Source organism: Marmota flaviventris, chromosome 4 (genome assembly GCF_047511675.1).
Source record: "Marmota flaviventris isolate mMarFla1 chromosome 4, mMarFla1.hap1, whole genome shotgun sequence".
Lineage (NCBI taxonomy): Eukaryota > Metazoa > Chordata > Mammalia > Rodentia > Sciuridae > Marmota > Marmota flaviventris.
This window is the reverse complement of record NC_092501.1, coordinates 117124107-117268285: the sequence shown is the minus strand read 5'-3', so window position 1 is coordinate 117268285 and position 144179 is coordinate 117124107. Positions and strand designations below refer to the sequence as shown.

Here is a 144179-nt window from a genome sequence, read left to right as displayed (position 1 = left end):
TGATTTAAATGGTTTAATTTAAATTAGGTAAACAGCTGTTAAAGATTGTTTTTAAAGGAGGTTAACAGATCTGTTTGTTTACTAATTTAAATTAGGTAAACAGCTGTTAAGGATTGTTTTTAAAGTAGGTTAACAGATCTGTTTGTTTACTTTCACCTTTCCTTTTCATTATATTTAATAATTCTTTTCAGGATAATGTCTCTTTAGCATCATTGCCAGAATTCCTATCTCCATCCCAGTGCCGGTGAAGAACTCAACAAGTAATGCTCAATCAAAGAGTCAACTTACTTTGGGAGGAAACGGATTTTGGGAGGAAATGGACATATTGATAGATTCCTCTGCTTTGAACTGCTTGCAGAACTTGCCTGGACTATGTAACTATCATTTGGTGCAGCGAATTGTGGTAATGCTGGCATATCTTTGCTGATGGTGTCACCAGTGATGCAATTTTTCCCAAGGAGCCGTCAATTGGCTTGGTGTCCTGGCATTTCTGTATCCTCCTCCCTTCTGCTAGTGATGGTCTAAAATTTGGGGGCCAATGGCTTATGCTGGACCGGTAGTCAGTGACGGGTATGATCCAATTGCAGTGGTATCAACCTAAGACAGGAGGCTGACGCCTAAAGGTCAGTTTTCCGATGATGGGTAAGAACCATATGTTGAATTGGACAACCTACCAGGCACTGTCCATAAGCCACATTAACCTCACTCCCCCACTGGCACCAAGGCCAAATTTGGGGGCCAACAGAGGTGAGGCAAAAAAACCTCACCCCCCCACTGGTGCATAGACCTATCCACAAGTATGGCTGTATGCTGGACCGGTAGTCAGTGACGGATATGATTCAATTGCAGTGGTATCAACCTAAGACAGGAGGCTGACGCCTAAAGGTCAGTTTTCCGATGACGGGTAAGAACCATATGTTGAATTGGACAACCTACCAGGCACGGTCCTTAAGCCACATTGCTTGTTGTTTAATTAATCAGAAGGGGGGAGATGCTGGGAGCCATTAGCCAAGTAGGTACGACAATTTCCTTGCCAGCGTACCCCATGTTGCTGACATGTTGCAGCGACATTGAATGTAGGTGACCTTGCTCAAGGACCAAGGCAGATTAGGGTGTTCCCGGTTTTAAGATAATAGTGTTTAGGGCGTTCCCAGTTTAGGTTCCAGGTTTAAGGTTTAAGATTATTCCTCCTGGGAATAGGGCGTATCCTGCTGCCTGAGTTCCCCTTGAGTTCTCACGGGATTCAGACAGTATATTTTGGAGATAGAAGCCCAGTGGAGGTGGATTTGGGCAGAGAACGTGGATTTGGGCAGAGAACGTGGATTTCCCCAGAACGTGATTGTAGACGGCTGGTGTGAGTTCGGGAATAAAGAGTTGCTGTTTGAATCTACAAGCTGTGTGGTGGCTCGTGATTGTGCCCAGCCAGACTGTGGCAGTATACCTCAGAGTTTTTGAGAATAAAATGATTAGTGATTCATAAACCACATAGCAAGTGCTGAATAATTGTAATCCATTATGTTTATCGAGATTTGCCAGTAAAAAATAGTATGCAGTATTCTAAAGGGCAGCATTAATATTTGTAGAATAACTTTCTAGTGAGTTGTCATCAAAGTAGAATTTAATATTTTGCTTGTTGGTGACCCAATTCTAGTAATTAACATTAAGTGGAGTTTATAAAAAGATCAGTGGTAGATTTATATGACACAGCCATAAGGAAGATTTGAAACTCCTAGTGCTTTGTAGTGCTTAAATGCAATAGCTCATTAAAGCATATTAACACGTCCACATGTTTCTAAAGAGAACATCGTGATCTGGGTGTCTATTACTCTATCAATGTTTACAACTCAATTTAGTGCATCTCTCTAGGCTATCATTTTATCTTTAAATCTCCCATACTGGGTACAATGTTGTCAGATAGACACTCAATAACTGCATTTAGGGTAAACAAAACCAAAAAAAAAAAAAACCCACTTCTGCAAAACAATGGTGTACTAATCAGAAACTCGAGTTATTAACCACAAAACTGTACTTAAGTCATTAAAATTTGTGTTTTTAATGTTACTTGGTCTAATTTCTCAAATTGCTTTTATTTTTGCTTCCTTGTCTTTTCTTTAATTGTTCCTTTGTATTTCATGAGGAATACTGTAGTGAGAACAAAAATGAGAAAGGATGTCTGACCAATGTAAGCTTTATGTTTTACCAAAGGTAATTTTCTTAATTATTTGAAAATTTTTGTTAAGATTCAGTGGAAATACTTTTAATAACAAGAATTAGGATGTGAATAAAATTTGAATTTCAGTATTATAAAGATATACAATCATCAGTAAAGTCTCTTAAAATAGCTTCAAGAATATTAGTGTCCATGTGAAAATGAGAGAATGTTTTAAATGTTAATGAATATTAGTTATTAAAGAACAGAGTATGATTGGACCAAAAGGCATAAATTGTAATACTATCTGCCTTTGTCTGTTTTTAATTGATTAACTTCTTTAACAACAACCTTTTATTAAATTTAACTCTAGTAAAAAAGATGCATGTATACTCTATTGTATTAAATGCCTAGGACTTATGAGAGGATCTATTTTAAGACTGATACAAAATACATATCAGTAAAATTAAAATTTTTGTTGAGAAAACATTCAATTATATAATAAGTTTATTATTTTGCATTTATTTGAATCATAAACAGATCTAACTCATAGTAAATAAATTCTACTCTAGATAGTTGAGGACTGGAGAATTGGGCATTGGATTCATTTCTAGAATGGTAATTGAATTTGTGTTTGCAATTTTTGATTAATGGATCTGAATTGGTCTACTAGTGCTTTCATAACATAATACCACAGACTTGGTGACTTAAACAACATAAAATAATTTCTCACAGTTCTGGAGGCTGGAACCCAAGATCAAGGTACTGGCAGAGTTGATTTATGTTGTGACCTCTATCCTTTTCTTGAAGATAGCCACCTTCTTTGTGTGCTCTTACATCAACTTTTCTGTGTGAGCATAAGTATCTTGTGTCCCTTCCTCTTCCAAAAAGGACACCAGACATATGGAATCAAGGCCCAATTTTTGTGACCTTATCTAACCTTAGTTACCATTTTAAAGGGCCTGGGCCTAAATACCATCACCGTTGGTTTTTTTTCTTCAACATGTAAGTCTTAGGGAATACATAAGAAGACCTAATATCACATTTCACTTTCAGAACAATTCAGGAATATGGACATGTAGATAAGATACTGATCATTCAGAAGATTCATAGGGAAAATCAACTGCAGAACAGATGTGAATTAAAATATTAAGGTATTTTTATTTAAATTAGACACCTGTGAACTATAATATTGACCATAATTGAATATAAGAAAAATAGGAAAGATAAATATTTGGCTAGGATTTTCTTAGAATTTGCTCTCATATTTCATATATATTTTGTCAATATTTAAATAGTAGACTGAATAGAACCTTACAGTTGAAACAATTTGTTTTAAGGGAAAATTCATAACACAATAATAATGTTATCAAAGCTTGTTAAGGGTAGGGCTTACACTTTTAAAAATATCTGTCTTCATTAGATCCCTACTTTGGTATAATGTTTGACATTTAACAAACATTTTATACATATTGAATGAATTATTTATTAACACAGTACTGAGAAAATAAATCAAATTTGTTTTCATAAATATATTCAATTATATAATGATACCTCTTATTATTAATTTATCACTTAACTTAATAAAAGTTTATTTTGTGCTCCAAAGGCCAAGGTATACCAATAAATAGAATTATTAGTTATACCCAGTCTCTGTTTTCTAGGAGTTCTTAGTACAGAGGGAGATACATTATTAATAAATGACAAAGTGCTATGATAAGTCATCAAGGATGTCTCCAAGTAAAAATAAAAGCATAGAAGAATGAGCAACTAACTAAACCTAAAAGTTTCTGAGGAATTTTACAGAAGCCAGTGACAAATGAATAAATTTCAAAATATAAACAGATAAGAAATTGCAAAAAGTGTTCTCACTATCATATATTATACTGATTATACTGCTAGTATTTGCAGTTTGTGAAACAACTATCAGAGTGATATGCCAAAATATAGTGTGTTTAAAAAATGTTTTATGAAAAGGTATTTTTTAGTGACATGGAAAAGAGATGGTTGTAGATTAATAGTGTGGAGTTAGGCTACAAAAGACTGAATTTTAGCCTTTACTACAACATCAACAAAATTGTTATGTTAAAGGCAGGATAGTAAATACCATAGGCCTTCTGAGACATATGATCTCTGTCACAACTTGCTCAACTGACCCATTTCAGTGTGAAGCAATATGTAGTGCAAACAATATGTAAATAAGTAGATGTGGCTGTATTCCCATAAAACTTTATAAATATAAACAGGAAATGAGCTAGTTTCTTAAATCCTGTTCTAGCCTGTGGATTCAGAAAGAAACATCAACTTTTATTGAGTATTACAGGAAAAACAGTTTGAAAATATTAACTTAATTTTTTAATTTCCCCTTCAAATAACATTTCTTTGCAAGCTTCCATCACCAAGGCCAAGCCATAAAATATATTATCTCAAAGAAGAAGAGGTCATTATCTTGTGTAATAAGAAACCTAATAAGCCAAATTTCATTATTCCTTTTATCAAATCAAGACTGGAACTGAAAAACCTGATAACAAATGTTTAGATAAGGGAGAACCTGACCAGACAAGAAAGAAATAGAAATATTAGCCTTTTCAGTCCTAGAGAATTGTATTAAGAATAAGTGACAGAAGAACAGAAGAACAAGGTGCTCAGAATGTGTCCACTGCACTTCTTCAGGATTCAGTATTATATAAAAAGGGCATGCTAAGGACAGAGGTTACTGCATGCCAATTCTATTAGAGATCGCTTTCTAGGCACATGCACACAAACACACAGACACACACACACAAATCTAGAGGATAGACCCAAAATAGTAATAGTGCTGTATACATCATAGTCCAGATTGCATTTCACTAGTTGCTTCTGTTCCCAGAACCAGTACATAGTCTGCAGAATCTCCTGATGCTCCAGAGAGGAGACAAGAAGATAGTGACAAATCAGGTAACAGCTTGCATGATGCCTGCTATTTCAAAGGAAAGTCAAGGCTGCAGCACATCATGGTGATTACAGTTATAAACAATATGTTGAATACTTTAAAATTGATAAGGCACTAGATCTTAAGTATCCCTACCACACACACAAATAAAAACTAACAATAAGTATGAAATGTAACACTTATATTAAATAGTTTGATTTAGCTATTTCCCAATGTACAAATATACTAAAACATCATTCCATTTATCATAAATATATTAATTATTAACTTGCTAATTCTAAAGAAATAAAATGTCAAGGGTGTGTGACAAGACAAAAAGTCCAGGATTCTGATGGAGGTCATGGCAGAAGTCCTGAGAATCTGGGTCAACTTACATAGTACTCAGTCAGCAGCACTGTAGCTGGATGCTCTGTGAGGTACCAGAGAAGAGGGACTTAGAGTCAACCCAGCAGAAGCCACTAATAAGGATAAATGGCACCTGCCCCCATATCCCCATAAGTGCAGGTGGTAGAATATGAATAACTAAATTTAAAAGGTTGATCATTTTTCTCCTTGAATAAGTAAATAAATCTATGCATAAAATTACTATTTAAATTACTACAATGAGCCAGGAGCAGTGTCCTATGCCTGTAATCACAGTATAGAGGAAGGCTGAGGCAGGAGGATCAAGAATTCAAAGCCAGCCTCAGCAACTTAGTGAGATCCTGTCTCAAAAAATTAACAGGACTGAGATGTGGCTCAGTGGTTAAGAAACCCTGAGTTCAATCCCTGGTACCAAAAATAAATACAACCATCCATACAAAAATCTAAATTTTCAAAATCAAATTTAAAATTAGTTTGTTTTTGTTTTGGGGGTATGGGAGATTGAATCAGGGGCACTTTCCCACTAAGCCACATCCCCAGCCCTTTTAATTTTTTTTTTGACAGGATCTTGCTAATTTGCTTAAGACCTCACTAAGTTTCTGAGGCTGGCTTTGAACTTGCAAACTTCCTGCCTCAGCCTCCTCAGTCCCTGGGATTGAAGGCAAGTGCCACCACTCCCAGAAGATTGTAAAAAAATAATTATTTATTAAATAAAGAAACTTATAATATTGAATTAGCTATATACCAAATACAAAAGCTCAAATTTGTTTACACTTCTGAGTAGTTTTAGTATAGTGTAATTGATATGCAATTCTTCTTCAAAAAGTGTCTAAAAAAGTGACTTTTAGGAAGTCAAATGAAGTAAAAACAAAAATCAAGAAAAAGAAAGCATAGAGAAAAGTTTCTATGATGGAAAGGATAGTCAGAATATTGGTAAATTATGATGAAAAGCAACTGAAAAAATATTTTACTTAATGCGATATTCTTTCTTTACAAGGAAACTAAATTATTATGCCATTTTCTTTATTACTTTTTTTATTCTTTTCTTGACTCACATGATCTAAAATCTGAATTGAAGTCAAGTGCCAGATGAAAGTTTAAGCTATATTCCAGAATCTATTTAACTGATAAAATATTAAGACATATTGATGGATTTGATTGTGGAATAGGTAGTAGAGGGAAAATGAGCTGAAAGATATCAAAAATGGCAACCCCCAGCAGAGGGAAATGATAATGCTCCAAAACTGTCTGACCCGGAGAAGGAGCAAGAAGAAAGGCAATCATTAAACCTCTCCCAGTAAATCATTTCCCAGTAATGAAGGGCGGGGGGGGGGGGTGGTTATCGAAATGCTGGGTCCTCGATTTTCACCCTTTCCCATTGTAGATGAGTCCAGGAAGGAGAAAGCAAACAGTGAAGCTCTGGGTAACAATGGATTCCAGAGGAAGAAAATAAGCAAGGAGAGCCTAACCTTGAGCTTTCATCCTTTCCCAATAACAATGAGTTTCAAATTTTTACAACTCTGCACAGACTGACATGTTTTGCCTGAGCCTCTGATGATTAACCACTCATATTGTAACCTATAAAACACAGAGCACTTCTGTAACCAGGGGCCATTTTCCATTCTGAAAATGAGCCCCTCCAACGCTTGTGATTGACTTTACTGCTGAATAAAGAAAAGCTTAATGATCCATTTGAAGTCTGCTCCCATTTTTGGTTACTTGTGCTTACAGGAGCAGGGGAGGTTGTTTGTAAATAAGTAAATGAAGATACCATTAAGAAAAGCAGTAAGTACAGAAATAGCAAAATTTAAAAGTTGAATAAGAAGTGACCATTTTCGATTGAGCTATGTCAACTTAAAGTTGTCTAGGAACTACCCAGACTGCCAAGGAGCTCAGAATAAAGGAAGAATAGAGATATGACAATCATCCCTAGATCAGTAATCATCAGAATGGATGAATACAAAGATGAAACCACTCAGGAACAACATCTAGAGCAAGACATCAACCAGTGAATGAACAGAAAGCACAAGAGAAAAATCTTAATCCTAAAAAGAGCAAAAGAGCAGTTATATTTATTGACAGAAAAACCTGAAAGAGCAGAATCGTGAAATGCAGAAAAAGAAGAATTTCATATAGTACCTGGGTCAATGTCAATGCCAAATATTTATAATAGGTCAAGTTAAATGAAAACTTAAAACAGGTTTTTGCATAGATTACTTCAGTAGTGATGGAATTTGGGAGTAGATGTCAATGTCAGTGGCCAAGAAGTGAATTAGTTTGAGAAACTGGGAATGCTTGGGGTTTTGTAGTTGTTATTATTACTTTTACAGAGTCTGGACATGAAGAAAAATCAAACAAAAAAACCATAGAATAGGAAGAAGGTCAATGCAAGAGGATTCAGATATACATGTTTAATTTTAGTGCACCAAACATTCCACTAATATTTAAGTGGAAATGCTTAAAAAAAAAGCAACAGACAAAAGTCAAGTAAATATTGGACAGAATTCAGAATGGCCTTGGAATTGTGTTGTTTAGAAGTCATTAAGTTATCATTGTCATTCAATTCTATTGCTGTATTACATTCAGTCCACAGTACTACAGTAGGCTAAAAGAAGGAAATTGGAAATCACCTATTAGGAAACCAAACATGAGACAGATATTCTTTGGAATTTTTCTTCAGTTTATCTCATTTCCTTGTGAATGGAATAGTTTAGCAAGATGTTTACCAGCAAACACAAAAGAACTCATGTTTCTTTTTTAAGGATATGTAAGAGTAAGATGTATGTCAAAGACATCACAGTTTTATTGGAAAGCAAAATTTTAGCTCAAAATTTCTTAGAATTAATAACCAGTTTATTTTTTACTTTTACAAAACTGCATGGGGAATATTCACCACCTGCAGAGGCAGATCTCTTACTATAGTAACCATAGTAAATGAAGATTTAATTTAGAAGCCTTGAAAAGGAAATTAAAATTTAATGGCATGCACTAATAGCTACAATGGTGTCCTTTATTTTTCTTTATGATATGGAATATCTGCATGGTATAGTTTTTAAAGCCAGAGTTAGCCAGAGAAGATGTGCATCCAAATTATGTTTCCTCACCAACACTAATTTTATCTGCAGCCACATCAACAGTTAGAATTAATAGTTTGCTTGGTTCTGTCCTCTTTAGACCATAACTGAGAGAGTAGGGTTTTGTTTTGTGGTTTTTTTTAATCTATAATTGAATGGGTTATAATTTGAAGGAATAGGCAAAGTATTAGAAACATAATTGGTACTAATAATAATACCACTTACTATTACCATTTTTTATATTAATTTTTCTAATGCATGTTTTACTATAGTCTGTATCTCTCATGCTTTAAATTTAGGCAGAGTTTGTTTCCTACAAAAATGTGTGTGTGTGTGTGTGTAAATTTCCATTTGCTACTTTAAATTGATTATGCAATGGTCCATATACTGTGAATATACTGTGTTTTTAAGATCAACCAATATGAAAATATATAGATTTACTCTTGTGAAAACCATGATCTCTGGTTTGTTGCTAGAAGGTCAAGATAACTTAATGTTACAAAAATGAGAATAATGTGGGCTGGGGATGTGGCTCAAGCGGTAATGTGCTCTCCTGGCATGCGCAGGGCGCTGGGTTTGATACTCGGCACCACATAAAAATAAAATAAAGATGTTGTGTCCACCGAAAACTGAAAAATAAATATTAAAAAATTCTCTCTCTCTCTTTCTCTCTCTCTCTTTCTCTCTTTCTCTCCTCTCTCTCTTTAAAAAAATGAGAATAATGTTACTTTGAAAATGAATGATATTGCAGAAATTTCACATCTTTAGCAAATACTTCAAATACTTTCCAAACAATACAACTTTTATTTCCTCAGATTAAAAAATTAAGTGGAAAAGCAAATTCAAACAAACTCTTCACATAGAGTTGCTATGCCTAATAAGGAATTTATTACAATATTTGTGAAGTTCTTTGACTAAAAGCTTAAACTTTCTTCTTGAGGTGATAGTTTAAGATAACTTTTAACTTGATTGTTTTAGACATAAGAACAATGAGATGCCTATACAATATTATTTCTGTGTTATATTGAAACACAAAATAACATACACACACACACACAAACACACACACCATGTTAGAGTTGTATTCATTAAATTTCATTTCTGGCTCTGTTAAAGTAATATTGCAATTTACAATCTGTGTTCAGAACACAACAGGGGAATTATAATTCTCAAAAGAAATGGTTTTATAGCTAGTACTACAGATTTTATCCTCTAGTTAGTGGTTCTCCATAAGCTAGAGGATATCCTACCTTCTCTAAAGAAAACAAGAGCAAAAGCTCTATGAAAAACTGCATTGGAAAATCAAGTTAATTTCATTTATTTGCAAATGGAATAGATCCTTTTGGTTGTTTGTTTATTGCTGAAATATTAAGAAGCTCTGTTGCTACCCCTATTGTAAAATGGATGTATCAAATCAAAGCAAATCTTCTCTGCTGATTCTGCATTGTTGTATTGTGGAATGGCTAGTATAAACACCATGTAAACCTAGCAATATTTTAGAATACATAGTATTAATCAACCACCAGGGAGCTCACCCTATATTAGACCCCCTGAGGATTCTGAAAGTATTTTCCATAGAGCTATTCTAATGCCTCTGGCAGTCAAGGGTTTTGGTATGTTAAACTCAACTGCAATTTTCATTGAGTGAGGGGAGAGATGCTTTGGAATACATAATGTGGCAAGATGTAGCTGTTAGGTGTGGACTCTGTTGTTTATGCCTACATTTATTTTACTTGACAGAATCCTACTTATGTCTTAGGATTTTAAGTCATGAAATCTAAAAGGCGTAGGTTTCTGACAGTTAAGTGGAGCACATATTTACAAATAGAAATGAAAAGAAAAGACAACCAAAAGATGTCATAATTTTCAAGTTATCATGTGGTAATTGGTCTTGAACTTGATGTAATGCAATTATTGTGGTTTTTTTTTTCTTTCTATCACCTAATCCTTTCGGGATTTCTGGAGACAACACCTACCATTTTACTAACATTAGCCATTTTGATTCCTACAAACAATCCCTCAACTAGCAATCAATCCATCTTTTTCAAAATACACTGATAAATAGCTATCAAGTGGAGTAGAATGAGAACTGCCTAAATGTCAATATCTGCACTGAATTTGTAGAATTAAGGTAATTGGGATAATTTACCTAAGATAACTTACAAAATAAATAAAACCAAATGTTCCCTACCAACTTTTCCTTATGCTTGATTTTCATTTCTTCATTTTAACCTAATTTAGGATATAGAGATAGAATGAAGAAAAAGAATGAGAGGTAAAGGGAAAACAAAAAGAAGTTGTTTCTCATTTATACAGATGGCAATTACAAGCAAATGAAAATGTACCACAGTGAAATTGCCTACCAATTTAGTTCTTTTCAGTCTCTGCTCTTTAAAAATGCTTTATCATCAAGATGTTGAAAAATAAAGGAATGTTATGGCCATAGAATATGTAACTGAGAATATACATGATAAATATTTATTATGTGACATTGTGTATGAATATATACAAAAGTAGAAGTAAAACTCATGAAACTTTATATGAACATTTAGAAAATATAAAATGTCTTTAAATTTAACACACCTGATTTAAATAAAATAATGGCAGAAATTTGTGTTCTTATTGTAGAATATGCAGTGATTTTGTTATCTTTATATTGTCTATCCATACTGCATTCAACTCTGTAGCGATGGCTAAGTAACTAATATTTTATAGATTAATTCTAAAATTATAAAGCACATAAATAAAATTTGTGGCATTATGTTTATAAGTATTTTAATAGATCCAGATGGTGAGATTGGTCTTGAAGCAGTGATTAAACTGTCTTCATACTACATAGTGCATCTCAATTATTCTTTTAACTATTTTCAATGTACTTTATCATAAATTCTTTTCTGAATTTAGAATTTTAGACTATCTTTTCAATACTCTGCTTCTTTTCATTTTAAATTGAGTGCTTGTGCAGTATGGATTATACAGAGGGGACTGAAGGGCTGAGCATGGGGGTAGAAATGATAGTAGAATGAATTGGGCATTATTACCCTATGTGCATATGTGATTATACAACCTGTGTAACTCTACATCATGTATAACCAGAAGAATGAAAAGCTATACTCCATTTATGTATAATGTGTCAAAACGTATTTTACTGTTATGTATAACTAACTAGAACAAATTTTTTTAAAAAGTTGAATGCTGAGTATTTCCATAAATGTGCTGTTTGTATCCCTTAACATAAATTGTACTACAACATTTATTGTTGAGTGCCATTCAGTTATTCTTAAGCATAATTCTAAATTTAAGTTTTCTTCTTACTAAAGGGGTAATTTAAGAGACTCATTTCTTCTTTTCTTTTTCTTTCAATTTATTTATTTATTTTTTATTTTTGTATGTCAGCAGAATGCATTACAATTCTTATTACACATATAGAGCACAATATTTCATCTCTCTGGTTGTATGCAAAGTATATTCACACCAATTTGTGTCTTCGTACATGTATTTGAATAATAATGATCATCAAATCCCACCATCATTTTTAACCCCATGCCCCCTCCCTTCCCCTCCAACCTCTCTGCCCTAACTAGAGTTTTTCTATTCCTCCCATGCTCCCTCTTCCTATCCCAGTATGAATCAGCCTTCTTATATCAAAGAAAATATTTGGCATTTGGTTATTTGGGATTGGCTAACTTCACTTAGCATTATCTTCTCTAACTCTATCCATTTACCTGCAAATGCCATGATTTTATTCTTAAGAGACTCATTTCTACAAATGTAGATGCATTCTTCTCCACCTAGCAAGACAAGTATAAACATAGTTGCTTTTCACTAATCACTAGGGTATATAAAGAACTCAAAAAGCTAAACACCAAAAAAACAAACAACCCAATCAGTAAATGGGCCAAGGACCTGAAGAGACACTTCTCAGAGGATGATGCACAATCAACAACAAATACATGAAAAAATATTCATCATCACTAGCAATTAGAGAAATGCAAATCAAAACCACTCTAAGATTTCATTTCACTCCAGGCAGAATGGCAGCTGTTATGCATACAAACAACAATAAGTGTTGGCGAGGATGTAGGAAAAAAGGTGCACTCATACACTGCTGGTAGGACTGCAAATTGGTGCAGCCAATATGGAAAGCAGTATGGAGATTTCTTGGAAAATTGGGAATAGAAACACCATTTGACCCAGTTATCCCTCTCCTTGGTCTATACTCAAAGGATTTAAAAACAGCATACTACAAGGACACAGCAGCACAATTCACAATAGCTAAATTGTGGCATATATACACAATGGAATATTACTCAGCAACAAAAGAGAATAAAATCATGGCATTTGCGGGTAAATGGATGGAATTAGAGAAGATAATGCTAAGTGAAGTTAGCCAGTCCCCCAAAAATGCCAAATATTTTCTTTGATATAAGGAGGCTGATCCATAGTGGGATAGAGAGCAGGAACAGGGAGGAATAGACAAACTCTACTTAGGGCAGAGAGATTGGAGGGGAAGGGAGGGGACATGGGATAATTAATAATGGTTGGATGTGATGATCATTACTATCCAAAGTACATATATAAAAACATTAATTGGTGTGAATATGCTATGTATACAATCAGTGGTATGAAAAATTGTGCTCTATTTATGTAATAAGAATTGTAATGTGTTCTGCTGTCATATATAAATTTTTAAAAATTACATAAAAATAAATAAATTATGTCCTTAAAAACAAGGAAAAAAAAGAAAAGCTACTAACAATTAATATTAGCAAGATCTCTCATTCAGTTAAAAAATAGTTGCTTTTGCATTTATTTTACTGACAAATGTCAAAGTATTTGTATTAGTTGGGATTCTCTAGAGGAACAGAATCAAGAGGAAGTATGATTATAAAAAAAGGGATTTATTAGATTTGCTTTCATGACCAGAAGCTGGACAATTCATAATGGTTTTCTGCAGGCTGGAGAGATAGAGGAACCAGTAGCTGCACAGTCTAAGAGGCTGAATTTTCAGAACAAGAGGGATTAGTGATGTTATCCCAGTCTGAGACCAAAGGCTTCTTGAAACTCCCTGGAGAATCACTGGCAAAGTCCATTTTGGAAGAGTGAAGGAGCAAGAGTCTGATGTACTCAAGTGGTCACAGCAGCAATTATAAACCTGTTCAAAAAGAATCAAGCTTGCATATGCTGCTGCTTCCTTGTTCTTCTAACTTTTTTTCCATCCAAGCCACCATTCTTTGGATGGTGCTGCCCATACTTAGGAGGGTCTCCAATTCAGTTCATTATCCCACATGCCAATATTTTCCAGAACACCCTCATTGACACACCCATTAAGAAGCCTGTTAATCTTCAGCATCTCTTAACTGATTAAGTTGACAATTCAAATGAACTATTTGTTATGGATTAGATGTGGTGTCCCCAAAAGCTCATCTGTAAAACAATGCAAGGAGATTTGGAGGATAAATGATTGGGTTATAGACTTACCCTAATTAGTAAAATAATTACCCATGGGATTAATTGAGTGGCAACTGGAGGCAAGTCGGGTGTTACTGGAGGAAGAGGTTCATTGGGAGCACAGCTATGGGGTATATATTTCGTATCTGAAGAGTGGAGTCCCTCTCTCTGTTTTCTGATCATCATGTGAGCTGATTTTGTCTGCCACACACTTCTGCCATAATGTCCTCCTCACCTCTAGACCCAAAGAATGGAGGCTGCTGTCTATGAACTAAGACTTCTGAAACCATGAGCCCCTAAGTGAATCTTTACTCCTCTACAGTTGTTGACGTCATGTCTTTCAGTCACAGCATTGAGAAAACTGTTTGTTTTGTTTTGTTTTGTTTTTGCTTGGTTTGGGGAGAAATCATGAATAAACAAAGTGCAGATCCCTTAGTGTTAACAGCTCTCAGCAATTAGTGTTAGTAGTCCTGAAACCTAAGTGCCAGGGGATCTCCACTATTGGTCTTAATAGTTCTCCCCATTTCTTTATAGCAGTTGGAGCTAATAGCTTCTGCTACATCTGGAGCTAGCAGCTGTCCCTGCAGCTTTTCTTGAGGCTAGTGGTAGGTTTTTAACCATTCTCCAGCTTCCAGCTGTTCTTAGTGGTCGGAGTTCTTACTGTTGTAAGCTTTGGCTGCTACAACTCTCAGATGTCATGAGCGTTACCAGTTACAAGTATAACCAGCTTAGCCTGCTCTACTTGATACCATGAGTAGAAAAATCATTAAAATATGCTTTATTAGGATTTATGCTGCAGTAGAGGATGAGTAGTACATGAGATGGAGACTTACCAGACAAACTCAATAAGGGTGAAAAGAATGCTGTTTATATAAACAAAACAGGCAATCTTACATGTGTGCACAGTCTCCTACCTGTCAAATACAAATTGTCCACATAGTCATGTCAACCACCACAGGTATTGGGCCATTTTCTCTTGGTTGTCAGTAGTGGGAGAAGGGGTTATTCAAGGATTGAAGGGGGGATATCTAAAAGTGGTTGCAGAGGGGTGGAGTCATCTGAGGCTCTGTTTGGCAAGGCTATCTAGAATAGGCAAAGGATATCTGAAGCTTCCATAGCTGAAGCAAACTCTATTTGAGCCCTCATGGGGAGTCTCATGTAGTGATGACAATAATAGAGGCTCCTAGAAGTACCATAGGGCATTTCAGGCTGCTGGAGGAATGAAGAACATTTTTTAAAAATTAAAAGTTAAAAAGTAAATAAATAAAAGTACCTCCTAGGGAGGGTTGAGCCTTTCTCTTCTGTCTCAAAACCTTGATATATATTTTTTAATCTTCCTTATATATCCTTCAAAAACATACAAGATACTATCTGTGTTTGTCATTAATCATATCAGCACTTTGTATACATTTTTACATGTCCACAGAGATTTTATTTTGTGCCTTCAGCTGTTGATAATGTAAAATCTAATCAATCATTCTTATTTTTGTAGTATTGAAGATGACCTGACTTTGCTGCAGAGTATGTTTTATGGTTTGGATATGAGGTGTTCCCTCAAAAGTTCTTGTGTTTGATGCAAGGAGGAATGCTCAGAGGTCAAATTATTATATTATGAGGGCTGTAACCTAACATTGGAGTAATCAAATTGATGGATGAATAAATAATTTTAAAGAACTATACTATACTGGGTAGTAACTGTAGGCAGGTAGGGCATGGCTGGAGGAGGTGGGTCACTGAAGTGTGACCTTGCAGATTATATCTTGTTCCTTTTGTGCTGTCTCTGCTTCCTGACATCCATGTCCTGTGTAGCCTCCCATAGTGGTGACTTCCACCATGATGTTCTACCTGACCTTTTGACCAGAGCAATGGAGTTAGCTGACCATAGACTATACCTCTGAGAATATGAACCAAGTAAACTTTTCCTCCTCTAAGTTTTTCTTGTCACGTGTTTTGGTCACAGCAATGAAAATCTAACTAGCAATTTTTGTTACTAAGGCACTGTAGCACAGTTTAGGATCTGGTATTGTAATGCCTCCTGCTTCACTCATCTTGCTCAAAATTGCTTTGGCTATTCTGGATCTCTTATTTTTCCAAATGAATTCGTGATTGCTTTTTCTATTTCTATGAGAAATGTCATTGGGATTTTGATTGTAATTTCATCAAATATGTATAACTCTTTAGGTAATATGGTCATTTTGACAGTATTAATTCTTTCTATCCCAGAGCAAGGGAGATCTTTTCATCTCCTAAGGTCCTGTTCAATTTCTTTCTTTAGTGATCTGTAGTTCTGTACTTTTCATTATAGGGGTTTTTCACCTCTTTTGTTAGGTTGATTCCCATGTATTTTATTTTATTTTTTGTCTCTTGTAAATGGGGTAGATTTCCTAATTTCTCTTTCAGAAGTTTTAACACTAATATATAGAAATGCATTTGATTTACGGATGTTGATTTTATATCCTGCTACTGTGATGAATTCATTTATTAGTTCTATAAGTCTTCTGGTGGAATTTTTTGAATCCTCTAGGTATAAAATCATGTTGTCAGCAAATTGTGATAGTTTAAGTTCTTCTTTTCCCATTCATATCCCTTTAATTTCTTTCATTTGTCTAAGTGCTCTGGCTAGAGTTTTCAGCACTATGTTGAATAGAAGTGGTGAAAGCAGGCATCCCTGCCTTGTTCCAGATTTTAGGGAGAACGCTTTCAATTTTTCTCCTTTTAGAATAATGTTGGCATTGGGCTTAGCATAGATAGCTTTTAAAATGTTGAGGTATGTTCCTATTATCCTTAGTTTTTCAAGTGTTTTAAACATAAAGGGAGCTGTATTTTGTCAAATGCTTTTTCTGTACCCATTTACATAATCATGTGATTTCTTATCTTTAAGTCTATTGATTTCTGTATGTTGAACCAACCTTGCCTTCCTAGGATAAACCCCAATTGATCATGGTGAACTACCTTTTTAATATATTGTTGTATTCAATTTGCCAGAATATACTAGAGCAATAGTAACAAAAACCACATGATATTGGCACCAAAACAGACATGAAGACCATTGATACACAATAGAGGACACAGAGACAAACCCACAAAAATACAGTTACCTCATACTAGACAAAGATGCCAAAAAAATACATAGGAGAAAAGATCATTTCTTCAACAAATGATGCTGGGAAACTAGAAATCCATATGTACAAGATGAAATGAAAACTCTTATCTCTCACTCTGCACAAAGCTCAACTCAAAGTGGATCAAGGACCTAGGAATTAGGCTAGAGACTCTGCACCTAATAGAAAAAAAATGGCCCAAATCTATATCATGTAAGCTTAGGAACTGACTTCCTTAACAAGACTTCTAAAGCACAAGAAGTAAAATCATGAATCAGTAAATAGGATGGATTCAAGCTATAAAGCTTCTTCTCATCAAAAGAAACAATTAATGAAGTAAAGAGAGACCCTACAAAATGGGAGCGTATTTTACCACATGCACTTCAGATAGAGTACTAGTTTCTAGGACATAAAAAAAACTCAAAAAACTTAACACCAAAAACCAAATAAAGCAATCAATAAATGGGCTAAAGAAATGAGCAGACACTTCACAGAAGAAGATATACAATCAATCCACAAATTTAGGAAAAGTGTTCAACATTTCTAGCAATTAGAGAAATGCAAATTAAAACTTTAACATTTCATCTCACTCCAGTCAAAATGTCAATTATCGAAAAATCAAGCAACAATAAATGTTGGCAAAGATGTGGGGGAAAAGGTACACTGATTCATTTCTGGTGGGATTGCAAAGTGGTACAACCACTTTGGAAAGCAGTATGGAGATACTTTAGAAAATTTGGAACGGAGCCACGATTTGACCCAGCTCTCCCACATCAGTGTTTATAGCAGCTCAATTCACAATAGCTAAACTGTGAAAGCACTCTAGACGCCCTTCAATAGATGAATGAACAAAGAAATTGTGGTATATATACACAATGGAATACTATTCAGCCTGATTGAAATTATGACATTTACAGGTAAGTGGACAGAATTGGAGAATATCATGCTAAGCGAAGTAAGCCAATTCCAAATGATTTCTCTGATAGGTGGATGCTGATCCATAATGGGTGGAGGCCAAGGGAAGATGGAGGTAAATTTGGGTTGAGCAGAGGGGAGAGAAGGGATAAAGGGGTAAGGAGGAGGAGGGTGTGGGGGAGAAGATAGTGTAATTATATGTTCATTATTACTCCTATGTATGGGTATGATTGCACAAATGGTGTAACTCTACATCATGTACAACCAGAGAAACGAAAGTTGTGCTCCATTTGTGTAAAAAATAATTAAATTAAAAGAAAGAAAAAAAAAGCTAACTAGCACAGTATTTAAATATTTTTTCAACCTTCTTAGCTACTTTCTTTCAGTAGAGTCTTTCAATATTAAGACACACCTTTTTTTTTTTCATTCAGGAAATTTTTCTTGTATTGTAGTTTTAAAAGAACTAATGATGCAGCTGATCATTCCCCATGTTGTCTTTTTACTTGTGTTTTTAAGCTTTTCAAAGGTTTTACTCTAAACTGGAATGATAAGAGGATCAAACTCATGGATTTGTGGTAAGAATTGGATGTTAATACCAACTTTGCAGAACAATACTGAGCCTTATATATCCACTAAAGAACTATTCATTTATGTTATCAAGGAGTTGGGTTTTAGCTCTCATAATATATTATTTGATTTATTCATGCATGTTTTTCCTGTTTCAAAATGAAGTGGTTTTACTTGTTCTTTTTGCTGCTTAACTTGTTATAGCAAAATCTGTTTTCCTGTGTATATTTTTGCTACCAAACCTCTGTGCGGAGATTCAATAGGACATGCTGTTTTTTTGCTGGTAGTTTTCATAAATAATATACTAAATTGTTTGAGATCAATGTAGCATCTTTATTCATGTATATGATATTACTTATATGCCTAGGAAACTAGGCATATAAAAAGACCAACAAAAAAAAAAAGACCAACTTCTTTAATATGGAAGTTGACATAAGTTTATTTTCAGTTCTGTGAGTCTGTTTCCCCAAGTGGTCTCCTTCCTAGTAAGGATGATACTAGGAACAAGTTTCTTACAAGGACATGAGCAGGTGGTTTCACTGAGGAATGCCTGAGCATATAAATATAGAATCATCACCAAAGTAAAGACTTTTCTTATTGACTACATTACCTTAGCAAACTTCAGTTCTAGGCAAAATGGTCATCTTTTCCTTTTTATAAATTTTTTAATTTATTTTTTAAGTTTTCCCCTTAGAAGCTATGAGTCCTTTCTTTTGGATCCTGATGTACACATTTGGAACTACTCGTGGAAAATTTATCATTAATTTTAAAAATGAGCTTTAGGTTTAAATCCAGCTACCAAATTTACTGTCTGTGCTTTGAATGTATGGCAAGGGAGGGGGAGTAGAGAAACTCAGGCTGGCTCAAATGATTTAATTAATGTTCTGTAATAAATTACCTAGGGAATAGACCAAGAAGGGGAATAGCTGGGTCAAATGGTGGCTCCATTCCCAGCTTTCCAAGAAATCTCCATACTGCTTTCCAAATTGGCTGCACCAATTTGCAGTCCCACCAGCAATGTACAAGTGTACCCTTTTCCCCACATCCTCACCAGCACTTCTTGTTGTTTGACTTCATAATGGCTGCCAATCTTACTGGAGTGAGATGGTATCTTAGGGTGGTTTTGATTTGCATTTCTCTGACTGCTAGAGATGGTGAGCATTTTTTCATGTACTTGTTGATTGATTGTATGTCCTCCTCTGAGAAGTGTCTGTTCAGGTCCTTGGCCCATTTGTTGATTGGGAGCATGCTACAGGGACACTGCTACATCGATGTTCATAGCAGCACAATTCACAATAGCAAGACTGTGGAACCAACCTAGATGCCCTTCAATAGACGAATGGTTAAAAAAAATATGTGGCATTTATACACAATGGAGTATTACTCTGCATTAAAAAAATGACAAAATCATAGAATTTGCAGGGAAATGGATGGCATTAGAGCAGATTATGCTAAGTGAAGCTAGCCAATCCCTAAAAAACAAATGCCAAATGTCTTCTTTGATATAAGGAGAGTAACTAAGAACAGAGTAGGGAGGAAGAGCATGAGAAGAAGATTAACATTAAACAGGGATGAGAGGTGGGAGGGAAAGGGAGAGAGAAGGGAAATTGCATGGAAATGGAAGGAGACCCTCAGGGTTATACAAAAGTACATACAAGAGGAAGTGAGGGGAAAGGGAAAAATAATACAAGGGGGAGAAATGAATGACAGTAGAGGGGGTAGAGAGAGAAGAGGGGAGGGGAGGGGAGGGGAGGGGAGGGGAGGGGAGGGGGGATAGTAAAGGATAGGAAAGGCAGAAGAACACAACAGACAATAGTATGGCAATATGTAAATCAATGGATGTGTAACTGATGTGATTCTGCAATCTGTATATGGGGTAAAAAATGGGAGTTCATAACCCACTTGAATCAAAGTGTGAAATATGATATATCAAGAACTATGTAATGTTTTGAACAACCAACAATAAAAAAATTAAAAAAAAAAAAGAAAATGGACTGAATAAGGAAAGTCAAAAAAAATTTGGAAAATTTATTGAATATATACATAATTGTAATTATATATACATATATATATATATATGCACATGTATGCATGTGAGGATAGATTTGTTTGTTCATGTGTGATATACATAATAGGTAAAAGTAATGTAAATTAGTGTTGGCATATGGTAAAGAGATGGAAAATAATATATTTACATAAAATGAGTACATGTGTTTGTTCAATAAAATACATTGCATTATCTTCCCTCTTGAAATTTCCCAACTCTCTAGCTATTTGAAAGATTCATAAAATAGTTTTGACTAAAAAAATAAAAAATAAAAAAAAATAAATTACCTAGGTAGTTTCTTCTCATCTTGTGTTTGGATTTTATTGACCCTGAACTCAGAGATTCTGAGGTCACTTGGGAAGGAAACTTTATCTCAGTTTTTGGTTGTTTTCTGTTTCATCCTCTAAGTTCAAATCCAGTTTATTTTGCATATTAAAGGACATTCTGATCATATCTTTTAGTTTGTTTTTTTAAACATGATCTGATTCCATCCTTTTTTCTCTTTCTTTCTTTTTATATAAGTATTCTTCATTATCTAAGTTTCAGTCCCAGATATGAAAAAGTCACTTAGTAATTTAGCAGAGGATCTTCCTGACTCAGCCTTTGGGAGCTGCTGAGATTACAGGCATAGGACACTGGGCCATTCTTAGAGCTTACTTTTGAAGACAGGGACTGGGTGAGAGGAGGGAATGGATACATTTTATGCCTTTTGAATTTTTTATCATGTACAAATGTTACTATCAGTTCAAAAATATTTTTAAATCTTAGAGGTTAGAAAGGTGTATATTGATTCCGGTTGCTGAGATTTGGCACTTTTGTTTATTGTACATTCTGCCTCTTTTGTTTATTGTACATTCCAATTTTTTAAAATAAACTAAGTAAAAGTCCACAAGAAGAAAAAGAAAAAGTCTCTTAGAGTAAATCTGCTTAAAGCAAAGATTATTATTTTTATAAAAACAAAGGGCACAATAAAGTTTGTTTGGAAGATTATCTTTAAAAAAATAAAAATTTAAAATATCTCATCAAGATCCTTGTGAGGACTGGGTGCTGTGGAGCAAACCCAGTGGCCCCGTATGCTGAGACAGGAGAATCTAAATTCAAAGCTAGCCTCAGCAAAAGTGAGGTGGCTAAGCAACTCAGTGAGACCATGTCTGTAAATAAAATACAAAATGGGGATGGGGATGAGGCTCAGTGTTTGAGTGCTCCTGAGTTAAATTTCCAATACCTCCCCTCCAAAAATAAAAAGTTCCTTGGGAGACTTCTTTTCATCTGTGGTTTACTGTTTTATATTGACATGTTTTATACTAGCTTTACTTTTAATTCCAGCAGCTACACATCTTACAGATCTTTAATATCACTTGCTTTCATGCTTTCATGAAATACAGCATATTTCTTCAGAATTTCAGTTTCTATTGTTGAAAATATACATCATTTCTTTTGTAAATCTAGGACACAACATTGCTCTCTCTTTCTGTCAAAATCTTTTTCAGCTCTTTGACCTGATTGAAGTACATATTGCCCCTATTTATAGGTATTCTCTGCTTATATATTTGCAAAATTCCAGCAAGAATTTTAGTTAAGTTACCTCACTTTTAAAACCTGATTATACATACGTGGTTCTATTTTATCCATAATTTAGAGGTTTTTTTCATTGTATGAGCCCATATTCATGCAGTAACAGAAAATCTTGCATGATGTGAACACCCATAACATTTCCCTGATAAGTCTAATATTTGTTAAAAAAAAAAAAAGCAAAAAACAAAAACCATAAAACTAACCTATAACTCCCCTGTTAGTCCTAAAAGAAAACTTTTCCTGTTGATATAAATTGAGTAAATAATACAAACTAAATATTTTGCTTATGTTAATGATCAAATGATTATTACCAAAGACTTACTAAAATCTAAAATATTTTTAAGTGTGAATCTTTATTAATCTATTTAATATTATTTCTAAGTAATTACAACCTGTGTAAATCTACAAGAACATGAAATAAAAATGGCAAGTTGCTTCATTTTCTAGAAAATTCCAATTTGATTATGTTCATTCTTTCAGTAAGAAAAAAAATGAAATAATAGATTTATTCATTAACCAGGATAAGAGAATGATTGATTGATTGCTTAATATTTAAATTGTTCTTCCATGTGCATTGAATTAACTCTTCTGTTGATAGGGTAACTGTCATGCATAATGCCTAGACAGTTTAAATAACGAATTATTTCATTAAGAGAACTGCAGTACCATCATTGTTATTTGTTATTCATACAAATTATGTTAATGATTGTCATGTCATATTTTAAAAAGTTTAAATGAAGCCTCTTAAAATTAAGCAATAGTTTTAGGACAGTAATGTAATATACTAGAATATATCATTTATAAAATAAAGATTATATGATATGTGATTTTAGAACATGATTTTTAATTCAAGGGTCCACCATTTACATATTAGGTATTTGCAATGTATTTATATCTATTTGACACCATTCACTTATGAAGTTTTATAGATGATAAAGATGACATTTTATTTCTTTCTTAATTTGTGAGACACATTATTAAACATTTCTTCATCAGTCCATTGTTGACCTATTGTATCAGGAATGCCGTTACCAGGTAGCTGGACTAACTGAAGTCAGTTGAGAGGCCATACCTGCTCTTCCATTTATTGTATACTAAGGTAACAATGTGGAGAGCAGCGGTGACAGAGAATGGAAGAACAGTGTCTGATTTTGGGGTCTCTGATGACCTGATGGCTACAGCAAACCTGGTGTCTGGGAATGTTCCTATGCAAGGGTGCAAGATGCATGGCTGCTATAGTAATGCTCTCCATGAGAAGGCTGTGCTGAAGAGTCTTATCAGCCTAGACCTTGATCTCAGGCACATAGTTCCTGGGAATAGAGGAACTCTCCTGCTAGACAGCCATAATGTTTCACCAGCTCCACTACTTCCAAAGCTGCCCCCTTAACAGTAACTTTAAACAATGGACTTTCTTGAGAGCTACACAAAGCTCCTAACAGCACACACTGCAATAGTTGATTACAACTTTGGAAAAGCTACATAAACGTTTCCAGCCTTGTAACTTTCTGCGTATAAAGAATAATGCTTGCATAGTCTTTAATCTGATAATAAGACATATATGAATAAATATTGCGAGCTTAACTCTTTATATCTGCTTCTCTATCAGAGAGTAGCCCTCCATCTGATCCCAGCTATTTTATCTTCAAAATCTGTGTCTGTGAGTCTTTATTTTTCTAATCTTCCATCACCCCTCCAGAACCTGTAGATTGGCCATGCTGGTCATGGCAACTGAATAGCCATATTCCTGAAATCTCAAATGTTCAACTAAATATTCTGACAGTAGGTATGTAAAAGTGCTAAAGATACCCAAAGTATTCACTCTATTTTATTCAAGAGGATACTATTTTCAAAATATTTTTCTAGACACTATGGGGTACCCAGAGATACAACAACCATCTTTTTCTTCTATGTCTTAAATTTGGGGATGATAAAATGTGAAACAACAAAATAGTAATGCAAAGCAAAATAAAAATGTGTGTTATAAGAAATTATAAATAAATTGTCCTGGATTTCTAAGAGAAGATAAATCACATTCAATAATATAAGGAATCAGTGTAGGATTTACAGAAGAAAAGATTTTTTTTGAGTGGACTTTAAAGATATCTTAAAGATCAGCTTCAAGGGATGTTAATATAAATGGAATAATGTGATTTCAACAGGTAGAGATGGAGTACTAGATGCATAGTACTTAAAAGGGAAAACGTAAGGCATGCTTAAGGAATACTAGTGTTTAGTTCAGAATGAAAAAGCCACTTAAAGTGCAGTATGTTTTATCTGATCAGTACTTTACCTTACCCTCTGATTCTTTATCACTGTTATCTCTAGAGAAGGAAAATTTCATTCCACTGTTAATCCTAGAGAAACAAAAGCTGGGCAATAAGGAATAGGCATATATATATAGGCATATATATATAGGCATATATATATATATATATATATATATATATATATATATATATATATATATTTCCCTAAATGCTGTAACAACAATACTCTTGATTTTCTTCGTATAAAGAAAAGCCTTTTTACAATACCAATACAAAATACAAGGTCTATATCCATGAAGTAATTAAGAGAAAAAGCACTATTCCAGTAAAATTTCCAAGCATCTATATACCTATTCTACTTACAAATTTTCAAAAAAGTAAAAACAATAAAATATATATGTTGGGAAGTAGCAACTATTTGACAATTACTTTCCAGAAACTTCCATTAATATCTACTTCAGAGAGTGAATAAGTCATGATTGAAAGGTAGCATCTTTGTCCCTATTACTCCATCACCTTTACCTATGAAAGAACTTTAACAGAGGAGTCTTAAACCCCACAGTTATTTTTGTCCTTGATAAAATACTGGTGAAAGTGATAGTAGGACTCCTTATGAATTGTCAAGGTGTTCAAATTGGGAAGGTTTATTACTTCTACAGAACAAAAAAAAGAAAAAAATATGCAAAACCAAAGAGGTTTTAAACAGCCCTGGCTTGTCCCTTGTATGATTGTTCTAGGAAGGACACAGTGGGTAAAAGGAAGAACTTTACTCACTATAGGTAACAATTGCATTGACTCATTGCTCACTCCCTGAGACTTCTGAATTTTCACATTGGTCTTGACTTGAATAGTTTGCTCTAAATTATCTAAGATAATCTAAATATCTTAGATTTTTCATTGGAATCAAATTTAATTTCATTGAATGTAAGCTAATATATACATATTTCTTGTGATGATAATATGTATATTGCATTAGGAATAATAATGTTCTTGAGGATTTTATAATTATTTATAAAATTATCAAACATATTTCAAAAATAGTATAATAAGAATAAAAGTCTTTCTGTTTTCAAATCCTGATTTTACCATTAGCTAGAAAATGACCATATTATTTTGAACTTAAATTACATCATCTATATAAAATGTCGTATTCCCCTTCCATAAATTGGGTAAGATAAATCATTATTTATACCATTATTAGTATTATTATATGCATTGAGAGATAGCAATTCAAAACATTGAAAAGTGAAATAACTCTAAAATACCACACAGCTAGCAAGAAGCAGATTGAAATTTTGATTTAGGCAGTGTCTTCAGAGTCCCTGCTTATTCCACTATCAAGAGGAGAAACAAGCAACTGAAACCAGAAGAAACATCATCCCAGTAAAATACTTAGAACTAAATATTTAAATCAGAATATTGAGCATTCCTAAACTCACTATTGAAGTTATAGAATTTATATCAGCAAACTGTATTTATGGATCATTTAATAAACAATATTTAGTCTTTTATTGTCATAGTGAGGTAATAGAAGAAAAACAATAGTATTAGTAGCTTGGTTTTGCCTCAAAATAAATAAATAAATACTTGTTAGAAATTATTGAATCAAACATCATAAAAATAATCAGTCAAATATTCTGAAGGTTATGTTTCTACCTTTCTGCCTGAGTGATAACCTACTTAGACTGTAAGCTACTGGAAAAAGTCACATGGACCAACTCCAGCCACTAGGTTCTACTTATACCCTTTATAGGAAACTAACCTGGGACTAAGCAGTGGTATTTTCCCCTAGATGAGCCAACATTTTCTAAGCAAAATCTTTCAGTGTGTGTCACTGTAAAAAAGTGACAAAAAGTTGTTCTCCTAAATTATAGCTTATTGTGCATATTTTTAGATTATTAATGTTCAGAACATTCTTATTTCACTAATTATTTCTGAAAATAGAACTGTTCAATATATAATATAATCCTGTACTTTCTCAAGAGTCACAAAACACTAAAGAATTATATCAAGTAAACTGACTTTGCTCAGTAGTTTTTCAAGTAGTCATTTTGGAAAGGACAAAACTGGGACTGAGAGTAAAAGAATATTTTATATAGCATATTTTTTATTCATTACTATTCCAGTTCCTGATCCTACTATTCTTAGATATCATGACATTATTTTCTGTCCACAATATTTATTGTACTGAATATAATGTATTATGACTTAATTCAAATCCATTAAACCACACAATTAATTGCATATTTAAATGTTGCTTTCTTGATTTTTTTGACAATGATTCTCAGAAATTTACACATTAAAAGTAAATGAAATGTCCTTGAGGGAAGCTCAATAACTGGGCCTTAGTAAATATTATAAAAACAATAATTTCTTCATCAGTATGGAGAACCAGTTTCAAAAAGCTTGAAGAATATGAATTAAATGTTCTCCGGGAGAAATGGAAAAGGTTAAAATTCATCATTTTAACTGATAGGCTTTCTCCAGGAAAATAAGCAATGCAAAGAATACCAAATACAGTTTTAATTTTAAAGTCTTCCAAATACACAAGGGAAAATATAGTTTAATTATTTTATTGAAAATAAGCTTTTATGAATTTATTGATTTTGCATTTAATTATCTTTAATGAGATACATTTCTGAGTTTAAAAAACATTGAATGAAACAACTTAGCACCATTCTTAATTTAAACACAGGGCAACTGTGAATAGTAATTTTTAACTCCTTAATTTTTAATATGGTAAATCTCATGCTTAGATTAGATCTGAACTCTGTTTCATGGGTCCAAGGAAATAGGATTAATTTTGATCTCAAGAATATATAATCAATTTTTTTAAAACCAAAATTATTTATATTTTTAATTTTCTTAATTTTCAAGAGAACAAAGCAAGAAAAAATGCAAGGCCATTAGTATTCTCCTGGTTTGAGTAAGAAAACAGTAAAAGATATAATCATAAAGTTTGACACCAAGATGAGGAATTTTTCTTTGTTTCCAACCTTGGTCTGATTAATGCCATGCCAAGCATTATTGCTATCATAGAGAACTTTGCAATCATTCCCTTTCCTTAGAAGAAGAATGAGATAAGTCCTCAGCCCAAAATAAATGTCAAACTCCAGATTATCTACAGACAATAGGCGTCACAAATTATATAGAGAGCGTAGACATTTTTTGTTGAGCGTTTGCATTTTTTAATGTACAGGCAAAGTGGTCTTTGAGGAACTTGTAAACCATTTTCCTAGCACAGAGTAGAAACATAATTCCTGGAAATATTTAAAGAAGGGGATAAGGGAACATAAACTTAATGAACATTGATGAAACCTTTGATTTTGTTTCTAAAAAAGGACTTTGTATGCATGGTTTGAGATGGAGCTTTTGAGACTTGAAAGAAAAGACTAAATGGCAGATGGACAAGAGAACTCAAAGGCAGAGGATTCCTTTCATATTTGGGGTCTATGTTAAACCAAATGATGTTGTGGAATTCTTTTGTAAAAGATGAAGGACTGGAGGCTTGATTTCTCCAAAGACATTTAGAATTACGTCAATGAGAGAAAGACAGAGACTGAGTGGCATCCTTCATTCCAACACCAAAGGGGATAAAAAGCCAAAGGGGAGTCCACAATTTAGAGGAAGAAAACTTTACGTAAGGCTCACAGTTTCAGAAATCTCAGTCCACAGATTTCTGATTCAATTTCTCTGGGCCCAGTTGAGGCAGTACATCATGGGGGGAAAGCCAGGAAAAAGAAAACTGCTCAGCTCATGGTGGAGTCAGGAAGCACAGAGGGAGAGGCAGAGGTGGAAGGGACCACAGGGAAGATGCACGCTCATAGAGCATGACTCTAGTGATCCACCTCTTCCAACTATGTCCCACCTGCTTACAGTTACCATCCAGTCATTCAAACTAGGATGGACTAATTAGTTTACAGCTCTCATGATCTGGTTATTTCACCTCTGAATATCCTTGCATAAACAAGATTTTGGGGGGACATATCATATATAATTATGATATATTACATCATATGACAACATTTAAGAGAAGTGGAATTTGCTTATTATAATACTAAATCGAGAAATTAATTGTCTTCTAATCTTATTTTTTAATATTAACATTGCTTTCTAAATATGACCTAGATTTAAATATCATCAAATCTGTAGTTGACTGCACCATCTTGGAAAGTTTGTTAACCTCTTTTAATTTTCTTATCTGTAAGCTGTATAATTATGTTTCAGGGGTTTTTGCGAGGATTAAATGACATGATTTGTACAAATTGTCTGGTAAATGTCAATTATAAATACATGACAATTACTGCCCTAATATTATAAGATTCTGTCTAATCTCTTAATTTTATACTGCTTTCTGCAGCTTGCTAAATAGAAGGTCTGTTTAGTGATATTTTTGGCATATTAATGTGGCACAGCCCATTTTCTTAGTTATTATCTTGGAAAATTAGATGTGCAGCTTTTCTTTACTACCATTCCAACTTGTTTAATACCAAGGCTATAGAAGAGAGGAACAAGGTCAACAAGAGTCCTCAAACTCTCAAGCTGTTTGCCAACATAATGAGCAACTAATTTCCTATCCTGGAAGTTTTCATACAATGTCTTCATTGGACGTGAGAATACCCCAGAATATTAGCTTAAAATTTTTGACAGTAAGAGTATAAATACATATATATATAGAGAGAGGCAACATAGTTTACCTCCTTTTATAAATTTGTATTTATAATTTTTATTTCAGCGAGATTGAAGTGGCCTCAGTTAATGATAAGTTAAGTGATTTTTGCTGTTATATTATTTTAAGATAGTTCAGTACAATTATATCTAGCACATTGTAGTTAACTAGATTTTATGCATGGTATAATAAAGGCAAAATTAATCACAACATGTCCCATTCTTGGTACTATATATTCTTTGTTCATACAACCATGTATTTTTAAAGTTCCATTTTATTACTACCATGTCTACGTATTTAACTCAGATGGTTAGTGGATGCTGCTAATGAAGCCAAGGGCATGGGTGACATCCTTTTCCAGACCAATTAGTTATACTCTGTCCACAGACCATAGCCCTAACCTAAGGCAAATTGTACTAAAATTGAGTGCCCTCTATTTCAAGGCAGCCAGGATTGAAAAATATGTGATTTGTCTGTCACAAATGGAAAAAAATCTCAGTGACCACATCTGTACAGGTCAAATTACTGTAGTCTTACGTAAAAACAGTGCATTATTATTAATTTAAAATTACAGTTATCTGTATAAGTCCTTACCTTTTATTTTGCATTCCTTTGAGTTAAAGTAGTTCATTGATATTCAAATCTTTTTAGTTTGAATCTTTTTAAATGTTTTCAATCCTTTAAATTTGAATAACCCTCGCATATGTAATTCAAATCACAAAGTGTGAATGGTAGTTTTACTATGGATATTGTACCTAGATTTGGAACTCTTGCAGTTTCCACTTTCATTCTCCACGATTCCACAAATGAAAATAATATTTGAACTTATAGGTCAGTTTCTGTTGTAGCATTAAGTTTGATGGATGATCTCTAGCTACAGCAGTGGTGTTGAGTTAGGTTTATGATTCCCATAGGGGTGTTGAGCCTTTAGGACTGCACGTATACCTCTCACCATTAGTTAGCCCCTAAAAGTGTGACTGAACATTTCAAAACAGCTTATAAATCATTACAATTAACAACTTTCAAACTGCCCATCCAAAGCAATCGGCTTGACACACCATCTGTTATTTTTTCTTTAAAATCCTCTACTCTGTTTATCTAAGGCAGCCATTTAAACATTTTAAATGATCTTCCTTTTTAAGGTGTGTGATGGGCTGATGAAGAAGGTTTTGTCTTAATTATCAACAATTTCTGTGATGCAATATAATTTTTTCAGTGCTCAGGGCCCTTTACAAATCAAAAGGAATCCAACTAAAACAGTAATTAATGTCAAATGACTTGTCACAAAAGGCCCCATTTAATTAAAAAGTTCTAATCTTTGATTAAACCTCATCACACATTCTCCTGATTGCAAACTGTTGTCTGAAAAAAGGAGTGTGATTGGGTGTATATTCTATTGTCTCTCTAAAATGACACGTGCAAATTATATAAATGAATATGGCTTACTTAAAAGTTGAAAATCATTATTAAATTATATATTCATTAGTTCTTTTTAAAATTATAATTGGAAACTTATTTTTATTAACTAGCATATAAGCTATAAAGGAAAAGATGCAGAAAATTACTATGACTTCAAAATATGTTAATAAGGATATTTCATACCAACAATATTTCTTAGAGTTGAATTTAAAGAATAATTTTACCCTTATAAAATCAATAGAAAATCTGTGAGAAACATGCAATATTGGATGAACTAAATATGGTATATTTTATGCTTATAATTAAAAATATTTCAAAAGGTAAGTGATTTGTAAAATTCACTTACTTTTTTTTAAATCTCATATTTTAATATATATTGTCTCTATTGCAAGTTGAAGTTGCCTGTTGGTAATCCTGTTTGCTTCTGTATGTTGTTTTCCATCAAAGTTATTTCATTTTATGATCATAGTGTTAGATTTAATTATAGTAGTGCTAAATTTGGACATCAGTAAGTGTGTATCTTATTTAGGTCTTTTAAAAAGGTCTAATATTAACTTGACATAAAAACAGAAGCTTGCTGGTATATTCCTGGAGTTCCTTACTGTTATATTTTCTCCATTTTGAAGGCAAAGATCTAGACCATGTGGATCCCAAGAACATAGTACTCACTGAAGATTTAATACTATTGGCAAGTTGATCTTCTATACAGTGAGTGCTTGTTATAGAATCTATGTTTACATTATTTTTATTCATTGCTAACCAATTTTATACTTGTCTTAAGTATCACTCTAGCCCAACCTCTGTTATTCTAATCATTTCTATTGTACCCAAAGGAAAGAAAAGAAATTTAAGAAAAGCTAGAGAAAGATTAAAAGCATTCACTGAGTGCCTATTAGTGCCCTATGGGTGGTATTTAATGTATATTATTTCATTTAACCTATCAATCAAATCACTTACCATATATGCCTTAAATAGCAATGTAGTATATTTATCGCATGTAATGTCTATAATAGTAGAATACATAAATATATTTCATTATATTGATTATATTTTATTATATTGATTATATTTCATTATATTGATTGAATTGTAACTGATCCTTTTTAACAGAAAATGCTTTTGCTTTTATCAATTGATATAAATTATTTTAAATTCTAGAATCAAGATAATGATTAAAGAAATAATATTCTTCCAGAGTCTATTAAAATAAAATTAATACTATATTAATTAACATAATGCATCCTCAATGGTAGCATCAAGTCATTTATATATATGACTTATATGGATGAAGAAGTGTGCTAAAATTCATGGAACTGACACTTCAGTAAAAAATAGAATTAACTTCATAATTGAAACAATAAAACAAGTTAAAAGACATATCATAAAATGATTCCAAAATTAATACTGTCAAATATTTAACATATGATATCAAAATTGATAGCCATTTACCTAAAGTGAAAATACAAGTATAAATTCTTATTGAAGTTTGATGATTCTCTTCCTTCAAAATTTTACAGACTGCTATAATCTTTTTATACACAGTAATTTAATTAATACTCTAATTCTGGAGACAATTTCTATGATAAGTGTGTAAAAGAAAATCTCCAACAGACTAGTTAAACCGCAATGAAGACTTCATTCAAGACTATTATGACAGGACAGAAAGACTGAAATCAACTATACTGAAACGAATGATTGAAGCAAGTTTAAATGCTAGAGTGAGCCAGTGTAAAGGTGTATGCTACACACACATACACACAAAAAAAAATACATAAACACAGAGATATATATTTCTGTATCTATGCTGATATCTACATCTATATATTTAAAGCCACGAGTACAATCCACTACTTCCAGCTCCACTACAAAACCACAGACTTCACCATATCTTTGCCACTTCCGTATTTCTTCTTCTCTTCATGGAGTGTGAAATATGGCTCCCACAAGTTCAACCTGGTTCATGCAGCTAATCTCCCAACACTATTAAGCGGCTAGACCTGCACACAGGACCCTTCACTGACTTGAGTATGCCTCATTAGGGGTTTGAGTTTGTTTAATGGATTTTTGAAAGTTGAAGGGAGATGAAGAATAGAGAGAGAGGAAAGCTAGTAAATACTCATATATGTATATATATATGTATATGTATATGTATATATATGTATATGTATATATATATATATATGTATATGTATATGTATATGTATGTATATGTATATGTATATGTATATGTATATGTATATGTATATATATATGAAAAAAGGAGGTTTAAAAAGTTAGTGTTACTTTTCTGAGAGCAATTTAAAAAGTCTTGATTTTTATAAATTTTTACTTAGAAATCATTTCAAACTTACAGAAAAAGTGTCAACAATAAGAATAATTTCACCTGTAGGAATACCTGTAAACTCTTCACTCTATTTCTTTTTGGCAATATTTTGCTACAGTTACTTTCTCATTCTTTGTCTTTTCTATATGACATGTATGTTTAAATATAAGAATCTATAGAAATATATGCAAATATATTTGCAGTTGTGTATGTATACATGCATGTCTTTTCTGAATGATTTGAATATAAGTTTTATATGTTATGGTTATTTATTCATAAATATATCAATGTTTGTCTCCTCAAAATATAGATATTGCCTTAAGTAACACCAATATAGTTATTGGTATTAAAATGTAACATTGAAAGTTATTTTAATTAAGTGTATGTATTCTAATATTGTTAATTGATCCAATAATGTCCTTTGTACAATTTTTCTAAATTCAGTAAAGAATACCTACTGAGAATCAGACATTACAATTGATTTTCATATCTCTTTAGTCTCCTCTCATCTAAAATATTTCCATGTTATTTCCTTATCTTTATGATATCAACATTTTTTTTAAAAATATATCTCTTCCAACTTACTGTTAAATATCTGTTATTAAATATGCATTTTTGACATAGCTAGTTTCTTTCAAAATAATTTTATGTGAATTTCCACAAATGTATAAAATGTGTGAATATTTATATCAATATTTTAAAAATAAAGCATCATAGTATATATATTAATATATAGTTATTATGAAATAAATAATTATATATATATATATATATATATATATATATATATGTATGATAATGCAGCTTCACTATGAAATTCTAAATATCCACTCAAAAGCCCAAAGTTCTGGTATAGAAAAAAGTGTATGATATCTCATTGCTGGGAGAAAAATAAATTATATAAAAATTTAATTGGCATCATCTAATTGGTTTATTTGGTAGAATATTTCTTCTTTTATACAAACTATCACTGAACAACATTCTAAAAATTTTACTGTAATATTTTGTATCAAAGACTTAAATTTAAAATAATATTAAAATTATATTTAAAACTAATCTAAATAAACTTCTTTTAATTCTAAAAAATTTTAAAACTTTACTATTCAACTGTTTTCTGACAATGAATATTTATAGCAATTCTACTGACATCTAAAAGTATCATAACCATAAAATTTTTATTGAGTGTAAGACTCTAACAGCAAATTATCTGTATAAATTCTGGAAGCAATATCTATTAGTGTTTTAGGATATGTAGGATTACTAGTAATTAATTTTAACAGATAATTTTTAATAAGGTCAGTATATAGTCAAACAAATTACATGCTGAAATTAACTATCAAAATAATGTGTAGAAGTTACCTATGAATCAACTTGGAGGCATTCAACAGAGGAAGTCACATACAGGAATGTCCTTTCGATAATGAAAAAGCATGTCAATTTTTCCCTGCCAAAATCATGCAATGGGCAGCAAAATATTGCTGCTAATTGGTATGTATTTTCTTTTAGAAGTGAAAATTCTAACCTTTTACTTGACAGATATTTGGGTAAAATGCCATGCAACATTTGAGAGGTATCTGTGCTCTTTACAGTTGTTTATGCTGCCACACATTTAGGACAAACAAATGAAAAAAGTAAACAAATGTAAAAATAGCACCTGATTAGCTGTTCAGATTAAAAAAAATGAAAAGAAAGTAAATTTCAAATAAGTAAAATATTAAATGGATTAATGGGATAAAATATCAACCCAGAAAGCACACTTCTAAATATTTACAATGTTTAATATCAAATGATGGTATTTGGGGTGGTTAAGAGAACAATAACTATAAGGAAATATAATAACTATATTTCATTAAAACATTTAAAATTCACAAGGGTTCACTATATTCATTGTTATCATAATTTAAGTACACATGACTGACACGATAATCATAGTGACAACTGTATTTTAAAATTAGAAAAATTCATTCCAAATATCAGCTGCTCCCTAGAAATGTGGAAGGGAGCACTATTAGAGATTGCATTAGTATTTTTGAGGTACAAAAATTTAATCTCTGCAAAATTAGCTGACTTGCTTTCTGAACTACATTAAAGCCAAAGTTTTCTGATATCACTTTCAACATCACTTATGAAATAATACCATCCTGAACAGCACATATACACTCTACCTCAGGATGGTTAGAAAAATTTAGGCACAGTTAGGACTGCCACTGGTCCCATGAACTTTGTTGCTTTTTGTGTGGGAGTTGAGGGTTGAATTGAACCAAGGGGCACTTAAGGAGCCAGCCTCAGCAATGGTGAAGTGCTAAGCAATTCAGTGAGACCCTGTCTCTAAATAAAAATACAAAATAGGGGTCTGGGGTTGTGGCTCAATGATAAGAGTCCTTACTTACCATGCGTGAGGCACTGAGTTCAATTCTCAGTGCCACATATAGATAAATAAAATAAAGGTCCATTGACAACTGAAAAATATTTTTTAAAATGCAAAATAGGGTTGGGTATGTGGCTCATTGGTCGAGTTCCCCTGAGTTCAATTCCTGGTACCCACCCCCTTCCCCCAAATATCATCATTCTACTGTTAAGTCATAAATTCTTATTATATAATCTTTATAAATTCTTGATGTTTATCTCCCAACTAGTTTTTCCGTAAACAAATATTTATATGCAAACTTTTTAAAAGTCCCTTTATCATATACTCTGTCTTTATTGTTTTAATATAAATTTTAATTTTTTAATTTTATTAATTTTATATTAATATCAATAGAATACTGTTATATAACTGATCTTTAATTTATCCAGTTCTTTTGTGATTAGACAAAATGCCTTCCCTAAAATATCCAAATCTTAATTTCTGTAATCTGCTAATGGTCTTTACCTTGAAAAGGGGACTTTTCAACTATAACTAAGGTTACAGACTCTAATGTAGCAAGATAGTCCTGAGTTATTTGAGTGGACCAAATCTAATAACATGAGCCATTAAAACCACAGAAGTTTCCCCTGCTGGAGGTCAAAGAGATGTATTAGAAGTCAGACTGATTTCCATCTTGAGGAAGAACAGGCTTTGCTGGCTTGAAGATGGAGGGGCAAGATGACAGGAATGCAGTCCTCTGGGAAATTCTCCTGGCTGACAGCCAGCAAGGAAATGGGAACCTCACTCCTACCATCACACAGAATGGAATTTAGACACAACTTGGGATTTTGCAAGAAGGACCTTCCTGACTGACTGTTCACTATTATAATTCCCGGCCCTAAAATTCACAACTCATTTGCTAAGTCAAAAAATAAGCTAATTATATTTCTCTTTGGATAATTTGTCCTTTAATGTCACTTGTGGTTGTTTAGATTTTCTTTTCCATGAGAGATAAGCAACTGTTCTAGGTGATTCATAAGAGCTCAAAGTTTAATATTAAATATTTATTATTGTTAGGATAAGAAATTTAGAAGAGGAACTTATTTTACAGAAGATAAAACTCATCAAAGTGAGGTTAATACAAATAACTATTCAGAAAATTTTATTAAAAGAGACACATAACCAGGAAATATGTAAAACTGTGGAAATTATCCATTATTGTGGTACATGACTGGAGAAAACCACAAATGCAGAAGGACTTAAATGTGCAAGTTAAACCCACTTGAATCAAAGTGTGAAATATGATATATCAAGAAATTTGTAATGTTTTGAACAACCAACAATAAAAAAAATAAAGTCTTTAAAAGGGATATATCACCACTGGTTGTGGGGGGGGGGAGGCAGGTATAAAATGAGTTTGACAATCAGTGTTGAGGGTAAAAATATGTATCATATATTTTTAAAATGTTTGAATTGAGTCCAAATGCTAAATAACTGCTAGGACACTATAAAACTTAGGTTTATTCTATGCAATAACTGTAATGCTTTGCCTACAAGTCAAGCAGTAAACATTGAGATTTTTTGCTGTCTTGCTCTTCTCCTCATCAGCCTTGATGCCCATAAATGTCACTTGTGATGAAAGTGGTAGAAGATCCCTCTTGTGTTCATCAATTAGTTGGTACTCCAACAAATATAGCAGACTCCTGTTTATCTGGATCCCTGTCCACATGTTGGAAACCACCTGTTATGGTTCAGATATGAAGCCTCCAAAAAACACATGTGAGAAAATGCAGGAATGTTCAGAGGCAGATATGACTAGATTATGAGAGGTGTAACCCAATCAGTGGATTAATCCACTTGATGGATTAATAATTTGAAAGAACTATTATACTGAGTGACAACTATAGGCAAGTACGTTGTGGCTGGAGGAAGTAGGTCACTGGGGGTGTGCTTTAGGGGTTTATATTTTGTCCCCTGACAAGTGGAACAGAGGAACACTCTCCCAACCCCTCTTTTTCTTTCTCTCCTTCATGGTGGTCATGAACTGAGCAGCTTCCCTCTGGCCAGGACATTCTGTGTCTCTCAATCAGAACTATGAAATCAATCAACCACGAACTAAACTCTTGAAACTGAGAGCTCCAAATAAATTTTCCTCCCCTCAATTGTTCTTGTCAGGCATTTGGTCACAAAGAAACTAATGTCGACTAACATTCCACTTAAAGCAGCACTAGAAATCAAACCCAGGGCTAGCTCAGAGGTAGAGGCTAGTATGTGTGAGGTACTGGGTTTGATTCTCAGTAGCACATAAAAATAAATTTTAAAAATAAAGGTTCATCGACAACTAAAAAAAAAGTACTTAATATTTTATTTTTTTCATCCTCCTTGAAATTCAAAGATCAAAGGAATATGGCTGTGTTGGTTTTTGCATTTTGCTTGACAGTCAATAGGCTAATCTAATTTACAAACCTGAGCCTTTTTCATCTCTCCAATAAACATTTTTCCTCATATTTTTGTGGTTACAGATTTCTTTCTCATTCTACTTTTTTTTCTAGTTTTAGAATTTCCATCATTTGTTTTTACATCCTGTAATGAATATCCTCCACTTATCATTATATTTATTTTTTGCTGAATTTATTTTTCCCTTCATCCACATGATTGCTCTGGGTACAGAAAAATATCTGACCCTTTTCATGTATTTGTCTGTTTTCTTCAATATTCTTTCTATTATTGATTGCCTGCACTGTAGTTTTTCATTTTACAGTCATGATGTTCTAAATATTATATTATTTTTCCTTCATGGCCACCTATTCCAACTTGCATGGATTCACTATCTCCAAGAATCATTTTGAGAACACAAACTATAATTTTTACAAAGATTTTCTCCTGTTTCTGTATTAATTCTTCTACACAAGAGAATATCTACTTTGATTCCTTGGTATGGTCCTGAAACTCTGTTCTACAGTGCTCCATTTGCAGAATGACACATTTATACTGTTCCTCTTCGCAGAGGAAAATCAGATCATTGAGAGTAAAGAGAACTTCGTTCAGAGACTGCAGATTTTAGGCAAACCCAAACAAAGTAAAGATCTAATCATCTGGTCATTTTTCCATACCTTCAAACAAAATAAATATGTAACTTCCATGCCATAGACTACTCTTTGCACTTCTTTTATATACAAGTTTTCATTCTAAACCTTAACTTACTTGGGGTGAAATACTCTTCTACTCAAGTGCATAAAATTCTTCTAACTTCGACTCCATGGATTACAAGAAATTCCATAGATTGATTCTTCATGTATGACCCCTAAAACTAGGCAACATTTTAGGTGTATGTTTTTAATATAAAAACATACTGGAAATATATTTGGAATTCAAATGCATTCAGCAGATTCCTTGAAGCGTCTGTGACTCAAGAATGTAGTAAATCAGGAGGTACTTGGTAGTGAAATTCATCAAATATGTGTATGCATGAAACCCACTATTTTGTATAATTAATATGCACAAATAAAAAGAATCTGGTTACTACTTTCAGAATAATGCTAATTTATATTTGTTGATGGTTGAGTTGTAAAATGAACTGTTAAAACCTCACCAATTTTTATGCCTTTCACTGAATGCTATTGCCTGTTCACATCAGCAGTACTCTTTACCTCTAACTAGAAAGAATTACACAGCTCATCTTCCACCAATCTGACTGAGGAAGATCTCTGTATCTCAATGGACATGTTGCTGCTAAACCTGAATATAAAATTGAAAAGCCTGCACATTGGACAATCTTCTACTTCTCTGCTAGTTGTGTATCATAATGATTATGTTTATTAAGTTTCCCACTGTAAAAACAGTTTCTGGTCATAAGCACGGGATTTTTTTTCCTTTGAAATCTAAATTTTTCAATTATTAAAATATGCTTATATAGTTGGCACAGTGGCACACACCTATAATCCAAGCAGCCCTGGAGGCTGAGGCAGGAGGATCGCAACTTCAAAGCCAGTCTCAGAAAAAGCAAGGCACTAGATAACTCAGGAAACACTGTCTCTAAATAAAATACAAAATAGGGCTGGAGATAGACTGGTTCAGTGGTTGAGTGCTCCAGGGTTCAATCCCTAGTACCAAAAAAAAAAAAAAAAAAAAAAAAAGCTCATATAGTGCAATGCATTACAAAATGTACCTCATCTTTCTTAAAATGCTTTTTCATAATTTTTTCAAACATAGGCACTTTAATGTTTGTACACAATGGGATGCTAGTCAAGTATATATAATTCCTACACATGTTCATAAAAATATTTGTATAAACTAAAATTATAGAACAACATCAAATTTAATGAGAAGGAGTTTTCAGGAGTCAGCAGATTCCTAAACAGATCCACGTCACAAAAGGGTTTAATTACAACTGTTCCTTATTGATATGCTTTCAGAATATTGTTAATTTATATTGTATAAGTGGCAAAGAAGTGCAATAAAATTAAAAGCCTTTCTTTTTTATGTCTTTTTTGATTTATGTGCAGTGAACCCATCCTTTAGAAAGAAGAAAACAGAGCACCTAGACTCATCTAATTATTACAGCCAATATGTTTTAAATTTAAACTACGTTGTTCTCAGAACAGTTGGCCAATATTTAAATAAGTACTCAAGCATCTAAACTGATGGTTTAATACTATATTTGTGATTGTCACATATCAAAATCATACTATAAAAACCACTTTTGATGAAAATAAAGATGTCTCATTTTACTACCAAAGAAAGCTTAAGTCCTTCAGCGTTCAATTAAAGTAAATCCTGCCTTGGACAATGTAATTAACCAACTTATGTTCATGTATGAATATGTGACAATGAATCTCACTACTATATATTATAATGTGTGATTATAATGTACTAACAAAACTTAATTCAAAATAAAATACATATTATAAGTAATTATATTTTATTTCAATATTATTTCAATATTCTGCATATTCTTCTCTCTTCTTTGGAAACAGTGGACACTGACTCAGAAATCTTTGAAAAGTCTTCACATATCTGAATTCAGAAGCTCCAAAAATTGATTCATCCATGGTGATTTTAATGATGTTTCTTTCCAAGTGGTTTCTTTTATTTAACAAAATTTCAAAAACATCAAGTAAACATAAAAAATTATTTTATTTAATGTGTACTTGTTTATGCATAGTTAGTGGGAAAGAGAGGAAAAATAGGTGTTCTACCTAACACAAAAGTATGCTATTTCAAAGATTATAGACAATAGCTGTTTAACAGTGCTTGGTTTTCAACTGAAGTGCTCAGGGAATTTTTTAAAATATAAGAGGAAATAATATGCTTAGTTCACTGAAAAGAGAAATTTACATAAAGAGAACATAATTATCCAAGTAAGACCTTGTCACTGAAACTTGGGAGGGTTAATGATTATGATGATAATTAAAATGCAGAGGATTCATAGAGTACTTATTTGTTTTCTGAAGAGCTCAGCATACTTCTCGCATATTCTTCTCATTGATCTCTGTGTGATAGTTATATAACAGGCTGTTTAAATGCCTTAGAATGATGGAAAGAAATGCTTGTCTTGTTATAACCATAAGTGATCATAAGCTTTTGGTTTTTGCTTCACCTGAAAGGCAGGACCTCCTGTGACACAGCTTTTTGAAACATCATTTCAGGCCATCATTATAAAACTGACTCTGAGGAAAGAGTGCCACCTACTGAATCAAATTTCCCGGGTGCCCTCTAAGGGATGGGCTCTCAGCTTCAGCATTGTCCTAACTTGCCTAACTACAAAAAATAATGGTATTACTGCACTGTGCATAAAATCATGACATATTTTTGTTCCTAACATCAACCACATTAACTATATAGCCGTAACATCTATAAATTAACTATTTCATTCGTAAGCTTTTCATTTGTTTTAAAATGTACATGCAAAGATTAAGCGAACCTAATTTTTCTGAGTAGAATTTCCCAAATACCTGAATGTCTGTATTGTCAAAGTGACCACAAGGGGGCGCGAGCACGCAACTTCTTATGGGGCAGGAGGCTTGAGGTTAATTAATTGAACTCTTCATTTCTAGCTGACAGATAGGGAGAGAATATAACTATACCGTTTGAAACGTCTCAAGAGATACACTTTACACAATCTAATCTAATTTGTATCCTTCTGACTTACTAACTTAGAAATGCATAGAAATAAATTCAGTTCACTTATTGTGTGAATTGCAAATTAATTCCTTAAAGATATAACTTGCATGTTTTCGTTGGGTTAATATTGTAATTTTGATTTTTCACTGGTAATATTTACATGCTAAAAAAGAAGGCACATTCTTTTGAATCATACGATCATATTGTAAAACATCATAAAATATACATGAGAGAAAATGCAAATATAGTATTTCCTGACTTGAATGTTTTCTAATGGCAAAATTTCATGATTTTAATAAAAATAGAAAATGCTTAATATTTGATTTTATATACTCTATTTAGAGAGAGACTTTACACTTAAATGTTTGTTATGTAGAAGAAATTGAGTTCTCAAAAATTTTTTGAAATTAGAAAATATTTCTCCTGAACTTTAAAAATTATAGTTCATTTGAATTGCTTATTATAACTTATGCTTATTAAGGGAAAAATGATAGGTTTTAGCAATTGTCATGTTAGTGTGAATTTCTCATTTGTTAAAAAATGAAGCTTTCATTAAAAGTCAGCAAATTATCAATGACTGTGTTTTTTGAACTGGGTCACAAATATCTCTTAAAGAAAACAGCAAGTGGAAGAATTAGCTATGAATGTAATACTAGTACTTTGGGGTATTTAAATGTGACATGGAGACTTTGATACTTCTCATATGTATTATTTAGCTATTAAATTTATTTTTGAAGGTTCTTTGTTCATAAATAAAAAATGTGTGAAACCAGTTAGTGAAATGATGGTAAACATATTATAAGAAAGGGAATAGAGAGGGAGCATTTTCTTTTATATAAATAGTGGCTGTGTTGAAAACATCCACATCAGAAATGTCTCCTAAGAGCCGTATTTTATTGAATTCAAGATAACAGCAAGCAGGATAGATTACAGAAGAATGTTATAACATGGGCACAACACTACAATCCTCTAGATTCCTGAACTCTATACCACAGGTCTAGTCTTCCACGGTACAGAAATCAATCTATGGTATCAAAATCAAGAATATTTCTGATGATATATGTGTATCATCTTTTTCTTTTTCATTTGAGTTTAATATTTTAAGCATAGTTTAAAACACCATCTCAAATTACTATGTGTAGACATAAAATCTATCTGTGGAAAAAGATAGAATATAGAAGATGATTAAAAATTAATCATGATTATCATATCTGTTTAAAGACAAGCAAGTAATTGGAAAATTGGAAGTGAGATATCAGTTGATTTAATTTCCTTTAAAAATAAAATAAGTGTGGAACATAAAGATAAAAATTAATTACTGTGGGTACATAACAGTCTTCAACAACAAAATCCAATGCTACAACATAAGTAAAATATATTTGCTATATATCTCTTTTGCTCTCCTTTGGCAGATGCCCTGTGGTATTCACTGTTAGTGTGGTGGTTCTTTTTCCATACACTAGGGGGAGGTGTGACATAATTACTCTGGAGGGGTTTTCAGCAAATTTTTGTCTTTAAGGATACATTTTCAAATCACTGGCTCTCTTTTTAGACATTGTATTTCTAGTATCCTCCAGCTGCACAAAATCACATCCAATTAAGGCTAATCAATAAACCATAATAAGTGGAACAAACTATGTAATCATTTATGAATATGAAAAAATGAACTCCATTATGTATTACTATAATACACTCATTAAAAACAGTTTTTTTAAAAAAAATAATACCCTTTCTTGGAATTATTTTTTTCTTTAATTTTTGCATGATGGTAAATTTTAAGTAAGGATATTTTATGACTTTCCCTGAATTAGTATGTAATGCAAAACACTTTACATTTGTCATATAAAAAAGTAGTTATTAATAAGTGAATGTGTAATCATTAGTTTTTATTTGTTAGCTGCTGCTTTTGAAGACTCAAAGACTCAACTTCCAAAGTACATGAGTTAAACAGAGGTACTAATCCCAAAGAGATACAAAGCTATAGTTTCACTTGTCAGTGTGCTTAAGCACCCACTCAAAGAACCGAAAATTTCTAGGAGCCTCTATGACTCTATTCATCAACAGTAAATATCTGAAAAACTGTCTATTTTGAAAAGGCAAAGACATTTTAGGATTTGAAGGTCTATCTTTGACTTTTTAAACTGTTAGAGTTTCCTATAGGAGTGGTAAATTTGGATACAAATCAGACTGCACATTCTGACTATAAGTTATCTCATTGAAGCCTCAGGGAAATAAATAGCTCCTTCACCTGAATCTTTAAGCAATTATCCCAACAAAAATCTTCAGAACTTTATTGTAATTGGTCTGGATTTGATTTTCTTTGAATCCTGAATGATTCATGTTACAGATCTGTATGTTAGTCATTCACAATTTATAAATGGCAACTTAACTTCAGTATTTATGAATTGCAATCAATACTCTAGCAATCAAAACACTCACCTTTTCTATTTCAATACTTCAATTTTCTTTTTTGCCTAAACTCTTTCCCAGAATGGATCAGGAGCAATCCAGTCTTCACTTGTGGTTGTTTTTGATAATCTTTTAGGAGAAAAGAACCTTTGAGATTCTAAAATTGGGGAAGAATTTGGAGTGTGTGTGTGTGTGTGTGTGTGTGTATGTGTGTGTGTGTGTGTGTGTGTGTGAGAGAGAGAGAGAGAGAGAGAGAGAGAGAGAGAGAGAGAGAGAGAGAGAGGTGACTTATAAAACAGAAGTCTAAAAAGATTTACTGGATCTACCTTCATGTTTTTACAATTTAGCTTCTATGCATAGGACTTTGGCATGGCAAATGTTGTTATCAATGGCTATTTGGAATTAAAAAGATAAAATTCAATTGCCTTGTGGAACTTTAAAAACAAGGATGGAGATGAACAAAACGCTAAAACTATTGTGTGTTGTGGGGGCATTTAATTGCCTTGAACCTTGAGATGGAAGGAGGATAACTCCAAGTATTATTTAGCCAGGTTTTAGTTTTAATAAGCTAGAATGCTTGTTTAGACAGAGACTTTCTCCTCAGAAGAGAGATTGTTTTCCTCTAAGGACACACGGCCTCTTTCAACTGGCGTCTGCTTTTCTTCTGAAACACTTTCATAATCAAGGGACTCTACTTGCATGGGAGCCTGGGGACAGCTGATTTTTCTCTAAGGATGAAAAAAGTTACATATTGATTGCTGTTGCTCTGGGCGTGTTTGCTCCAGGGCGGGCAGAAGCTGGCTCGCGAGAACCCTCGAATTCACACATACACTCACTGAAATTCGTGTCGAGCCCGTCAGAAACACATTCACACACACACACACACACACACACACACACACACACACACACCCCTCCGCACCTCATTCTGATGGGTCCACCTGGAGTCAGGAAATCTGCATCTCCCTGGCCTGGGTGTGTGTGAGATGAAAGCTTGTGTGTATATGTATGTACAGAAATCCATTAGAAGCTACCTTGTTCTGGAAAGCATGCTGTGATTCTCATTCCAGTGTATGCAGAACAACAACAACAAAAAAAATCAAATTGATGTCAAACTTTTTTTTTTTTTTTTAATTCTCTTTTCCGGAGGAAAACAGTGGAGGAGCTTCTCCCGGTAGTTAAAGACCCGGGAGACCGGGCAGCAAGGCCCTGGGCGCCGCCGCTAAAGCGTATAGCTGACTCGGCTGGCAGCATTGGTTTCCCATCTAACTGATCTAATCAATGACTCTAAAGCACTGGGGCTCCTGGCCCCGCCCCCGCCAGCCTCTTCTCCGCCTCCTATTGGGCGTGGGCCGAGGAGGCAGGGCCTTGCTCCTCACGCGGATTGGCTGGCAGGGAATCAGTATCAATGTTTAAGCGGCGGCGTGAGGTGAATAGAGTCAGTCAGCAAGAGACGCTAGGGAGAGAACAGGGACTGCGAGCCCGGCGGATGCGGCAGCGGCGGAGGGCGGCTGGGGAGACGCTACTCCAACTGTTGAATTGAATTTTCACCTTTCATTTCCTCCGTTGCTTTGCTTGCGGGGATGGATTTATTTGGTTTGAAATCCGCACGTCTTTCTCGGGCTTTGGGGTGATCCTGATGGGCAAGAGATTGAAAGAGACCACCCGTGACAGAAAAGGAAGAATTTAAAAATAAAAATAAAAGCCCTCCACAACAGACTGCACAATTAGCTATGCACACCGATGCTGGACTTTGAATAGAGAATATTGAGAGGAAAATCTTGAACTATGATACGGGGCTGAGAATAATCTCTGGAAACGTGATTTCCCCCCCCCCCCCAAGACTCTGAAAGATTTGGGGGTGTCTCACGCCTAATCGAGATAAAGCGTTTTTTAAAAAACAAAACAAAATAAAATAAAATAAATACACCTAGCAGAGCAGACGACTTGTTTTCCAGAACCTCGGACTCCGGCAGAAAGAGGTAGAGTAAAAGTGCTCCTGGATTCAGCATCACCTTCCTCCCCCACTCCCTTTCTCTCGTTTTTTTTTTTTTTTTTCCCTCCGAAACATGAATCTGGTTTTTCTTTCTATAGAGTGAGTCAGAGAAAGCGGTAGGAAGAAGCCGCAACTAATGTCTGTGAAGGGAGGACCATGAGGCGAGAGTGAATACGATTCGTTCCGCTGCTTCTGACTCATCCGGCAGATCAGAACACCTGCATTTCTAGATGTGTCATTACCGTATATCGAGGTGTCTCGAGAACCCGAAATAATGTGTAGACAAACCTTTGCCTAACCTCCCCTTGGAGGTAGCTTCCCGGGGTGGGCTCCTCTGGCAGGTCCGCCGCGGTCCTCAGCTTCTCACCCTCTGCCCTCCCGAGTCACCCAGAGAGACTATGTGATAGCGAGACTGCAGAATGCATCACGCCAAACCTTGATGTGTTTCTTTCATCTAGCCCTTTCCTCCTACTATTAATTTTTTATTTTTTATTTTTAGGAAAAGAGAAAAGACCCGCACCTTAATCTCTTCAAATATTCACCACTTTTATTCTTCGCCAAGGTTTTCTTTTCTAGATGAAGAGGACTGGGAGACTGGGCCATTGGAAGGAGGTGCTGAATAGAAAGAAAAGAGAGGCACTTGACAGCCCAGCCCTGTGAATGCAGAGACTGTTTCCCTTCTAGCGAGAGACAGGGAGAGTGTGTGTTGGAGGACTGGGAGGGTGGCTCCCCCTTCCTTTTTATTCTGCCTCCTCCCTCCCCCTTCAAATCTGCACGTCCAACCATGAGTTGCCTGTTGATTTCCTTTTGCCTGGGAAGAAAAGCAAACTGGAATTAAACTGCATGGAGAGAAGTCCTTGCTCACAGGAAGAGAATGGGATGGTAGTGGCGGCTACTGGCTTCGCGTAGATACCAGAGTGTGTTCCACGAACAGAGGCGGAGATATATCTATATATTTTCCCCTCCCAATAGACTCACACCGCAAATGCTGATCAAGCTGTGGCTTTCTTGATTTCGGGGGAGAGCCTTTTCCGAGGAAGAGAGGGAGGAGCCTGGTAGGGGGAGGAAACTACAAATCGGGACACTAGTTCTATGTGCTGCATTTCCTCCCCTCCCTTTGGCTGCTCGGAAAGGAGAGAGAAAAAAATACGCTTGGCTGGGAGATGCAGTCCGCCGCCGCCGTTGCCTCAGCCAGCAATGCAAGATTAGATCTCTAAATGCAGCAAAACACTGCCTGAAAACAGACCAGCCTGCGCAGCAAGCAGACATTTCACAGTGCGCCGAGGAAGCTTCAAAAAATATATCTGTGACTCTCTGTTCGTGCTCCTCATTCCCATCAATTTCATCACGGGAGACGAGTAACAAGTAAGGATTTCACTTTCCGATCTGCCTGGAGACACACCTCCCCGAACCCTCCCCCACCCGATGTGAAGAGTATTCTGTAGGCTACCGGCTGGAGTGGATTTGCAGCGCCCTAGCGGGAGCCAGGAAAACCTACCGATTCTTTAGCTCATTATCATCCCTCCCAGACTCCATTTCCTTCTTATCGCCGGCCTCATCGCTCAAGTTTGAGCCTCCTGAAGTCCAGGCGGGAGAAACAAAGCCCCGGGCTCTCCCTCAGCCGCAGGGAGCCGCCGCCTTGCTCCAAGCCGCTGCAGCTCCGCTGCGCCGCTGCTTCTCCCCCAGTGCGGATGCTGTAGATCAACAGGTTCGGGGAACTTGAGCGGAATAAGGAGAGACTGCCTGCTGCCGCAGCCCGGGTGCGGAAGGAAGGAAGGACCTACAGACTTGTGGCTCGCGTCGCGCGCGCGCCCTCCTCCCGGGCCCCAGGCTGGCGCGCACCCACAGGCTTGCCCCTCCAGTCCGGCTGCTTCTGCCCCCACCCCACCGGTCTGGGATGTACCTTTCCATCTGTTGCTGCTTCCTTCTATGGGCCCCTGCCCTGACTCTCAAAAACCTCAACTACTCAGTGCCTGAGGAACAAGGGGCCGGCACCGTGATCGGCAACATCGGCAAAGATGCTAGACTGCAGCCAGGGCTTCCGCCCGCTGAACGCGGTGGCAGCGGCGGGCGAGGGAAGTCGGGCAGTTACCGGGTGCTGGAGAACTCGGCACCGCACCTGCTAGACGTGGACGCCGATAGTGGGCTGCTTTACACCAAACAGCGAATCGACCGTGAGTCCTTGTGTCGCCACAATGCCAAGTGTCAGCTGTCCCTCGAGGTGTTCGCCAACGACAAGGAAATCTGTATGATTAAGGTAGAGATCCAGGACATCAACGACAACGCTCCTTCTTTCCCCTCAGATCAGATCGAAATGGACATCTCCGAAAACGCGGCCCCGGGAACCCGCTTTCCCCTTACCAGCGCACATGACCCGGACGCGGGCGAGAACGGGCTCCGCACCTATCTGCTCACGCGCGATGACCACGGTCTCTTTGCACTGGACGTCAAGTCCCGCGGCGACGGCACCAAGTTCCCAGAGCTAGTCATACAGAAGGCGTTGGACCGTGAACAACAGAACCACCATACACTTGTTCTGACTGCCCTGGATGGCGGCGAGCCGCCAAGGTCTGCTACCGTGCAGATCAATGTGAAGGTGATAGACTCTAACGACAACAGCCCGGTCTTCGAGGCGCCCTCCTACTTGGTAGAACTGCCCGAGAACGCCCCGCTGGGCACCGTAGTCATTGATCTGAACGCCACGGACGCTGATGAGGGTCCCAATGGTGAAGTGCTCTACTCCTTCAGCAGCTACGTGCCCGACCGCGTGCGGGAGCTCTTCTCCATAGACCCGAAGACCGGCCTTATTCGTGTTAAGGGCAACCTGGATTATGAAGAGAATGGGATGCTGGAGATAGACGTACAGGCCAGAGACTTGGGACCTAACCCAATCCCGGCCCACTGCAAGGTCACGGTCAAGCTCATCGACCGCAATGACAACGCGCCGTCCATTGGTTTCGTCTCGGTGCGCCAGGGGGCGCTGAGCGAGGCCGCCCCGCCCGGCACAGTCATCGCCTTGGTGCGGGTCACTGACCGAGACTCTGGCAAAAACGGGCAGCTGCAATGTCGAGTCCTAGGTGGAGGAGGGACAGGCGGTGGTGGCGGCCTAGGCGGTCCCGGGGGTTCTGTACCCTTCAAGCTTGAGGAGAACTATGATAACTTCTACACGGTGGTGACTGACCGCCCGCTAGACCGAGAGACACAGGACGAGTACAATGTGACAATCGTGGCGAGGGACGGAGGCTCACCTCCACTCAACTCCACCAAGTCGTTCGCGGTCAAGATTCTGGATGAGAATGACAACCCTCCTCGTTTCACCAAAGGGCTCTACGTGCTTCAAGTGCATGAGAACAACATTCCAGGAGAGTACCTGGGTTCCGTGCTCGCCCAGGATCCCGACCTGGGCCAAAACGGCACAGTGTCCTATTCCATTCTGCCCTCGCACATCGGCGACGTGTCCATCTACACCTATGTGTCTGTGAACCCCACCAACGGGGCCATATATGCCCTGCGCTCCTTTAATTACGAGCAGACCAAGGCTTTTGAGTTCAAGGTGCTTGCTAAGGACTCTGGAGCACCCTCCCACTTGGAGAGTAATGCCACGGTGAGAGTGACAGTGTTAGACGTGAATGACAACGCGCCAGTGATCGTGCTTCCCACGCTGCAGAACGACACCGCTGAGCTTCAGGTCCCGCGCAACGCTGGCCTGGGCTACCTGGTAAGCACGGTGCGCGCCTTAGACAGCGACTTTGGCGAGAGCGGGCGCCTCACGTACGAGATTGTGGATGGCAATGATGACCACCTGTTTGAGATTGATCCATCCAGCGGCGAGATTCGCACGCTGCACCCTTTCTGGGAGGACGTGACACCCGTGGTGGAACTGGTGGTGAAGGTGACAGACCATGGCAAGCCCACCTTGTCCGCTGTGGCCAAGCTCATTATCCGGTCGGTGAGCGGCTCCCTGCCAGAAGGGGTACCCCGGGTGAATGGCGAACAACACCACTGGGACATGTCTCTGCCGCTTATTGTGACTCTGAGCACTATCTCCATCATCCTCCTAGCGGCCATGATCACCATAGCTGTCAAGTGCAAGCGCGAGAACAAGGAGATCCGCACTTACAACTGCCGCATCGCCGAATACAGCCACCCTCAGCTGGGCGGGGGCAAGGGCAAGAAGAAGAAGATCAACAAAAATGATATCATGCTGGTGCAGAGCGAGGTGGAAGAGAGGAACGCCATGAACGTCATGAACGTGGTGAGCAGTCCCTCCCTGGCCACTTCCCCCATGTACTTCGACTACCAAACCCGCCTGCCCCTCAGCTCGCCCCGGTCAGAGGTGATGTATCTCAAACCAGCCTCCAACAACCTAACTGTCCCTCAGGGGCACGCAGGCTGCCACACCAGCTTCACAGGACAAGGGACTAACGCGAGCGAGACCCCTGCCACTCGGATGTCCATAATTCAGGTAGGAGATTTTTAGCATAACTGGGACTGAATTCACTTTATTGCTGGTGTTGGAGCTGTCCTGAAACCTTTAGAACGGGACAAGCCATGCTGCCAGCAGCAGTGAGGGGAATTTTAAAACTGAAAATGGTTTAAACTTTAACACTGTGTGTACATCAGATTTTACACATAAACCCTCACATATAATAGTCTGAAATCTGTAAGATGTAAATGTCTTAATTCTGTTGCTTTTTTAAAGTTTATTTTTGTAGATTTCAAAATGTTAGCAGTGTACAGTAGTCCTAGTTCATTGTACTTTGTTTGTTAGTCTACATTACTTTTTGAAATAGGAATTCCAGAGTAGAAAAAAGGTAATTCTCTTTAAAAGACTTTAATTCATTTTAAAATTTTTGATGCTAAAATGAAAGGTAATTATATCTAAATATTAGCTTCTAAAATTACAGAATAGGAACTAGTCAGAATTCTAGAGCTTGATTCAATTTGACTAAGTCACCACTCCCCAAAAAGTTAAAAAGTGCTTTAAAGGACACAGATCTCATTTATTCTTCAGATGAAACTGCAGCATAATGCATTAGTGTAACTTATGCTTTTGAATTGTGAGTTTAACACTTGAAGTTATTCCAAAAGTTTGAATCAATCCAGTCTGGGGGTAGTGACCTGTAAATATCTAGGAAAAACTTAAAATTTGTTGTATCCTGTGTTTTTTTCTGATGTTTTTTGAAGTCACTGAGGAATGAATAGAGTCACAGGATCATTATGCAAGAGAGTCACAGAATCATTTTGTGCTAATGAAAATGGAAGGCAAAGTTGCACTGGATTTTAGGTTGCATTTAGTTTACATAGTGTGATTTTCAGCATTTCTAAGTGATGTTTATTATATATTATTTAGTATGATTCAAATCTACTAATATACGACAAAAACTAAATGACTGACAAAGCATAGATACAAATTCTTTAAAAAGGTGGCTGTATTATGACCACTCTGTCTAGTTTTCTTTTATTCACATTGAGTTGTGTCTCAGAAAATCTTAATTTTTGTTCATTATGAATGTGTGTTATTACAAATTACTCTGGATGAGCAGTGCTTGAAGTTTAAAATTGAGCTTAACTAAAAGTGACACTTTGGGAGGAAAATTAGTGCAAGGTAAATGAAAAATAATTTGTTCATATTACTATGCTTTGAAAAGCAAATAATTTTTAATGACACTTGACTCAGTAATGTTTTCATTTTAAAATTGAATAGCAAAATTTAATAATCCTATTCTTTCACATAATAAGTGTTCCACATGCTAATTCTCAGCAAAACATATTTTCCTATAATAGCACAATATCTTGGTAAAACAAACCCTTATTCTTGATATTGTTTAATACTAATGTATCAATTATAGTATTAAATACTACGTTTATAGTGTTAACTCTATATCAGTAATCATGATTTTGGGAATTCTATATAAACCTAAAAGGAATTTCCCATTTTAAAAATGTGGTTTCTGTGCAAGTCTTTCTGTGACTGTAAAATTGGTATGTGTGATAATATTTCTAATGGGGAAGATAATGCTGAAATGTATATATGTGTATAGGTATTTTTTGCAGCACTGCGGGTCAAATTCAGGGCACATTGGAGGCAAGCAATCAACCACTGAACTATACTCCAGTTCTAAAATATATATTAGAATCTATTGCAGTTATTTTATAAATACATGTCTATTGTAACATTTCTTATAGTTATACCATTAACAATGCAAAGATGTCACAAAGGGTTAATGCTTAATCCTTCACTTCAATTGCTGTAAGTTGAATTTCCATTTAGTTTCTAACAACAAAAAAGTAATTGGTGCAAGTTGAATTCTCAGCAAGTCTGATTTCTTGGTGAGACTAGTGGGAACAATGTTTGATTAAAATATCCAGAAGTTTTTAAGAGACAGTGATGTCTGTGCTGTATTTACAACATGCTGTCCTTGAAGCTGGTCACTGCTTAAGAGTGATAATGATGATGATTCTTCTCATTAACATTAAAAAGTCAAAATTACAAACACACACACAAATATACAATTTAAGCAAAAAACAAAAGGCAAACTGTATTGATAGTCTCCTTTAGAATCTTAACCCATGCCAAAGACACAAAGTTTGATTTTTTCAAAGTAACTTAAATTCCCATATTGCTTATGTCCTGAAAATATTCTCAGCATCAACTGTTAAAATAGCTTTTTGTTGTATTGAATTTTTGCAGTCTTCTAAGGGATTCTCTGTAAATTCCTAATATATTTATTTATTTTTAAACGTATCAGTTTTATCTCAATACTTATTATGGAGAACATAGTAAATTAACTAGTGTCTTTTTAAATTGTGAAACTGGTATCCTGCAAACACATTGTGCTAAAGTGGCATGCTTGAGTGAAAGCACATTGGTATAACATAATCTTGTTTCAAATGCATTTATTAAGGTGTGTACATAATATAGCCCAGGAAGGAAACATAGCATTAATTTCATGTGTATTTCTGAAGGTAGACTTTGAATCCACAAAGTTCACTTGTACTCACAGCTACTAGGTGTGGTTCATCTTTTTGTTCCAGAGTTTTTCAGGCTGCTTAGAAGTTTCAGAATATAATTCTACCAAATGAATTGGAAAGAATTTTATAAGTGTGTTTCAATACCCTGGTACAACGTGATGATAGAAAATTTAAGAACTTTGTGACTTATAAGGTTCATGTTACAGCTAAGGCTCATGTTACAGCAAAAGTTAAGATTTATTTAAGCACCAAAGCATTTGTGTGTGTTTCATAGCATCTAAGATGTAAATTTTAATGTCTGCAGGGTTTTTTTATGAACAAGAGTGCTTTTACTGAATGTGGATCTAGAATAATCATGTAACCTGTATAGAAACAAGAGTTTGTGAGACAGAATGTTACTTTAGGTTTTTATCAAGTTCCTTGAATAAATTAAAGCAACCTATATAGTGTTTAAACAATAGATTTTAATAGAATAAAATTACCCACAGTAGTGTCAATTATACCAAACATAGTTAATAATTAAATAATTTGTTCATTTTAAAACTGCAAGACTGATTTTGAAGCATAAGAGCAAAGATTTTATGATGGGAAAGGCAGATAGATAGTTACACAAATTTATAAAATCTTTTCCATAGGAGCAATTTCCATGTGCATTACTTCATGTGATAATATGCAACCTAAAGTCAAGTGGGGATTATTAATAATAAGTATAACTACTAATTTTGGCTTATCAAGAATTTCTCATTATGTCTTAGGGTGACTTATCAACAGGTGTTTTCGATTAAGGCTTCCTAAGAGGTGAGGAAGCTGGGGACTTCTCACTGATAGGATTTCCAATTTTGTTTGAAGATCTCTTTCCATTTTTTTAAGTACTACTACATGTCATTTTAACATGATTTCATAAAAGGAAATGTATTAAACCATCAAAATAAGATTTACTAAAATAAAATTTTTAAAGAAATATATTTTTTCGTGTTTCGAAGATCAATTTTAATGATTCATAACGTTTAATGATTTTAATGATTCATAAACATCCTTTATGATAGGATTATAGAATTCTTTTGATATATATGTATGACCTTTTCAATAAAAAAGAATTAAGCACATGGTAAATACATAGATTCCATCCAAATATATAAAAATGAGATTGATCTGTAGAGAACTAGATATCATAGTATAAACAATAAACTCAGTATTTCAAAATGAAAGGTGAAAGTAAAAGTCTTTCTTTAATAGCAACATTATCCACTACCCATGTTATTCCCACTTCTCCAATACAGGAGGTTCTGAAGTATAGAGACTCATTACAATGATTCCCAAACTCCTGACCTCCTTCACACTTCATACTATAGGATATTAATGATATTAGTAACAAATATACACTGTGAACAATTTCATTTGTCATTTATAATTTTGCAGGTATTATGCTGCAACTTTTATTCTAAGGAGGCACCTTTGATTAGTTATATGTTTTAATTTCTATAAACTATATATAATATCTATTAATAGGGGTTGTGGTGGTTTGAGTGTATCATTCCTGGACTGTTTTTCCTTTTGAAATGTTTTGAAAACATATGAGGAGTAATTTCTAGTTCAGAGGAACAAATCACAGTCATTAAACATTTTTCTTTTATTACGCATTAAAAATAGTACAAATAAAGTAGTAAACTTAATTTAAAATGTAATCAGCCATTAAGTGTTTAAAATTTCTTTGGAGAAGAGTTTTAAATTATTTTAAAATTTCAAAATGAGTACCATTATTCATTATATTCATTAATACTTTTATTCATAGTTACATGTGTGTCTGAGAAAATTTCAGCTCCGATATAAATCTATGGATATTTCTCTATTTCTCAGTAAAGAAAAACAAAAGAATCTTATTTTTTTAATAATAGTTGATAACACTTCATCAGGCAATAATTTCTTTATTCGTTAGCTTTTAGTTTTCAATGAAATTTCCAAAATTCTAGCTAGGTGATATTTTGTCATATTAATGCAGATAATAATTCACCAGGCTTTTAAAAGTGTAGGAGTAAGATAAGTTTTAATTTTACTTGAGTTGTATGAGTGAGTCCTATAATTTCAATATATACTATCACATATGAGTCTGTACCAAAGACTTGGGATTTTATTCTTGGCATCCCCATGTTATTTAAAGCTCTATGTGATCACAGAAAAGTATGCTTTAAAATCTGTAACTATATGAACATACATTTTATCTATTAAAAAAGTTACATTTCCTTAAAGAGATAGCAACTATTGACTATATTTTTCAAGGCATGCATAAAAACACACAAAATATACTTTCTAGAGAATTTTTCCCATAAAATTGATACAATAATATACATTACTTGCTTCTTTATAATACAATTCTTATATATGAGGTTAAAGCATTTATTCTTAAAATAATGCCAAATATTATCTCCATTAAAATCATGAATTTTAGGTATTTTAAGGAAAAAGAAACCCTTCACACTCTTTAGATAAGCATTTAATACTTTATAAAATATAATATTTGTATTTTATGTTTTAACACTATTGTTAAATGTCAGATTTCAATCTTTTCTGTTAGTGTTGCTTATGTAATATAATGCAACAGAAATAAATCTGTAAGGATAGCAGGTACAAATAAAGAAAAATATTTTGTTTTCTGAAATTAATAAAGATTATATATATATATATATATATATATATATATATATATATACACACACATTTATTGTGGTAAAAAAAATTTGGCTCTGCATACATTTAGGAAAGCATGAAAAATATTTTGGCAAAATTTAATATGTGTTTATATGTATATGTGTCTTTATATGTTCCGTATGATATATGTGAATACTCAAAATATTGGCTTATTATTATATTTCTTATAGTTCAAAGAAATTCTCCTTTTTAAGGAGAAATTCAAACGTATGTTTTCTTGAAAACATGTTAGAACTTGGTGATTTAACCATTTTAAAGTTTCCAAAATTTGAAATTCCATAAAACACAGTCATCCTAGAGATGAGGAGATAAGGAACGACTACCCTTCAGCAATTGGATTTTATATAGGTTTAAAAAAGGTAAAAAAAACCTATTGTCATGCAATTTTCACATTGTTTGGAGCATGGCTGGAAGTGTTGTGAAAATGTATGTTGTGAGCCTGATGATGAAAGAACTACAGAAGGAAGAAGTCACTATAATTGGGCTCATGCCAGTTAGGAAGTAAAACTTAACTCCCTGATGCTGAGAAGTCTTGCAATACACTCAATAGTGGGTAAATTCTTACAAATGCACCTGCTAATTATGATATTAGTCACTGCTCTAGAATGTATTCCCCTCAGTGATATTTCTGTTTAATAAATCCCACAGGGTATTATCTTGAAGTCATCTTTTAGTAAAATCATTAGGGAAGAGATTTTTTTTTTCTGCATTAAATTCCTTCAACCAATGATGGTAGAGTTGTTACAGAACAGTATAAAGTTCAGTTTGCCTATCATTTTGAAGATAGTGTGACTTTTGCCACCCACCTACAAAACACTTTCAAAGTTCATCAGACCTACACTAATCTATTGTCAAACTACTTTAGTAAAGGAGACTTTGACAAGAATTTCCTTCAATGGCATACAGTATTTTACAGTTAGTCATAGCTTTCACCACTAGCTTTGACAGTGATGTATTGCTATCCTTTGGTCTCTTGAAATAAATCATCTATGATAAAGAAGTCCTTAATGGCATCAACATCCTTGCTGTGACTAAGCAGAAGCAGACTCCTGCTTCCTTGCTACTGCAGAAATTTAAGTTCAATATTTTTACGGTAAAACACAAAAAAATCTAATAAAATATAGATGCGAAATTGTGGCTATGTGGGTGGCATCTTTTACTTGTGTGCATCAAGTTCTTCAAGTGAGGTTAAAAAATTGGTTTCAGACAGTGTTTCAGACAATCTATTGATATATATGTGACACACTTTTGTTTGCTCTGGTCCTAGTGACATTCTGATTACTGGTATTTGTAGGCCTTGCCCTGGATCTATTCCAGGCATTTTTATTATACTGAAATGGTTCTTATGGTTCAATGAGTATCTACCATAACTGTGCTGATTGTGATTGGTGAATTTGCATATATTTATTCAAAAAATAACACAGTTAAACAGCATAATTATGGGAAAATGAATCATAACAATAAAAGACTATTTAAGTTAACAAGCTTTGTGATCAAAGGATAAATACAGGTTGTATAAATGAAACTTTATATGTAACTAATCTACATAGACAGACTTTGGTCTGATTAGAGGAGTAGAATATATTAAAATAATTTACTGATATTATAAATGCATTTTATCTCCGTCATTTTGAACTATTGAAAGCTTGTATTATCTTTATTTTTTTTATATTTCTATTTAAAAAACAGTCTCATGAACCATATTTTTCTTTTAAGAAAAGTGGGCACAGTGAAGATAAATATAATTTTATAAGCCTCTGATTGGTTCTGAAATATATCTTGCCTAAAAATTATATAATACTTTTCAAACTTGTAACATTTCTGAATTTTAATTAGTGGAACACATTAAAGTGACAATTTAAAAGACAGTTTCTTGTTTACTGTCTTTATCAGCTAAAAGCAGCCTTTGTAGAGTTTGAAAACTAAAGCATTAAAAGTCAATTTTAAGTTTCAAAGCTGTGCATTCACAATTATTTTGTAGATATTTACTATTTTTAAGAAACATTGGTTATATGTTTGTCAATTATATTAATACATGATATAGATGATAACCTTATATTCTGAAAAGTTGTAATATTGTTTCAAACATGCTTTCAGATAACAGATTTAACTTACAACATAACTAAATAAGCTTCCATTGACTATGGTGCTATATATATATTTTTTCAGCTTTCTTTATTATGGAGAACATAGTAAATTAACTAGTATCTTTAAATTTTGAAATTGGTATCCTGCAAACACATTGTGCTAAAGTGGCATGCTTGAGTGAAAGTATGTATATATCACATAATCTTGTTTCAAATGCATTTATTAGTATGTGTTTATAATATAGTCTAGGAATGACACACAGCATTAATTTCATGTGTATTTCTGAAATAACTTTTTAAGAATATAATTTAAGCATAAGTCATAAGTTTATACACATCTTCATAGTATCTCTAAATGAATCTTTAATAATTATATGTATACATAATTTCCAGGTCTTCCAATTCAATAAAACACAAATTGAAATATATACATGTAAAAATTTGGTTATACCCTATTCCAATAGTTTCCTTTTAAGAATGTAAAAGCAACAGGCTTTTTTTTTTTTTTTTTTGAGACAAAAATAGTTTCAGTAGTTAAAATATCTTTCTAAATGTTATAGTTCAACTTTTGGCAATCCATATCTTAGAAAAATTCTTAAATTTATATTTGTAGTATGGACATTTCCATCAGTTTAAGAAGCCTAACATTATACTTTTCACCCTTAAGATAGAACATTCTTTTTCTCATCACAGAGAGAAAAGACTCACCATAAATACGTTTGCAAAAAGCAATTTATTTTATTTCTTGCATAGCATACTTTATCAGATTATACTGAAATTATTCTATGACTCAATATTTGATGTATATTTGGTATTCTTTCACAACAGCAGAGCAAATTGTATATGCAGAACTGAACTTATAAAAGCAATTCACCTATGGTTTATCATGAGAAGAATTACTAAGCACAATTGAAAAGTAGCAGTATATGCTTTTTATCGATGTTTCATATGTTTGCAAAATAATATGCTTTAAATCTTCATAAAATTTACTACAAAAATATTTTCCTTTCAGTATTTTTGGATCAAAGGTGAGTTTGCTTTGAAAAGAAAATATTTTCTAGCTCAAATCTAATCATTTCTTAATGATACATCATTATATAAATATTAGTCATAAAAACTTCACAATTTTAAAAATACTTTATTTTGACCCTCAGTATATCTTCTAAATTTTGGTGAATTCTGTTGCTGTATTTTCTGAGAACACAAATTTCTTGTTTTCTATTTTGCTTCTGCAGTTTTTTCATCTATTTTATAAAATTATATCTCAGATCAATTTTTTGTATTAAAATGTGATTACGAGAAGTTATAAGTCATGCAAAAATGATAAATGAATTGTCCATTTTTATTATTGTTTTCATTATGGTAGAATTAAGAATTTCATAGAAACTTACCTTCACATGCCTTTAAGGCAAGATATTTGATCATTTGTTTTATTTTCATTACTATTTTTTTCTTTGTATGGTGTCATGTTACATTAATGATTATTTTTTGTTTTTGTTTCAAGTCAGTACCTTATTTCATATTATAATCTTAACTGAGTAAATCAGAAATTCCCCGGTTAAAAAAAAGTAATTTTGAAGGTATACATTGACTTTTACTGGTCAAGGTATCCATGGAATGCCTTAATATAGAAATCAGTGAAAACATCTTGGTATTACTTCATAAACCTAAGTGTGGAGTAAGTTACAAGATTATTGATATATTGACATTATCTACATGTGTGTATGAAATATCATATATATTTATATGTATAAAACAGCAAACATTTTAATATCAACTCATAGAAAAAGAAAATATCTCTAACCTTGCACTTTTACTGTTGGCAGAAGCATGGGTAGTAATTATTCTAGGTCCTGACCTTCTTAGGAAAGCTACTATTTATCCCTTGAAGTTAATAAGGATGGAAATAAGAGAACTATCCTATTAAAAAAAATATCCCACTCACCAGGATTTTTAAGGGTTACTGTCAAAAGTGTATTCTACACTCTGGCCCTGTTATAAGATGTGCCAATACCAACAAATGAAGCAATGTGCCTAAGTGAAGAGAAACTAAAAAAGATGAGGATTACTTTTAAATGGACGTTTTTCTTCTGATTTTGAGCAATAGACTTTTCACAATTTTTTATAATCAAGACAATTACATAGTAATTTGGGTTAGAATGCATGCCCAGTTCCCCATCTCAAAACCCAATTTGTTACCACCTGTGGCTATTTCTATTAAAAAAAAAAGAAACATAATTACTATGAGTCTCAGCAGTCTTAGAGTAAATTTTTGCAATTACAATACCTCCCTTAGGCAGATGTGTGAAAATGGTAGATTAATTCCTGCCAGGATCTTTCTGTTCCTTGTGCATTTGTAGGTTCCGTGTCTCCTGCTTATTAGAGTGGCTCTGTTTGCTCTGGTTAAAGGTTATGTCAGTGTTTCTGTAGTAAATCTCAAGAAATAAAAATCCACAGATCAGACACTGAGTTTTGCCCTGGGTGAAAAGTTGACATGTAACATCTCAGGAAAGGAGTATATACTATTTCCCATTACTCTCCTCTGTAGTCCAGTTAAACTGGAAGTAAATTGGAGTAAGACCAATTAGCAGTGTTCAGAACGCATGACTTAAAACTATTAGGTTAAAAAAAAAAAAAAGTATGGCAAAATAATCTGTAAAGTAAAAAGCCATGGAAGTAACTTTATTCTATGTTGATCCCAATGCTACTTGAGGTCTTAGGATTTAAGAGGGACAATAAAGATACTAAAACTGGATGGATAACAGGAGGTGTGACACCTTGTTACTTTCCATTCCCTCCATTTTGTTGCAGTGGTGGCAGTGCATAATTCCATTTCTAGTATGAAGTTCGCATTGGTCCACATGCAAAATAGTACATGATATTAAGTAAGAATATTGTTGAACCTCTGGATTGGTGTTTTAATTCTCTATTTGTAAGATTGAGTTATTTTATCTCAAAGACGTCTAGATAGCAGAATACTTGAAGACAGGATTCATATTTGGCAATGGAGTTGAGATCACCTAATGGTTTCTGGTATATAATAGGCACATTAGAAAATATAAACTCTTGGCAAGGAAATCAAAACTTCTACAGTTAGGTAATTTCCAATGATCACCAATGCTATCTAGCTGAAGTATGGACTAAGGATAAAGTCTAAGGTAGGTAGGTAGAGATAGATAGATAGATAGATAGATAGATAGATAGATAGATAGATAGATAGATAGGGCCAGTTGGTAAATCGTTTATTTTAAAATGATATGTTCTGATAATTTTAATTTATACTCATCACCTTTTAAATAAGTACAAAAAAATTTATATGATTTTATTGGTTACAAATTAATTTAATGGAGAAAAACAAGTGAATAAGATTTTCAATTATGAACATCAAGCTTTCACAGAATCACTTTATATTATAAATGCAACCACATATAATATATAATATATACACACATGAACCTGCATACTTGTATTTTTTTATATCAAGAGATGATTGCATTGACTATAGAATATATTTTCCCATTTTTTAGTATAGTTCATGAAACACTAAAATTATGCAATTAAGATGCTATATTGATTTACTTAAGCTTCAAATCCCATCCAGCTTTAGTAAATTAGTAATCTATTTTGATAATTTTGTCTGTATTAAATAATTTTTCAGATATTTATGTTTGTGACAATACTGCATAAAGTATGAATACTTCTGTCATTTTTTAAATGAAGTTAGATTTTACCTAGATCAAAAACAGTTATTTTGAAATTACAACTATTTTTTATTGGTTGTTATATAATATTATGATTTTATTACTTTGATACCTACCACCTGCCATTTGATAATAAGAACATAACATTGACAATTACCAAATATATATAATAGTAATAAGCCAACTTACATGATTTTCCCCCAAATTTCAAAATCTACTTTATGTAAGTGGTAATGAGATTTGCATACACTTATTGAGGAAAAATAAACTAAGTATTCAAATAAACATCATGTTTCATCATGTTTCTTTCAATAATGTTATTTAAAATACTTCCCCAGTCTGTGGAGTTGTCTAATCCCTAATCACTTACTTGATTGATAAATAGTGAAATCATTTTTTAAAAATTCATTGAAACTGTTTGCCACTTTTAAGTTATATTTTGATGTGGTCATTATTTATCTGGAATTTTTAATTTAAAATTGAAATTAATTTAAAATTTACATTTTAATTGCAAAATCCATATAAGTAATACAGGGGTTTACTAGAATAATGCTCTCAAGCAAAATGAGTTTTCAATCCATATTAAAAATTCATTTAAAGCTAAACATGTGGTTCAGTGATAAAGCATTTGCAGAACATGCACAAGAGCCTAGGCTCAATTCTCAGCACCATAAAAAAAAAAAAAAAAAGAAAGAAAAAAGGAAAAAAAGAAAGGAAGAAAGCAAGGATGGATCCTCACTTGCCAGAGTAGCTAAGAAACAGGAGGGGGAAAAGAAAAAAAGAAAAAGGAGCTTTGAAATGTAACTTTACCATGTTTAGGAATTATTTTAAAAGCTGTATACAAGATATGTATATAAAAGATTTAACTAATAGTGTTAATTATTATGTAAAATTACTGTACAAATGATGGATTCTTAGTGTAAAAATTATATACACATATATATACAAGTTTATCTGTAAATTCTCTCTGAAACATTTGGAATTTTTTTTAAAGGTACACCAGCAATCAGTGTTACTTATCCACCTGGGGAGGCCATCAGATATGTGTTGGCTTTGTCTCCTTGCAAGAGGCCTTTTGCAGAGCAAATGTGCTCTCATAGCATAGGACAGAAACTGGACCTGTCATACTCAGTCTGAATTTTACTCATTCCTCTCATTGTGGGAATTTTTCTTAAACTAATGTACATATACATGCCTTCTTTCAAAAAATACAGCTTAGATATTTACTGGAAATGCAACTTCCAAAGAATGTTGGTAAAAAATATGAACATTTTGCAAAATTATCAGTTTTCAGGTATTTGTTAGTTTTATATCAACTATGAAATCTGAAAACACATTTTGTCTGCTTAAAAACTTTAAAAAGTTCTTCAAACATTTGAAAAGGGTTATCTAAAACATATAATGTTGAGAGATGCAAAAGGAAAGGAATTATTATTTCTATCGTGTACTGATGTGTTCTAATTCTATTCTTGTCTTTTTCACATTGTCTCATATATGATATCTCAGTGGAAGATGTGGCTTTTATGGGGACATTTAATATATTGTGTATCTATATATATGTTAAATATTTCTAAATTTAGTATATATGTTTATGAAACAAGGTGGTGCTCACTGTAAGATTTATGTTTAACTTTACACACATATGCACCTGGAATTCATATAATTGAATTTCCATAGTATAGACATATCAGTATGGGTTGGATTAAATAATATTATGTTTGTCATTTTTAAAAATGTAGTTGATAGACAAAGAGTTGTATAGTAGTTAAAATTTAAAAATTAATCCAGGCTTGAGGATATATTTTGCGTTAATATATTTATTTTCTTTTTCATGAAAGAAAACTAAAACTAAACTATAAAATAAACTTCCCAACATAAGCGCCCTCTTTTTCTTCTTCAGGCAGGAGTGTGTACTAGTAAGGTATAGTGAAGATAAAATCTTCTATCTGCCACTCCTAAAAAAATAGAATGTTAATTTTTTTCTTTTATTTCTTGGTAAATCTTTTTCTTCCTGCATTTATGACAATGCAGGTCTGATGAGTTTATCATACAATGAATAAAACTTTATATCCAACTTAGTAAATAAATTCCTTAAAATTATTTTTAGTTGAAATTTCCCATTGAGACTCTGCAAACTTGAACTTGATATTTGTGTTAATTACTCATTATTTCACTAAAGAAATCTAATCTCCAAGGAAGCACCTGTTATTGAATATTGTGATTGTTTGGGTTTTTGAGGTGGAAGCACAGTATTGGTAATGGAAGTGCTCTAGGAGTGAAGAAACGAAAGGGGCTCTGGTTGAATATCCCCAGGTAATATGATATAAGTAATTGGAAAGTGGATATATCATTTCACTGGGTTAATTGTAATAAACCTATTATCTTGTTAAAGCATTAAGGTAGAATCAACATGTTGGGAAACAGATAAAAGGTGCATGAAAGCATTTAAAATTCAATCATTAGGTTTCATTGCACCCATCTGCTCCCAGGAAATATAATTAGAAATCTGACTTGATGACCTTTAGCTGCCATTTTGGGGCCATAGTTTTCAAATCTGTGTTTTCGAGTTGAACATTTTAAGTTAATTTGATAAGAACCATACCGGATGCATTTCTAACCTAATTACTTTTTTCACAGACAACTTGAAAAACTAAAATCATGCTTAATGGGCTGGTGTAGATTTGACAAAGAGTCAAAATACTTATTTAAGCTTGAATCTGGTTAAAAGCAACTACTATTCAACTTGATTAAAGTTTCTATTAACTAGAGCAACTGCTCAAATTTTACTGTTATTTTATGCACAGACTCCTACCTCTCATTAATTATTCTATGGGTTCATGTTACACAAAAATTATACTTATAATATCTAATTATGCTAAAATTACATACCATAGCAAAAGAAAAACATCAATGCGATTATTTAGCATTTCAAGTGATTATCCTAAATTTCAAATTTTGGGTACCCCCACGGTTTTTTGCCAAGATAAGTATGATATTACAGAACCTCTCTAGAATACTTCTTATGTATTCACTTAGAAGGTTGAGATATGATAAATTATGTGCCTAGCATAAGAAGTACATTATGCAAATCGATTAAGATTTCTTGTCAGCATTTATGTACTGCTTTGCTCACTGAAGTTCATGTAACTTGGAAAAGAGTCATGATTAGACAGGTGTTTCTTTGGCCCATGAGATCAAATTTCTGAAATATTTACATAGTGGCAAGCCAGATGTACACAGTTTAACCTTATAATCCCATTTCACAGCTTTTCCAAATACTTAGAAACTTATTAAGTGTGAAGCTGATTATTTTGGCAGCATATCTCCATTAAAAGGATTCAGATACTCCTTATTTACAAGCCACTGCTGCTAATGTAATCTAGTATATTAAATCAACAGGGAAACTGAAAGAGGAGAATTCATCCAAGGGCTAATTGACAGGGAAGCTTTTTCTAAAGCTTTATAATTTGGTTTTTATTGACTCCATAATATCAGAAAACACATAGCACAATGAATGATGGATACTATGCTACTACTATTTGGGTGTTAAGTGGTTATTGCTCAGATTCCTTGTACTTCTAAAATAATCTTGATACAAGCCACATAAGACCATGTATCTGCTCTGTGCATATATTCCTTTTAGCATTATCTCAAGTGCAAAACTTACAATCATTTGACACATGGAATTATTTTAAATGCATTCATCTGGATTTTTTAATGAATAGAGGCAATACAGAATAATGTAATAATGTGTCATGGTTTTCATTATGCTTATTTATTGGTTCTGCAATAACGGAAAGAGAGCTTATTGTTATGCCTTCATCTTGAGCTATTTATGCACTATGGTACTGGATACACCATTTTATATTGGTGATGTTCTGTCCTCTCACCGAAAAGGGTATCGGCATTCTTAAATCAAATTAGACCAGGAAAAGAGTTCCATAATTTGTCTTTTTAATAATAAGTGTATAACTTTTATAAACTACTTTACTCAACTTGAGTAAACTTGTGTACTTTCAGAGAAAGAAAAACTATTTTTCAAGCTATATATGACAACTCATTTTCGTATTTTGAAAATAAAAAGAATTAGAAAGCAGGCTATGAAAGAAAATGGCAACTCTTTCACTTTTTCATTTCTTTCAGGGAAAAATTCCATACTTCATGTTTTAGATTTAAATAACAATGTGTCCAAATCATCAATAATAAAGTGACATATGTAGGGGAAATATGGAATTAAGGAACCTATAAAGAAAATATCTCCATGTACAACTGAGATGTAAATATTCGAGATTTTTGGACCCAGGATTTTTGTACTGTTTCAGATATTCTAGAAATGAAGCTATGCCACTGAGACTCAGACACTGTTAGTCTGATATATTTGGATTCAACTACTTTATCATTGAACTGGGAGTATGTAGTCAGCCTCCAGGGATAAATTGCCTACATTTGACTGCAGAGCCAGATACTCCTTTCCTCCTTGATTGTTTTAACAAGTTTTTTTTTTTTTTTTTTTTTTCTAGTTTCCCCTTGTAAACACAGATTTTACTCTTGAGGGTGTGGGGAAACTATCACAAAACACTGATAAAAAATCTGTGTTTTTGTAAATTGTTTTCCAGTTTTGTGTCTTGAGTTTTTTTTTTGTTTGTTTTATTTTGTGTTTTTTTGTTTTTTTTGCAAATTTTGTATGTATTTCTTCCATAATTTTAATAAGAACTTTTACTTACTGGAAAAGTTGTACTTAAAAATCTATACCTAAAACAATGTCTGGGGTATAGTAAGAATTTATTACATCTTTGTGGACTGAAAATTCAGAAAGTTGAATTTATCAAGTTTAATTCCCTATAATTGACTACTCAAATATAGATACTGCTAACCCTTTGTTTTGTTAATCTACAATTCCTTCTCCCCAAATACAAAGTCCAGAGGACTTATGTCTGACTACTGATATTTTTTATTTACTGTATTTAATATAAATATTAATTTTTCACTGTGAGGGTATTAATATATTCATTATTGAGGTGTTTTATCAGTTCTTGCAGAGATAATTATTAATGCTGAACAGGTACTCAAAATATCACTCTATAATAGGAAAGAGGGCTTACATGTCTAATTGCAAAGGATTTAGAAAAAAGAACATGAACAAGTATATACTTCTACTTCATATATGTGCATAGGTGCACATGATATTAGATTTTTCACAAGAAGTTGCATTTTCTAAACACAATATAGTAAGCTACATTTTACTAAAATATATAAAGAGTCATATATGTATTTCTATGTCAATAATGTAATTTCACATTATCTTAAAATGGTGGAATTCTGGACCAATCAAAGAATATGATTCATTTAAGTTACTTAGACTATGTAGATAGTTTACATGAAATTCCATTCCCAAGATTCCTGGTTGAAAAAGAGACAAGCTCTTCAGTCCAGGGCAAGTTGTTTCACCATTTTTTTTTTCTGTTTTCTTATCACATATGATAACACTTGGTACTCATCTGGTTGTTGTAGGAATTAAAAGTGAAATATGATTTTCATATAAGGCATATGGTTGTTTCTTTTTGTTTTGTTTTGTTTTTTGATGGTAATGTGGATTGTGCATGCAAGGCAAGCACTCTATCAACTGAGCTATATCTCCAACCCCAGGAATATGTTTAATACTAAGTATTGACTAAATAATAATACATATCACTATTATGATTGTTAGGAACAAATATCATAAACTATTTTGAAGCACTTAAACTTTAGAATACTGATAGGTAGATATCTTCTTTGTAAATGATATTTTAGTTGGCCTAAATTAGTAGTTGTTGGGGCTGTAGTTGTGGCTCAGTGGTAGATCACTTGCTGGCATGTGTGAGACCCTGAGTTCCATGCTCACCACATGTAAATAAATAAATAAAATGAAAGATCCATTTACAACTAAAAAATATGTAAAAAAAAATTAGTAGTTGTTAAAGAACAGAATTTTATTTTAGAACAATGATTAGATAGTAATTTTACCAGAATACTAATTAATGTTATTGAAAATTACTACTTGCACTCTCTAAACCAGGTTTTGTCTCTTTTGATTTTAAATAGACAATTTAAAAAGATAACCAATTTTTGGTGGAGTATCTTACAAAAATTGGTATCTAGATATCTTAAGCTTCTTAAACTAAGTCAGGTGTAACACATGACTGTAATCCCAGGTTCTTAGGAGGTTGAGGCAGGATAATCACAAGTTCTAGGCCAACCGGGGCAGCATAGCAAAACCCCTCTGGGGGGGGGTGGAATTCTTTATCAAGATTAATTAAAAACTGTGCTTTTTAAGCAGAGACATCTTGTAGGAAGACAAGCTAACACTAGGTATCAAATGAAGAGATATATATCCAAAAAATTGTTGTAAGACAATGAATTTTAGCAATATAGATACATAAGATTGGATCTGTATTCAGTCATACATCTTTTCTCATAGGAAATTAAAGTATAGAAGGTTTTACCCACATGTACACAGACAGCTAGGAGCTAATATGATCTGATTCAAGAGTTGAGGGTTCTTGCTCCCACACCACTTGAAATCTCATGATTAGCATGCATTTATCATAATAAAGGAGTATATAGAGCAAAAGAACATCATATACCATAATAATTGCTTCTCTGAAGTACTGAAACTTTGTACCTACACTGTTACATTTGGAGGAGAATTCTTTAAAGATTCCACATGTTGAAAGTCAAAAACTTGCCAACCAGGTTGTCACACACCTCTAATCCTAGCAACTCAGGAGCCTGAGGTAGGATGATTATAAGTTCTGGGCAGCCTCAGCAAGTGTGACCCTCAGCAACAACTTTCTGAGAACTTGTTTGGAGGGGGAAAAAAAAAGACTGGGGATAAGGCTCCGTGGTAAAGCACAACTGGGTTCAATTCCCAGTACTAACAAAACCATAACAACAAAACTCTGCCAGAACCTACTGTGTAACACAGTACTGCAGGGTTTCAGACTGGGGACCTAGCCATCATTTTAAGAGATTCTCTAGATTGATCCTTTATAGTAGAAATATTTTTACATGTTGTAGACTGCAGAAGCCACGGAGGATGCTCAGATTTAATCTTAATACTGACTTTGCTTCTTTAATTCTAATTGAAATTGACCAATAGATTTCATTGTTTTTCTTTGTGTTTAATTCAAAGCATAATAGTTATAGGAACACAGCCATTCCAGGGGGTGTGACCTGGCAATCGAAACTCTGTAGGGGTCATTTATTAAGCATGATTGGAATGAGCATGATAAATCCAGGAGGATCACTAGTTCAAACCAGCCTCAGCAAAAGCTAGGTGCTAAGCAATTCGGCAATGCCCTGTCTCTAAATAAAATACAAAATAGGGCTGGGGCTGTGGCTCAGTGGTTGAGTATCCCTGAGTTCAATCCCCGTACCAACAACAACAACAACAAAAAGTTTATTTATATTACTTATCTTGGGACCTCCAGATGGCTTTTCATGAAAATCCACAGATCTTAGTTACCCCTTCCATTAAAATAATAATGTTAATTACAATGCCTGCTAGGTGAGGTTGAAAGGAAAGAATACAATGTGTTTTAATACCAAATAGATGTGGGAGTAGCAGTGTGAGATTTTGGAAGTAAACAAGGACTTAAGATGTTTCTGGGAAAAAATGGGTCTTTACTCTTATCCTAAATACTTAGAGGAATTTGTAATATACTTCAGGAAACTTCATGCATCTAAGTGCATTTTTTTTTAGGGGTTCCTGTGGTGGTACGGTTTCTAAGTTTTAAATAGTTTGGAATTCAATATAAACATGCTCCAAATCACTAAACACTGAGATCCACTTAAAAAAATATGAACAGTGTTTCAATCAGATGCTTTTGAAACTGTAGACTCAGAAGGGAGTCCAGATCCTACAAAGAAAGAAAATGACTAGTTTTTTTTTTTCCTAAGCTATGACCTAATTAAGCATACTGCATTTCCAAAATTTTTTTATAATCTTTTATCTTCAGGAGGCAAGAGAGTAAAACATTTAATTATATGGTTAAGAACAGAGTTTTAGTCTTTCTAAACCAAGAGTCAACAACTCTTTTTGATAAGGACCAGATGGCAAGTATTTGAGGGTTTGTGGGCTGTCATAGTGTGTGTTCCAAATACTTATTAGATCCTTGAAGGCAGCCATAGAGGACATGTGAATGAGTGGGCATGGCTGAATTCTGATAGAATTTCATTTTCAAAAACAGATAATGGACCACCAGCCAAATACTCTGTAAGGCATTTGACCATTGACAATATTTCTTAATTTTTTTAAATTTTCTTTATTATGGAAAAATTTGTACTTTGTCAGTTGTAAATTTTTTTTAACAAAATCAAAATGATAGTCTATAATTTTAAAAATAGATATGAAGAATGTTAGCCTATTGTTTCGTGAAATGAATGTCATGAAGTAACATTACTTCTTTCACTATAGAAGGCTTCTTGGAATTAAAGCCTTAAAGCAAAGTAAAAGCTGTAGATCCATGAATTAGATATTATGTGACACTCCGATAAAGATTAGAGATATTTTATTTCATTTTGTGCTAATGTTTAATTAAAAATATTAACCTTAGTGGAGACACTTTGCTTTTTTTTAATTTCAGGTATGAATGCCTACCTAAAAAAAGACCATTTCCAATGAATCATACATTTTAAATATGATACTTACTCTTTATATTTCAGAGAGGAAATGATAAATATTCTAGTAACCTAATACTAATTTGATTAATAATTAACATTTTCCTCAGAATTGGAAATATCTTTTCCTTTGTAATTTCTGAGGGTATGTACCATTATTACTCATTTTTTATGCCCTAAATTTAAATTTCCATAATTGTTTTCTCATCTTGTTTTTTTGTTTGGAAACTAGAAATTCAAAGCCATTAATTAGGTAAACCTAGAAATTTTTTTTTAAGTAAGTATGTTACCTTTGAAGCCTATATAAAAAGGCTTCAAAATGTCCCAAAGCATTTATTAGTTATTGAAACACATTTTAGTTGATTAGCTGTTTGATTGGTTTGTTGATTTATAAAGAACTAAAAATTCTCTATTCCAATCAAGAGTTAGAAGGAAAAATAATAATTGGCTGTATCTTTAGATTGATGACTTAATATTTTGAGGCACAAGACTGGTGAATTATGTTTACCAAAATCATTGTATTTCTGAAGTTGTCAATTTCTTTGTGAAAAAATAAACTAATGAAATATATAACAGAAATATGCTCTCTTACACATTTGGTTTACTTAATTTTTTTTTATTTTGCTTTGGAACTTTACATAATGATTGACTAAAGATAATATCTTAAATTTCTTTTGCATTTATAAGGTAAGTGTTTAAAAGTGCCTATTTTGATAACTTATATGAGTATAATGATGGTAAGTAATCATATGGTTAATCATACTGCATGCATTAGAATATTTGAAAATAAATCGCCATTATTATCTTTTATGTTATTATTCAAAGAAAACATATAGTTACTAGAATTATATATGCTGTTCAACATATTAAGATAATTTAATATGAATATATAGAAAGACAAAAGTACAAATCCTTTAGAGACTTTATTAGGGATGATAATAGTACCAATTTTGCTTAGTATGTAACAGTAATTTTAAAAAGTACTTTTAAGTCGAGTTACATTAAATTTCTCATTAGCTCATTTTCAAAAATGCAGGGATGGCTCACAATTTTTCTTCATTTTCTTAGGCAGTACCACAACTGACTGGTGCTGAAAGTCTCTGGCAATTGTCATTATTTTATAATGAACTGAGATTATGACAGGTAACTCTATGAAGATCACTTAGCTGTAGTTTTTCTGTTTCAAACAGAATGTGAACAATAACCACTGTGTCACCCTTTGGCAGTTGAAAGAGTGAATAATAAACATTAGTAATATTGTTTTGCAATCCTAATGAAAGTCAGTACTCCAAAACTCCCAGGGCTGAATGTTTACAATGGTAGCATCAGAAGCACATTTTGATTCAGTCTAGTATAGTTTCAAATCCTATCGATAATTGATTGCTAAATGAATCAGTCTAAAAATTGGTCTGAGTAAATAACTCAAAATCTGTAAAATTTTCCTTTTACTTATTAGCAAGTTCCTTAAAACTAATACAATAACATTTTAAGGAAATGTTTCTACCAGAAGACTCATCATTCATAGTGATGATAAGTAAAATAATGCCACTAATTTATCTCCTTCCCTTCTCTCTATGTTGAGACCACTAGAGGAAGCAATTTCAGAATTGTAATGAATTTTTATAGGCCACATATAATTTTTGAGTTTCCAGTCTTGGAGTCCCAATTGTAGAGAATCCAGTTTTAGATATTCCTTCCAGTGGGAAAATCCTTCAGTATTCTTAATAGAGATGGAAAGAGCATGGGAGGAAGAAAGCAGAGCACAGTCTCCAGAGACGATAAGTCTGGCTAAGAAATGGCAAAAAAAGCAGAAAAGAATTCTGATCTTCTTCTGTATTGCAACTGGAATAAAAAGGGAAGACAGGGTGTTGTATGGGGCTGACATGGATAGGCAGACTGCACTGATGGGGGAACTGAGGATGTTAGAAAGAACAGTATTTTAGTGTGCTTTGATTTCTTTCCTAAAGGCATATGACACTTTACAGATGCCAAAAGAAAGCACGTCTGGCATTCAGTGGCAAATTGGGGGCTCCTAGAATTCGAGATTCAATACACAATAGGGATGAATAGTATTCGGCATTGTGTTCTGTCGACAAATGGCACTTAAATTTTGATTATCTCAATTTTATTTGCTCTTGCCAAAGATGATTCCTCAGTATTTGTAAATTACATAATTACATTTCAGCACACAGTTTTTAAAGTTATCAATGACATGTACAAGAGTTAACAACAGTTAATAGAAATTTTAAGATCACCTTAACAATCTAAGTCATATTCATTGAGCAGTAAGTAATTTTTTGTTTGCAGGATGTTCCCATTTTTTAATTTAAAAGAATACCATTTTTTTGCTCAATGTGGTGAGACCATTCCATGTTTTTATTATGACTTTAGTAACACAACACAAATGTCAACTACACTATACTTGTATAAAATGTATTATTTTGAAAACCACTGATAAATACAGTTATTGCCATACTTCATGCACTTTAAAAATTCCAAAGCCATAGGTGCTGTCAGATAACTTTATAAGTAGTGGCTTAAAATGTTCTTGCCTACTTCAGCGATGTAGAAAGAACCACACCATATATTCTGTTGAAGGCAAAGCTATCAGAAGCAATGTCTGTATGAAAAGGCTTAAAATGAGTTATTTGCCTCTTAACACTCCCTTGAGTTTAGTCTGCTGCAAAAGGAATGCTTGTTATCAGTGTGAAAAGCAGTGCTTTTGAATTAAGGGAAAAGTTCAACTTGTGTTGTTTTCAACCAATGGCATCGATGTATGTAATCAACCTTATGTCTCCAGTTCAAAGGGATTCTTCAAAATTACACTCCCCATTCCTTAATCCTGAACATTCAAGTTTGATTTAATCCTGTATCTAGAGTCATTTACTTTTAGACAAATCTGTTTTATTACACATCAACCTGAAATTAGTTTGTGAGGTAAGCTGATTTCTTAATGATGACTTCAAGAGTCAAAAAGACTTACTTTCATTTTTTCCTTAAAAAGTTTTCCTCTAGATCAATATATCTACAATTAAAACCACGTTCATTTTTATATTGCAACCTGTGAGAGATCCACTTTTTATTGAATAGACATCATTCACTCCCTAGTTTATCACAAATTTTTAAAAACAATGTTGACACAAAAATATAAAATCTTATACAGATAAACATAAATGCCATCTTATATATAATTATTAAGGTAAATGTTTCTAGAACCTGGTTGTATCTTTTTTTCTTCAGAGTCTAATCTAACAGTATATTTTTAAACTTACAGCAGTTTTCATTTTCATAAATTCCCATTGAATCTTTTTAATATCTTTATTTCTCTTCTTCAGGGTTGAAATTTAGATGAGGCAAGGGAAGTATTTAAGGAGGCATTTACTCTCTGTGTCTTGCTTTTACATTCCTAAGCATATTTTTAACATTTCAAATGTTTTTAAGTTCTTTATTAAATTCTATCATCTCTCTCTTAGCACATTTTTTTTTCTTCCCAAGTATGGGTTAAATTTTCCTGGTCCATATCATCTCTAATGGGATTCAGATATTAAAAAATTTATATTGTTGAATACTGTATTTTTGTATAACCTATGTTCTGAGCTAAACATTTGTCTGTGAAGTGACTTTACCTGCTGAGCTGAAGAGTGATCTCAGTCCTTCAGGCCTCCTCCCTGGTAGAGAAGCAGAGAAAGGCACATGACATCTGGAATACGAATTTCTAGTCCATTCCCTCCTATGTCCCTGTGACAGTCATTCTGGAAATGCCAGAACACTTTGTGTGTCAGAATTGTTTCCTTCATTGAAAGTTTTTTCGCAGGACTCTGTAAAGAATTAAGTAAAATAATCCTGAATAATTAAGAATCAAGGTGTTTTATTTTATTTTATTTTTTTAGTTGTCAATGGACTTTTTTTTTTTAATTCTTGATCCAGTGCCTCACACATGCCAGGCAAACTCTCTGCCACTGAGCCACAACCCCAGCCTTCAAGGTTATTTTTTATATATTTAATTTTCATGGTGTGATTACACTAATCATACTTTGAATTCTAGCAACATTGACTTAAATATGTGTATGGGAGTGAAAAACTAACCACACAATGCAGCTTCCAAACGCTCATATTCTTCTTCTCTCTTCCTTTTGCAGGGACATGCTTGAAGACTAGATAATTTTTCTTAGACTTCATTAAAAATGAGATTCAAAATGATGAAGTCTTTATTTTATGCTTTTTATCCCACAGGTATTTCATTTTGTAGAAATCCAAGAATCATTTTTAAATTTCACACAGTTTCATCTGGTTATTATTATTTCATGATCATTATTGTGCTGCACATAGGATTTAAAAAATTAAAAAATTCTAATGGAAATTGCATTATTTAACTGAGAAATTTTTATACATTATCTCATATAAAACATACAACCCCACATGTTAGATAATATTATCCCAATTTTACCAGCAATTATGTAAATTATTTTGACAGTAATTTGCATACATAGTAACCTCATAGATGCTGGTCATTTTACATTCCATGTCCTTTGATTTTTTACAAAGGTATGCCATGATATTACTCCCAAATGCTGGGTCAGTCTTACAGGGTATTTTCTACATTTAAAAGCTTATGCTTTCTGAAGATTGATCCCAGTCCTCCATGATCCAGCTGTTTGTTTTAAAAGGGAAGCTAGCTACTGCTTTGCAACAAATACAATTCAAAATCTTTACTTAAAATGGTTATTTTATGGCTGACTAAATGGGGAGCTGCATATAAGAAAAAAATAATCTTTAAAAGAAATAAAACTTGGGTTAAATTATTTATATTTAAGGTGACTATTTTATAAAGCATTTGCTTGGTTTTCCTGGTGGAATTAAATAGATCTTTATATTCCAAATCAATTTGTATTATTTTCAAATGAAGATGAACTTCCCACATAGGTTTTAGAAGTTTACCTGATGTCATTTCAAGAGACAAAGAACAAGTTCAGAAACACTCTTTATTGAAAATGTTTAAGAAACTATGTTATTTTATTTTTATATTATGTTTTGTTTGTTTGCTTATTTTTTTAGAGCTTCATGTTTATATGTAATAGTTGGGCTCATTCTGGGAAATTCATACATATCTGGAAATTATTTGAGCTCACGAGTTCTACTTTTACCTCCTTTTTTTTCCCCTCCTGACCTCCCTCACCTTCCATTGATTTTGTTGTTGTTCTTATTAGTTTTACATGACAGTGCATTGTATTTTGATATATTACTCATATATGGAGTATAACTTCCCATTCTTCTGGTTGTACATGGTGTGGACTTACCACAGGTCATGTATTCATATATGCATATAGGAAAGTAATGTCTGATTCATTCTAATATCTTTCCTATTCCCATTCCCTCTCCCTTCCCTTCATTTCACTTTGGAATTGATTCTAGATAAGCCTTCTTGTCAAATACCTAAACAAGCTGAGGACAGTGGTGCATGCCTATAATCCCGGAGGCTCAGGAGGCTGAGAAAGGAAGATCTCGAAATGTGAGGCACTAAGCAATTCAGTAAGACTCTGTTCCTAAATAAAATACAAAATAAGGATAAGATGTGGCTCAGTAGTCTAATGCCCCTGAATTCAATCCCTGCTACATCTCCCCTTAAAAGAAACCCTAAATAATGCATTATACATATATAGCTTGACATTTGAGCTCAAGAGTTAGCATTATTCTTAATAATGTTTAGGGTACATTTTTTTACCACTCCCCATTTCATAAAATATATAATGTGTATTCCATACAATATGTGGTGCACATTGGGGAGTTCTTCTTATATTTGGTCAACATGTGATAATATCTCATATTTATCCTATGTATAAGACCAGATTGGAAATGAATTTTTCAGAATATTCTACAATGCTAAACATGGTTCTAGGCACATAATAAATGTTAAAAATGTTTTAGCAAGTATTAATAATGAAAATTACAGAAATAAAAATAAGAAAATGTATTTTTTATATAAAGTAGAAAATTCTCACTATATATAAGATGCAAATTATCATATTACATGTATTTTAGGTATCATTTAATTTTTAAATTAGCATACAGTAGAATGAATCTTTTTGAAGATATACAGTTTTATGGATTTTTTTTAGTTGTTGATGGACCTTTATTTTTATTTATTTATATGTAGTGCTGATAATCAAACCCAGTGCCTCACACATGCTAGGCAAGTGCTCTACCACTGAGCTACAACCCCAGCCCCTAGTTCTATGGATTTTTATATGTGTGTCATTCCATGAAACAAGCAGGATACTAAAGAGTTGTATCACTCTAAAAAGTTTCCTTATGCTCTCACAATTTTCCTCACCTTTTTTGTTTTTTGTGAAGTCTTGTATTTGTAACCATGCAGTATGCATTTTTTGGGGGGAGGGGCTGGCTTTGTTCACACAATATAACACTTTTGAGTTTCATTCTGTTGTTGCATGAATAGTTTATTTTTTCATTGCTAAATAGTATTATATTTCACATATTTATGTCTGTTTATTCACCTGTTGAATGATATCTGGGATGACTCCAGTTTTTAGCAAAGAAAATTCCTGTAAATATCTATGTACAAGTTTTTTTTGGGGGGAATAATTTTAATTTTATAAGATAAATTTCTAGAAGTAGAATTGCTGAGTCATATGATATATTTATCTTTGGTTTCATAAGAAAGTGCCCCAATTTTTTCCACAATATCTGCATCATTTTGAATTCCCACCTAACTTCTTGAGAATTCCAATTGTTCCACATTCTTGTCAGTCCTCAGTATTATTAATTTTAAAATTTTTATCAAATCTCATAGACATTTAGTAATAGTACATTTAAATTATAATTTACATTTCTCTAATAGCTAATTACTATAAACATTTTTTCAGGGGCCACGGATATATTCCAGGTGGTAAAGTGTCAGTTCAAGACTTTTGTTTCTTACCATTTAGTTTTGAGAGTTCTTTATATGCTTTATAGTTAGATCTCTGGTTCATGTTTGTGTGTGTGTGTGTGTGTGTGTGTGTAAAGTGTAAAGCATAGGTCATGATTCATTTTCACTGGATTATCTATTGAATTGCTTTTGCACCTTTGTTAAAAATCAATTGGCCACATTTGTGTGGGTCGACTTCTGTATAGTTTCCTCTGTTCTATTGATCTGTGTTTCCATTCTTTAGGCAATACCAGACTAACTTAATTGTTTTGCTTCAATTGTAAGTCTCAAAATAGAGTGATGTGATTTCTTCATCTGGATACTTCTTTCTCAATATTGTTTGGACTATTATAATTCATTTGCATTCAAGTTTTTAATATAAGTTTCTTTACTAAGTATTTGATTTGAGAGAGCTATTATAAATGTATTGCTTGAAATTTTGGTTTCCCACAGTCCATTCTAGAATTTAGAAATATAATTGATTTTCTTTTGCATTTTTAAAATTTATTTAATTTTTTTAATCAGTTATACATAACAGGAGAATGTTCTTTGATTCATTATACACAAATGGAGCACAATTTTGACTTTTCTGGTTGTATCCAAAGTAGGTTCACAACATTTGTGCAACCATACATGTTCCTAGGGTAATGATGTCCGTCTCATTCCACCATCTTCCCTACCCCCATGTCCCCTCTACCCTCCCCTTTGCCTCATCCAAAGTTCCTCCACTCATCCTATGCCCCTCTCCATTATGTGATGGTCTTAAATGTTATCATTCTTGCTTAATTCATTTATTAGATCTATCAAGTTTTGTTTTGACTCCTACTACTTTTCACTTAAATGATAACATTATTCGTAAATAGCTACACTATCTGTGAAGATTTTGTTCTTCCTTTCTAATTTGTAAGAACTTCATTTATTTTCTTGCCTTATTTTATTTGGTAGAGGGTAAATAAGAGTGGTGAGACTGGACCTCCTAGACTGGGTGAAACTGTTCAGTCTTTTGCCATTAAGTATGATACTAGCTGTACATTTATTTTTTGTAGATGCCCTTTGTATAATTGGAAAATTTTCTTTTATTTCTTATTTGCTGAAAATTGTCTTATTAATAGATGGTGAATTTTGTCAAAGACTTGATGTATTTTTAAAAATTACTATGTTTAATAATTTAATAGTAAAAATCTTTTCAATCCTTCTACCATATTTTCTCAGATCAACTTCTTAAGGCATATCAAAGTGACCATATGAAATTAATATATTTTCATAATTAATTTTCTCAATTTCAGTGAACATGGTACAGTTTTAAAAATACACTTTTTTTTGTTGTTGTTGTTATGCTGTTTTGTTTTGTTTTTGTACCAGGAATGACCCCTTGGTCACTTGACCACTGAGCCTCATCCCCATCCCTTTTTTATTTTTTATTTTGAGACAGGGTCTTGCTAAGTTTCTTAAGGCCTTGCTACAATGCATTTTTTTAACCTTTCTCAGAGAGTTTGTTTTTGAAATTATGATTTGTGTTTCAGAATGTTATTGGAATGAACAAATTTAGAGAATGTCATAGTTTAGGAATAGTTTATTATTGATTACTGCTGATAAAAATTTAAATATCACTTATAAATGTACAATTTGCCAAGTACTAGTAGAGAAATGTGTAAAGGAAAATAATCACATCAATTCCTGCAGAAATTATTCAGTTAAGTTTTTGATTGCTTGCTTATATTTGTTTTGTACACAAAGGAAAGAATCTCTAAATTTTTATTGTCTTTAAGAAACAAAGCAACAACAATAAAGTCAGAGGGCATATTCATTTTTATGTTACTTTATAACATAGTTACAAGCAAACAATGATTTAAAAAAAATAATAATAACTTTTGTCTCATTGATTGAATAGGTTATCAAATCTAAGTTTTAAAAAAAATTATACTTGAGAACATTTTTTGTATCTACCCACCAGTTCAAGGTACACATTTTTTTTGAGAAATATTATGTTCTTGAAATAAGATTTAAACATCACTGTGTCCAAGCTGAGTTTGAGGAGAAAACATTGTAGTGATTAATTATTATAAACTAGCATAAAGTTTTCAAGATTTATAAATATGCATATTAAAATACTCAGTTGAGATTAAAGAGTTACAAGTGTCTCATTTCATATTTTATTTTCTTCTAAGATTTAAAATTTAAGAATTATAAATATACAAGTTAGCACTGAATTTTTAGAGTACAGTGTTGTAAAATATCTGAAAGTGCTTCTATTTCTAAATTAAATGATGCTGTGATACATATGGCTTTTTCCCTCTTTCATTTTTCTATGCAAATGCTGTTATTTTATATTCAGATTATTTTAAATGAGTTTTCAGACACCCTTGGAGCCTAGGTAATGAAAATGTTACTCTCTATATTAAACCAGTGTGGTTTTTGTAGTGAATTGGTTGTATGTTTGTTAAGGGCCAAATGGCTATTTCATTATGCTAATTATACACACACTTGCACATTCTCTCACATTCCTGTGTACTTTAATGGATGAGTGCAGCCATTGTTATTAAACTTCTGATACTCTAGTACTTATCAGTTTGTAAATTTTTAAAACTGTACTTCCATGATCATAAACCAGCTTAGATTTTTCTAGATTTCTTTTTTCCTCCCTCCACATTGCTTCCTCCTCTTTCATATATCTTTTTGCGAACATTTTTAGAAATATCCCTGTTAGAAAGAGAGGAAAAGTTTCCCCAGGGTCTAACTGAATATGGATTCTCATCCTACTGGACTTCATCTAATTGACACCATTAAAATCTCAAGACTATCTGTAAGAATGCTTATATTATTTCCTAACTAGAGTTTCCAATTCACAATGTTTTTTTTTTTTTTTTTTTTTTGTTGTTGTTGTTTGTATACAGGCAGCAAAAATGTTTGCTTAAAATTTTGCCAATTTTTGGAACTGTAGTTTTTTAGAAATTCTACATACTTAATGCTAATTTAGCTTTTAGCGGGGTGGCGAGTCCAGGGATTGAACTCAGGGGCACTAGTGCTGGGGTTGAACCCAGGGGTTCTTAACCACTGAGCCACATCCTCAGCCCTGATTTTATTTTTTTTTTAATTTGAGACAGGGTCTTGCTAAGTTGTTTAGGGTTTCTCCAAGTCGCTGAGGCTGGTATGAATTTGCATTCCTCTTGTTTCAGTCTTGTGAGCGGCTGGAATTTCAGGCACACACTACGCACCCACCTAAAATTCTACTTTCTCCTTACTATCCAGGAATTTGTCTTCTTAACAGTAAGGTCAGCAATGGTGGATTGTATACATGTTTTTGACCAATTCAAAAGATAAACTAAGCACGGTGCAATGGCTCATCCTAGCAGCTCAGGAGGGTGAGACAGGAAGATCTCGAGTTTAAAGCCAGTCCCAGCAAAAGCAGGGCGCTAAGCAACTCAAGACCCTGTCTATGAATAAAGTACAAAAAAGGGCTGGAATGTGGCTAAGCGGATGAGTGCCCCTGAGTTCAACCCTTGGAACCGACCCCTGCCCCACACAAAAAGCTAAACTAGTATTAAGTATGTAGAATTTCTAAATAATTACAATTCAGAAAATTGGCAAAATTCTTTAGCAAACATTTTTTTGCCGCCTGCGTAGACTAGTACTATTAATTTTACTAGACAACCAATTTATCATTAAAAGTTAAGAGTTGTCAATATAGAAACAAAAATTAAGATGCTTCAGTGAATCCAGGAACTAGTTCACGTGTTAATGAAAAATGTCTGCTACAAACACTAATTAAAGATGGTTAGGAGTGAAAAATAAATCCAACTTTTTCCTTCATCATTGAAGTAGCTTGATAAAGGTCATTTGGCCTTAAAAGAAAGTAGAAGAGGAAGAAAAAAAAAGTGTAAATAAAAACAAATTGTGGACATAGTCCTACCAGCAAACTTCTAGACTATAGTGAATTTTACATAATAGTTCAAGTAATTTTTCTTAATTTTTTTCCCCCCGGTAATAGTTCACAGAGCCAAATGAGTTAAATGTTATATTGAAAGAAAAAAAAAACATAGTTATATTTTAAGTTAGACTTATTTATAAGGAAAACACATGTTGCATTGCATTAATCTTTACCTTGGACCCTCTGCTTCATGAATTGCATGGTCCATGTCATTGATCCTTGCATGCTAGATGGTCTTGTATGAACCATAGCTGCTTCAGGGCATAATGGTGTGATATGAAGTGATGCAGAAAACAGGAGAAGCTTTGTCACTGTGTCAGCTGCAAGAAGAAGTAACGTGTATGAATGTACAGTATAGGGAGATCTATGAAAGATCCAGTCTCTTTCTCCCAAAAGACTCTGTTCCATGATACAAGGAGAATTCAGTTCTTTTTGGCAGACCTCCACATCAGTTTGGAAGCAGTAGAAACAACCACAAAAACAAGCCTGGTTTCTCAGTGTCTTCACTCTCGATGTTTTAAATAACGTGTTTTTCTTTTTCTTTTTTTTTTACTTTGTTTTTAAGAACCAGAAAGTGACACTCATTTTCACTGGATTGCTTAATATAATTTCCATAGTTGGGATGTAGCCGAGAATGAATTAGAGATGAGATCAACCATATGTGAAGTGCTTGTGTCTGTTTCTGGCAAAATTTGAAGGAAAGGTCCTGTATTTTTTAATAGAGGAGTGGATGACTTTAAATGATATTACATCAAGAAGGTCAGAGAATCCCAGCAGATGATGTAATTATGTTTAAAAATGAGTTGATTAAATAATTCACACTTTTAATATGGAGAAATTAGGTCATTTTCCCACTCCTCCCACAAATATTCAATCTTAATATCTAAGCAAAGAACCAACATAGACAGTGTCATCCATCCTGGTACTAACAGAGAATGCCAGTTATGACAGGCTCTTTGTTTACTTTAACAGGTAATTTGTGGACCGGAATCATTTAATTGTTCTGAGTACATAATTACATGTCAGCAATTTCCAATTTAATTAAAATGTACAAATCTGAAGATTAAGGGAATTTTTAAATTATTAATCATTTTTCCACTAGGAAATCTTGTTGCTCTGCAGGAGATTTGTCCAGTGTACAACTATACGTATTTTTTTCCTTCTTTTTCACAGACAGACAATTTTCCCGCAGAGCCCAATTACATGGGCAGCAGGCAGCAGTTTGTTCAAAGGTAAGGCCTATTAAATAACTTTCTCGGCTTCCCCATTTGCATTCGTGTCAAAATTGCTTTGCTAGAGACTACACTTCAGATTTAAACTAGTAGAGACAACACTTTCTCTTCTTTTTCTTTATATGTATTTCAGTAGCTCCACGTTTAAGGACCCAGAAAGAGCCAGCCTGAGAGACAGTGGGCACGGGGACAGTGATCAGGCTGACAGTGACCAAGACACTAACAAAGGCTCCTGCTGTGACATGTCTGTTAGGGAGGCACTCAAGATGAAAACTACTTCAACTAAAAGCCAACCACTTGAACAAGGTGAGTGAAGTCTTCCAATGCTTTCAAAGTGTAAAGCTTAAGCAGTCATTATAAACCTATTATTAGACCTAGAGTTTCAATTTATCACGATAGAATAGACCATTGATAATAGATCAAAAAAGCAGCAAATCTTATGATTAAATGATTTTTATTAAAATCCAGATAAAAAGAAAATATTCAATATCACAGTCACAGCTGAAAAAGGAGGGCCTGGGTAATCTTCTTAATATGAGAACTTGACCAAAGTTAAGTATATCATTCTTATTTCATAGTTACTTCCTAAACTTTTCTATTTGGGGTTTTGTTAACAAGGAAAATATGGGGTATATTAATTAGATATGTACATTCTAGTAAACAAATTTACGATATTAAAATCAGTAAATTTGATAACTTTAGTTGAAATGAAAACTCAAATCAAAATTTTGAATCTCTTACCACGGTTGATTTATTTTTAGTTCAGAGTTTAGCTTCCTTATAGTGTTTCAAGAGTCAAATAGTAGCTAAACCAGAGTTTGGATTCTTTTGTTTTACATTTATATGTCTTCACTGACGTCAAATAAACATGAACTGGCCTACATTGAGATAATAAAGAAACATGACTTGTTAAAAACATATTTTCTAAAAGTCCATCTTTAATTTGTTCACTTAGTGTTATTTATTGTTTATATTTTTATTGTTTCAAACACAATAAAATACTTGTCAGTGATTCACCCAAAGAGAATTAAGACATTTCTGTGTAAGACTTAACAGCTTATACATAGGTTGTTTTATGTTCTAGAGTAAAAAATGAAAAGAGCTGGGGCTGGGGATATAACTCAGGTGATAGAGTGCTTGCCTTGCATGCACAAGGCCCTGAGTTCAATCTGCAGTAACACACACACACACACACACACGAAGGAAAGAAAAGAACTGCTGTATCAGTCAGATTTTATTCTTTCAAATACATTTGTTAGATAAGTAGGTATACTATTAAGTATACTTAGTATTTATTATTTGATATTTTTTGGAGAAAGAAGCTACATTTAAACCATGCAAGCATAGCTTCTAAATTATTTATTGTTCGATGATTCATAAAAAGCAAACTTTTGTCTAGAGTGTATTCTATATTCAAACATGAGTAGATAAAGTCTTATTAATTTTTAAGTTCATGTCGAAATTTCAATACAAACATACATAATATATTAAAAAGTTTACATGTAATACTTTTATATATTCAAAACAGAAATAAATGCTTATATTTCTATCTTCATTGAATAAAATTTTGCTGTATTTACTTGAAGATTTACTTCACAAAAAAGCCTTGTTTGCTAAATAGTAAGTGTTAGATTAATGATGCTTTCCTGATTTTTATTACAAAAGCTTTCTACATAACAATGCAATACTATTTTAAAAATTATATTTAACAGAAGCAATATGAATAAATATCTGATTTTCACAGTTTCTATAAATTTGGATGTTTATTTAAAGTGACTTATATTGTCATAATGGGTTGTAGCTCTGTAATATTATAATATATAAAGATTTTTAAAATACATTTTAAATGCTGGATTGTTGGATCTTGATGTCTGAATGCACAGCATGAGATAGACCCAACTATGTGTATGAGATGTAAAGTGATTTATAGGTACTAGTCACAAAGCTGCACAGAGTAAGTGAAGAGTCTGCATGTACTGTTATATCTTTATAAGGAATTATATAAATAAAAGAAACAGAACAAAAAATTTGCTGTTCATATTAACTCTGATTTGCTTTTACTCACTAACTAATATATTTAATGGGAGTGTATTTGAGATATTTTCCCCTATAAAAAAAAGAGAAAGTCTAATTATTTCTGAAAATATGTCATACTACAAATGTACTTTTTCAATTTTTATATAGAAATTAATTCTTGGAAAAGTGGCTATCATTCTTGTAAAAGGCCAAAATATATTTTAATTAATATTACACATTGAAATAATTGGTAGTATAAGAATGAGAATGCCAATAGAAATTCTGTAAAGCAAATAATTTCCACATGTCCCTATTAATAAATGTAAATATTTATTAATAGTAATTTATTAATATTAAATATTGTTAATTTATTATTTTTTATTACTAAAATAAATATTTTTTTAATTTTTATTGTTGGTTGTTCAAAACATTACATAGTTCTTGACATATCATATTTCACACATTTGATTCAAGTGGGTTATGAACTCCCATTTTTACCCCGTATACAGATTGCAGAATCACATCGGTTACACATTCACTGTTTTACATATTGCCATACTAGTGTCTGTTGTATTTCTATTATGCACATAGAAATTGGGTTTAGGTGATCTGTCAATTACTTAGGAAAGAAAAACTGACCTCCATTTCAAAATATTACTTTTAAAGCTACCTATAATAATATTTCCTTGACTGATTCATAGATTTAATTTATTCATTATTTACTAGATATTTATCAAGTGCTTGAACATGTCAGGAAGGATTGGAACTTTTAAAGAATGTCAAAAATAAATTTTACTTAAATCTTGCTTTCAAATAACCATATGTAACTAAAAGAAAGGAGAGATCTCTCTCTCTGCTTTTGTCTCTAATCTTTCATCTGTCTCTGTCATACATCTCCCTATTTCCTTTTCATTTGTCCATTACTTTATCTCATTCCATCATCTCTCTCATCTGTGTTTTATCTATATATTTATCTGTTTTTCTATCTACCTGTGTAGATTCAGAGGAGACTAGAATTTACTGAGTTCTTAGTACTTGCCATAAACACTCAAATTTCATTGCAACATTCGCTTATTTAACCTGGAATATCTAAAAAGTTTTGTTTTTTTCTTACCTAAAGAAAGTAAAGCTTGTTTCAAATTTACTAATTTGAATAGCAGGTTGGACTTTAATCCTAGGCCTAAATATAGACAAAACTTATGTCTTTTTCTATAACTTTGTCTCCAAATGGGAGAATTTTCTCTAATACCATTTTAATTCATTGCTGTGACAGTATATCAAGAAAACATGAAAGAGTTAAGTTAAAAGCTGAGTTCATATATGTTAACCAAGGGGGACAAAATCAAAATAGCTCATACACATTGACTGAAAAACTGGCTACTTACTGTATTTTGCTCAGTATTTAAACCTGATCCATTTAGCATTCATAGCATTTACAGATAGGTAAGTATTATTACTCTCACACTTAATAGATTTAAGCACTTTTAAAAATGTTCTGCAGTTATAAGTAGTAAAGAAATTTAGAAAAAAAAGAAGAAAAGCAGCAATAAAACACATGCCTTTTGAACCTACTCTTTTAGCCATTGATTTATGCTATTTGCATAATGAGCTGTTTACTCAGAAATAAATGTAAAATGTTGAAGAATCATGCAGCTATTTTCTTGGTCAATACATTCTGTTAGTTTATTTGAAAAACATCATGACAGGCAATGACACACTGAATTCAGTGCACACATAAAAAGAACAGCTTCCTTTACAGATGAGAGACCATGACAGCCATATTCAAATAATTATTTCATGTACATTTCAAATGTTAGACCTGAATTTTTAGTACTTTTAAAAAATGTCCTAGAAAACAAAAGGAAATTGTCTCCTATAAAATAGAAACAAAGAGTTAATTTAAAAGAATCTTGTTTATCACTCTATCACAATTCATGTAAGTTTCAAAACTAATTTTCATATTATCAATGGTACTATTTTTGCTATTTATAGTTTTTCTCTGGAAATGACTTGATCTCTTGAGATTTTTGTTTTATTAGCTCAAATGTTACTTTTTTTCTTCTCTTTGAGTTATTTTTTTGTATTTGTTCTGTTTCTCATAATTGTGTATTTTTGCTATCATCAGCTTAATAATTCCAGATACACAGCACTGGTATGTATTACCTATTATTTTAGCAAAAATATTGGAAAGGATTCAGCAGCTCACTGAAGGTGTTATATGCTGTGCTATAGCAGAAGGTAGCTTTAAGGATTCTATGTTAATAAACCCTCTAATAGGAAAAGGTTACTTAGGGTTTTTAAGTAGAATAAAAAAAAAGTGATGTACTTAATTTTTTTTCTATTTGCATTCAGGTGTCCTGTTTTTCTACATTCTGTGCATCCTTTATCAAGTATTATAGGTAGGTAGGTGAATGGGGGGTACGTAGGTGGATAGATAGATGATAGGTAGAAGATAGATAAACAATTCAAAGATTTTGGAACTTGAATATCGCATTATTTGAAAAGAAAGGCAAATATATATTTATGCCTAATATGCCATTGTTCTATCAAGAATGTCATACAAAATTGATCAAAGCAGCACTTGCTGTTTTTGTGGGGAGGAGTACCAGGCAGGGATTGAAGTCAGGGATAGTCTACCACTGGGTTACATCCCCAGCCCTATTTTGTATTTTATTTAGAAACAGGGTCTCACTGAGTTGCTTAGCACCTCACTTTTGTTGAGGCTGGCTTTGAACTCAAGATCCTCCTGCCTCAGCCTCCCGAGCTGCTGGGATTACAGGCATGCACCACAGCGCAAGGCCACTTGCTGTTATTTTACTGATTTTGTACTTTAGAATAAAAAAATCTGACATCAAGAACTCATAAAAATACACATACTGCTATTTTTGTAAAGAAGAGCCACATACAGATTTATAAAGAATAGAACTCAAGAGTTTTTGAAGCTAACTTACCTTTTATGTCTCAGAATATTATTCACACTTTGACTTCTACACTGAGTACTGTACCTTTGAATTCTACCACTAGATGCCTGATGAATGATTTAAATGTTAGCAGTAACTTTTTCATTCCAAAAGATTTAATAAGCATTCCCTAAAATCCAGTAATCTCCATTGATTCCTAAATAATAAATGTGTATCTTAATAATTGCTTACCAGTAATTTTTTGATCTTATTGGTGACCAAGTGAAAGTTCTCAAGTTTCCAGGGATAATCAGTCCTTCTGATATCTTTATAAATGACCGAAACCAAGTCATTAATGACAGAAGCTAGTGAAATAGAACCATACATTGTAATTTTATTGACAACCTGTTGGAGAGTTGGCCAAGGGAACATTACCAAGTTTAAGGCCTCTAGTAGTTACTGTCAGTCCCCTCCTCTGTGATTGAATTCCAAAATATTTTCTGCTTCTTAGGTATTATTCCATTCAAATTATTTATCAGTTTCCATTTATTTAACTGCCTTACAATTTGCATTTTTTATATTCCATTTTGTGGCTTCCATATTTTTTTCCACTGTTAAAACTTCTAGCTGCTTAAATTGCACTTTGGGTCAAAAACATTTCACAGTACAATCCTTGATTAAAACCCAACTTTTGAAAATTTGAGGACAAAATACTAAATAACCCTCGTTTGCTATAATTAATTCCAATTTTAAAGCTAAATTGTGTTCTTAATTTCCTGTTTTCCTATAGTGACTTACAGAAAGCTACAGAATTAAAGCCAGTTGATCTTTTTGTGGTAGTATGTTTGTTTTTCCTCTAAGTCAGTATTTAAATTTTGTTTGTGTTCTCCATAAGTGACAAAAAAATTTTGTTACGTGATTTCAGAGTTCTTTAGAGGTTCTAAGCTTCATTTCTTCATATCTCTCTCCATAATTCAGTGTGTAATGACTATGATTTCAATGTATTTCTACTTGTATATGGAAATAAAACAGATTAAGAAGATTTCCACAGCCTGAACTTCACCTAAAAGAGCTGCTGAAGAAAACTGCAGTAGGGAAATTAGAGAATAGGAGTTAGGCTCTTGTGCACTGGGTGAGTCCAGAATCATACATGCAGATTAGGGGAGAAGAAACTGAGCCAGACTCAAGGGGCTGAGCACAGACTTGACATTCTTTGCAATTTTCTCTAGAACTAACCTAGAATTATAGCCGGGATAATACTTCTATGTTCTCCAGTTTTCTGCTCTGCATTGCATTTCCTCATTATGATTCATGCAGTTTGGACCCTTCCTAGCAAGCCTTCCTTTTTCCCAGACCTCCCCAGAATAGGCAGCTGCAAAAGCAACTCCATATGAGCAAGAAAAATGAAGTGATGACTACATCCATCCTCTTAGCAATCATTGGCCAATCTCAGAAAAAAAAAATTTAAAAGAAATGCTCCCATAAATTTATGAATAATAAATTGGTCTTATGAAAGAAATGAAAAATTATTGTCATATATAGAGAATTAGAGTAAATTATTAAATATTTATTGTAAGAAAAATAAGTTACAAATGTTTGAAGACATTGATACTTTATAATTCATGTAAGTGACATTTGAGAAATTGTGTAATTTGCCATGAATTCCTATTATTTCAAACCCAGTACATTTTTATTAGACTAGATAACAATACTTCAGTATCAATATTTTCACATTCCTGTGCTGTCTTTCAGGACTTTCAGAATTCACTTGGCCATACAATTTACTGGAAAAAATGTATTCCCCAAACTGAAAGCAGGATCAGTTTATTTTCTTATTAAACTTCACAACTATCCTCCAGTTCACTTGACTTTAAGAGTTTCAGTGACATCTCTTTTTCTCATGGGTAAAAATCTGCTTCTAGATTCCAGCTGCTGGTATCATTAAAAATAGAGATATTATCATCATCAAACTTTATGCTCATTGTAAAGCCACTGAATAAGTGTTGAATGATTTACTACAGAGTAGATGTAATATGGGAAATTTCTTTCTTTAATATGCATATCAGTAAATTTTGCTAAACATTCTAATTAGGAATGTTGGGACATTATTTCTCAGAGTCCCAAAGAACACCCTCTCCTTCCTTAAAATTATTGTACCTCTCAAATATCTCAACACAACCCAGAGAATTTTAAGTGTGTTTATAAATTACAAATATTTGGTATAATACTCAACCATTTATTAAGAACTGTAAGAAAATAATTTTGTTAATTTAACAAGTCTAAAACTTCCCCCAGAAATTGTGTGTTATTTTACTTTGATAGCATGCTTCAATAGCAATGGTTCTCTGTTCTTTTGAAAGCCAAATTACAAAATATTCAGTTAAGAAGAAACTTTGAACTCTTTAATTTTACAAGTAAGAAAACAGATTCCAAAGCCTTAAGTTAGTGGTAATGCTGATTCAGGGTTTATAAATGTCTAGTCTAAAGCTTTTGCTATCCTACCATGCCATTCCTATAGAGCATAATTAGACCTCTAGGTCTCTAAACAGACACATTGGATCTGTACAGTACCTTTTATCTCTTTATGAATCTGACTATGTAAGCAGTAATGTTGGAGAGCTTAATTCTTGATTCTCTAACAAATATTGAATAAAACCTCTAAGAGGACAATAAAATATATAATTCCAGATTTAGTCATTGATGCTACTGTGATATTAATCACCAAACACTAGGATAGTATTATTTTTTTCAGTCTGAGCACATTATCTACACTTCTACTTGTTGGCCCTTGATATTTTACTGCATTGAGAAATGGGGGATGCAGAAGAGATTTTCAGTCTGTATTTATGTATTTATTTATTCAAACATTCTTTAACAAATGACTGTGTTTATGAATACAGACATGAACTAAGGCACTGAGGGAACTCACAGTGTTGTAAGAGAATTTGACATAAAAACCATGAGATCAGTGTAGCAGAACAAGTCCAAACAAATAATAGTCATAAAAAAGAAAATCCAGCCCAGAGTTAGGGTGTTGAAGAATATTTTTGGCATAGGAGACATCTGAGCAGATCCTTCTGTTTCCTTGGCAGAATGAAGTTGGAGAAAGGAGGATGACAGGACGCTCTCAGAAACGTAGATGAAATGTAGCAATGTGTGGCAAGTTGCTGTTGGGAGCAGATGAGTACCACTACGTGAGACTAGGAATGGCAGATGTGGGACTAGGGATGTGGCTGGAAGCCCGGTGATGTGAAGTGCGTTAGGGAATTACTGCAGGCGTTTGGGAGGTAACAGTTCAAGCTCTGATCTTAAAGCAATGATTTTTCTAACAATACCTAGGCAGACAGTAATACCTTTAGAAAGCAGGGGAAAGTAGTCACAGGCAGGGAAAATGAGACACAGAGTCATGATAAAGTAGCAGGAATGAACTAAGTAAAAAATTTGAAATGCATTTTGGTATATATGCCAAAATGTTGTAGTTATAATGTATTGGTTAGTATTTTACTCAAAACTGATTTAGGGATGAAGGAATTCTAAAAGGGAAAAATGATTTGATTTTCAAATAAATGAAATAACACTTGAATTATTTAATGTTTTAAGTTTTAGATGCTGTATATAAAATGAAAGCTAAAATTTTCATTTAAGTGTTAATTTAACTTAAATGATCAATACCATATTTTATACTGGAAATGACTCAATAATATGGATCACTTGAACTTTTGCCATTCAGAAATACTAGGAAAACAATAGCAAATATAAAACAATTTCAAATCTTTGAGAGAATATTTGGAAACAGTATAAAATCATGTATTTTTAAATCTTTGGAGTGTGAATTCTGTAACAGTAGACAGTGATTCAATTTATTAATGTGATGAAGACATGGTGAGGTCACTCCAGAGAAAACACAATTAGAAAATACTTGGGTCATTAAAAGGAAGAATTTAAAATTGAACTTGTTAATTAGACCTGTCTGAGGCACCCATGTGGAAGTATCAGAAGAGGCACCTGTCATTTACACTTTGGCTACCAGAAAGGTTGGGCTGTCTACATTTAGAAATCATTGACAGAAAATTTCACTTTAATTCAAGTAAATTGATGAGAAAGACTACAAAGAAAAAATAAATAGGAGCCAGGATGAAGTCCTAGAGCATACAACATTTAGAAATTGGGAAGAAAAGTTAAATATTTCAATTTGCCAAAAAAGAATTCTCAGTATGTTCTGTATGAATCCAAAAATCTGAAAACTTCTAAATGAGTTATCTGACTAAAATGTACCTTTTTTTTTTCCTTTTTCATTGTCAGCCAAATGCAATTGATAGTCAAATTTAATCAATATATTAGCTGGATAATTTTATCTAAAACAAAATGATACTGAACTGGTTCTATTAAATGGCTGACAGTTTCTGAGGACACTTTCAAATGTGCAGTCAGGCATCACTGTCATAGGTGTGTGACTCACTATTTTTAAGTAAAGAAGCATTCACTTGGAACAATATGTTTTGAATTTTTAACTAGTTCCTTGTTTAATATTTATTACAAACATAGGACCATCTTAGTGGATACAATGAATGTTTGCTCATCCAAAATTTACTGGGTTTTTGGTATTTACCAGGCACTATCCCAAGTGTTAAGGGTGGAATATTTAGTGAAATAAATATTTCTGCTCACAGGGAGCCTACATTCCAATGAGGATTCAACGAATGGAAAACCCTCCTTGGAATCATGAAAGCTATTTTCAAGGAATTTACAGTATAGTAAGGCAAATAAAGCATTAAGCATATTATAAAAAGGGGAAATGGTATGTCATTATTTAAGTGTAGGTAAAGAAATATGAGGCTTTCAAAGGAGGGATAGAATACTGATAGCTATTCAATGAAGATTTCTTAAGAGATGAAAGTTAGGTATGACATTATAGATGAACAGGATTTTTACTTTTATCTAAGTAAAAACACTACCTAAATACAATCATAGATGCAGAAAGTACACATGAAGTTGAGGGATAATGAATACTTTGAGATATCCAGAAGAGAATGGCCTAGAAAAAGAAGGAAGAAGGAAGAAGAATTATCAAAACCAGGAAAGGAGTGGTCCATAAGGAAGGGGTGGGGGTGCTTAAAAAGCTGTGTTGTCACAGTGCCAATGTCAGCCCAAAAGAAGCAACATTGCCTCTTTCGAGAACACCAAGGAAAAGAGACTCAAGGGGTGTTATGCAGTCAGATGACTGACACATCACTTGATTTCACTGAGAGGAGTTAAGAGAGAGGAATAAAAAAATTTAAAAAGAAAATAATTATGCAAAGGATATATCCTGGAATTTTGTTTAGAAATTCGACAGATTCCCTACCCATTCAAGAAGACTGTCAAATAATGGAAAATAGAAAGGGGTTTGGGGAAAACACCTAAGAAAATGGTGTTATGGATTGAAAATGCTTTTTAAGCACCTGAATACACTAAGGCAAATGATCCAATTGGAAGGAAATATTGAAGGATTTAACTAGACAAAAAGGATACTTACTTGAGCATTATGAGGATGATAGTTTTAAAGTAAACTTTCTCTATAAGGGAGAGATAGGAGAAATTAATTTGAAAAGATAAATAGTAATGTGGGGATTAGGGAAAAATAATTATCAGGAGCTCCTAAAAGGTGTCTCCAAATCTTCTTTATGAAGTGCGAGGCAAAGTTCATCATTCTTTTATTTCATATGAACACTTTTTATACAAATGACACTCAGATATGTGAATACTAGAGAAACTCAGGAAATTACCAAGATAGTTTACCATAAGGCAAACACATCTGTCAAAAACAGATGTAGCCATTATCTCATATTTATAGCTGGAAAAAAAAAAGAAATAGGAAACTGTAATATATCAAATCAAATATATTAACATATTAAAATCAGTTTTTCCTTTTCAATCTCATAGGGCCTCATGAATTTTTGAAAGCTGATGTTATTATATATAAGCCTTTAATTCTGAAAATAGAATGTCATCCAGAATTAATTTTTTTTTCCTGTCTTAGTTTGTGGTGCATCTACATGTATTATGTAATATCCATTTTGGAGTCAGTGGCAGTACCCCAATTCAAACATATCAACATTTATGTAGTGAAAAGTCTGACTATTCACATGAAATGCTTCAAATTAATAAATCGTCTATGTCAGTTCGAGTCACTTTGACCACTGTGCAACTGCTTTTTTTTTTTAATTTTGAATTTATAGACAAGGAATATGTTGACTTGTTCTTAATTTGTACATTATGCCATTTTGTTCCTTAAATTCCTGACAATAAGTTATATTGATGAGTTAAGTGACAGTAGAATTAAAATACCGTCTACCACCAAGTGAAATTATTTAATATAGTAGCTTATAAAATTTTGCATCAGACTGAATATAGAAAAAGTAATCTATAACCTTGTAGTAGTTTTAATATAATAAATATTTACTTTGGGAAGCTAAAACATTTTTTGACATGTTTAATGTTATTCACAGCATATCATCATTTTGAGTAGCAATTTTAGGATTTGTACACCAATAAGAAGTACACCCCCATCCTGAGACTGAGTTTATTTTTGAAACAAAATATATATTTTATGGAAATTGATTTGTGTCTTCTAGATTTTATTTTCCTTGAGGTTTTGAAATTCATATTGGAGGAAGAAATTGTTTTGTATTTTCTTTTTCCTCAGTCATTTTCTTCTTAATTCTAATTACCTCATCTATTATTTAATTACCTTTATATAGACATCTGACCTTTTACCCCTACAAGCTAACAGTATTTTAAAATTTAAGAGAGTCGTCTCATATAGATGTAAATAAATCATTTTTCTCCTTCAATTAAAATCCTAAAAGCTTCTATGAGATAGCCAGAAGTCCCTAAAAATTTTAATGTATACAAAATTCCCTCAATGATTTCTGCAAACATTACTCTGCACTGTTGGAAAACAGTAGACCATAGATTGAATCTTAAGTAAATATGAATCTAGAATTTTTGTTTATTCATGAGAAACTATTGTGACTATTGCTCATGGACAGATTTTATTACCATTAATTAATACATGAATAAAATCATTCAGTGCATATTACTTTAGCATTCACGTAAATGACACTCTTTATGTGCAAGATATTTCATCTGAGATGTCAACCTTCTGTTTAGGTATAATTACTATCTTACATGTATAAATAAAATAAATTCTATGAGAGAAATCAATAGAAAATAACTTCACAAATTAGATGAGATTTTTAATAGGGTCTTGAAAGTATAAAGTAGAATTTCTAGATGAAGGTGAATTGAATATTAAAAGGTGGGATAATCACATCATCAGAGAATTAAGGATGTGGAAAGTCATAGCATAACCCAGGAAAGGCAAACAAGTAGAGCTATTTTTATTGGAATCTGGGGTATAGAGTTATAATGCAAATACATTGGAATGAAGCAATGGGTAAGGTCAGATTATGAAAATCCTGGCATGCAGTAATAAAGTTTAAATCTTATTCTATAGGTAGGTAAAAACTATTTTGAGTGGGGTCACTTGGACAGATTTTTGTTTTATATTGATCAATTAATGTTAAACCAGCAGAAGCATGGAAATAAAAATATCACAGTGTCCAACATGATCATTCACATCAAATGACTGAAAAGGGCAGTGATATGTTTAATGCTTTTTAATTTTTCTATATCATAATAGCTCTGCTATAGAATTTTTATTGAAATTATTCTCAGCTATAAACATAACTCAAAAGAAAAATTGAAGAATACCAAACACCATTTATTTCTTTTTGTTGATAATGATTAAATTTATTTTTTCCCATTTAATTTTCATTTCCAACAGAGATAGCCCTCTTACATTAAAAACAGTATTGATGAAACCCTTAAATGATTATAAATACATGGAAAATGGTGTGAACCTTTTCAGTCAGAGAACAAAAAATTAGCCAGTAGTAAGAGAGAATTGAAAGGAAGAAACAACAAACTAGGGATTGGGTTATAAGCCTGTGATCCCAGCAACTCCAGGAGGTCGAGGCAGGAGGATCACAAATTAGAGGCCAGCCTCCAAAATTTAGGAAGTCCCCATGTCAAAACAAAAAACTAACAGGGCTAGGATTTGCATGGTGGTAGAGTGTCCCTGGTTCCAATCACCAGCAGTAGAAATAAAATGAAAATGTTTATTGAACAACTACGGTGTTTCCTGAACTGCACAATTATTTTTAAACATAACTTGTTCTCAGATGAACATGTAATGACTGTTTTTGGTAAGTGAAAAACTTCAGTATTTAAGTACTGAAGTAACTTGGTCATGTTGATGTCCTTAGCATTGCATTAGTTGTGTGTCTAATATCATGTCTACTCTTTCCACTCTTGTCCCTTTTGCTTATTTACAGTCTTCACTAATAATGTACAAAGGAGAGTTTGCAGGGCAGTTATACCAGTATTTATAAGTTGAAAATAAGGTATGTTACTTTTGAAAGAATTAAATTTGATACTTTAATCCTAAGTATATAGACCTATGAAGGGTGCTTCAGGACCACATATAGTTATCTAATTCGGAACATCATTTTTATAATTATTTTGTCTTACTTTACTTAGTATTTAAAAATGAGATTCATATCTTGAACTTTTTGTTGGTTGGTTGATTTTATTTGTTTGGTATTTATATAGTCTACTGGCCTTCACTCAGAATGACCACTGTTCTTCTGTTAACTCCATACAGTCTTATAAAAAATGAGCAGAATGCACAAAATAACTCCCATGTTAACACATTAAAATAATTTCATCTCTATATACTCCTAAGCCTCACATTCAGCAAAGAGGCCTAACTTATTAATGTGTTATCACTGGTAAAATTAGGATATAACAAGACAATTTTAAATTTATGTTCTGTCTTTACATTCAGTGCCTCTTAAATTTGTCAAAGTGGTACTTCTGCTAATTTGAAACAATACATACGATCTCATTTGTTTTTAAGCACTGGATCTAAGTCCTAGCCCTAATGGTATGATTAGAACTATTTTAGACTATTTGGAAATATTTGTGTTGTATAAACACAGACAATCCATAATATACAAAAGACTGTGGTTCACCTCTAATCTTATGGCATTTCACCCTTAGGTACTTGATCTAAGTTTTCACACAATTAAAATGGATTAAAAAGACATTTGATTAAATTCCATTCAGTTCATTTTTTTCTCCATCCAAACTTGCCAGCACTTCATCTCCATTTGTTTCCCAAAGTCTCCCCAGCCAGCTTCCTTCAGATAATACTACAATCCACCTAGTCTCCAGTCAGAAACAAAAGAATTCCTCTTTTTTTTTTTTTTTACTCCAGTTGTGGCTTTTTCCCGTTTCCACTTGAAAAGTCTTCCCTTCCCTCAGCCAACCTCCTCCACCCAGGCTGGGGCTCTTTCTGGCCACAACATCCTTGTTTTACTATTATCTAAATCACTAACCATTAGAAAGAGAGTCATCTCATACAAATGTAAATAAATCATTGTTCTCCTTCAATTAAATCCTAAAATGCCTTCCTTCCTCACACATTTAAAAGACTTTAAATGAACTTCCAGCCTTGATCTTGTGAGTCACTGCTGCCTCCTGCTTGCTCTCTTCACTACAGCAGTGGAGGCTTTCTTCCTCCCTGCTTCCTCCCTTCCTTTTATCTTCATTTTGGGTCCCCAAACTTCCTTTCTTTATTCATTTTTCCTCCTTCCTTTTCTTTCTTTCTTTCTTCTTCTTCTTCTTCTTCTTTTTTTTTTTTTTAAAGATAGAGACTTCCAGTCTTGAGATCTTTTTTGCACTAACTGGCCTTCCCCAAAATGTGGTGGGAAGGGGATACTTGTTGTACTCTCCAATGTTTTTCCAATGTCCCTTTTGAAAAAGAGAGAAAAAATTTATCAGAGATTAACACCATGGAATGAGGAGAAGATTTTGGAGACTCTGAAGTCATTGAGAAAATGATAAAGGATCTTGATCAGGTAAAGGATATGGTATTGAATTAACCTTTACCCTTCAGGGAAGCCAGTTCTTATACATCCAACATGCAATGACTTTTCAAGGAACTGTATTATGCATATTTACCTAAATTTTATCACTTGACATACATGATTTTAATAAGGTAGGTATAAACCATTTCCATTTTGAATGAAGGAACTAATTAGTTAAGGCCACCAATATATTTTGTGGCTATGTCAAAATTTTAGCTTAAGATATGTAATTCTATTTTCGTAAGTCTTATTATTTCTCAATGACAATAGCCCATGTAAGAAAAACGAAGTTTTAACCATTCTAAGTGATAGATACAAGAGAGCCATGGGATTGATCACATTTGGAGAAGAAAGGCCTTACCTTCCTGACAGACAGTATGAAAGGGTTGTCATAATTTTTCTGTATTCAGAATTTCCAAGAGATTTTTAACAACACTGCTGGGCTATTGAATAGTGTTGGCAGGCAAAAATAGCATGCAGAGAAAGCGAATGATTGCACTGGAATAGGTGAAAAGAGAAATGAGATAATGTAAAAAGTGTGTATAATCCATTTTGAAACATGTGGCTGTTCCATTTGAAATGTGAGACTGTAGATCCTCAGAATATAGTGTGATACCAAGGGAGAGATGAATAAAGTTGAGTTACATTTCGAGTGTCTATAACTAATATTGGATTATAAAGCATATACACAAAAAAACTCAAGTAGTAAACTGACACATTCAGGAAAATAGTGAATCAAGTTGACAATATGATGAAACACGGGAGACAAATAAGCAAAATAAAAACTTATCCTGTGAGTAAATGCAGTGAAGACCCTGAGGTGAAGCTGGTAAAGATGCCACAGGACTCAGAAGTGGCACTTCCTATTACTGGGCCCAGAAGACATATTTGCAATGCAATAATTAAATTTGAATAGCCAGATAGTAGTGTTCATTTATTTGTGAAATACTGATGTTACAGGAAGCTTGGTCCTTGTCCCAGATCCCAATCCAATAACAAGCACATGGTTTTGAGAAAAAGGAAATAGAAGTTTTATTGCTTTTCTAGCAAAGGAGAAACACAGGGTGTTCCTGTCTTGGGCTGTGATTCTCTGAGAGCAGAGGGTTTTTACAAAGGTGAATCAAAGGCTACATTCCTAGGGTTCTCTGTCTGGTGTTTTAATTCACTTGTTAATTTGGGAGATAATCATTTCTTAGATCTTCTGGTGCCATCCCCAAATCTGAATATTATTTAGTTCCAGGGTGGGTGTGTGCTTAAGGAGTTTTGCATAGGTAGGATGCAAGGAAAGTTAATCTTCCCTGAGATTGGAAAGAAGGATAGATTAGGGAGGAAGTGGGAGAAAGGAAGAGAAAGAAAGGTCTGCTTTGAAAAAAAAAAAAACAAGACCCAGTGGAAGAGCTGCAAAGGTTATATTCAAAGCATAAAGTGGACCACCCTTACATTGCTATAGGTAACCACATGAACACTGATTTTACAAAACACCAGTTTATGTAAGTCCATCTAAAGCAATAGGGATATGGTGAAAAAAAATGGTAGAAATGAAAGATGTGTCAAAGGGATAATAAAACATCACTAAGGAAAGAAATAGAGAAAGATACTCATTAAAAAAAATGTTTCTGAAGAGAGAAGGGTAAGTGTACCTTTCTGGACACACTATGAGTTCCCTTAGAGAACATCTATTTAAAATAAAAGTTTGTAAAGGAAAAACTCTCCAGGGGCCAGGGTTTTCCATTTTTCTTCCTTATATTTTGCAGAAGACACCAACACTATACTTTTGTTCAAATTTTACTTCTGTAAACTTGGTTACGTAAATTCCCCAAAATTAGGAAATAAATGTCCTCTTGGATTTATTTTAATGAGATGTAATTTTAGCTTTCTATATATTTGATTACTAAACCATATTTTCTACATTATACTCACATACACACACATATAATATATATGATGTTTTGTATACACACATATCTTTAAAATCTGAATGGCAAAGCTTTTAAAAAACTTTTAAATTACACTTAGCTTACATTTACTGCCTGAAAATTATACCATGTTGCTAGAGACTTATTCTTGAAATCACAAAATGTATAAACAATATGAAATCATGGATTTGCACATAAACTTATGAACATGAGTGTATCAAAAACCATTTTTTATTAACTTGCTTATTTTTGTGTTCACATGACTATATTTTATTAACCCCTATTTTTAAAATGTTGAATGCTGAAAAGAGTGAAGAAAATAAAGCAATTTTAAAAAGCCATATTATTTGCTTGATGTTGTGAGTATGCATTATGCTTTTTAAAATAGAGGTGAGGTATTACACCTCATTAGTTTTAGAACTATGGAGTTGTAAATATAAATATGTACATTCATGTGAGTATGTTTGTTACTTACATATTATCATTTCACTTAAAAACTTGATATATTTGCTAGTGTCATCAGTGTTCCCTGGATTGTTATTATTTTCTTCAGATGTAACCAGTTCTTCTCTGATGTCAGTTCGATAATGTCAAACTACTAAAATTCACTTTAATAATACAACATAGTCTTTAATTCTACCTTAGGGGGGATTTAGCTGCATCATGAATAACTTTAAAAAGAAGTCAGATTTTTACTTGCTTTGATTCAACGTCATGCTGAAATTCAAATTGAGTCAATAGTATGTTATCATAAAAATCCTTATTGCAACCTGCAAAGATGAATAGATATAATAGATAGTAATTAATATGTTATCTAAAATTTCTTTCTAATTTATTTAAGGGAGATTAGAAGTAATTTGTTTCCTTAGTACTGTAAATATCCCCTTATAATTATTGTGTGCTTAATGCATTATCTATTTAAAATATCGGACAAGGTAAAAAATCTATCCAGCAATAATTATGCTTATTTATGAAGCATTGCTGATTCTTCAGTGTGGTACACATTCTTTTCTGCCTTCTCAAATATAGCTTGCATTAACTAGTTGAACAGTTATTTTTGCTAAGCACAACATAAAGCACTGAAAGATGAAATTGTGCCCCAAATCAACTTCATTCCTGACTTTTTGCTCCTTATGTCACTCCAAAATATGTTTGTGTTATTCCAAGTTTTTGGAACAATATCTAGTTTGATGTTTTGCCAGTGATAAACATATGTCTAAAAAAATACTTAGATTTATCCTGTGAATTTCAATGATAATACATGACTATAAAAATCAAGCAGGCAGAAAATATATCTGTAGATGTTGGGGGTTGTAGGATTAATTTTTATCCCTTTCATATGGGGTGAAAAAATTGAGGAATAAGACACTGGATGGGATCTTCAAACAGAAAAAGAATATGTTAATAAATATAGAAATCTGAATAAAGTATGAACTGTAGTTAATAATGGGGTATCAGTACTGGCTCATTAATTGTGAGGAATGTACCACAAAAATGTAAAGATGTTAATAATAGGGCTAACCAGGTATGAGGTACTTGGAACTTTCTGTAGTATCTTTTCAATTTTATGCAAAATTGCAAATATTATAAGGTAAAAGTTTATTTTAAAAATCAATAACATTAGCAGAAAAAACATTGAAATAAAATTTTGTATAACCTTAGATGTTTACCTAAGAATTTAGCATTTTTAATGATCCCTAAGAAACTATTGAAACTGTACAAAAAGGAGCATCATTAGGGCAGCCATTTAGGAAAACCTTTTTTATGACTACACATATAAATTGTAGGAGGGGAAAAGTGATATTAAGGAAGCCAATGTAAGTCAATAATCCCCTTAGAAAGTGATAAACACCAGAAATTATGTGGTGGTTAAAGTGAATGGACAGATCAAGAGTTGATATTGTTTGCAAATAACTAATGGTATTTGAATAAGTTATCTGAATAAGTCTGTAGGACAAACAAAATCTGGATGATTTAGAGATGTTTTTGACAGAATAAGTAGATTTGGAATAAGATAACAATGTATTGGGCTGGGAATATAGCTCAATTGGTAGAGTGCTTGTCTCTCATGCACAAGACCCTAGGTTCCATTCCCAGCACCACAAAAAAAAAAAAAAAAAAAAAAAAGATAACAATGTATGATTTAAACTAAAATCTACACTTTCTGATGGTGTTAAACTTGGTAGGGCAAAAGATGCATTTGCATTCCCAAAGGTGAATGAAAGTTTTATCATTTCCTACAGGAATGTTCTATGATTAAATAATTTGAAGCCTTTTTAGCAGTGAACAAAGAATGCTTGGATTTTCGAGTCTAGAATGTCATCATGGTCTGTATCACTAATCTCTTTGCCATGATGATTTTGTTCTTATTTGAAATATTAGCATTTTCTCATGAACACACAGTGAGCCATATCCTTTTAACACATAAACTAAGAGTTCAGAGTAAAATAGGAAATTTTCTAGCTGCCAGACTATCACTCAATCAGTAATCTCTAATATGTATCCAGAATATTAATTCATGATTATAATTGTCTAAAAATGGAACATTATTGTAATTCCAAATTCATTTGATAAAATGAAATTTTAAGTAGTTAACTCTTACTTTATTCTCATTTACATTTCTATTTTTCATTTTTAAAAATAATTTTTATGTTCTCTATGTTACATTTGCTAAATAAATTAATTTCTGAAATTTTAAAAGAAAGATAAACAGAGCTGAAACTTATTCCGAGGTGTGTGGAACAGTCCCCTTGATGTCAGTGGAGGTTCCTGGAAAGTTTGTGGAGGTGATTTGACATGTGCAAATTAGAAGTTATTATTAGGTGAAGCACTATCTCAAATAGATTTAAATTTGCATTTTATAGACTTTGTGGGGTCTTTTGGATTATTGTTTTTAATTTTTTTCTTTAATTAACATAAAAATTGAACGTAATTATGGACTATCACGTGGTGTTTAGATACATGTATACATTGTATATGTTCAAATCAGAGTAAGCATATCTCTTTCTTCAACATTCATCATTCTTTGTAGTGAAAACATTCAAAAATCCTTCCTTCTAGACTTTTGAAATGTACAGTACATTATCATCATTTATAGTCACTGTACTGTGTAATACCACACCAGAACTAATGTCTCCTACCTAACTACAATTTTATACTTATGGATTTCACATAATTTCATAGGCTAATCTTTCCTCATCCTTCTCTCATTCCCCTCCTCAGACTCTGGTAAATACCATTCTAACCTCCTAAAGAAGCCAAGTTTTCATTGTAAACAAATCTAAAGTTGCATTATCAAGAGATAGCTATGAAGTAACATTCTAGAAACAAAGGGTAAAAAATACTTATATTATTTATTGGCCTGTACCATGCCTTTCATTTTTAAGCATCAAAGTATAATAATATGGTCATACTTATATTATTATAACATTATGATTCTGTTGAGTAAATTATAAAATTATAATTATAATGTTAAATAAATTATAATATTTGATTAAAATGGATCAAAGAGTATATATTGGACAAATTTAACTATGAGTATCTGAAAGAAATAATGGGACTTTTGTCCACAAAAGAGGATAGGTAGCATGGACACTCCTATGATTAATAAAATTAATAAAATTAATAAATTAATAAAATTTCTTGTTCAATGCACTGATGTCCAAGGCTGAAGTTGTGTGGAAGGAGCTCCCTGTGTGGGCAAAGCCCTCACAGGTGACAAATTATCTTCCCCTCCATCAAGTACAGACCTTTTCAGGGTGGTTGGAATTCAGTGAGAGTATTTAAGTGCAGATGAACTGTATTGACAGAGATTGTTAATTTAGGTCATTCATAGTACAGTGAGGTGGAAACATCTTGGAAAAGTTTTCCTCCAATGAAAAAGCTTAACCCAACATTCTTCCATCTCCACCCCACCCCATTTACTCTGAAACCTTTAGAGGTGTTGCGCTTTTCTTTTTGGATTGTTATGTAGTTAAGGCATTAAGTTGGCAGCAGTAGATTGTGATTGTAAAATAAAATCTCTCTCTTGGTACTAATCAGCATGCATTTTAAGAATTTATGTGACAGAAAAAAAGAAGGTTAGTTACTGTATTCATTAAGGCAGATCCTTCTCCTTCATTGAAGTTTGTTTTTGTTTTTCAAATGCCTACTGATCATTGAAGTGTCAGAGTTGGATGGGTGTTTGTATAAATGCTATGTATTATGTTGAAGCAATTTAATATATCATTAAATACCTAGAAGCAGATTTAGAACATTCAATATCATTGTAGTGAACACTAGATCAGGAATTAATAGACTGAGTTCTAGTATTGACCCAGTTATAATAACAGTGCTTATCTGTCTTTGGCTTGGGCCTTTCCCAGCTTGAGTATGTCTTAAATGCCTGGCCTATAACTGAGAGGACCAAACTGGATTAACTTTAATTTGTCTGACCACTTCATAATGTTGCATATATGAAAACTGAAAAGTCTCACCACTGTAATGCTGATAAGACAACCTCTACTCAAATTCATCAATTATTTTCTTAGTATGATTACTTCCACATGGGTAATATTAACAACTGCAAATTCTTAGAAAATGTATTTGTGTTTTTCTAAATTTTCAGCAATCCTGTTGCTAGTGTTATAGGTGATTGATAATGTGATAATAATGAAAAATATTTCTGAAAAATAAGATTCAGTCATTTAATGATTTTTTCATGAGTAACTATGATATGCCAGACACATTGTAAAATGGGTAGGCAAGAGTCCTCATGGAGACTATGTCATTATTTCAACACATGAAGTTAGTGAGGGAGGACAACCATGAAAGTAATGAGGAAGTACATACAGTAGCTGTGGGAAAGCGAGTTTCAAGCAGAGAGAATGGCCAGTGCTATTCCCACTTGTTGGGCATGTTGAATAAAAAGCACAAAGTTCCGAACAGCTGACACAGAAAGAGTGAGTTTGAGGTAGGAGGACATGTCAGATGGGGGAAGGAAACAGTGCAAGTGAATGTATAGTACCTTATAGAAAATGGGAATTACAAAATTCCTGGTTAATTACCCTACTGATGATGTTTGCAACTTTTATTTTTTATTTTACTTTTTGAAGAATCATCCAGGTGAGGTCCTCTTATAGTAAAATGCCAAATTTTTATGGGAATTATAGATTATAACTGATTTAATTAGGCCTTTGTAAATTTGCACATTTCTTCAATATGTACTTTTGAATGCATATATATTAACAAACACATAACAGTATCTTACATACAATATAATGTTATTGTCATATATTATCATATAATAATGTGTATATTATATGTATATATTCACACGCATATAATGCAATGTATTTGCTGTTGTTTGTTTATTTTTGAGAGGAGAGATCTGTATGTTACTTTGACTGGCACTGAATTCCTGGGCTCAAATGATCCTCCTGCCTCATTTTCCCTAGTAGCTTGGACTATAGGCACATACCACTGTGCCTGACTCTAACAATGTATTCTTTATATATCCATATTTGGAATCATTTGAAATATGTAATTTTTGCTTTCCCCTAAATATTCCCTTCTGACACAATGTATTTCCTATATATGCATATTCGGAGTCACTTGAAATATATAATTTGTGCATTTCCCTTAATATCATATCTTGAGTAAATCCTGATCCCTAATTTTATTCAAGATCATTAGTCTTATTCAACTCATTATTTAAAACTGCAGTTGAAGGTAGCATTTTATCAGCTAATCCTATAGACTTTAAAAGCCATGGAAGTAAATGAGTAAATATGAATAAAATTAGCAAACACACACACACACACACACAAAAACTGCAGTTGAGCAAATTTTTGTTGATGCTGTCCTGTATTTGAGGAAGAATATACATGTACACATTTTATGATTACTTTTATAAATAATGGGCTATTCTAACTACACTTGCAAATAATATATTGTTAATGTTATCTCTTAAAATAATATCTCTAATTATTTTCTTTTAATTTGACACTAGAAACGAAATTACTGTCAAAGAATAAGAATATTTTAAAAGTTCTTGATAAAAGCTTCATAGGAAATTAGAATAATTTTAACAAGGTATAGATTCTAAAAATTTTCACGTGCAAAACCAGTCCAGTGTCCGAAAAAAAAATATTAGAAATATATTAGAAATATAAAATCTAAATATATTTAGATTTTATAGTTCAATTTATTGGATTTAAGAAATCTTATATAAAAATATTTCTTTGACTAGTATCCTAAAATATTCATGCTAGATTTTCATTATACTATTTCTATTTATTGGCCCAAAGTCTTCACAAATTACTTTTAAAAATTACTATACTATTTTAATGTAATAAAAAGTGTAAGCTATTACATTCAAGGGTATAATCTAATTAGAAAGTAAAGAGGTAACTTAATGATTTATAAGAGAGTTCAATTTTTAGATATAGCAGTTTAGAAAATTTAAAATTATTACTATAACATTCGCAAATGATAATACCTTATTTTCCAAAATATGCAAACTGAAACTCAATGGAAAGGGTAAAATTGAGCTAAGTCATGACTTTCTAGTAGATGGAATAATACATATTTAGTATTCATCTATGATCATAGAACATGACTACTGAATGAAACTCAATATACTCATGGATAGAAAAGGATAATCCTGATCCATAATATAGATCCTGTAGTGTGTTGTGTATATATTTTATATAAATCACATAGTTTTTACCTTGTGCCAGGTACAATTTTCATAATAATCTAACCACAGCATGTTCACTAATTGCATTACTCTAACTAGCTGTGTTGTATGCCCTTCATTTGACAGCATAACTGTGTAACCTTTGAAAATGGTATCCCTTGTGGTTTTTAAATGCAGTATCAACATTTTGGCAGAAGCATTTTGCAGACATTTAAGTTACACGCGTGTAAGTTAAAAATTACACCCTTAGAAAAATGTCTGCATTATAGTTTTTTCTCCCATCTCTTCTTGCTCATTGGAAGTACAATAAACTAATAATTCTTTAGTAACTTACTTACCAGCTTATCAAAAGTGTTTCTCAAAATCAAATATAAAGAAATTTAGTCCAAATGTTTAATTATTTTAACCAAAGTTATATTATTTACTGAAATGAACAGTGAAAGACAAGCCAACTATTTGTTCATTTTCAATGAAATTCATTCACTCATTAATTCACAGCCATTTTGTAGGACATAATGAGATGTTCAGTAGGATAATCACTTATTGCCCCAAATAACTGTTTTTTTTTTTAAGGAGAAGGGGCAATCTTTAGTATATTTACTGGGCCAGACTTTTCAGGGCAAATTAGAACTTAAAATTAGCATAATACAAAAAATATATATAAAATAATAAAATAAGTAAAGGTGAACTTAAATTAAAAAATGTATTTTTTAAATGTAAGTTAATTTTTAATGTACACTCATGTACTATTATATATATGTACTATTATATATATATATATATATATATATATATATATATATATATATATATATAGCAATTGTGTGGGTAAATCAAAAGATAAGTATAATGGAGAAATAAAGAGTGAGAAGTAAAACCAAATATTGCACTATTTGACTCTGTTGTAGGTATTTTTTAATGTTAAACTTTTAACATTTACATTTTAATATTTAAACAGAATGTGAACTATTTTTGTTACTCATAGATTTAATATGTGTATCCATCAATTAAAAGTTAATATCTTTACAAATAACTTTGTGTATTTCCCTTGTGTATTTAAAAGTAGAAATGAATAAGTTAACAGGGAATCCATGAGAAAGAAAATCATTTAAATTTTAATACATAGATAAAGTTGCCTATCTAGAATGATTTTAGTTGCTACCATTAGGAAACTAGATTGTCTTTACATAGTTTAACTTTACCTAATTAATAAATACATTAATATTATAACAACTGATAAGATACTTCATTTTTAAATTAAAAGAAAACCTGTGTTTGAGTTCATATAACACTGAGTCTTTTTATTTTGAAAGTATAGTTGAGCTTATTAAATTTTAAAACAAGTAAACCAATTTAAGGTGACTTATAGTTTAATAAATGCCAGAGAGAACAGGAAGTTAAAAGGCTTATAAAATTCAGGAGGATAATTTTAACTTGATAATGTTTCATGGTGCTGGCTGATAACATTTTCTCTTATTATTTCTTTTGATTCTCTATTTTTCTGTTATCTAGACATCGATATTTAGCATTTTTCATGCTTTGAATAACAGTTCCATGCATATTACTAAATTATCTGCAATTTTATGGAGAAATAAATGAGAAATTCACAATTTCTTAGACATGCTCAGGAAGCATACTGCCAATTTTTATTTCTATACACCAGATGATTACTTTAGCTGATCTTTCAGTTTATCAAATAGTTAATTATATTTATGTTAATTTAATTTGCTTGAATTTTTTACTTTTTATGTTATAATACATTTTGTGGTTAACTAGACACACATTTGGTGATCTTATTCACATTGAAGTAAAATTTTAGAAATTTTGTATTAAAAAGAGTTAAAATAAACCATAAGCTAGTTCCGCTACTTCTGTAGTAATTTAGATGTTTTAATGCATAAGAGCTATATCTGGAAGTTTTGAAATGTTATCTTTATTTCTTAACTTTTTAGTGGAACACATCTCTAAAAGTGCAATATAAAAAGACACAATATCATATAAACTAATAGAAAACAGAACAGAAAAAAAAACATGTAAATTAACTTTCACTTAGTATTCATTCATTTGAAATATTATTTTTCTCTCTTTCTTACTGTTTTCTTTTTAGTCTCCTTTTCATTACTTTTCTTTTAAAGGGAATGGGGAAGTGCTTGTTTAGTTTTCTAAACTCAGCTTTTAAAAGTAAACCTAAATCTCATTTCCAAAACTATTTCAATTAAAAACAAATTATACATGGACACTCATGTACATTTAATACAAAGGTGACCTATATTGTAACATCTTTGAATTTATGTTTATTAGAACTTATTTTGTAATTACATTATTTTATGTCATTTGGTCTTATAAATACAGAAATACACTTGTAGAAAGCTTAAGAATTTCTTTAACTGAAGAGGCACTAGAATTTTTCAGCTTACCCATAGCCAAAAACCAGTTTCATGACATAGCCAAAAGTGGCAGTTACAGTTCAAGGGATGTACCTGTTACAGTACTTCCACTTTTACATGTTTCCAGTTTTCAAATACCAAGGAAGTTATTGCTCAGCAAATAATAAACATGACACGTAAATATGATCAACATTTTTTTCTATATAGATATGGTAGCCCATTGTGAATTGAAATAGCATTTGAAGTAAAAAAAAATTAAAAGCAAGTTTGATGTGTTCATTTAAATTCATAGGTATTTCAAGAAGTTAGTACTCAAAAAGTATTTTCTTTAAAGTAATTCTCAAATTTTGAGATTCAGATCTATTAAAAATTGTACATTGCTCTTTTGCATTTTATTTTTTTTAAAGTTTTGACATATTACTATGGGAATCACAGGTAGCTCAAAGAGGATATGGAGTCTATATACAATATCTGTTAATAGTGAAAGAATCACACAATGCTTAAAATCATTTTGATCTTATTATTTCAAATGTTGTGGGGGGGATACAATTATTCAATGCTAATGATTATTTTATATTTTTAAATTTTCAGCTACACAAAATCTCTCTCATAAGAAGAGTTTAGTTACTGCAAAACATTGCTTTCCAATCATTTTCTTAATGAGATAGTGCTTGTTTAATGGTATTTTCTCATATATTATCTTTTTGAAGTCAGTATATTGCTAGAAAATAACTTATGTAAATCGCTGATTTTCTTCTTAAATTTTCCAAACTAATAACTTTTTAGAGTATCATTTTCCCCATTTATAACAATTCAAGTTATGTCTTTAGAGACCAATTAAAGTAAAAGTAGTTTATAAAATTACTTCTAATTTATAAATTGTAAATACATAAATCTCAGAGACTTTACTGCTTAATTTATGGAAATAGTTTTCAGGCAAACCACATTAAAGAATGACATATAAGAGAAATCTAAGTGATACATCTTGGACATTTAAGAGAGAGAGAGAGAGAGAGAGAGAGAGAGAGAGAGAGAGACATAATACTTATATATCAGAGAGAAAAAAAGAGTGTGTGTGTATGTTTATTTATCTATTTACCAACCTACTATTTTCCTTTTAAATGGGATCTTCCCATGTTGTCTAGGCTGCCCCAGAATTTGTGGACTCAAGGAATCCTCCTGCTTTCATTTTCCAAGTAGCTGGGACCAAAAGCATGTGACACCACACATATTTTTGAAAAATGGAATCTGTCCTTCCTTGATCTAGCAAAATTTGTGCATTGACTCAGTTGTCAAGACATGAAGCTGCAAGTGATCAAGTCAGTACAAGTGTATTAGTTTTAACTTGTTTCTCAGTCAAAGGTCTTTTTATTAAAAATGTTCAGTATGCCAAATGTGGCAGTGCATGCCTGTAATTCTGCAGTTTAGGAGGCTTTGGCAGGAGGATTGCGAGTTGAAAACCAGCCTAAGCAATTTAGTGAGGTCTTAACCAACTTAATGAGACCCCGTCTCTAAATAAAAAGAAAAATTGCTGGGGATTTGGCTCATTGATTAGATGCCCCTGGGCTCAATAACTGCCCCCCCCCAAAAAAAAATGCTCAGTAGAGGAAAGTTATCTCTTAAAGAGCTTTTAGAGCACAGTATAATTACTATTTTATAATATCTACTTTTTATGTGTAAAAATTATGTCAGCAATATCTTATATACCATATACAGCAATTATTAGAATCTAGGGAGTAAGGAACATGAAAATATTTTGATGAGAGTGAGGGATTTTTTTTTTTTTTTTTTTTTTTTTTGTGTGTGTGTATATTCTTGTATATAGTAGTTTATCTCCTATGAAAAGTGCATGTCCAGAAAAGTCTTAAGACATTTCAGGTAATTCAGAAGTTTAAAGGAAATTTTAGCCTTAAAAATACAGTTTATGTGAATTTATTTATTATTCTATAAATATACCTAAAACTAGTTTTGGTCCTTAAAGTAAATTTTATAATGGTAAATTTTATCTTTTTTATAATCATTATTATTTTACATTTTCCAAAAGTGAAGTCTCTTCTCCTGAGCTTTGATTATTTAAAAAATTTACCTTTTTTTCCTGTTATTGTGTTGTAAACTGCAAAAACATTTACAGTGTATGACAGCATAATTATTTCATTTTAATAGTCTACCTCCCACCCCACTCCTCAGAGAGTTCCTATATAGGTCATTGCCAGATATATCATTTTAGAGTATATTAATCAAGGTTCTGAATTGGGATGGCAACTCCTGTGTGTCCAAAGAGCTGGGTCAGGATGTTTCTATAATTCCCTCACGAGGAGTAGAAATATATTGGCCTTTTGCACTATATAGACTTCTGTGTTTTGTAGTCTATTAACCACTTTTTTGCTGCTTGGCTTACTGTTAAGTGGTACATACTTTTGTTACAGTAAGTGAATATCCTGATTATACAACTGACCAGACTTTTAAAAAACTTTTCCACTATCTGAAACAACTAATTATGTTTTTCTTTATAAATAAATTAAAATCAAGCACATAGAGAAGGGAAAATACAATTTCCTCCTAACAATGGCTTCAAGTGTGTTGATAATTTATATTTTTAAACAAATTAAGTAATTTATCATCGAAAAGGAGGGACACTGTTTTGTTTAGTTTGTTTTGAATTATTGCTTCTCATTTATCCATTCTAGCTTAACTATTTGGTTTTTAAATGCTGCCAAAATTGGGCTTTCATATAAAGACACTCAAGGTAAAACTGAGATTACAAATAAGGTGAAAGGAGAGAAGAAAGAAAGAAGGGAAGAAAGGAAGAAGATAGGAAAGGAGGGGAGAGGGTGGCAAGAACGAAGGAATGGAGAGAAAAGACTGGTTGCAAAAGGTCAATATTGTCCTCTGTGGAAAAAAAAAATGTATTTTCTCCAGCAACTTCAAAGGAAAACAATCAATATTTTTTAACTTGTATAATTAATACAATTTTCCCCTCAAAAACCTAAGCTTTTCTAATTACACATTTAATTTTGGATTGGAAAATTGGAGCAAATTTAAACTTTATGGACCAACACAATGTAAAATATACCTGCTATTTACTATGCCTCTACTTCTTTATCCAGCTCTTTACATATACTGTTTCTCTCTTCACAGATTAAAAACTTTCGTGATTTAGATATTATTCCCATACTAGTAAAAGGATATTATGGATCAGAGAATATTCTTTTTTTTATTAGTTGCTCAAGACAATACAATGATCCTGACATATCATACATTTGATTCAAATAGGGTATGAATTCTCATTTTTCCACATGTACAGATTGCAGGATCACATTGGTTATACATCCATGTGTATACATACAGCAATCCTAATGTCAGTTGTATTCTGCTGCCCTCCATATTCCCCCTCCCCTCCCATCACTATTCTCTACCCATTCTACTGTGACACTTACTTCTCTCTTTTTTTTCTTCCCTTCCCCCTCACACCATTGTGTATGTATTTTGTGAACCCATGAGGGTCTCTTTCCGTCTTCCGTGAAATTCCCCTTTTCTCTCCTTTTCCCTCCCTCCTCTTTTCCTTGTTTTGTGGTAATCTTCTTCTCATGCTCTTCCGAATATTCTTCATAATCCTAGGTCTGTGGTTTACCTAGGGTAACTTTGTGCTTCATACAGACGTAGAAAATGAAGCAAACAAATTTGTTCTAGGTGATTTTGTCAGTGCTAATGCAGTGTAAGTTCCTTTTATTCTTCTTTCATTCTTTGAAAGAACATTTTCTTCCTCTTTAAAGATGTTTAAGTGAATACAATGTGCAAACGCTATACAGATGTTATTATTATAAGAGCTGCTCTTAACAGAAAATAGGAATAAATGGGTTGATCTTTATATTTTATTTAAAACTACTACCCTGGTTTTCCAAACCAGTAACTTTTAACTTTTAATAGACAATATTTGACTTTCAATAGACAGTATTTCCAGAACATTGCTTTCAACTTTCAATAGACAGCCAGCCATCTTGATTTTAGAGAGCAAAACCTGCAGATGGCATAACATTATTTAAATATTTATTTTTAGATAGCCAAATTCTTTAGATTTTGTAAATGTTCAAAAACCCAGATTTACTTACTATTTCATATGAATAATTGTATTTTAATCCTAAATTTTAAGAAAGTAAACCTTATTGAGTAGAGAAGCATAATAAAATAGAATATTGACAGAAAATGACAATGTTACTTCAAATGAAAATGCAGATACACACTTTTTGCAAGCAGAACAATGTGAAGAAATGCCTTTGAATCCTTTGCAGCCTATTTTAAACTATATCCAATAAAACATATAACATATTTCAAAGAAATAATAGTGAGAATAAATTTATTTTTATCATTTACATTGGATAAAAGATGGTAGTGATTCTTTTTTTTCAAATAAGATACAAAATTTTACACATTTTGATTATTAACAATAGAGATTAGAAAGGAATTATAAATTGAAACTCACAATGAGCAAAAAAAGCCTTTATTTTTCCTTTTAAGTGGCAGGGAAGCTGCTGAAGTTTTTGTCTGTTGGTAGAAGAAAGGAGTCAAATATGAAGGTTAGCAGTTCTTACATCTACTTAAATTCCTCCCACATCTACAATTGATTGACACTCTCAACAAACTGATAATTGCCCACTTGGTATATTTTAAACAATTCTTAATTTTTTTTAAGTAGACTTGAAGAAATCATTAGGAAATTTCTGCTTCAAGTGGAGTCATTTGCTTTTATTAATGCAGAGGGTTCATCTTCTATGGAGATAATGTTTTATCCATTGTGACACCTCAGATTCCCCTCCCTTTATTGAACTATGTGGACTTATTTTCATTAAGTAAAAAGTCCATAATTTCAGGCTGCCTTTCCATTCGTCCTGCATGTCTGTACAGAGTAGTTTTTATGTATTCTTGAAATAAATGTTTTTTATTCAGTTATACATGTTGCACAACAGTGAGTCAGCAAACTTTAGCTTGTATGTGTTCCATGCTAGAAATCTAAGATAACCTTCTTTTTTTTTTTTCCTGAAGAGATTTTAGAGGATTTTTTAAAAGTTGAACTATTAGATTTATGGTAATATGTCTAATATCTAACGTTAAACAATGCAGTGATCTTACCAAATAAGCAAAGTTGGCTAAATAATATCAAGACTTTAACTCTTTTTTTATATCCATCATGAATAGCTCTTCCACTATGTTATAGGCTACATATGAACCACTACTATCAAATCATGACTGCCTGGACAAGAATAGACTCTCTAAGTAAAGTCAAAAGTCAGATATTCATGAATATTGTTTCAAAAATAAAAATGTTTATATGATCCAAAAATAAAATATAGCACAGTATGTCTGAAGTCCTACAACTCAAACAAAAAATGATAGTGTTATTTGGTTACAAAGAATATTGGAAGGGGATTAAAAACAAACCAAAGGAGAGCTCCTAAACTGGGGACAATACATGTTACATAAATTTATATTATCTTCATTATGCAAAATCAAATAGATCATAATTGTACTTCAAGGTTCTATTATTCCTTCAAATACAATAAAGCATATTTTAGCATCCCAGATATTTTTTAGCTGTTTTTATAGATAAACACCTCTCACAGTGAAGCACCTGAATACAAGGACAGTGAACATCTGCTGTGATAAAGAAGTGGAATATGCATTTTGGTGTAACATTGTACACAGACATTTTATCGAGTAAGATTTTTAACTTGACATGACTTGATGTATTTTTGGTGTTAGCAACTTATAAAATGTTCTGAGTTGATTGAATTGACTGCATTTCTAATTAATAGTATACAGAGAGATATATAAAGTATATAGAGTATACATATTGGGTGTTTTTAGTAACTCAAGATCCTTCTTTCATATGTTTATTTTAAGTATCATTTCTGGAAGATATTTTGAGAGACAAACTTTCTTGTTTACTGGATAGGAAAATTGGGGCTAAGGAATTTATCATGCATGAGTTCATAGTCTTAAAATTCAGAGTTCAGATATTGGTCTTCAGTTGTTTATAAAAATCATGTTGCTATCTCTTGACCTTCCTGGAAAGCAAAGATTGATTACAGTATTTGGATATTAATTACTGTTCATGTTTCTGAAAAATACCAAATAACATACTACATTTTTCAAAATTTCAATTACTAGTTTTGAGAACTATACAATGAAATGAATTTACCTATTACACAGAAATCATTGAATCCTGGGTCCCATTTAAAAGATATTCCAACATACTGTCTTTCACTCAGTAGCTGATTCATTCATCATAAAAATACATTAAAATCAGGGATGATGTCTTGTTAGGTCTTGCACACTGCCAAAACTGGCTTTCAGAGAAAGCTAAGGAACTCAAGTGAGCAGTTAGCTTCACAATAGTAGCATATCTTTAGGAGGGCATTAAAAAAAAAAAAAGTGAACTTTAGTATCATGTAGAAAATCAGACTAAAATACCAGCTGACTATTCCATGTTAAGAATTTAATGGGAAAAAAAAATAAAGTAATTAGAATGGTCTTGACATCTTTATTCCCCTGACTCTGATTCAGTTATATGTAAACAAAGCTCCATTCTGACAACTGTTTAGCTCAAGGCACAGATTTGAAGTATTAGAGATAATGGCAGATTTATTAGATTAACTATTGCCAGGATCTTTTAGTGTCCTAGATAATTACTAGCTGTGGTACATCTGAACGGTTTCCGATTGTATTATTGCAGTGCATGTGAATTCCCTTTAGGCTTTGATGTTTCATCAAGAGATATTAGAAAGTTTATGCTTAGTTATGGTTCATTGATTTTGTGTTTTTAAAGTTTGCATGTGTGTATGAAATAATTTCTATATCTTTTTCTTCCTCAAATTAGAAAATAAGGTGGAGATTTCTACTAATTTCCTGAATTTTTAAGGTTTTTTTTTCTTGGCTATGTTTATAATTTTAATTACTGATCTGTCATTCTTTGATTATTCAGTGAGTGCCAAAAGAATCTGTTCATCAAATTTGCACAATATATTTTCCTTTCTGTTTTCTATGATAAATTTGCACAGTCTCTTTGCAAACTTACATTCTCATTTGGGATCTAATGCCTTTTTATTCTTTTTTTTTTATGTGTTGTTAGATTTTTTTCCAGGCATTTTTATTGCTGTATTTTATAATTCTTAATATGGCTTAAATTTTTTTTTGATTAGCTTAATATTTTATATGACTATCTCTACTATTCCCTTAATTTTGTTTACAGTGGTACCTTTTGTTTCCCAGAAAAACAATAATGAATTTTTTACCACATTTTTCTTTGTGCATAGGTGAAAGCTTCTTTACAGTCAATCAATAAATTCGCTATTGTTTTTCAGTTTTAGCAGATTAAAAATTTATACTATTTTCCAGAAAAAAATTGTTTAGATTATTGCACTCAAATGAAATTTTTATTTGTTTATTTTTAAAAATGACCTTTCCATAACAAAACAAAGGATGATAAGTTTGGTCTTTTTTTGCCTTACAGATAGGGCTATCATACATTGTGATCTACTTGGGGGGAAAAATATGTTTTTACATGTTGTCCAGTCATGGTTTTTAATAGTATGCCCTATCACTTTCAGAATAGTCTAGTTGGGACGATATATTGTGGCTAACCTGTTATAGGTGACTACAGTGAAGTAACTTAAAAGCAAAAATATATAGGTTTGTGAAGCATGGGGGAAAGGCAAGACTTGGCATCAGGAGAATAACTGTTATTTTGCCACACTTTTGAACTTCAGTTTTCTTATTTGAAAAGCAGACATTGTATTTCATGTTATTTAAAATTCCTCTCATCCTTAAAATATTAACTATCATACGTTATTATTTCTCCTTTGAGATTCAAATTACATAATAGCTTCAAGGAAAGGATTTTAGATGGATATGTTTGTTTTAAGATATTAAAGGAGGTGGATTGAGGGAATTAGTATTTTCTTTCCTTTATTTGGACTTGTGTTGTCCAAATGCCTTTGAAAAAATATAAAGTAAATCTACTCCTATTACTGTCATTTTCTATGTGAGCCGTCATGTACATGAAAGCCTGACTGGATAGACTAGGAAAGTTCAGAACGTTGATCCTGTTGGGAAAATAGAATTATTTCTACAGTGTTCCATTAAAAGGTAAATAAGATATGTTTTTGTGTCACTATTTTGTTGAGTGTCAATAAATAATACGTGGATAATGAACAGAAGGTCCATCTAAAAATAAACCTCTCTCATTATTCTCTTTCTGTATTAAGACCTGCTATAAAAGAACTTTAAAAGTAGAAAATCAAAGAAAGACAACAACTAGTATAACTTTTCATAGTTAATTGAATTATTTTGTCACAGTGTCACTTTATGTCATCCTCTTCCTTGTTTTTTGTTATATAAATTGTAGAAGGGCAGGTAGGAAGATGATTCTTAGAGTAGGTATAAACGTACATTCTAAATACATATCTGCTTGTAATTTGTGTATGAGCCTGGTAAATTCCTTTACCTTTCTGGCTTATCTCAAATTTTCCTCTAAAGAGTTCCTAAAGCCAGAGAAGAGTAAATGAGTACTTAAGGGCCTTTCAATAACTATTAGAGGTATTTGATTCTCATGCTTTAAATTGCAAATACCACAATTTTGCTCTCCATTTAAAAATTTTGATATTCATTTAGGAGAGATAAAATGTTTTAATTATTTTTCATCTAGTAATGTTATCCTTCAGGAAAATGTTCAATGTGTTCGGGTTGGTATATCCTGAAAACAGTCCCTATTAGAGAAGCATAGACACAGCAGATAAATGGCTCTCAAATTCTGAGATCATTCATTACAAAAATGACCTACAGGTAAAAAATAGCATATTTATGACCTTTCAACTTCAATTGTAAATTAACACTACACCTAAAAGACTCAGTGTATTGCTTATTATATACTTAAATTTTAAATGGAAGTATTAAGTAAGCACATTGCAAACAAAAATAACAATAGCATGATTTGCTCTGTGCTATTAAAACTTGAGTCCCCAAATGAACAACTTTCGCTTGCAGAAGGTCCACATCCAAATGGAATTTTTGTCTGAATTGTACTGTATCTTCTTTGACTAGCCAATCTTGGCATAGCATTAGAACGAGTGAATGCTTTTCATGAACCTATCTGAATGCTTTGCACACATGTATTCTGTTAATCCCTACAATCACACTATAAGAGTATTACCATTTTACATATGAGAAGGTGAAAGAATAGAGAACTTTTGAGATTTCATCTAGATTACAGTTAGTGAATTTTTAGATCCAGCTATGGGCCCTTGTCAAATTCAAGCTTGCCCTTCCCCAGTATTGTAACTGCTGAACATTATTTATTCGGTGTCTGTAAAATTCTTACTCTCAAGGTTTTGAAAGTTTCAACTCAAACATAGCTGGTAGCTAGGGTCCAGGGATGGTGTGACTATTTTCTTATTGTCTCCTTTGTCTTTTCTAAGTACTTGAGAAAGTCAGCAGTGTCAGATGCAGTTGCATGTGACAGATAGCAGTTTCTACTTATAAATAACTCACATGGATGAACTTACAAATGACCCACCTGGACCTCCAGGAGAAAACTCTCATGGCCTTATTGTCTTTTCCATATTCCAAATTCTTGATGCTTATATGATGAGTTCAAATAAAGGGAAGAATGAAATACTACTAGAAATGGCAGAGCAAGTAATCGAGGAATTTCTGCAGACTCCCACATGAAGTTGGGTTTTCTGCTTCTCTGCCAAAGTCTGTGTGTGTGTGTGTGTGTGTGTGTGTGTGTGTGGTGTTATCTGCATTTGTGCTTCTGTGTGTTCTGTTTTTTTCTACCCATTTTCATATTACCAGTTTGCTTCTATCAAGATTTTCTCAAAAGAGTGAACTGACTTGCTTTTGAGAATGGACACCCTTTTTTAAGGTCACACTCTTTGACAAAGAAGTTAATTTTCAACTCCATAAAAAGTGCCTTCTTTTCCTCTAAATTTGAAAAGGCTACCAAGTTTTTAAAAAAGCCACATTGGATATAATTTAATGAGCTTGCTTTTAAGAAAAACCTATAGACAATTTTGGGAGCACAGAGAACCTCTAGGGGTTTTTAAACAAACCTACGTGATATTTCCCAGGTGGATAATAAAGAAAATGTAGTAAATGTAGGGATATAGGAGAGAGTGTCAATTGGAGGAAAGACAAGGAAGAGAGAGAAAAGGAGGGAAACAAATTCATTTCATACCTCTTCAGAGGATCACTTCCAAGTCTGTGGAGGGAAGTAGCTCTTTTCCCCCCTGAACTTCCTATGGTGCTTTATTGTTTTCTGCTCCTAGGACTTCAAATTATTTAGCTTGAGTTAGTATTAGTTCTGTATTTAGTATTATAGTTTAGCCACCCTGAGTTTAGCATGTTTTTGTAAACTAAACTGAAAGTCTACTTAACTTTAAACATTTTAAGCAGTAACATACCTTTCTATTATGTTTCCATTTTCTGTAGTAAAATACATTTTGAATTGCAAAAGCTGGAAAAATGAATAAATTTTCAGAAGTAACTCATCTGCAATTGTGGAATACAAATACGCTTGGTGTTTTAGGTTACATAATCCCACAGTGATGTTTGCTTTCTGTCATAAGATTGATGTTGTTGTCTCTTTTACATTTTACAGTCATTGCTATTGTTGTTCAGTTAGAGGAATTTTCAGATAAGATTTATTTCTGACTTTGTTGGATAGTTTTATATTTTTAGATACCAGAACTCCGATTTAAAGCATCAGTGAATGAGAATTCAGTTCTATAGGTTTGTAGTCTGAAATCTGAATCACAACCAGATCTGTACCTGTCAATGTACCATTTTGTTTTGATATCAAATTGAAAGGGTTCAAGTGATCGCTCTCTTCTTTTTAGCCATTGTCAAGGATAATGATGATTACATGGCTTATTATATCTTCATGACATTTTGGTAGGCACTACAGATAATAAGATCTGCTCACTAAAGCAGTTCGGTAAGCAGCAGAAATTTTGTAGAAAACCAAAAATTTCTCAAGCATTTTCTCCTTTTATTATAGTTCTGGTAATAGAAACCATTTTTAATCTAGTTTTCTACTCTATTTCTGGGTCATCATAATGATTGATAGAAAAATATTAAGAATAATTTTTACTTAATAGCTATTTCCTATTGTAAAGCCTGTCTCGGTGACTCAAATTCCTATGCCCCAAACCACTGAAACCTAAGATGTGAGCACAGTACTTGGAAAGCATTCTTTGAAACAAAGTGACAGGGGGAAATTTACTATGCTACAATAATGCATGCATTGATTTTTCATTTAACGAAACTGAATTGACATGGCAGAAACATTCTACTATGAACAATATCACAAAATAATAGGTGATATTTTCTTGCATTTGTATATGAGATATTTTCTTGCATTTGTATGTTTCTTGCATTTGTATATATTGTATATTAGATATATACTGTCACCTTTTAAACATCACTAGGTTCAGTCACTTTGAGGAATATCACACAACTTGAATAGATCAATTATCAGGCTCTGTACTTGCTAAGGGCATGTGAATACTGTATCTATATTGTTTATAATTTTTTTTAATTTAAAAACATACCTGTTATGAGATTTGGCTCAATTTCTTTTTAAAACTATTGGTCATTTAGTCTTTCTTCCCACAACATTTATTTTCTTTTCTTAAATACAACATCTTAGAGAAGAAAATGATGATATAGTTAGAGATAAATTCTGAAAGAGATACAATATGTGTGTAATAAATTAACTTCAAAAAAGAATTGCTTTTGCACATAATGTATATAACTATTGTTAATGTACAGTATAGTTTGTTAGATTTTAGCATCAAATTTCTTAAGTAAAATGTATTTCAACTTTTTTCCCAAATTGACTAAAGGCAATGCATCAATATAACACATTTTAAATGTTTATTTATTTTTCAATAAAAGCAAAAGTTATTAATATATGCTTTGAGATAATGCTGAGTATGATCAGTGCTGATGATAATCCTATCTGTATTGTTTCTAAAGTGCATGTGTATGAAGCCATATTTATAATATAGAACATGACTTCTTACTATTAAAGACAATATTTTTTGGTTGTTAACTCAAATGTCTCTGCATACATGTTTACATACCTTTTGTCACAAATTTTGTTTAGTAACCCCCTAGTGTATATGGAACTTCTAAGCAAGCTGCCCATTCACAGGCTTTTACAAATGTAATATACTATACCTAAAAATCAAACCATAGATTAAAGAGAGAAGCCTCAGCAATCTTAGAAGATAAGCAGAAGGGTCTCTTAATTTGCAGGTGTTTTAAAGAAAATATCCTTCACATCCTTTCCATCTTGTATTGGCTTTACATACCAATAAATTGAACGTAAAATTAATAATATCTCAAGTAAAATATCCATTTAATTCATCTAACCTACTGAACACTGTAGCTCACCAACAGAGTACACTGTAGACTACTGATTGTTTACCACCATGATGAAGTGGTTGCCTGGAAGCTGTTGCCCAGTGAGAAAATATCATACCATATGTGACTGGCAGTTGGGTCCAGTGGTGCTCACCTGTAATTATAGCTATTTGGGAGGCTGAGGCAGGAGGAGGCCAAGGCAGGAGGATTGCAAGTTCAAGGCCAGCCAAGGTAATTTGGCCAGATCCTGTCTCAAAATACAGATGAAAAGGTTTGGGGTATAGCTCAATGGTAGAGCACTTCCCTAGCCTACAGGAGACCCTGGGTTCATCTCAAGCACCATATAGAAAACAAAACAAATTTTTAAAAAATTAGCCTAAGAAAGATCAGAATTTAAAATTTAAAGTACAGATTCTACTGAATGTATATATTTTTTGCATCATAAAGTAAAAAATAAAAATAAATTAAGTTGACCTATAGTAAATCAGTGACCACCTGAACTTCAAAGTATTTAGTATGATTTGTAACAATTGTGTTTGTTTCCTAAGTGATTTTCATAAAGTCTTATAGTTAGTGGCATCAATTTTAGTGGCATATATTCTTGTCTCTTTTGCCAAATAGTTTATCTATAAATCATTGTAAGGGAGACTTTATTTTAATTTTTCCATTTCACTCCTTTTTACCTTCTAGAACCAGCTTTTTAATTTATCCCATTGCTGTTCTGCCATTCTCAACAGATTCTCTTTTTTTTTATTTTATATTTTAAACTTTATATTTTATGATACTTTATATTATTTCCCTAGGGCTGTTGTAATAAAGCATTGCTACCTGGGTGGCTTAAAACAACAGAAGTTTATTCTCTCACGGTTATGGAAACTAGAAGTACAAAATCAAGTTACCGGCAGGGTCATGCTTCTCTAATAACTCCAAGGGAGGACCCTTCCTTTCCTTCTGCCCCTGGTCCGTGATCCCAAACACCCCTCCAACTTCTGCCCCCATGGCCTTACCGTGTTTTCATGCATGACTATATCTATGTCTCTGTTTTCTCTTCTTATAAATACTTCTGTTTTGGATTGGGTCCAATTCTAATCCAAGATGAACTCACTTTAAATAATTACATCTGCAAAAATCCTATTTCCAAATAAGGTAATATTCTGATGACCTGAATGGACATAAATTTTGGGAGCACAGTATCCAACCCAGTGCACATACCTATAGCTCTTTTTCTCTAATATGTACAAAGTATTTTATAGATTAAAGTAGTTCTATATATGACTTGATTTATATTATATTTTAAAGAAAACATATAACATTATGAATACACTTAAAATACACTAGATATTAAGTAGTGAGTTTGGATTATCATCAAGCAGATGTAAAATGCTTTTTATATAGGAAAATGGTCATGGGGTACAATAAAGTCCATCTGGTTGTAGGATTGAAAATTAAGATCTGTGTCATATGCAGAGAAGAAAAATGAGTCTGGTAATAAAATAAATTTTCATTTAAAATTTTCATTTAAAGAATAAATGAAGATCAGAGACTATACGTTATTACTTTCAGAACTATAAATTGAGAATAATAATAAGGTGATTCACAGATTATTTGTCCTTCTCCTAAACAGCTCTTCTTTATATTCTGTGTTCTTTTTACTGTATTAAATAGCACAAGAGACATAATCTACACATGTGCATGTGGCAGACTTATTTTCAGGTGTTCCCATCTGTCCTGGAGTATACTTTAAAAATATAGAGAAACATACACAAATTAAACATGAAGCCAGGGGAAAAAAGAAAAAAAAATAAAAGAAACATCTGTAGAGCAACAGTGACAGAAGTGTTTGAGGTGCCTGTTATTAACTACTCAACCTGTTTTTCATTGCAATCCTGCATAATACCATTTCAGGGGAGGAACAAACAACAGATATGGAAAAAAATTTGAAACTAAGAAAAGGAGACTTATTTTAACAGTGAACTCACTTTTGCTCACCAACAGGCTTTTGTTTTTTTTATAGGTAATAATTGATTTCTTAAGTTTCTGTATATTTCAATAGCATTAATGCAAAACAATATGTTCTCTTTTTATCTTTTCTCTAAGAAGTAGACCAATTTTATGTATCCATAATATATATGCTAGAGGCTTATAGAAAGCAAACGAAAATAAAACAAGTGTTGCATTTCCTTAATTTTGTATTAAATAAATGTTTCAGGTAAAAAAAATAGAAGTTGCTACAAAAATGTATCTATATCTGTATCCATCTATCTATGTGTATAAATGTATGGGCTTTTGTGTGTGTGTGTGTGTGTGTGTGTGTGTGTGTGTGTGTTATTACTGAAGTCATTATTAGGTGACTGAGTAGAGAACTAAATTACACACAGTCTATTGTTTTAAGTTGCAGACATCATAAATTGTGTAAAACATTAAGATGTAGTAAACATTTTCATGAAAGCCTTTGTTTCTAGGGATATTATAGAATTGACAGTTTCTGACAGTAGTTTTGGTGTGCTTCTTGTTTACATCTTCTACCCATTAGTGTAGAAAATTATTTACTTTAGCTTAGATAATTGGGTGTCTCATCATCACAAGAGTATTTTTTACCATTGACCTAGGAATTCATATAGTTACTTGGCAATGTTTACATCTCATTTAAATTGAAATACCCTCTAAAAGTAATTTTCTTCCTTTAAGAACAAGTCTTATATATCTGGGGAAATGTCAATAACCATAACTTTTAGGGTTGGAGCAATCTAAGGAAATTTAATATAAAATGAAAGTCAATAGAGAAGGATTCATGATTCATTTGGCCCTTTTTTTCCCACTTGATTTTTCTATTTGTTAACTAAAAAATATTTTATTTTTCAAGCATTCCCGACTTTGCTTTCCTTTGCTATCCTCACCCTACACACCATCACAACTAGACTTCAGTCTGTTGATCTGCTTCCTCCAGGTGAGCAATTTCTTCATCTGCTAGCTTTCTTCTCTGTGATCCGAATTTGACTTGTTAGATTGTGGCATTCATAAGACTATGCATTTGCCATGCAGAACTTGTAGACTTTATTTCTTAAAGGAAAAATATTAACCCATTGACTCTGTTACATCTGTATTGGTGCTATCAGTACTTCAGGAAAACTATGAAATGTTAAGTGTTGAAAAAGAATCTAAATATTGATTTAAATCAGGGTGTTTATATTTATTTTCTTAAGCAAATTTAAGCGGTCCTATTCTTAAAAATTTCATGTAAAAAAGTCTACCAATGATATTAATTTCACACTGAAAATAGTATAGGAAATGTTAAGGAAAGAAATGGATGGAATAGAGAGTGGGCTGATTCAGGAATGAGGGGCTGAATACTTTCCTTTGTTGTAAATTATGGGTCCAGAACAAACTGCTTTGCTGTCACAGCCTGAAGAATTGCATTTTACCTGAGAAACTGGGTGCCAAAATTCTCCTCTCCTTTTGGATGGACAATTATGTGTTATGTTGATAACTTTTATTTTATGGAAATATACTAAAGACTACTTTATACATTACTTTAAAAAATCTTTACACCTCACCTTAATATACATTGCTAAAGGCAGGATAGAACCAAATTCACATAAATTACAATCACTGGTGAAACTCAATAATAAAACCCTCTGAACTCCATAAATTTTGTCAATATATTCTAATCTCTAGGTATGCTCTGGATGTGATTTAGATAATTTCAGAAAGCACATTAACATTGGGCATAACTGAATGAATTAAGTGACGAGCAGGAAGGAATTTCTGTAACTCAGGTGAAATTTTAGCTCACCATATTATATTTTTCTTTGTAGGGATTTATATAGTCTAAGTCTCTGAATCATTTGAATGAATTCCAGAGATCTGATTACATTCCAGTTTAATCCCTGCATGAGGGAAAGTCAAGCCATGAGAGAAAATGCTTATATCAGGATGTTGCTGTACTTGAAAAATAGACATGTGTATTACAGCAGTCTAAGAATCCCTGTTAGTTTTATTTGTGTTGCTTTACTCATGCCATTAAAAAGCAAAGAGATTGCCTTATTTCCTGTATGGAAATGAATGGAAATTCGAGAATGTACAAGCAAAGGCCTTAAATAGAAAACATTACAGTGTGAAAAGATATACGTGTCTCTGAATTTTGGGTAGTGATGTAAAACTGTGAAGACTTGTGTGCACACCCTCCCCCATGATCTACATAAAATCTTTCTTCTTATACTTAAATCACAATGATTTCATATTGATTAAATTTTAATCAGTTGGGACGAAGAGTTTTTCAATTCTGTGAAAATTAAATTTAAGAGTAATATGTATACCAATAAATAATTTTAGCTTCTGGAATTCAAATTTCTGTACATAATTCCATGTGCTCCTAAATGTGTCTCTGTCTTGTTCTGATACCTACTTTCTGCTCATGTGTACATGCATGCTCACAGGTTCATGTACATACATGCATGGGCACATCTGTGCTTAACCATGGCCACTTACCATGTTAAAACATGAATGAGCTAATTGAGCACCAGGAAAAGAAGAGTTGTACTTAAGTGGAGTAAGTGGATTTTTATATCCACTAAAAAATTATAGGAAATTTTGGCCTTTAGGCAAGACCCCTTCTGTTCATTTCCATCTGGAATAGGATTTTTTAATTCATCATGTGCTTAAAAGGGGAGTGCATAAATACATGCATGCTTTATTTTAGTTGCATTTCTTTGGTGATAATTATATGACATTTTAAATGATCTTGTCATATTGAAACATTTATTTTCTCAGTTAAAGTATCATATAAGCAAGATAGTGAAACTTGAAAGTATTTTCTACTAACAAATGCACTATAATAAAACCCTTCAATTAAATCAGAATTACTGAGGTTTATTGAATGTAACTATCTTGCATATATATTCTTTATTTTCATAATAGAATTATTATGTAAAATATATCTGTTTATGTTATAAAATATTCAGAATAGCATTTTTTTTGTTTTAGTAACAATTATCTCGCAAACAAATGCTTAATATAGATACAGTTGGCCCTCTCTATCCTTGGGTTCTTTATCCATGGATTCAACCAACCTCAGATCAAAAATATTCTGAAAAATATTGCGTCCGTACTGAACATTTGCAAACTTTTCTTGTTATTATTACCAAAACAGTACAGCTTTTTACATACCCCTTTATTATATTAGTTATTGTAAGTAATATAGAGATGACTTAAAGTATACAGGAAGATATATAGAGATTTTATGCAAATACTACCTCATTTAATATAATGAACTAAGCAGTCACAAGTTTTGGTGTCTGCAGGGATCCTGGACCCAATTCCCCAGGATGCCAAGGGACAACTGTACAACCCTTGAATTTTATGCATAATAAGTTGATCACTGGACTATATATGTTAAAATGTATACTTTAAAATAAATGCTTAAGCTACCAATTCATTTCTTTTGGGAATTTTATGTAAAAGTATACAGATATGTGTGTTTTTAATAATAAAACAAATATACTTAATAAGAAAAAGACTAAGACAGAAACTCAAGTACTGCTGAACTAATAATTTTTCTATTTGCAATATTACTCTACTATAGATAATTAGATATTTTTCTTTTGTGATCATAACTATTTTATTAATTCAGGGAATGAACATTAAATATATTACTAGAAACTAGCCAAATCAAACAGTCATATTGTATTCTATTTCTAGTTGGACCTGGATCTTGATATTGGGTAATTTTAAATCAAGGAATAAACTCATCTGAAACTGTAAATTGAGTCACCTACAAGTTTAAGATTAGAGTGACCCTTAGATTCAAGTTGTTCTCTCCTTTGCGCAAAAAATTGGTGATTCCAACTATGTGTCAAGTAGGTTTCCACATTTTCCAATTGATGTAGGTAATTATATTTATAAAGGAATTTCAAGATTTAATTAGAAGATTGTTGCCATTTTCCTAAACATTTTCAAAGAAATTACTTGATAGAAATGGTTTTATTTGTTTTCTGTTCCTAAAGAATTTATTTGTGCCAGATTGCAGAGAGCTTTGAATACCAAATTTAGCAGTTCATATCCCATCATTTTTTCCATAATGACCATGGAAATTATAAAAGAAATAACTTTGGCAATAACAATATATCACTTATTTTTAAGATTGAGCATATATATTTTTTAAAAAGGGAAAACGTCAAATATTAGCATTCTTGAATTAACAAAGATCTTAATTGTCCTTGCTATATCAATAAAAAATTATTTTTTTGATAAAATTTGGATTATAAGAATGATAATAAATAAGTGCTCATATATTTATATTTGTTTCCCTATTACTATTATTCCCAGGGAATGTATTTCAGTTTTGTCATCTGTTCTTTGTTCTGGATATGGTCCATCATCAAAAAATCATAGAACATAATTTTCATTATAAGGGACTATTTAAAATACATCTATAGGTCCCTATCATCTCTGAGAGGACCCTCTCTCTCCCTTGAGTGTGTCCTCTTTTTCTGTTCCTTTTAGCAAACTCATTCCTGTTTAAAAATAAATAAAAATAAAATAATATACCACTTTCTGATATATATGCATACATACATATATATACATATATACACATATAACAATGCGTTACATATGGAATCACTTTCATGTGCCTTAACAACACATCTTTATTATCCCTGACATACCTGTGAGCCTTCTCCAATCACTTTTTTGACCCTTGGTTTGAATATACAGCATGATAATCCAGAGGAACACATCTCATTTCTTTTAGTATGTGAGTTTCCTGACTGCTTTTCCAATTTCTTATTGCTTCAGTATGTTTTAATGATTACAAAATATTAAATCCATTACTAGAAAAATGGCTTGTCACTGCCAGTAAAATCCATTACACAAAACATTTCTGTATTTACTCTAGAACATGGATATTGAATGCATTGATTTTACTTAAATTTTCATTCTTGGGATGACCCAATCATACAGGATAAAAACATCAGCTTCCAATAAGCTTACTGCACACTTACAGGTATCAAGAACAGAATAATTTTAGTGAAGTAATTCCAAGAACAGCCTTTATGTAAAACGTCAATTATCTTCAGCTGATATCAGCAATTTGGTAGTAGGGTTTTTTGTCTTGGTTAGATGAAGGCTGAATTGTTAAGGTTCAGACTTTCTCTATTTAATTCTATAGTAGCCTTTGGACTATGTACATCTCCTTGGTTCTCTCAGAAGTATTTTATTTCATAGGAATTAAAATAGTAAAAATACATGCTTATTATCATGTGTTATTGTGTGCTTACAGACATACTTTTATGTACATGCACATGAAAAACATTTAGCTTTAGTTTATTTTTAAACTTATGCAATGTAAGAATCATTTTGCAATGATCATTTATTGAGAAGTATATCATTTATGTATATTTCCCTTTGCTTTGATCTTAAGAATTATTTTGTATTACTCTCATCTTTAAAAAATAGTACATTTTGGTTGCTAATCTGAACAGGGCACCTGTTTGTCCATTTGGTGTCATGTCCATCTAATTTAAGGTAATAATTTAAACTTCAGCTATATCTCTAGAGTTGATTTCATTGAGTTTAGTAGCTTTGGGGACCTAGGATGTCACTGAGAATATTAAAATACTAAATTTTCTCTTAAAAATCCATCTTTTGGAACTTCCACATTCTACTGACAGGAGTTGACTACAAAATAATAAGCAGAAGAGGATTATCTGTCTCTGAATTAACTGTTTTCAGAAAATGCTAAAAATGGCATCAATTCTGTTTGCTTGTTTCTAGAACCTGAAAGCAAAGAAGTGCTAGAAACAAGATGAACAATAGGATTTAAATTGGTAAACAGATATACCTTCCCAAAGCAATCAGTTAGCAGGCATGAAAAAAAAAAAAAAAAAAAAAAAGAACATTACTAAGGCTATCTTGCTTGCTTCTTACAAGGGTTTGGCTTAATAGGCAAGTTTTTATTGACCTTCCTTACAGGATTACCACTCTGCTAGGAGGATGATTTGAATCTTAGATGTATTCATCCATGTCATCAAAAATGGTGTCATTATCAGAGATGGGGTTAGCTTACAGAGGCAATAAAAGCATAAGGAAAACATCCTCTCTAAAGATAAAGAGTGGTAGCATATTTGCATAGTCTTAGGTCTGAAATTCACAGAATTATTTAAGTTGTTAGAATTTTATATTTGTCCTTGTAAACTAAACAGCTTTTACTAACTATTTCATGCCAGAGCATAGGTTTCACGCTGCATATCAATCAGGTTCTTTTGGAAGCTGCATTAACTCTTTCAAGACTCTAAAATTACAAAGACTTATGAATTAATTTATATGTTGATGATAGCTTTCGAATAAAGTGTAAGATACAAAGGTGACTAATGTAAAACTAAACAGAGAAGCTGGCTCACTTTACAACAGGCTATAGAAGGAAAAAAAGGACAAGAGGAGAAACCTGAGAATAAAGAAAGCTATTTGTGCTGAAGTGTAGATCATCAGGATACTCAATGCTTTCCATAATTTAAAATTATAAAGAGGTGATTATTTACATAGAGGTTTTGATTTCAATAACAGTGTCCCTGGTTTTAAAAAATTCTGTGAAGGGAAAATAAGCTGACCTCCAAGTTTGAGAGGAATGTATTTCAGGCAGTATTTATATTTTTTATATAGCATGTTATAAAATGGCATAGTCAATAATACATGAAGAGTTTTGAATTTTTATATAAACATGGTATTTAAGAGACAAATATAATATTACTTTAAACAATGTATATGTCATAGCAGGAGAGGTATGCACAACTTCTTCTAGGTCCTGGCATCATTATAAAAACTGAGTTTATAGATTCACAAATGAGCAATTTGACAATGAGTGATCTATAAGGAATAGTTGTTCCTTTTTCTTTTTTTTGGTAGTGCTGGGAATTGAATTCAGGACCGTATTCATGCTAGGCAAGCACTCTACCAACTGACCTATATCCCTGGCCTCCTATTTATTTCTATTTTTGATTACTCACAGTATTTGATATCTTTTAAATTGAATTATCCTTTATATCAGTTACAGCATTGTGTTTAGATTCAGAAATGTTTATCAAGCATGTTCTATGCATTCAGGGAATGGTGCCCCAAAGAGTATACCAGGGCATGATGGGCTCAATGAGGAAAACTGATTAAAAACTCAAGAGAGTTAGAATACATAATTTACCTAGAAAATTATAACATTTTCTTCATCCAAAATAGAAATATTTACTTTAAAGAAAATATCAGTAATTTCATTTCATTAGTTATTTTTATTGATTCAGACTATCAATTTTGAAATATTCCTGAGATTAAAAATTCTAATTTATTTGTTGTCATCCCTTTGCTTAGTTGAGTATTTGTTATTTCTCTCCTAAATATCTAAAATATCTCTTTTCTTCTTAACCCTTCTAGTTTTCTAAAATAATCATTTAATTTTTTAGGTATGTGATCACATGTGATCCTTTTAGTTGATAATAATATTAGCAAATTAGGGAGCAAAGAGAAATAATGTAGATGTAGGAATAAAATACTTTTCTAAGGTAAAGTTATAAAGTTCAGGATTCATATTGGTAATATAAAATATCAGTTGAATCAACAAACATGAATATTTTTCTTTAGTTTTGGAGAAGTACAATAAAGTCCAAGCTGAAAATGCAAGATTTGGGACTATAATGATTATCTAAGGAATTGTTTTGAGGTCAGTGAATCATACCAATTTCTATTTTATCTGTTACAGATATCAAAACTCTAGATATCTGTTTCTAGGAATAATGCTGATTTGAATATTACTTACTCTTTAGTTCATCCAAGTTCTGCAGGTTCCTAAATGTTGTCTAGTATTTTTTCAGTTAAACTTTCAATAATTCAAGAAACTTCTGAAACACGTGATCAGCTGAGCAAATATCTATAATAGTGTTCATTGCCTGCTTCATTAAATTTGGTCTTTTATTTAGAGCATTCCTTCTTTCAGATCCTAGCTAATTTCACCTGCATTGTTATTTAATTTTTTAATTATCACAGCATAAATTCTTTGACTGATATCTTACTGCTTTGTGAAATGTGTAAGGATTGCTTCTCTTATCAGTGCCCTTATCTGAAACACCCTCTTCCTACTCTTCACTCCCTGTTGAAACTCTGATAATCCTTGAATCACAGATCAAACATCATCTCCTGTACAAAGCCTTTCACAATATTGCAATCTACATTTGTCTCTGGATATTTGTTGTATGACATTCTTACAAGATAGTTCAAAAGGTAGTTGTTTATGAAGTATTTTCCCTATGTTGATTTCAGATGCAGTTTCTAGTTTACACTCAAAGTTTAAACTCCTTGGTGAAGAGCTATAGTTGTACAAACTTGAGAATGTTAAAGTGGATAGATTTAGGTTCACTTACCATAAACTTCTACCTGATGCAACACTTTTTCTGAATAACCTATTCAAGAATGTCCCTGTTGAAACTTCTAGCACCTAGGCACAAAATAGATGTTTAATGCATTTTTACTTTATGAATTATTGAGTACACTACTTCAAAGTAACTGCTGAGCTACACATATCTAATGCACCCAAAGAGTCTTAATCTATTGGGACATTTGCATTTTATTGTTTTCTTTGAGAGGTATCAGAAACTTCTCAGAGAAAATACAAACCTTCTTCCATTTGTATAGCACTGAACTTCAGAGCTAGTTCTCCTCAGGGTACCTGTTAGGAAAGAGATGGCCCCATTTATCTGTGCCTTCCCTTCCAAGCATCTGCTGCTGCCCGGGGTAATAACTGTGCTTACAGGATAGGATTGGGGTAACTAAATTTTAAATGTTAATCTCAGTGTAGTGTGCCATGGGACACAATTATATTTGTCATACATTTCCAATGCATGGCTGAGATTCTCATTGTCTTATATGTCTAGTACTTCCACCTCAAATTTCCTTAGACTTTTTTGCATTTGTTCCATAACATAAATTTAATTGTAACTTGTGTTAAGTTTTCTTCATCTCTGAGCACTATGTAGATGTTATCAATATGTGCCCCCAAAGGTCACTCTGGTAGATATTTTGCTATGTCCGAAACGTCACAAACACTTATAAGCATCCCTGAAGGTGTGCAGGTGCATGCAATAGGAAGTGCAAATGCTCCAAGCAGCTTCAGATCCCCAGCTGCAATTGAATTCTCTTGAATATTATATAGGCCAGTGGTTTCTGGTGTCTGAATGCAGCCATGGCAATACATTCAGAAGCACTGTGCGACGCAGGTGCATGCTAGAGGATTGGTACTTCAGAGCTGCCACGGTTTGACTATTTGATGGCATTATAATAACTTCCCCTTCAAAATGTGCTCTCTGCCTATCAAAAGCAGATAGAATGGCATTTCACAACTGAAGTAAAATCTGTGAGCCAAGCTTGGCAGTGCATCTACCTAAAAATATGTTTGTTTCTTTTGTAGTATTTTTATTATGTGAACTATACATCTAAATTCTTATTCCTTGTGGGTGATTACTTTGAAATAATTAAATTCCTGGTGTTTTATACATGATGTTTTTAAAGATGCTGCTTCTGTGTGAACAGGCATCCTTGTGCAAATGAGCATATTGTAACTAGATGTATTTTCCCCATTACATTAAATAATAAAAGAAGCAAAAAGATGTCTCACACCTGTGTATCTGAGTATCAGTAATGACACTTGATTAGTAAAACAGCATAGATCTTTGTGTATAAGAGAGAAGCATGAGAAATACAATGCAAAAGAAGATCTTTATTTAAGTAAGTGATTAATTCTCCCATGTCCCTTTTTTTTTACCCATCCTGTTCTTCCCTGCATAGGATATCAACCAAGCTTATTCAAAGTAATGCTAAAATAAAGCCAGTTAGTCACATGAGTACTTGCAAGGATATAAAAACCTGCATATAATAAAATTGCAATACTAGAATATGTTTTTATTTACATAGGAAAAATAGTTTTGAAATAACTTTACTGCTCTGTCTTTAGAAATAATATTGAAAGTGAAATTTTTATTCTTCTTGTAGGCATAAGTGAAACCAGACAGTTTATTTTAAACTAATATATGAGTAAATGGGACATAGAAGTCATAAGAGGAAGTAATTTTATGACTATAAATTGTTCAGGTATCATTTATATTGAATAACTTTACTTTATCATCAAAACAAAATGATTTTATTGGCTGGTCAAGAGAAGCAAGCGAATAATAATCAATGTAGTCAAAAAAAAAGAAAGAACTGTTTATGTTAGAGAAATGTCAGTTCACAGGATGTTGCAAATTATGCCAACTTAGTGAAAGGGAAACCTACTTTATATGGTTTGTTGGACTGTATTCTGACAAGATTTTTATTTTAGCATTGATAGTTCTCTGACATGTTAGAATATATTTGGATAAATTGTAATCTGTGGTGCTTATAGAGAAGTATGTGCACAGATATATGAGAGATATTGTGTGTGTGTGTCAAATAAAGATAAAGAGAATGAAAACAAGCTTTTGTTACAACATTAAAACCTTTCAATAGAAAACAACTACTCATGTACTGCCAGTCTAAGATCTTGGCTTGTCATGGTTTGCAGAAAGATGGGGAATTTGTGATTGGCACTTGGCTTAAATTCTGTAGAATTAATATACAGAATTCTTCTGTCAGCCATAAATAGAGATGGGTGCCTGTTTTGCTTTTCCAAACAGCTAATTAGGTGTTAAGAAAGCTTACATTAGTGAAAGAAGGTAAATTAGAAAAAAGAAAAATGAGAACAAATAAAAAATGGATTTCCATTTATAGAGTTGTCTGGAAACAACTCTAATTTTAAGAAGCTGTTAGAAACAGTACCAAGTACCACAGTAACAGAAGAGCACTATTCCTATTTAAAGCTGTTTACAAAACAGAAATAAAACCATTTTGTTGACAGTCTTATAAAGCACAGAAAACTCCCTCTTAAATATCCATCTCCCATGGCCACAGCACTTTAGAACTTCCTCACTGATGCCTTGATTTATGAATTCCAGTTTCCAAACTTCTGTGGCATAGACATCTATTTAAGTAAATCACAGGCAGATACCAGATGCATGAGTGAGAGAGACTCTCATGCTGAAAATTATATGTGTATTTTCAGATGTACATATGTGTGAGGTCTGAGGCAGCCGGTAAATTTACAACTAAGGGAAGGCAATACTTTTACGTTTTCTAACATTTCCCTAAGTGGTAACAAATTAGTTGCCAGCTAGTTCTCCTTGGGGATATTGTATAGTACTTTGAAGACTGGACAAATAAGTTTAGACTTCTGATTTGAGATATATTCCTGCCTGAAAGCAAGACAGAAAAAGAATAAAGAGGTTGGTTTGCTCTGAAGTGAAAAATGTTTTGGCTGGTTTCTAGACATGTTTCCTTTGTAATGTACACCACAGAATCATAGCACATGCAGTTTTCCCCCTGAGTTTTCCAAAATACTTAGGCCATACAGGGGCCAATTGGATCTCTGTTAGTTCTTGCCCATTTAAATAAGAGTTCTAACTTCTAATTTTAATCATATATGTTAATTGTCGCTACTTTTCAGCCATCATTGAAATGGCTATGTGCTTCTAGTGAGACAGTGACATTGCAAAATTAAAATCACAATGTGTTTTCATTGTATAAAATTCTGATTTTAGAGGTAGGTAAGTTGTTCACCTGATCATAGACTTCACCCTCATGATAGAAGAGGAAAAGGGAAGATTAAAATGGCATTTTTGAATGTTTTAATTCAAAAGATTAATTTACATGTGTGCATTTACATATAATAATTTCATTAATATATAACTAAATATATAAAATATTATTTTATTAAAAATGAAATCTCATTTACGTTCCCTTATATTATGAATTTAGAATGTTATTGTGATTTTTAAAAATATTTCATAGTTTTTATTAATGTTATTTATATTGAGTATATTTTATTTTTTAAATTGCTTTTATTTTTTAAATACATGACAGCAGAATGCATCACAATTCTTATTACACATATAGAACAAAATTCTTCGTATCTTTGTTTGTATATAAAGTATGTTAACACCAATTCATGTCTTCACACATGAACTTTGGATAATGATGTCCATCACATTAGAATGTTCTTGTGATTTGCTTGTGGCAATTCCCAAATCTTAATATTCAAAAATACAATGATTGTGAATTTTACAATTTAAATTTTTAAAAAAATATTTTTGGATTATGTCCTGAAGAAAGTTGAAATTTATCAAATACATAGAAATGAAGATGTAAACATGCTTGTTCATATTGTGTGTGGGATTTATGATTCAGCTGAAAAGCAACAACTACAGTTATTCAATAGTTAGTTGAGTCACTTGATATCTTTTGCAACAATATCTTATAAATTAAGATGCAAAATTGAACCAACTCAAGTTACTGCATTTCAATAATTCCCTCTCAGAGCAAGTGTAATAGATGTGGTGACAGGAGTATAGAAAATGATTCTTAATACTGAACAAGTGTTTAAAGTGATTTGATTGTCACATGGTCCTTCAGGGAATCTTACCTTTACCAGATTAAACACTTTGAAGTTTCCCCAGGCAGAACTGCCCAGAGTTCCAGCTGCTGGACTTAAAAGTTGTTTTGCCATGTGGAGCTCTCAGTTTTCTCATCTTCATGACACTGGTATTATGCTCTCTTTCTTGGCAAGGGGCACATTCTCCGGAAAGGTGTCCATGTTGTATTTAGGAATAGATGAAGGTAAAGGTAAATAATTTCTTAATAGTCTAGATTGGACCAGAAGAAAAATGTGACTATTGGGTGAATTATTTTTGTTTTATTTATTTATTTTTCTTTTATTCAGTGAATTTGTTTTCTGATACAAATATCAAATCCATGCAAATATTGGCTACCTAGATGATTTGCTTCCTTTTTCATTTGGGTAGTTGATAATTCTATGTATCTGTTCTGGGATTCATTCTTTCCAAAGTACGGAGAATAATTTGATTATCTACCTTTAGAGCCACAGGGCTTAAAAAGTACTCCACATTATTATTCTGTATTATACACATTTGGCTTCTTTAAATGGATTTAAAAATAGATAACAGAAGGTACACATGACAGAAATCTTACTGGTATAACTCGCCTTGTCTTAAATGCCTGCTTTTTTGGCAGCCCTCCCTCTTCTGTGTCCCTCTTCTCCACCCTTTCCTCCTCCCTTTCTTTCTTCTCTCTCTTCCATCCCCCATCGCTCCTTTCTTTTCTCCTTTACTCTTTCTTCTTCCCCCTTACTCTTTCTCTTTGCGTTATTTCTGCCCTATTTTCTCACTTTCTTTTTTCATTGTATCTTTTGTGTCTAGCTTGTTATTCATTATAGATTACCTGTATTCCTTTTGGTATCTACTTATTTATCTATTTATTTATGTTTTCTCAGAATGATTTCACTCTCTCATAAACTCTAACTTGACCCTTGGCAATTATGGTTCACTTTGTGCTCATAGTCTCTGCCGTTTATACAAAGTAACCATTCGATTTTCTTCACTGTCTGTGAACTGCTGGCATCAAAATTACAGTCTAATCACAAGGTGAACAGCTTGTAATGTATCATAATCAATACTCAAAATTTGCTCCCCTGGATGTGACATAAAAGAGTCAAGTAAAAAGCTGCAGATTTTCAGCAGTGAAGTGCAAACAATCATTTTATGTTGGTGGTTTCAAATTCAAGGTCGATTTACAGTTTCTTATGGCTGCATTAGTCTATGTCTTTTTCCCTCTTCTTAAAATCTTATTGAATTCATTCAGCACTGGCTATCCAAAGAGCTGAAATGGAAGGCCAGTCAATATTGGAATATAAAAACTGTGTTGGCATATTTCAAAGACAGTGTTTTGGTTTTAAATGAATTTAAGGAAAAAGAAAGCATGGCTTTAAAAGATACAAAGTATGGACAAAAAAATAGATTATAAAGTCTTCTATTATGTTTTTGAAGGATAGAATTGGTTAAATGAAATGATATTCTAGTTTCTAACACTTACTGACAGATATAGAGTGATATATGATTCCCATTCAGTATAGGTAAAGAAAACAGCTGATATTGAACTTTTCTGACATTTATTTGTTTTTTAAATCTTACCTCTAATTTAAATACATAAGAAAACTTCCCAGAATATACTGGGTGTCTAGTTTATGCTCAAGCTGTTCAAGCCTCTCAAAGAGCCTTCCCAGCCATGGGTAGCATGTGTGAGCGGATAGGTGTGGACTTTGGTGTGAGACTACTTTCAGACTTCTTGTCTGCATTACATAATAGCAAATATTCTATTCTCCTCTAGGAAATCATTTTTAAGTGACAAAAATAAAATAGACATAGCTACCTCCATAAGATTCTTTAGCATTTCACCAAGACTGTACATGTTATAAAATACTTCCATATTTTTGTTCTGTCAAAACACCATTTTGATTCTAAAAAATGTACTCTCATAGGAAAATTATTTTATTATTAAAACTGAGATAAAACAAGTTCTGAGTTTGTGATTTTTTTTGTTTATTTGTTTGATGAGGGATTATATATGAACTTTAACTATAAACTCATATCCCATTTGATACTTTGGAAATAATGCTGTTAAATTTGCTGTTTTCTAATTCAAATATCTTTTATATAGACTTTTTTCCCCTTAAACAGGACACTATAAATTTGTAGGGATCATCCAGCATCAATTAAAAGGCAATCCCCAGTGCTCCTAAATGTGTAGGGAATTCTATTCCCACCACGTGGAGGTAAATTGTAAATATCCTCTCCTGAAAGTAAAAGTCCCTGATTTAAAAAGGATCATTAAACAGAATGAAAACAACCATTCGCAGAGAAAAGGAAGAACTGGAAAGATGTAACTTCAAAGTTATGGGTTAAAATATTGGGGTCAAGGAAAATAAGCAACTGTTGTCATTATGAAGGATTTTTCTTTCATATGGCTTTGCTTTACATCTTTAAAATAGGGATCATTAAAGAATGCTTTACATAGATTCTCCACATGTTTATTGGCAAAGGAGAGAAATAAAAATTCTCACAGAAGGCATTATTATTTAAAACAGGAAATTGTGATTCGTTATTTATTCTGAACTCTACTTGTTGAATAAATCCGTTTTCACCTACTTACACCAAAAACAGAAGTGCAAAAAACTGATTACATGATCCATACGCATATCTAATAAAACAGGAATGTGCACTTTTTGACAAGCTTATTCATAATACATTCTGATAGAAAATTCTATTTGCCACTCTCAGTAGGAAAAGTAGGCTTTGAAAGAAAACCTTTTATTTCATGACTGTCACCAAAATAACAATTACAAGTAAAATAGGGATAAGACATTTTTTTTTTTAAAAAAAAAAGCAGCTTAGTACTTGGCATGGAAGTCTGCAATCCAGTTTTTTCCCTGCTATTTGATTTGAAAAATTAATCCTGATAATCCTTTTTGAAGTTCTCTGTTTCCAGGATAGGTTATACAGAACAAAGACTAACTGATATCCCCAGGACATTAGATTATGATGATGCTCTATTCTACTGAGATTGATTCTCCAATGGCCACTTTTTACTTCTTTGCAGGCTATGGGAATTCGTTAATATCTAGAGAATAGACTTAAATAAAACCATTGTCTCAACCAGCAGGTTTATGCAACCATCCTGAAATGTTTTAATTATTGTTTTCTTTTCCTTTTTAATTAAGAGACCAGAGGTCAAGCAAGCCCACTGAGAGCTGATCAGAGCCTCTGTAGAAATTTAAAGGAAACCCTAATGATTGGATTTGCTGTCTTCTCTTTTGTTTTGCAGAACCAGAAGAGTGTGTTAATTGCACAGATGAATGCCGAGTGCTTGGTCATTCTGACAGGTGTTGGATGCCACAGTTCCCTGCAGCCAATCAGGCTGAAAATGCAGATTACCGCACAAATCTCTTTGTACCCACAGTTGAAGCTAATGTTGAGACTGAGACTTACGAAACTGTGAATCCCACTGGGAAAAAGACTTTTTGTACATTTGGAAAAGACAAGCGAGAGCACACAATTCTCATTGCCAATGTTAAACCTTATTTAAAAGCCAAACGTGCCCTGAGCCCTCTCCTCCAGGAGGTCCCCTCAGCATCTAGCAGCCCTACCAAGGCATGCATCGAGCCTTGCACCTCAACAAAAGGCTCCCTGGATGGTTGTGAAGCAAAACCAGGAGCCCTGGCCGAAGCAAGCAGTCAGTACTTGCCCACTGACAGTCAGTATCTGTCGCCCAGTAAGCAACCAAGAGACCCTCCCTTCATGGCTTCCGATCAGATGGCAAGGGTCTTCGCAGATGTGCATTCCAGAGCCAGCCGGGATTCCAGTGAGATGGGTGCTGTTCTTGAGCAGCTTGATCACCCCAACAGGGATCTGGGCCGAGAGTCTGTGGATGCAGAGGAAGTTGTGAGAGAAATTGATAAGCTTTTGCAGGACTGCCGGGGGAATGACCCTGTGGCTGTGAGAAAGTGAGAGCGAAAGAGAGCAAGAGAGAAACGCATTGGCATTTTCTTGTCTCTTCTGTTGATTTAAGAATGATCGCTCCTGGGGACAACCCATCTTACAGGGATGAAGAAAGACCAATGCTGCTCTAAGGCTTTTAGTGAACATCTGAAGTGCCCACAAGTATGTTCTTTTCACTGCTGTTTCTTTTTCAGAGATAACAATGGTTTTGTTTTGACCAAACTTCTATTAGGACAGAATTAATGATGCTTAAAGAGAAAAGAAAAAGAGAGAGGAGAGAGAGAGAGAGACAAAAATGGAGAGAAGACAAAAGGAGGAGGAGGAGGCGTTACCTTTTGACAATCTGTTAGGAAGGTATGCAGTGTGGGAAGTGAAGTATTTCTGATCACTCTAAAGACTGTCCTCCGTGATTTATGCTGACTTAACTGTTTACCTATAAACCCCATACAAAGCAGGGTCATCATTTGTGATCTGTGGTGGATTTCTAGCAGTCATCACAGGCTTCTACTGAAAGTCCCGAAAAGACCTTGCAGTAGTCCAAGCTACACCAAACATAATACATATTTGTGGTAAACATTTCTGTATAAAGTTACCTGCCACACATATAAACACAAAGAACATTCCACTTCATTAGTCAAAAACAAAAACAAGAAAAAAAAAAAAACTTGGGTCATTTGTAAGACACCTCATGTCGTATAAAAAGTTAAATGTAAAAAGATATAGTCCATTTTGTCCTGCACACACGTAGACTAATTCACTTCATTAAAGGAGAAGAAAATTTAAAGATTTAAAATGCCTATTTAGCATTTTAGTGTCCAACAAAAATATATTAAAAAATGATGAGTTTGTTTGAAATTTGGCACAGAAAAAAGTTCTGAAAAGTAGTCACCTTTGAGTGGTAATATTCAGAGCATATTAACATGAATAATATGACTTAATCGTTTGTGGACACTAAAATAGCTCAGAAAAGTGAAAATGTCTTAGACATACACAAATCACATGACCATTTAAATGTGCAAATGTAAGAAGATTCAATGTGTTTACATCAAATGACATATTTTTATTGATTTATTGCAGATTCCGTGCATATGAGCCAAATTGTTGAGTGTATAAGAGCTATATTGTGTATTTTATTAAATTAATATATAGTTGTGTTGCAAAATATTTGGGCTTATATTGTAAATGGCAAGTGTTGCCTCGGTAGCTGTCGAACTCTATGAGTTTTGTTTTTTCCTGCTTCCTTTTCCCCATGGAGTGTGGGAAGCAGTGCCTCAGAGCAGAGTCTCTTGTTTAATGTATAGTCTACCAAGTACTACAGTACATAATATGTTCAAAATGTGTTTGAGTGAGCTGATGGAGCTAACTGAAAGGTCAGAAATTACATCCATCAGTCATGGTTCTGTGCAAGTCCTTGTAGAAGCTTTTATTAAAGTCATGCTAAATCACAAGAATTACATTTGTACCAATACCTGAAACTTCTTCATGTTGTTTTCATATCTTAAAGCTTCTGCCTATGTAGATACCATAACATTGGTTTGTTCTCAAAAGTATCTTAAGTGGTTCAGATGTATGTTTCCATTATATTTCCAAAACATGAAAAATGCTTTAATGCATGTGTGGTACCAGCACTGGTTACTTGCATTGTGTAGTGTTTTTCAAGAGGTCTGGGTTGTAACAAAATCTTTTTTCCTTTGTCTCAGTGCTCCTCTGCTTCTTTTTATTGGTGTCCTTCAAGAACAATACACCTTCTATTCCATCCTTGGGTTGCACCTTTTCTTGTGACATTTAGCAAGTTTCAAACTTACTTCCATGTGAGGCTAAGAAACCTCTAATTTCAGGAATTGGGAAAAATAAAATTAGCACTTGCAGAAGTAGTAGCAGATGGGAAAATGCCTTGATTGACATTTTCCTTCAGCATTTAAATTTTTTGGCATTTTACAACTTCATGGCAAACAGTTTAGAGCCCATACCTTAGAAAATGTGGTGCTGAGTTAAATAAAGGCTGTTTGTGCACTGGAGCAGAAAAAATGCATTATTTGCAAACTGGTGGAGAATTCTGTGCCTTCTTTTCTGGCCACCAAGCCAGTGTAGAAACAGCATAAATGTCATAAAACCCTATATTTTAAAAAAAGCAAAAGCAAAAACAAACATTGAACTAAATTAAGTTTTTGTAATCTTAAACCTTAAAAAGTTCTACTGAAAATATTTCCATCAAATGACGTCAAGATTTTAGACTGTACCTCATTTGCAAAATTGCTTTGGGAGAGAAGAGTGGACAACTCCCATCAGCCTTATTCTCTTGAGAACTATATTTGGTTCCTAGTAACAGCCTTTCCAAAGCTCTACTCTTGGTTTTTATTATTCGTAAATGTTTAAAAAAGAAAAGAAGGGATCTTGTACCTGTGAAACCTAATCAACTCTCTATATTTTGGACAATTTATGTATCTGAAATGTGTTGTCTCTGTTATATGATGTTAATTTTGCCAGGAGACTACAGGTTGATTTAGCTTGATAGCTAAAATTTGATGGAAAACTGATTTCCATTTAGTCTTACCAAGTGTTGCCTCTCTCTTACTAGAAAGATAACCACTTAGTAAAATCTAAAGCAGTATGTAAATGAAATCAAAAAAGAGAGTAGGATTTATTTTTAAAACATTCTTAACGCTAAGTAGCAAGTTGTTCAGTTTATTCTGTGTGTCTGAAGACATTAGGACACCATATGATCATAAGAATTGGTTGTGCCAATGTGTGAGGGATTTACCTTTAGGCTCTCTGTCACCAGTGATTTACTAGTGTTAGCTCTTTAACACATTATCTGTATTTAGTAGTGATTATTTATTTACAAGTTGGTGGTAATTCAGCAGTCAGGACTCTGAGCTTTTGTAGTTGATGATTCTTGCTTTTATTCATTTCCCTGGCAACTGCCTTTAACACAGACCTCTGGTGCTTGGCTTCCAAGGAAGCCTCTGAGATGCCAAATCACACCTATGGGGAGCAATTGCTCTAATGGTGATGCATAATCACTGAGAATTGAAGGGGTTTCGGTGGAATTTAAAATGTGTAAAAAAAAAAATGTCTTCTTTACATCTTTCAGATACTAACCCCTCAAAAAAAAAAAAAAAAAAAAAAAGAACCCACACTTTAAAATGAACTATTTGATACTACTCTGTCATTTAGGTTCTTAAATAACTGAAGTCAAGCACAGTAAAAAAAAAGAATCTGTTCATGGGAATTTAGTAAGAATCCCAATTTCTAAAACTTGCTTACTGATGAACTAAAAAATAAAAATCAATAACAAAATGATCTTTTCATCAGATGTTAATATGAAAAAATCTTCATCATAGTTAAAAATAGTAAGAATCAGTGTTAGTTATATCTATACCAAAGTAAACATTAAAGAGACATACCATGCAATTTCAAAGAATGCTTCATATTGTTTCTCAACCTGATAGACTTATCCTTTTTGCAGGCAACATGCAAGAATTGGCCCCTGATTCCATAAGCTAATTGAATTCCTGGTTGGGAGATTGACTTGTTTTATTTTTCCAAATTAACTGAAATCTTGTAAAACATGACTTCCTTTAAAGGATCTAGACACAGTTCAATTTAAAATAAAATGGCACCATTAAAAAAAATAGTCATGTAGTAATAGAGCAGTATGCTTTATTAGAACCAGGTTAAAGCTGTTTGTTGTCTAATGGAGGAGAAGTTGCTGAGGTCAACAAATAGACTGAGGTCTGGCATAATATATGCCCACTCATTATGGTCTAATTATATTCTTTTGACAACAGACAGCATTTATCAGAGCATTAATTCAAATGAGAGTTTTGGCTATCAAGATGTGTTGATTCGAAACATAATTGAATGAGACCTGATTAAAGTCGACTTTCCTGGCCCCAGTGTTTTGCAGGTTAGCTACTCCCATTTATCAGCCCCATTACTCCATAAGGTTCTTAGCTGCACCAAGTGATTGGTGAACAAGGACAACAACAAAAGCAGCATACATTGTATGGATTTATCTCAACGCTATTGTTTAATGGCTGTGTTTAATGTGACCTATCTGGAAAATGAGGACTCCGAATAAAAAGCTATTACTAATAGTGGCGTTGCCTTCCCTTGAATTCATTAACACAGAAGCGATGTGTCACACACTGCATATCTCAAAGACCCGGATGGATTATAATTATTTTGGAAAAGCAAATGTGGCATCACAACTGTTTTTGCTAATTATCTCTTTGCCAGTAAAATGAGATTCCTTTAAAAAATTTACTTCACAATAATGTCACCAGTTTCTCTATGGGAGTGGCTTAAAAATCTTTCAGATATCTTAGATAAGTTGTCTAGTCAAATGATCATGGAGTCGGGACCTAACAATTCTGTGGCTTTTAATATTCACCATTGGTGTAACAATAATTTGGTACAGAATGCCAAATGGTTTCAAAAATTCAGTTTATAAACATGCTCTTAATATATTACATGACTTTTGAAAGCACATATTTATAAAAGGGAATTTATGAAAGCACATATTTATAAAAGGAATTTGAAGTAAATGTATGTTTGTCATGGTATTTAAAAATGATAAGTCTCTCCTACCAATTCAACAAGTATTTATTGAATTTCTACTGTGTGTTTGCCTGGGCCTAATATGCCTCAGGAATAAATAGTTAACAAGGAACCAGTGCTGGTTTATAATCCGATGGAAGAAACAATTAGGTAAGTTCTAATATAAATTACTATACAAAAATTACATTTGACTTCATGTTTCCTCCATTAATCCATACACCCAGTATTTCTGCTATCTCACAGTGGATGCATCTTCTAAATTACAAACCAAAATAATATTTTGCCTGTTAATATTTTATGTTTTACTTTTTATGACAGTATGACCTATCAATAAGAGTGAGCAGTTTTTCCATATTTAATAAGGCCATTATTGGTTAGATTTACTGGTATAAACTCAATAATTTGTTTTTTGAGTCCTTCTTTGTTGATCTTTTTTCTTTTCTTTGAACGCTACTATCCAGGTGCCATTTATTATGGAAGGATCTTAAGTTACAGAGAACTAAGCCAATTACATTTTGTTCTCTGAGTTTTTAGAATTTGTATCTTGGTAATATATACTGATATAGGAGTTGACCTTTTCTCACCTTTTATACCATTTCCTTTCCATAATGAAAATAATTTCACTATTAAGAATATAAAAATCCATATGCCTACCATGCCATTAACTGCTTTAAGGTGTGAGAGGAGCCCAAGTTGTTAATTGAAATACCTGAAACTGACCAGAGTTGAGAGAGCACAAAATCATTTCAAGTGAAGAGCCCTATCTGACCATGCCAACACCTGGAGGAAGTCACGTGTGGAACATGTATTGCAGTATTACTCCGTGTCAATGAAATGATTATGTCTCCCCCCAGTTTTTTTTTTAGTAGATTAGACACAAGATACAATTGTTTCACAATTCTTTTTTGAATATAAAGAAAAAGAATT

The 144179-nt window shown here is 32.8% G+C and overlaps 1 protein-coding gene across 4 annotated transcripts; it reads left to right on the top strand.

Moving 5' to 3' along the window:
- The first annotated feature begins 45059 nt into the window (after positions 1-45059).
- On the top strand, positions 45060-139005 carry Pcdh17 (protocadherin 17). Of its 4 annotated transcripts, XM_071611465.1 has the most exons (6): positions 45060-45713; positions 46227-49982; positions 50109-50192; positions 81881-81939; positions 82073-82245; positions 138016-139005. In XM_071611465.1, exons 2-6 carry the CDS (start codon positions 47625-47627, stop codon positions 138696-138698), a joined length of 3357 nt encoding a protein of 1118 aa, XP_071467566.1. In that variant the 5' UTR covers positions 45060-45713; positions 46227-47624; the 3' UTR covers positions 138699-139005. The 4 variants fall into 4 exon arrangements, with proteins under 4 accessions (XP_071467566.1, XP_071467564.1, XP_071467565.1 ...); XM_071611463.1 differs by having other exon boundaries at positions 46290-50192; XM_071611464.1 differs by having other exon boundaries at positions 46227-50192; positions 82076-82245.
- The last annotated feature ends 5174 nt before the right edge of the window (positions 139006-144179 follow it).

Excerpts from the sequence above, each read along its gene's own strand:
- Pcdh17 (XM_071611463.1), top strand. The coding sequence starts at position 47,625 with ATGTACCTTTCCATCTGTTGCTGCTTCCTTCTATGGGCCCCTGCCCTG. Across the intron at positions 50,193-81,880 it reads CTCGGATGTCCATAATTCAG|ACAGACAATTTTCCCGCAGA; the intron begins GTAGGAGATTTT and ends TCTTTTTCACAG. Across the intron at positions 82,246-138,015 it reads AAGCCAACCACTTGAACAAG|AACCAGAAGAGTGTGTTAAT; the intron begins GTGAGTGAAGTC and ends TTTGTTTTGCAG.